The 142655-nt window shown below is 37.6% G+C and overlaps 12 protein-coding genes and 1 long non-coding RNA gene across 15 annotated transcripts; 7 read left to right on the top strand and 6 right to left on the bottom strand.

Annotated features, from left to right (window-relative positions):
- Positions 1-1596: 1596 nt before the first annotated feature.
- On the bottom strand, positions 1597-7528 carry dla (deltaA). Its single transcript, XM_065295162.2, has 11 exons — positions 7104-7528; positions 6701-7000; positions 6539-6599; positions 6192-6449; positions 5300-5360; positions 4907-5037; positions 4531-4700; positions 4192-4408; positions 3278-4100; positions 2943-3180; positions 1597-2832 (listed from the first exon to the last, which is right to left on the bottom strand). The coding sequence occupies exons 1-11, from the start codon at positions 7155-7157 to the stop codon at positions 2827-2829; spliced, it is 2319 nt and encodes a 772-aa protein (XP_065151234.2). The 5' UTR covers positions 7158-7528; the 3' UTR covers positions 1597-2826.
- LOC135785695 (uncharacterized) lies at positions 5860-19568 on the top strand. The gene is made up of 3 exons (XR_010546697.2): positions 5860-5920; positions 12765-13042; positions 19063-19568. It is a non-coding gene; the product is annotated as an uncharacterized lncRNA (long non-coding RNA).
- Positions 19569-24430: 4862 nt separating this feature from the next.
- On the top strand, positions 24431-28036 carry LOC135786128 (rho-related GTP-binding protein RhoU). The gene is made up of 3 exons (XM_065295826.2): positions 24431-24694; positions 24940-24998; positions 26801-28036. The coding sequence occupies exons 1-3, from the start codon at positions 24463-24465 to the stop codon at positions 27254-27256; spliced, it is 747 nt and encodes a 248-aa protein (XP_065151898.2). The 5' UTR covers positions 24431-24462; the 3' UTR covers positions 27257-28036.
- Positions 28037-31673: 3637 nt separating this feature from the next.
- On the bottom strand, positions 31674-37657 carry ccsapa (centriole, cilia and spindle-associated protein a). Of its 2 annotated transcripts, none has more exons than XM_065295163.2 (4): positions 37500-37657; positions 36549-36937; positions 35890-36194; positions 31674-34125 (listed from the first exon to the last, which is right to left on the bottom strand). In XM_065295163.2, the coding sequence occupies exons 2-4, from the start codon at positions 36913-36915 to the stop codon at positions 33952-33954; spliced, it is 846 nt and encodes a 281-aa protein (XP_065151235.2). In that variant the 5' UTR covers positions 36916-36937; positions 37500-37657; the 3' UTR covers positions 31674-33951. The 2 variants fall into 2 exon arrangements, with proteins under 2 accessions (XP_065151235.2, XP_065151236.2); XM_065295164.2 differs by having other exon boundaries at positions 37504-37654.
- A 1830-nt stretch (positions 37658-39487) lies between these two features.
- On the bottom strand, positions 39488-42998 carry acta1a (actin alpha 1, skeletal muscle a). The gene is made up of 7 exons (XM_065295166.2): positions 42859-42998; positions 41403-41542; positions 40989-41313; positions 40729-40890; positions 40400-40591; positions 40105-40286; positions 39488-40017 (listed from the first exon to the last, which is right to left on the bottom strand). Exons 2-7 carry the CDS (start codon positions 41529-41531, stop codon positions 39874-39876), a joined length of 1134 nt encoding a protein of 377 aa, XP_065151238.2. The 5' UTR covers positions 41532-41542; positions 42859-42998; the 3' UTR covers positions 39488-39873.
- Positions 42999-44871: 1873 nt separating this feature from the next.
- On the bottom strand, positions 44872-59396 carry nup133 (nucleoporin 133). The gene is made up of 26 exons (XM_065295165.2): positions 59141-59396; positions 57226-57338; positions 56989-57092; positions 56800-56904; positions 56594-56725; positions 56344-56514; positions 56112-56267; positions 55861-55931; positions 54950-55097; positions 54716-54866; positions 50996-51147; positions 50745-50836; positions 50476-50633; positions 49810-49904; positions 49497-49721; positions 49091-49213; positions 48793-48892; positions 48459-48710; positions 47628-47761; positions 47347-47505; positions 47044-47179; positions 46295-46413; positions 45999-46079; positions 45837-45907; positions 45343-45431; positions 44872-45148 (listed from the first exon to the last, which is right to left on the bottom strand). Exons 1-26 carry the CDS (start codon positions 59257-59259, stop codon positions 45012-45014), a joined length of 3393 nt encoding a protein of 1130 aa, XP_065151237.2. The 5' UTR covers positions 59260-59396; the 3' UTR covers positions 44872-45011.
- taf5l (TAF5-like RNA polymerase II, p300/CBP-associated factor (PCAF)-associated factor) lies at positions 47396-64592 on the top strand. The gene is made up of 8 exons (XM_065295168.2): positions 47396-47530; positions 59696-59903; positions 60426-60567; positions 60749-60853; positions 60934-61127; positions 61226-61372; positions 61825-62244; positions 62621-64592. Exons 2-8 carry the CDS (start codon positions 59757-59759, stop codon positions 63416-63418), a joined length of 1953 nt encoding a protein of 650 aa, XP_065151240.2. The 5' UTR covers positions 47396-47530; positions 59696-59756; the 3' UTR covers positions 63419-64592.
- Positions 64593-64800: 208 nt separating this feature from the next.
- capn9 (calpain 9) lies at positions 64801-73770 on the top strand. Its single transcript, XM_065295167.2, has 20 exons — positions 64801-65125; positions 66797-66866; positions 67003-67121; positions 67575-67708; positions 67793-67961; positions 68094-68177; positions 68254-68339; positions 68446-68523; positions 68612-68772; positions 68932-69089; positions 69244-69452; positions 69599-69635; positions 70258-70338; positions 71128-71185; positions 71272-71336; positions 71809-71877; positions 72023-72101; positions 72220-72336; positions 73164-73222; positions 73396-73770. The coding sequence occupies exons 1-20, from the start codon at positions 64922-64924 to the stop codon at positions 73420-73422; spliced, it is 2064 nt and encodes a 687-aa protein (XP_065151239.2). The 5' UTR covers positions 64801-64921; the 3' UTR covers positions 73423-73770.
- Positions 73771-74891: 1121 nt separating this feature from the next.
- On the top strand, positions 74892-81678 carry ltv1 (LTV1 ribosome biogenesis factor). The gene is made up of 11 exons (XM_065295169.2): positions 74892-75052; positions 75352-75483; positions 76334-76552; positions 76763-76847; positions 77011-77128; positions 77268-77499; positions 77903-78030; positions 78119-78261; positions 79607-79659; positions 80420-80620; positions 81206-81678. The coding sequence occupies exons 1-11, from the start codon at positions 75050-75052 to the stop codon at positions 81317-81319; spliced, it is 1428 nt and encodes a 475-aa protein (XP_065151241.2). The 5' UTR covers positions 74892-75049; the 3' UTR covers positions 81320-81678.
- Positions 81518-93924, bottom strand: ifngr1 (interferon gamma receptor 1). Of its 2 annotated transcripts, XM_065295170.2 has the most exons (8): positions 93674-93924; positions 88631-88754; positions 87570-87739; positions 86718-86875; positions 85809-85971; positions 85294-85404; positions 84720-84862; positions 81518-83403 (listed from the first exon to the last, which is right to left on the bottom strand). In XM_065295170.2, the coding sequence occupies exons 1-8, from the start codon at positions 93738-93740 to the stop codon at positions 83062-83064; spliced, it is 1278 nt and encodes a 425-aa protein (XP_065151242.2). In that variant the 5' UTR covers positions 93741-93924; the 3' UTR covers positions 81518-83061. The 2 variants fall into 2 exon arrangements, with proteins under 2 accessions (XP_065151242.2, XP_065151243.2); XM_065295171.2 differs by lacking the exon at positions 85294-85404 and having other exon boundaries at positions 93674-93922.
- A 5589-nt stretch (positions 93925-99513) lies between these two features.
- LOC135786130 (small integral membrane protein 28) lies at positions 99514-102373 on the top strand. Its single transcript, XM_073814552.1, has 2 exons — positions 99514-99745; positions 101596-102373. The coding sequence occupies exons 1-2, from the start codon at positions 99641-99643 to the stop codon at positions 102013-102015; spliced, it is 525 nt and encodes a 174-aa protein (XP_073670653.1). The 5' UTR covers positions 99514-99640; the 3' UTR covers positions 102016-102373.
- A 1486-nt stretch (positions 102374-103859) lies between these two features.
- On the bottom strand, positions 103860-108381 carry LOC135786131 (uncharacterized). Its single transcript, XM_065295828.2, has 5 exons — positions 108163-108381; positions 107148-107435; positions 106992-107052; positions 106707-106754; positions 103860-104015 (listed from the first exon to the last, which is right to left on the bottom strand). Exons 1-5 carry the CDS (start codon positions 108341-108343, stop codon positions 103949-103951), a joined length of 645 nt encoding a protein of 214 aa, XP_065151900.2. The 5' UTR covers positions 108344-108381; the 3' UTR covers positions 103860-103948.
- A 14100-nt stretch (positions 108382-122481) lies between these two features.
- On the top strand, positions 122482-136530 carry LOC135768429 (BEN domain-containing protein 6-like). The gene is made up of 8 exons (XM_065277665.2): positions 122482-123865; positions 127944-128074; positions 128302-128389; positions 128482-128540; positions 134179-134284; positions 135058-135197; positions 136154-136337; positions 136424-136530. Exons 1-8 carry the CDS (start codon positions 123808-123810, stop codon positions 136528-136530), a joined length of 873 nt encoding a protein of 290 aa, XP_065133737.1. The 5' UTR covers positions 122482-123807.
- The last annotated feature ends 6125 nt before the right edge of the window (positions 136531-142655 follow it).

Raw genomic sequence — 142655 nt, forward strand, 5'->3', positions numbered from 1 at the left:
TTTTAAACAAAGAGTTCACATCTATTCTTGGCTCTTTTTATTGGCTACTTTATTTTTAATATTCAGTCAAAATCATCCATTTCAAAATATTTTAATAAATTTTAGATTTTCTAAAAGAAATGTATATATTTAGCACAACTATATTTTGTCTACAAAAGAAAATTCAAATCTTCAGATTAAAACATTTTAAGATCATGGGAAACATTTCATTCAAATGTTTCAAAACTTTACTCAAGTGTTTGACCTAAACCTTAAAGATATAAAATTTATATATGTGTGTGTGTGTGTGTGTGTGTGTGTGTGTGTGTGTGTGTGTGTGTGTGTGTGTGTGTGTGTGTGTGTGTGTGTGTGTGTGTGTGTGTGTGTGTGTGTGTGTGTTTCCTGAACAAATTATCCAATAGTATTAAATTTGAAAGGTTGAAAGGAGGTTAAAAACAGGTTGACAACAACACAAACATTGGCAATGAATTGCATTATAGAGTCTGACTAAAGTAGCATCATGCAGTTAATTATTGATCTCAGGATCTAAATAAAGTGAAGGGCTTTATTGCACGGTGGTGTGAAGTAGTTTAAAGTTACATTCAAATGTGAAATATCAGAGAGACAGAAGATGAAGGTCTCCATTGTGTCTCTCCTTCATGGCCATGTGGGGTCTAGCTGGTGTTTTCTGCCTGCAGGACGCTTTGACTCAGGAGGACAGACAACATCTGTCGTTTTGTGCCTCCTCCCTTTCCTCCATTCACAGGCACACACTGCCTCTCCCAAATGGTGCCCTTTTGTATCGGCTATTGTCCCCTGCTACATTGTGTGCCTCTGCTTGTTCCCCAGAGTCCCATTGATGAGTGTTGTAAGAGACCTCGGCCAGAACTCCTCTGAACTTCTCCTGTAGCCATAAAAGTTCAACAAAAGACTTCTTGTTCTCTATGTTACAGTAACGTTAGAATATATACGCAAATCTTACAAAAATCCAATTTCTTATATAAAAGAAACAAACAAAATCAGAAAATAATATTGTTTTTCCAGCTCTGTTGCTATTGTGAGATTTTTACTTGTCAAATCAAGTGTATAGAGGTGAAATCACAGTTTTTATTCAGTTAGGAACCCGGTTGGAGTGCGTTTTAGCTCGTTCCAAAGCATTAGTCAATCTAGAAAACTTGTAAACATCCCGCAGCTATTTGACAGCGTTTCTTAAGGCCCCTCTCTTTTGCTGTGTACCCGTGGCGGGCAGAATGCGATGAATAGCCCAGTATGGGGTGACCAAGAGGCCAGAGCAGATGTTAATGATTAGCTTGGTTCTCATCACTATAAAGAACCCACATCCCAATCTTTTCCCAATTTTCTAAAGAACCATCTCTTGAAGTCATAAACCCAGCAAACAGAAAAACACACCGTTAGCACCATCTCTTAAGTCGAGTTTTATGTGATAAGTCCATGTTTATTTATCTTCCAAATGAAAATGCTAAGAAAACTATGCTAGTCTCTAAATCTGAAGGGACAGATTAGTTAAACTTATATTTAGATCTGAATATTTCAATAGGGTGTGAGGTGGGCAGAATTAATAAAACAGAAATGTTTTCAATAGTTCATAATCTTTATTTGGAAAAATAATTTAAGCTAAAACTTCATTCGGAGAAAAAAATCAAACGGAAACCTGTTAGCATTAATAACATTTTTTACAATCCTTCTTTAAATAACATTTTCTCAAAACATCCCAGCAACCCGAAGTGCCTTTGCAAGTAACAGGAAGAACTTAGGAAAAACCATAAAACTTAAATAATCTTAAAAACATTACAAATATTTAGAAATACATAAAACTTAAATAAAAATAAATTAACTTAAATCATACAGCTCTTGTTATAAAAAAGGGAAAAACATACAAACGAGGATATTATTTATCGTCAACACAAACATACTTTTTACGTCAAAAAACAAATTACATACATATTCTAAAACATAATGCAAAAAAGCGGAGGCTTGGAAGACTTTGAGATTTTTTGAGCACTTAGTTTTTTACCGTTTACACAGTGATCAGGTAATACATATAGTTTTCACTGGTCATGTGACAGGATATGACATCATGCGACATTCAATCCAGTGTAGATAGGCCAGTATGGCTGAAAATCCACCGTTCTGATGTAGTCCCTTGTACACTGACTTGTGGCGGGGCCAGCAAATGTTGCCAAAATATTGCGAAAATGTTGTCGCAACTTTGCCACGGTATAAATAATACAGTCGATGGCAAAACATTTTGCGATACATTTCTTTAAAACTACTTCAACATCATTAATGTTTGGTGCAGTTTCTGGGCACAGTAAAAAGCCTGTGGGGCCACGGAAGTATTGGCGAATAAACAGCAAATGTTGCCAAAATATTGCTAAAACGTTGCCATGATGCTGGACATCACATGGCAAAACACTGCTATATTATTCTCGTATTCTTTCTGTTACATTTTTCCAAATGCCATTTTCGTGTGATGAACCCACGTAAACAAGAATAAAAACATGAAAATGGACACACATTGTCCAACACCTTTGTCCAAAAATGGCTTTACAGGTAAATTTTACAACTACATTTGAAATTTTAATGACACTTCTGCCATCTTTAGCATTTCCACAAGTTTCCAAGCCTACAGGCCACGACTGCCTGTGCCTCTTTCAGTACAGAGAACCAGCTCATCCTGAATATCAGTCAATCAGTCCTAGTTTCTCAGCAGCAGTAGTCACAAGGTGGGACGTTTCCACCTAAGGGTTCGAGCAGCAGCATTTTCTTAGGGAGTTCAAAATGTCTCCCGAAAGACACAATGAGCATCGGCCTCCTGCAGGCTCATTACACCTGAGTAACAGAGACAAAAACGGTTGTTAGTTTTAAAATTTTTCAGGTTTCTGAGCTGATGCAAATAACCTCAAGAAAAAGAGTCAACCATATGTCTTGATGTAACTCACCTCGGTTGCAATTACACATTCATCTTTCTCCTCCGACATCACCATGACGGATTTGTATTTGGTGTCGACAATAGCCGACGTGGATGCCGATGCACATGCCGATGCACATGCTGATGACTCGGAATACAGTGAATCTGAATACTTTGATTCCGAAAACTTTGACTCTGAATATTTTGATTCAGAATACTTTGATTCAGAATATCTGGACTCTGAATACTTTGACTTTTCTGACGCATCGCTGTAAAAAAAGAGACAGTAGGACGTTAGCAATCAGTTCTGGGCCTTGTTTGGTGAGATTCTGAACAAATTAAATAATTATTTGATGAGATTTTTACCTTTTCAGACGTTTCCTGCGTTTCTCCTCGAACTCGCAGGACTCTTGCAGAGATTGGCACTTTACATCCTCACAGCTTTCAGACAAGTCCTTCGCTGCCATCTCTTTCCCGACATGCTCCAATTTTACTTCGTGCTTCACTTCATACTTTACTTCCTGTACCAAATTGTAGTCTGCAGGTCCATGTCGTGTTTTATAGCTCCGCTTCTCTGTGGTCAGACTCAGGTCGTCGTGGTCGCTGTGAAAGTCAATCTTCTTGTTAATGTTCTTGAGTGGTGCGGCCCCCACAACGCTTATAGAAAGATCTTTGTCGCGGTTGTTCGTAAGATTATTGATCGTTTCGTTTTCCCCGTTAGCAACTTCCTCCTCTCGTTCCCGACGACGCTGCTGAACTTTTGAACGAACGCAAACCACCAACACGGCACAGGCAACTACCAACAACACCACCAGCAAAACTCCCGAACCCACGGCAGTCCATGGAACGTCGCCGGCTATCTGGGAAGCTCTGTCCGGAAGCAAGAACTGGCAGTTGCGTCCTCCGTATCCTGGTACACAGGCACATACGTAGCGGTTGTTGCGTTCATGGCAGGTGGCGCCGTTATGGCAGGGGTTGTGTTGGCAGCGGCCTAAAGGTGAGCTGCAGTTCTGTCCGGTGTACCCAGGTGGGCATGTACAGATGTAACCGTTGGCCCCTTCCTGACATGTGCCACCATTTTGGCAGGGGGAGAGGGAACACTCGTCCCCAACTTGATCGCAGTTCATACCCGTGTACCCTTCTGGACACTGACACAAATAGGAATTCACCAGGTCGACACAACGTGCACCTATGGGTTAAAGCAAAAAAAGGAAATATAATACAACCATCGCAACAAATCATGAAAACAAGTTTCAACAAAAAGCAGGAGTCGTTCGTACCATTCGAGCATGGAGCAGAAGTGCAATGGTCGATCTTCTTCTCGCAGTTAAACCCTGCGTATCCCGTCTGACACTGGCAGAAGTATCCCCCATCTGGGTTGTCGGCACAGCGTCCGCCATTAAAGCACGGTCCGTCTGCGCATGTCATGGCACTGAGCTCACAGTTCTTGCCATAGAAACCAGGTGGACAGGTACAGCTGTAAGTGTTCTCCATGTCCTGTAAAAACAAAAGAAACGAGAAGCTTAGAATCAGATTGCACTTTGTAGTATTACTGTGATTACTACATGACTTAAAAACACTTTCTGTTTTTTCTAATACTGATTCATAGAAATACGTACAGTGCAGCTTCCTCCGTTGCGGCAGGGATTTCCCGCACATGCGTTGACCTCGATCTCGCAGCTGGCTCCCGTGTAGCCCGGCCGACAGGAACAGGTGTAGCTTCCCTGACCAGTGTTACTACAAGTGGCTCCATTCAGACAGGGCTTATGATGTGTACAGTAGTTTAGATCTGGAAAACACAGGCAGACATATGTTCAGCACATGTGGATTACTCCAACTGAAAGCAGCAACACATGGCTGGACCGCAGCTGGACAGCTGTTGCTCTCTGTCTGCTTTTTTTGCACACCCTGCCTGTCAACATTTACCAAATATGCAAAAAATATAATTTTTGTAGGTATAACACCTCAATGTGAACCATGTTTTGTCATTCTTACCTTGGTTGCAGAAGAGGCCGCCCCAGCCTTCCTGACAGTTGCATTGCCATGGCTGCTGGCAGGTCCCATGAAGGCATCCCGGGTACCGAATGCACTCGTCACAGTAGCGCCCTTTGAATCCGACTCTGCATCTGGTAAACCATACAAACAAATCATAAGATTAAAAACCTGTCTTAAATTTGGTTTCACCTGCTCTTTAAGGGTGAAGTGTGTGATGCAATATGCAATCTTGTATTTTAAACAGTTGGTTAAGTCAGTTATGCTATGTTGGATTGGATGGACTTCTCAAACAAAGTCATGTTTGCACTTTATCTGTTTAAAATGTACATAAATCAGTGTTGGTTGAAATACACAGCCCTCATGTGGTTTATGTTAGATAAATAATAAACATACTTGCACTCTCCAGGTTTCTCGCAGAAGCCGTGTTCCTCATCGCATCCTGGGAGGCAAATTGCTGATAAAAGAAAAAAAAACATGTACATTAGGACCGTTGAGTTACCGTACAAACCTGAGCCATGTGCTTTTTAATTTTAACATGAAAATGTACTCCCCAAACTAATTTTGGCTTAAGGGGGTGGTCCTAAACCTATTAGCTTCATCTCTTACCAAGAAAAATACTAACATCTAATCAGCACTGAAGAATTTCTGCTTAACACATGAGTACAAAAGGGCGCTCAAAAACAAGGGGACCCTTCTTTCCTCCCTCTCTTCACTGTAGGTCATAACTTTTTTCTTTCCTCGCGCTCTCAATGTCTTCGGGTAGGGAAGATAAGAGTGGACAGCTGGTGTATGCGCGGCCAGCGGGCGACAGCTGCTCCATTGTCTCCGCGCTCCCGGCAGCTGCCCACTTCAAACAATACCTCCCCTTCGCCAGCCAATAGGCGGACGGCCCACTCCGGGACTAACCAATCGGTGGCGAGCATGTAAATTTATGGCACGCGTGAGATTATTCCTAAAAACTTTCCTCCTCCCGACTGGAATAAATCAAGTGGTGCGTTGTGAGAGTGCGCTGGGGTAAGTGTGGGGGGCGGGGGTATTAGTTACAAGTTGCTTGTAACCGTTAACTTTGTTTTTCTGCTTTTTCTTTCCCACTTTCTTATAATTCGTAAATACGACTTTTTATTAAATACTAATATAATTTTTTTCTAAATAACTGACGACCTTTTACATTTCTAAATACATTTTTAAAATAAAGAAATACTATAAATATATTAAAACAAACAATATAACGGTACGATACAATAACACGACGTTAAACGTATCAATTTACGTCAGAGTTACTTACGTTCTGTGCAGTATTGGCCCTTCCATCCGGCGTCGCAGATGATTTCTCCGCGTTCGCCGCAGGTGAAATGGCCGAACGCGTCGTCTCTGGGCCGGCAGAACACAGAGCATCCCTCGCCATAGTAGTGCTCGTCGCACACGAAGCGGTAAGAGAACTTGAGCTCGGTTCGGCCCACGCTGTGCAGATCCTGAGACCAATCCTCACCCACAGTCAAATGACGCTGCGTGGTCATGGTACTGATGATGCGCTCTGGGTTTTCTGTATACGACAAAAGTAAACGTTTAAGCTTTATTTAAAAAATAAAAAATAAATCGACTAATGCTAAAGTTATTTATTGTACCACCTACCTGTTGTAAGGTCCTCTTTGGAATCAGCATGAAGCGCTTCAATAATCAATGAAAAGGTTCCCTACAAAACCCAAAACGTGCATCAGAACATGTCAATGTTTTAAAAAACACGTAAATAGTTAAAGATGCTGAGCATCATCTCTAATCTTTTGCGATACTCACCGGCCACGTGAAACCGAAATTCATCCTGATGGGGTTGGTAAAAGAACCGTCCGGTAAGGTATCTGGCACTTGAAAAGAGTTTGATCCCAACACGGGGGTAACGGTGCCTCCGTAAGTGCATGGCGGCTCTGGTGATGCGTTGGGTTGATAATGTTTTAAACAGATGCGGAAAAAAGTCTTGCACTCGCACTGCTGGTAAAGGGAGGACAGGCCAGCCCTACAGCAGTTCTTGTTGCCCTGCACACCCTTCTTGTTCAAAAACTCCTGCAATTTGAGCTCAAAGACGCCTGAACAGGACGCCTGGAGAGAAATATGAATATTAGACCTGTGCGTAATTCTACAAATAGCCTATAAATAATGAAATATCTTTCAGTTTTTTAGAGATGGGTGAATAAATCCTTACCTGACAGAGCAGCGTGTACAGGATGGCGAAAAGCAACAGTAAGATGCGTCCCATGACGAATAAATAATAAATAAATAGGTTTTGGAAAGTTTTTGAGCAACTCGGCACGGACCAAGTTCACCTTAGTTTCTTTTAGCCGTCTGATGCATTGGAGGAGACTTTAAGTAGGCTACTGGAGATAATGAGAGTGAACGATGTCCCGTTTCATGTCAAAAACAATCCCCAAACGTGTCCAAAAACTCCAACACTCGAAAGAATTAACGGAATGACTTGTTGAATTCCGTGCGAATGGTATAATCCTCAAAAGTGGTTTGAAAGTTCACATGAAGCTTCAGCAAACTGTGGTGAGAAAGATGCTTATAGTTCCTTCTTGGTTGTTCCTAAACCAGAATTTGTCACTGGTCCAACATTTCTCCTCACGTCTTTCTCCCACGGCACTGTGTGCTTGTATCTGGAGGGAGGCCGCCTGCCGCCAGTTTTATACGGGGTGCCACATGCCGGGGTAATAATATGCTAATGCGCTACTACCCCCAATCTGTCCCACGCTTTACAATGCAACTCGCATGCAACCAGCCCCTACCAACCATCCAGCTTCTTACAAACATAACAGCACTGTTATGAGTGCGTAAAAGCGCGTCTATAATTTACAACTCGGTAAGTTTTAGACTGTCCGTTGTTATAATTTGCATTTTATTCAATATATCAACTAGATAAACTCAATTCAGCTGTAAGGTAAACTTTTATATTAACTTAATACGGTTTGTTTTTCATTTTCTCTCACTTGGAATTATAAACCCATTGCTTTTGTGCGTTTTCGTGTCCAAACTTGATTCATTTCGTGGTGATGGTAAAAGTTTAGAAAAGTTTACAAATCTCAGTTTTCAACAAATGTTTTAATGCCACTTCCCTTTGCGTTTCCTGATTCAGAGTTCCCTGATTTGTTTCTAAAAACATTCCTCATGCCAGCACTGTGTGTGTAGGGCAGGCTATGTGTGTGTGAGGCAAACTCACAAAAGAATACGCATCATTTGTATGGAGGCCAAATTCTCCACTTGCTTTTCCCTTTTCTGCTGTGTGTGTGTGCGTTATACGCGTGTTGCTCTGCTGTGAAAGAGCGCGTGCGTGTGTGTGCGCGCGCGCGTGTGTGTTGTGTGTGTGTGTTGCTCGCGTGGCCATCCCCGGGCCACTGCGCTATTGTGTGCCGGCGGAATAAGTTTGCGCTCAGCTGTATGGTAATTCAGGCAGCACCTGCGCTACCGTCCTCATAATCGGGCGATCGGCGGAGGCCCACAAAAACAAGCAAATCGCCTCCTTATCTCTCCATTCTCAGGACCCCATTCAAACAAATATGTGTTTGTTTTTCTTCGTCTTTTGAACCTCTGCGATGCCCGACTGTTTGCCTTACATTAAAACCGGCTATACGGTTTTATTCCCAAAAGTTTTTTGAGAGACAATGCTCTCGCGTAATTGGGGGGTGGGAGTCTTAATTTGGTCGTTCATTTAAGTGCGATTTTCTCCAGCACAAAAGCTCTCGCCTGAGGTCCATGGTAACCAAACACAAGTGAGACAAATTACATCACTGTGTTAAGATATGCTTTGAGCCCTCGTATTTTCAAATCAATCGAGCTTTAAATGAGCCAAATTTTCTGACATCATGAGTGGGGAAAAATGCTTAAACTTTTTCTGCCCAGGGGGCCGTGATGGGATGAGAGGAGGTGGCATCATTGAGCATGGCTTGGAAAACGCCAGAAACTATGGATGATTTAAAAAGGGATTCCTCTTTATAAGAATCAGCTACTTTCATGCGTGTCCATTTTAGATCAACAGCTCTATTTCTGGATAAAGTCTTTTCAATAACGGGAAACAAATCTGTTCTTACGTCAAGTTATGTTTGTTACAGAAACTCCCCTTCGGAATCAAATAACAGTAAAGGGAGTAACTGTTAAAGCGTTAGTGCTGGTTTAATTGAACCCTGCAGTAACTCAAACCCCTTTGGTATCACGTCGGTAGGACTCGCGCTCCTCTTGTTCTGGCTTTTCTATGCGCTTTCGTTTTTCATTGATTGCACGGCCCCTCGGGGGACAGTCACTGAAGGGGGTATACGGTACGCCTTCAGACGCGACCAGACCCTTACAAGCCATCTGCCACTGACTAAACGCCTGTCTCCTCCCTCCTTCAGCCCGCGCGCGCGTGTTTGTGTGTGTGTGCGCGCACTGCCTGCGTCTAAATTGAACCAGAAGCATGTTAAAGAACCTGTAACGGTATGGGCCGGCAGGGGCCAGATGGCGCGGGCGAAGCCAGAAGTGTTGCAGTCCCAGCGGAGTTGGACAGCACATGGACGGCCGTGGGAACCTAAGCCCGGCTCGCATCACACGGGATCGATCATATGAAGTCGCGTGGGCATCACAATTAGGGGCTATAATGTTGTTTGCGACCTATCGATCCGTAGAGGGGTTGGAGAATCCTTTACTTGGGGATCAATCGGATTCGATGCGCCACTGCTTCTTTGGCAAAAAAAAAAAAAAACGTGAATTATGTTTGCAGAAGGTGACGACATGGATGAAACGGACACATCCTCATCTTGAAATACCCAATACGCGTGTTCATGTTCATCTATTCATTAGTTTGTAATAAACTACAAAAGCACACAGGTGACCCCGTGTTGATCAAACTACCTGTGGTCCGCGCATTGTTTCAGATCGCATTACCGTGAGCAGCTGCTCGCGGGCGCACACGACAATCCACGCGCGCCCCGGTTTTGACCACGAGCTCATTACTGTGCGTCGTTGCCATGGACACTGTGGTGGCTTCTCTCCGGGGCCTCCCGAGGGGACACGATCATTCAATAATTACGCAGAGATCCTCTTATTTGCGCGTGTTTGCGCGGCGTGCGTCTGTTTGTGGGTGTGCGCGAGCGTCAGGAAAACAGGCGTGGATGTCTTTCTCCTGTTCGGGAGCCGACGCTTGTCGCGTGCCTGCGCGTATCAAAACACATCTGCTTGCGTGGGCTCCAGGGACTGATGCGCGCGTCCGTCCACCACAACATATCGACCCCCTTCTCTCTCTTAACATTGATTCGACAACTCATAGACATTTTTTCACTATGCCATCCCATGCCAAAGATTTTGATGCAATGCACTTTGATCAAACTTTGAAACAATATACACACACCTGAATGAAAATGAAAACAAAAAGCATTTGTAACATTTTCTGGTTGTTCAAAAGAGTGGAGTGTACACCTGCAGTTACTCTGCTCGGACACCTGTGTGAACTTGGGGGGAACTGACTTGACATCTTTGATATCTTTTTATGTAATACATAATATTTCTTAACCATTCTTAAAAGGCACTTTTTGGTGCATTATTGTTCCATAAAGGACTTTTAACATTCACATAACCTTTTTTTGCACAAAAGACTTTTTGTCGTGGAATAAGGTTGTATAGATAATAGAAAAGGTTAGAAAAATAATTATTTTCAGAACCGTGGACGGTTCTTCTGTGACATCACTGTGAAGTTCCCTTTATAGAACCTTTATTTTTAAGACTGTAGCATTTAGACATGGGTTTAGATTAATCCAGGACTAGGCCTTAGTTATAGTAGGGCATTTAAGTCGTTTTTACAAACATACTGTACACAAATGATACATGTGTGCATCTTGAGACAAAACAATGGCACTGATATTAAGATATGTCAGGGAAAGATGTTTTTAAATTAAGTCAGCTCAAATTATTTTTTGACTAGGATAAGCCCTGTCTGGTAAACCACCCCAAAGTATATCCATATACTGTAAGGCCAGAGTATACCAAGGCAAAATAAAAGTATACTTGATGTACTCAAAATTTACAGCTAAAGTACAATGTTATTTTTGTGCTAAAAATAGTGTAAAAGTTATACACCACAAATATTCTAATATAAAGGTACACTCTAAAAAAAATCCGTAGAAATTGCAGCTGGGTTGCCGGTAATTTACCGTAGATTAAAATTTATGTTATTTACTGGCAAAATTTTGTTCAAAGTTGAATGAACATTTAACATTTACAAGTCTTTGTCTTTACAGAGTAAAACTAAAAAAACAGCATCAAGCAAAACGTTCTGGGAAACAAAATCTGAAGCAAAAAACAGAAAAAAGTTGATGATGATTTCTGGTTCCCAGAATGCTTTGCATGAGACTGTTATTGTATAGTTTTATTCTGTAAAGATAAAGACTTGTTAATATTTAAAATTTATTTAACTTTGAACAAACTCTTGCCAGTAAATAACATAAATTTAAATCTACGGTAAATTACCAGCAACCCAGCTGCAATAACATTGTAATTTCTACGGATTTTTTTTTACAGTGTAGTACCTTTGTTCTCTTGAAAAAAGTATACTAAATACTAGTTATACTTAAATAGATTTTTAGTGTATTGAAATAAATGTCTCAAAATAACACAGTTTAGTACACTTAAGTTTATCTTAAAGGTGCCGTAGAATGTAAAACTGTATTTACCTAGGCATATGAATAAAAGGGTTAATGATAATGACGTGAAAATAATACACCTCAAACATGATTGTTTCCACGTCCTTTCCCGAAAAACAGACCAATCTCAACATAACACTGACTGTGATGCCCCAACATTAAATTACACATTTAATTAATTACAATGTTGTTACAATGCTAAAAACAGAGTTGTGGTTGCTGAGTTAGCACTATATGCTAGTTAATGCTATATGCTAGGGTTTAGGCTGAAGGTCTACTATTGACGTTACATTTACGCTTTGCAGGTCCATACTGAAAAAAACACAAACTTACCACTCATTTACAATCTCGAAAAATGTATTATTCCTCTAATTTTGTATCTTAATCTGATACAGACTCAAACATACTGTTCACACACACACACAGAGCTACTGAAGAGCTGCTCTATGAAACAGCCAATCACAGCAGAGCTCAACATTATTATTCATGACCCTTTTAATTAGGATAATAATAGACCATTAATTCTAAGGGCAAATCCTATGGTTGTAAATGGACATGTAAAACTGTTTCTGGATAATTTTGCATTTATTAAACCTTCTATGTATATATCAGAGAAAAAAAAACATTATTTCAGTGCATTCTTTGGCACCTTTAAGTATTAAAGACTAATTTATTGTATATTAAGTACACAATAAGTGCATGAAAATAGTACATTTAATGTACCTAAAGTGTATTTTAGTGCACTTGTTTCACATGGATAAATAGAGCAAGTGTAATTTTATTGTAAAACACAAATAGTTTAATTTAAATTAAATGGATGAGTAATAGTGAATAATGTATATGGTAAATAAAGAGCAGGCAACAATTAGCCATACCTGGGAACTCTTTCAGTGCTGTTTACCAGGATGAACTTGAAAGCATGCCAAAAGTGTGCTGGACTGTAATCTAGGCTGTTTTATTTTTTTTACAAAAAATCTTTAGACTGAATTTTATTTTCTTACAATAAGAAATGTATGGACATTAAGGTAATTATTAATTCTACAATTGAATTCTGAAATGTAGACAAGTGAGGTAAAATAATTGTAGAGAGTAGGTGTGTCCACATGTTTAATGCTTGTGTACTTACTAAAAGTTCAAGCTTTTGTTTTGAAAATGTAGCTCATAAAAGTAAGTTCTCTCTCTTTCTCTCTCTCTCTCTGCAGTAGCATCTGCCCTGAGGATGAACAGATGTAGGCACCTGTGTTTTGGGGCCACACATCCCCCATCCTCCTTTTCTTCTCTCTCTCCTCCCTTTTAACCTCCTCAATCCTCTTCAGAAGGGCCCACAAAAGGGGTAAAAGAGGAGGAGGGGGGCGGTAACTATACCCCCTCTAACTCTACACTTCCATCACCCCCTCACGAACACATTCCCCGAGGACACGTTCACTATGCGAGCCTTTGTCACGAGCGCTGTCTTCCAAACAGGCCCAAAGAATCAGATGTAAGTCGATTGCTCATTTCCAAAGAACACAGGTAAAAGTGTGTCTGCGCGAGAGTGTGTGTATTCGCGACATTAATTTATACGGGAAAGCTAGAGCTCTCGAATGTCACATTATGTGAAGTGACAGGCCTGCGTAAGCCACACGGGGCGTGATTGTAGGTTACAAGTGCTTTGAGTACAGTAATCACGGTACCGAGCACACTTCTGAAACAAGTGTTGAATATCAGTCACACCCTCCAAAAGTAACCTGCTCGGTAAAACAGAATAACCCAAGATCAGCTTTTAAGACAAAAGCGCGTGGCAGGTGTTGAGTGTGTCGGGGTAAGACGAAGCTCGTGGGAAGACCTTCCTCACAAAGGACTTGTTTTCCATTCACGCACTGATCCAGAGTCAGTGTTTCAAACCCCTCCCCTGACATCTCATCCATCACATCTCTCCATCAGATATGATTCCAGATCAGTCATCCTAGATCAGGGACACAAACCATCATGCTCATGTTTATATTCACCTTTAAGACAAAGTGCTCAATAACTGTCGACTTTGCTTTCACGGGACAACACACCGCCTGTGTTTCTCTGTGTTTGAGAATTATTGATGGACTAATATATCGCCCCGGCGGATCAATACGTCAATCCTCATGATTGGCTGATAATTGTGCCGACTGAAGTGTATTAATTCCAAAGAGAAATAAGTTAACTATAAGTGTAATTAGTTTAGTTTTTTTTTGATATCTTACGTCATTAGATCACATGCAATCTGCATACACATTCATGTTAGGCAGAAATGCGAATTCATCACTTTTTGGCACCTTAAAGCTTTATTTAAATTTGATAAATTATTTATTAAACACACATGCGAAGTACCTGGAACTACAGGAATAGTTATTGTTATAGCATCTTTTAAATAATGTATTTATTAATGAATTAATTTACCAACATTAGCATTTCTCTAAACATTTCAGTGATGGTGTTGACTTTTCACAAAAAAACTACATAAAAATGAATTGGTTAATTAATTTAATTGACAATAGTGCAGTCACACACTTATAGCATTAGATATACAACATATCAAATCAGTAGATTTTTTGGGAGATGAATAACTTTATGACTGATCCAGTGAAGTTCACCTGTATTCTAGCACAGAAGGTTTTAAAATGTTTGTCAGCTGAACCCCCTTGATCTAAATTATTTTCTTGAAGTATCCCCTGAGTATAGACCAATTTAGAGTAGACGTCACAGATACGTCACTGCAAGCTGCGCGCGCAATGCGGTTGCAGAAAAACAGTGGAAATGTATTAGACACGAGTGAAAAGAGCAAGATAACTCCCTAGAAAATGTCCTGTTGTGCTGTTAAGTGTCAGAATAAGAATGCCAAAAAAGATGGCTTTCATTTTTATAAAATACCATCGTCGAAGACATCATTTGAAGATAAGCGTAGGTGTTTATGATTACAATAAGCCCTTAAACGGACAGAATGGAGCGAGGAAATCATCTGGAAATCTTTTAATAATTAGAATAGAAAATAAGTAGAGAAGATGTCCGGTGTTCTGTCGAAGTCTGTTCCCTCCATGTGTTTCTTATAGCGTTTTTATCACGTTACAATTATAATTTATTCAGAATAAATGTTTTTTTATACTGAAAAAGCAATAATATCACAATTTTTTAAAAATATTTCATAATTTTTTCGTTTTCTTTTATTTCTTTTTATTTCCTTATATCTTAGCTTATGTCTTCTTCCTGTTTGTTCTAAAATTATTATGTTTACATACTTAATAAATATATCAATATAGCAGACACACACACACACATGATGTAAAGTGATATTAATATATAAACAGGCCTTTTTAATGTATGTTTAAACATAATACTTTTATAATAGTTTTAGAACAAACACGTAAGATAAATATAAGGAAGAAATAATAGAAAACAGGAAAATTATTAAATATTTAATAAACGCTATTATATATAATACATGATAGTATTGCTTTTACATGTTCTTTAGCGATTCAGACTGTAAAAATAATTGATTTAGAAAAAAAGAACAATACATATACATTACATACATGCATATCAGTAGCCAAGCCATTTAAACTTTTTATCTATCTAAAAAATAAACGTAACGTGATTAAAACACTATAAGAAACATTGCACTAAAGGGAAACATAGGGGAATCAGACTTCGACAGAACACCGGATCCATAAAAATCACGGTTTAATGCTAAAACACTTCACAACCCTACTGCGGAGCAGTCACTTTCTGCAACCAGTTTGGCTCCGCCCACAAAAAACGTCATCTCTGTTTGCAAACACGAAATTGGTCTATATACAGCATTTTATTTCTCTAATCTGCATGTCATGACTTTTAAACAACACTACAATATATCAGAAAAGTGATAACAAAATTAACAGATAGTTTGTTTTTACCAATAAAATAAAATTACCAGATGACGATCCAATAATAGGTAATAATAAAATCATAAATATATTTCAGATTTTTTTTTACATTTTATGACCTAATTGTAATAAATGTTTTCATCAACCCCTGCAATTCCTCTGAAAACCACCAGGGGTTCACAAACCCCAGTTGTGGAAACCCTGTTCTAGCAGAATAAAAGCAGGGCTGCGTTCAGCTCCGATAAAACGTTGAAACAAAAACGGTGATGCGTTGAACACCCTGTTCTGAAGACGCAAGAGCTGCAACTACGGTAGCTGAGAAGGCCAATCTTTGTGTTGTTTTTGAAATGTTTCTGGAGCCTGATGAAATCGTCATGAATTCCCGTTTAATACTATAAAATACGCCCGCTGTTACCGTCACTGCCCTTGTCATCCAGAATCATTTCAACTTGGACCCATTGTGCAAGCTGTCTCTTTAGTACCGCATGGTTTATTTACATGTTTAAAGGAATAGTTAATCCAAAAATGAAATGTCCAACCATCCTTCACAGAAGTAATCTACTCTGCTTCAGGGGGTTAATAAAGGTCTTCTTAGGGGAATCAATGCGAAAAATGACAATATTTAAAAGTTTACAAATAAAAAAAACAGCTTTTGGTAATGAGCGACGTACATCCATGAGAGAATGCGTTTCCAGAAGGTGGATTACTTACGTGAAGGATGGATGGACTTTTTAAACAAAAGCACCATTTACTACCATTAAAGGGATGCTAAACTTTTTTTTTTTAAATATGCTAATTTTCCAGCTCTCCAAAAGTTTTACAGTTACAGTTTTGGAATCCATTTAGCTGATCTCCAGGCCTGGCACTAGCACTTTTAGCATAGCTTAGCACAATCCATTGAATCTGATTAGACCATTAGCATCGCGGTCAAAAATGACCAAAGTGTTATGATATTTTTCCTATTTTAAACTTGACTCTTCTGTAGTTACATCGTGTACCAGTTGTGATTGTCTAGACAGATATGATTAGGAACTATACTCTCATTCTGGCGTAATAATCAAGGACTTCTGTAACATGGCTGCAGGAGGCGCAATGATATTACCAGGGACGTGCACAGACATTTTGAGGGGCAGGGGCTCAAGTGAAATAAAGGGCACTTCTCATAATTATGTATATTTTTTTCTTTTTTTTAAAAAACAAAAGTATATATATTAACGCAATTCTGACTTAAAAAACGATAATTAATTTTATCTTCCTCAAACTCACACAATTGTTTAATTTTCAAAAGATGTCTACAAAATAATCACTTCACACAGACACCATGGTCTCCTTAGTAGTCTAGGTTTATAGAGCAGCAAAGGAAGCAATTACACAATGTGCATGTTTTGAAAACATTAAATTACAAATTAATTACAAATTTGTTAAAATGCTAAAAACAAAGTTGTGACTGCTGAGTTAGCGCTACATGCCAATAAATGCTAAATCATATGCTAGCGTTTAGCTGATTAGTTGTTAGTTGTTACTCAAAATGTATTTTTGTCTGATAAGGGCTTAAAATATAAGGTCTGTTTACTAATTTGAGCTTCTGGCATGAGCCTCAGAGCAGAGCTCAACATTATTATTCATGACCCTTTCAAATAGGGCAAAAATAGACCATTTCATTTAAATTACAAATTCTAGGGTTGTAAATGGACATGTAAAAACGTTTCTGGATAATTTTTGCACTTAATAAAGCCACATACCTTCTATGTAATTGTCAAAGAACAATTTAACATATTATGACAACACATCCTATGGCACCTTTAATCTTAGGTTTCATATTTATTAGGGTTACAGATGTCAGAAACAACAAATATAGATTAGGCCTATTTTATTTGTATTTTATATTTTACTTTTTTGTGATGTCAGTGAAAATTCAGACTGGGCAAGTAAAATACTGAACCATCAGATTTCTTCCCAATCTACTGCAGCAATCCAGTATAACACATTATACTTATTTAACAGCCATTACAAAAAACGCAAACAAAAAAGCTTACTACTGCAGTTAGCAATTATTTTATTGTTCTTTTGTTTGTTATTTTACAGTCTGTTTAAACTACACTACACTGTTACAAGTTTGCAACTCTTCAGCTTAATATGGGATTGCCATGGAAAACAATGTGCCTGAATCAATATGTGTAACAACGTGTCCCATATTTTTTGCATAAAACTGTTAATATAAGAATGCTTTCATCCTCAAACACTTACCGATAGCCTGCCTGCATAATCATGCACATGATCGCGTCTCGTTCAGGCTGAGCTTTGGCGCTTGAAGCGCGAATGATGCAGCACAAGTGTAGACAAACCAATCATAAAGCGCAGTAAGTTAGAGAGGCGGGACTTAGGAAAGGTAAAGCCAATCATATTAGCGATGTGAATTTTGGAGGCGGGACTCATCTGTTAACCATTTGTGTGCCACAAATAGCGCTATTTTTCTATATAAGAGTTTAAATCTCATTTAAATTATTCCTGAATGAATTCATGTTAAATTAAAATAAGCAACAAGTAAAAAACACGAGAAACAGACATCAGTTTTTATATGAATAAAGATCTTTTTTTTTTTTTAAGCACCCCAGAAAAAAAGGGCACTTTCTCTCCAGGGATAAAAAGGGCAGGTGCTCAAGCCCCCTTTGATGTCTATGTGTGCACGTGCCTGGATATTACACACTGCCTGAAAACAGTCCCCTGCTATTGAAGTCACCAAGGGGACTATTTTCGGGCAGTGCATGCTATTTTTCTTAGTGCATGATGTAACTACAGAAGAGTCAAGTTTTAAATAGGAAAAATATTGAAACTCTTTTGTTATTTTTAGCGTGATGCTAATGGTCTAATCAGATTCAATGGATTATGCTAAGCTATGCTAAAAGTGGTACCAAAATGGTAAAAATCTAATGTTTAACTTTAAAATTTAAAGCTTGGAAATCTTCTAATATAAGTCAGATTTTGTTTATCTGAAAAATATAATCATATACATCGAGGATGGCTTGAGGGTAAGTAAATCCTATTCAGTGAACTATCCCATCCAGAAGCAACAGTGGGTCATCTACATCCATTTTTAAAATTGTAGTACTGTGGCACGTACGTTTAGAATCAACAAAATGTTATTTTTATTGTCTGTTATTGTGGGCGATAATATAGTTACCATTATAGATATTATATAGCATTATAGTTACCATTATTATCATATAGCTTAAAACGGTAATGAACGGTAAAGAAACAGTTACACTTATGTTTTCCCTTGAGCCTGGTTCAGCATGGTATGATTACAAACCATGAATCGTTTGTTTTAATGTCTTTATGTTAAACACTACACTACAAAATTTAAAAAAAATTTAACAAAAGTGTTATTGCTGCAAATAACTTTTTCAGCACCTTTATTTTTAAGAGTGCATAGATTATTATATATTATTTCAAATGATATGCAATTATACAATAAAATTCATGCATTTTAAAAGCTATTCAAACATTTAAAAATAAATATAAAAGAAAGTTGATATTGTACTATCGACACAAAGATGTATTTACTCCTATCTATCCTCTTGTCTCTCTCTGTTTATCCTCCATTGTGCACCTGTTGTGTCCTCCTCAGGAATCCTCTCTTACGCCGCGGTCTCTCAGGGACACGCAGGGGTCCTGAAGGTGAGGGTCTTTCTCAGCGCATCATCCGTCTCTTCCTCCACTGTTCCGCTGTTTTTCTCTCGCTTTCCTGCATTCTGTCACTCGTGTGCCCTCTCTGTAGAGGTCTTAGACCCCTGCCCTGTGAGTCCTGCCTCAGGGGAGAGGGGCTTTTGTGTGCCGATGCCCCCGCAAGCTGGACAGACAGCTGCTGTGGAGTGGTCATCTTCACACATGCACACACACGCACAAAGCTCAAAGGTGTCTGTACTCTATCTATTGCTCTCGTGGCCTATTCAGCACACCAAGGCATGGTTTCGCCAAACTTTAATGAAGACAAAGTCCGGTACGTGGCTCTCGGGTGACCCACAGTCGCAAACTTTAAACTCCAGAACTATTTATTAGATAATAAGAGACGATCCAGAGCGAATGTGTCATTTATTCAAGTTTATGGAGAATAAAGACTGGTTTAATGTGGGAGGGAGGCGTTTATTGACTCGTGCAAATGAAATGGCGAATTTTCTCAAAATGTTTGTATGGTACAAAGCCGGGCATAATTGAAATTAAGTGTAATAAAGTTACTATTTAAAGAGTTACTATGTTAAAAAAGAGAATTTTAAAACATATTTTAAAAACTGTATATATTTGCTGCAACAGGAATGTAAATTAAAAAAGTGTACATTTAAATGTAGATACATGCGTAAATGTAAAGTTTGTATTCAACTTTGTAAACTTTACATACGGATTTGTTTATATTTAAATTTACAATTTTTCCAAAGCGACTTACACTTAAAGGGATAGTTTACCCAAAAATAAAAAGTCCATTCATCCTTCACAAAAGTAATTCACATGGCTCCAGGTTTTTTACTTTGAACTTTTTATGTTCAATCGACACATTTTTTAATCAGTATTTGTCTTCCCTGGGTTCGAACCCATGACCTTTGCATTGCTAACACAACACAAAGACAATAAATACAGATTTTTGTATATAGATGAGTATTAAACACTAAAGTTTAATACTTTCAAATTACGAACCCTAACAAAAATCTGCAAACATTACTAAAATTAGCAAACATTACTAAAACACCAAGTTTATTTACACGTCTTTTTGGATTAAAACCAAAAACACGAATAAATAACAACAAAATAATTTCATTTTTAATAAACGGTACCCGATAAACATCTTGCGTGTGCATTGACCCGGTGACACACACATGTGGCAGCGCCTCTGTCACTAAAGCAGCGCTGTGTGATAATGCCATTGTGCGGACGAATCTAATGACGCCTGTTGGTGTGTTACTAAAGCAGCACACGGTTATTAAGTTTGTGTGTACGTGTGTGAGCGAGATAATTAAAGCAGTGTGCGGATCATTAGGAGTGTGTGTTCAGTTGGTTCCCATGCTCGCAACTAAAGCTGGACAGCAGGGCCGGGCTCACACACGCACACACACATTATGGCACACGCCTGTTGACTGATGCACAAAAAAAGTGTGTGACATCAACGTGGCCCGGTGCCCCTCAACACACCCTCTGGCTTTTCTCACCCCCCCGCCCCATTCACCCTTTCTTTCTTTTGGCAATCTCTCCATCCATCCGTCCCTCCCCAGCTTAGAGTCCTGTGTTTCATAGAGACTTTTCCCCTTCTAATCATTTTTACCCATCAGATGATCCGGCCCCTATTTCACACAGAGACTATTAAGATAGAGTCCTCCCTGGCTACACACACACACACACACACACACACACACACTGGTCCTTAGGGAAGCCATTCAGAGCATTGTGTTTAGGGACACATCTGCGTCAATACTCGTGGACGAGCTTGTACACAGACACAAACACGCACCTCACATTGGGAATCTCACACAAATGTGTCCAGATCGAAATTAAAAGTATCAGATTTTGCATGAAAATGCTCAATGTAGCATGTTTGGAGGCTATACGATGTTATGCATTAGGCCCTTTTCTCCAAGACATTTTATCGTCGTACTAAACTTTCACAGCTGTTATATAGAAAATGAGATTTAATGATGATTCTGTATAAACTAAATGCAAATGTGATGTAAATGTAACTCTTATTACTAAAGCACAGCAACCAACAGCATTAATGCAATTTTTAGCGTACGCAAGAATCCGCATACAGTGCGCATGAAGCAATTTTTGTCATCAGAAAAGGGCGCACCTCCTGTACGTGCACTGACGGATTTTTGTAAATTGTACGTGTAAGACGCACAGGAGATGTGTTGCATTTTGTCGCATTGCGCCAAACGTCTGCATAGGAACGAGTCAAATAAACTATTGGCTACTTTGCAAGGATGTGTGTTCGACTGTGCGTATACGTTCGCATACACATACAAAAACAAACTATACTCGAGGCTTAAGACTGAAGTATGAACCATTTTTCACGTGTACGCAAAGGTCGTCATCAGAAGAGTGCAGGCATTATGTACGTTCAACGCTGGAATTTTTAACAGTTGCGCATGCGCCTAGGAAAATGTAGTATGTTGCCCAGGAAATGCACATATGCGTTGAACGTCTGCGTACAGGAATGAGTCAAATAAACTATAGGCTACTTTGCAAGGATGTGTGTTCGACCGTGCGTGTACGTTCGCATACACGTACAAAAACAAACTATATTCGAAGCTTAAGACTGAAGTATGGTCCATTTTTCAAAGGTCGTCATCAGAAGAGTGCACACATTATGTACGTGCAACGCTGGAATTTTGAAACTCTGCGTACATTGTACGCGTATGTTGAGCATGCGCCTAGGAAAATGTAGTATGTTGCACGGGAAATGTGTTGCTTTTTGTTGCAATGTACATGCGTTGAACGTCTGCGTACATGTACGAGTCAAAAAATTATACTTTGCAAGGCTGTAAAAAATCTTTGCTGCCTTTATTTTTTGTTGAATCAACTCAGATTAAAAGGTCATGTTAACTTACTATTATTTATCTGTACAAGAAATGAGTTGCTACAACTTATAAAATGAAGTTGACTTTTTTAACTATATTTTATAAGTTATATCAACTCATCTGTAGTTATAACAACTCATCTCTAGTCAAGATAAATAATAGTTAGCTGAAATGACTCATGAAATGAGTTGATTTAACAAAAAAATTAAGGCAGCAAAGTATTTTTTACAGTGTACTCCAAGCTTCAATGCTCACTACAACAGATGATGCATAAATACTTCACAGTTCGAATATCACTTGGCATTATTTTTGCAGATCATCTTAATGCTCCTAAATTAGCTTTATTTTCTTGATGCAGAATTGTGACCTTTTTAGGTGAAATATGACCAAAACGTGTTTTTAAACGTTTTAAAGACTCACATAGATGAGCAATTGTGTGTACACTACACACGGCTATTGAAAATTAGCGTTTTCTGTATAGTTGCTCTGCAACAGTGCAAAATAGTGAATTGCATGCGTACACAAAAACACATCTATGAGCCTGATGTATAATCTATGAAAATCGATTGAAAGCACAGATGTGTGTTTGTGTGTGTGTATCTGTGTTAGCATTGGTGGCAAAGCTTATCTGGCCCTGATCTGACGGGTGTTTGATGGAAATGTGTTTTCATCCGATCTGTGTGTATATGTGTGTATGTGTGGTGCCTTTGATGCTGTGATATACACGTGTGTGTGTGTGTGTGTGTGTGTGTGTGTGTGTGTGTGTGTGTGAGGGCGGCTGCCAGGGTCAGCTCTGTCCTGGGAAAGTTGAGCTCTCCATTTAAATCAGCACATAGTGGGACCTTCTGGTGGCTGCGCGAGCGGACGGGTGGACAGATGGTACCAGCTCATAGCTGCAGATTCACTGCAAACTCAACCCAGAGAGAGAGAGAGAGAGAGAGAGAGAGAGAGAGAGAGAGAGAGAGGTGGGGAGGGCTAAGGAGGAACTACAATGTTTACCAGATAAATAGAAAAATAGGCATGTTGCTTTTTTATTTCTATCACTGAAGCTCTTGCAATTTTGAAAGTGATACGACATCAGAGCAACAAAGTCTTGTTTAACAACTAAATTAATATTACATTTTATTACAAAACAAAGAATCGGCCGGTGGTGACAGATCGTAGCATCTGGACACCTCACAACACATCAGCCCGACAGGTTATCTTGGAAGCATACGTTTCCATAACAACAACAGCTTCATCGGTTTCCTCAGCAACGATGCCAAGCCACGGTCGCCCCAGCAACGACCTGTCACACGTCACCACTCCCTCGTGACATCCTCGATCTTTCACATCGTTTATCACTTGACCTCATATTTAATTCAAGAGAAATTTGTGTGCTTTTTCCTGTCACTTGTCCTGTTAATCATTCACTGTCAGCTTTGCTTTTAAAAACTTTACACACTGTTACATACAAGGGGCTCAGATGCAAAACCCTATCTGCGTCTGACATGTTTTTTTTGTAAATTAGCATTTTTTTATCAGACTCTCAATGGGGACCGGCATTTCTGAATGGCCTCAGGCCGGGATTAAGCAGATTTGAAGTGAAAGTATTCATTGAACGTATAATACGTGCTGAGAGTATTTGATTAATATCATTATTTAATTTTTGATCGAGGTGGCATTTAGCACCTTTTGCATTTGAGCTCTTTATTACGCATTTGCTGGATGCTTTTGCCTTACAGTGATTTCAAGGTATACATTTTCGATCAATATGTGTGTTCGAACCCACGGCCAGATACATGACATACTCCTAAATACAAAAATGTACTGTGATCATGTCATGGCACAGAGATAGATTTACTGTATTATCATATAATGTACCATTGCTCCTGTATAGCTCAGTGGCAGAGCATTGTCGTAGTGCTAATTCCTTTGTAGTGTGTTTTGGGTCTTATTCCAGCAGGATTCCCATCCACCAGATACGATCCCACCAATAAACCCAATATGGCCAGTAGAGACCTACAGAGACCATTATAGTTTCCATTAAATTCCCATTATAACCCTCAAATCTATAGGATTTGTGTGATGGTTTCTAATATATTTTTCCTCAGCAGGGTTGTTGGTGCAGCTCATTATCTATAACGTTTTTAATACATTAATAAAACCAAAATCAAAAACTTTTTTTTACATTTTAATGGTAAATACATCCTCAAGATCTGAGATGAGATGTGACTGGGTCACTGGAAACGCAACACTGAGCGCATGTGTCGTGTATTAATCCGCTTACGGCAGCAGATGCGCGTCTGTCAATCAAGCAGAGCCGGGCGCGCGCGAACTTGAGAGCACGAGAGAAAGAACGCAGCAGGTGCGCACGGGAGCCAAAACAACCATCCAAAAAATAAAATCAAAGTAAATAAATGTTACTTAACTAGTCATGTAAGTGGTAGTATCGACTAAATCGTTTTAATTTACCGGGAAACGTAATGCCATCGCTGGATGAGACTGAACCTGTGAAGAAAGACTGCGGCGCGCCTCCCGTTCCGCCGAGAGCGACTCTTCACCGTACTGACGCGCCGGCGCCCGTCGTACCTGTGCGCGAGGTCAAGTGTGTACTGGTCGGGGATGGCGCGGTCGGTAAAACCAGTTTGATCATCAGCTACACCACTAACGGATACCCGGCTGAACACATCCCTACTGCATATGATCGCTTCACAGGTAAAAAACAGGGTTTAAAACATAGATTATTCAGGTGAAAAGTATAATTAATTTGAATTTGGACTAAACCTGCCGAGCATTTAGGCTACTTGTGGACTGCATGTGTTGTTATTTTGCAATGGCTTTGTTGTGGCTTCTTAAATAAAAATAAGTGATTATATGTGTATATAAATACGTATTTTTTATATATGAAAATTAATATAAGTAATATTTACTGATTAAAATGTTTTTTTTTTCTGTGACAGCTAAGGTTGTAGTGGATGGGAGACCTGTTCAACTTCAGCTGTGTGACATGGCAGGACAGGTGTGTAAGACTCTCTCTCTCTCTCTCTCTGTGTGTGTGTCTATCTATCTCTCTACCCAACCATCTTTCTTCAAAAGTAAATAAGTTAGATTCACTTTTTTTTCTGTTGTTTTGAATGACAGCTATGGGGGCCATTGGACCAGCCTTGTAATGTAAGCAGTAGGGCATGACAGATGAGCGCCCCCCAGTGTTAGAATCACATTCCTGTACTAGGACTAAGTTTGTAGTTAACTGTGTGACAGATGAATTTGAGTTCAGCACGCTGTATTTGTGTTGTAGTAGTCGATAGCGGTCTTGGTCTCAAGACCAGTCTCAAGACCATTTTTTGATGGTCTCGTCTTGGTCTCAGACTTAGTGGTTTCGGTATTTTATATTAAGACTGGTTAACACCACAACTGCAGGAATTTCACTAAATAGCTGGTGCATTGTCTGATTTATGCGTTACCATCATTAATGGGATTGGTTCAAAATGATTGCTGGCTTTTTTAGCCATCATTAACTTATTTCTTATTTGATGTCTTTTGTTACTGTTGTGCCGGTAAAGATGAATGGGGGATTGTCCAAAAAGAAATATGTTAACAATTAATACAAAGGCCCACAATATCCAGGATGTAATTTTATAAATTTTTTGATGGTCTTGACTAAACTAGGCTGTTTTTGGTCTTTGTCTTGTCTCGGCCTTGAAACCGTCTGATCTTGTTCTCGGTTAAGGTGGTCTCGACTACAACACTGCACTGTATACCGTAAAACTCTGTTACGATATTTACTGATCTCCATTACAATATTTACTCCAGCAGTGTTTCTCAACCAGAGGTCTGGGGCAAACTGGGGGCATCAAGATGCCTTAAAGTTATTTTAATCAAAACATGCTCAAATAAAAAAAATCTGATACAACTAAAAATCTAGATTTATCTTACCGTGGGTTCACACCAGCTGCGTTTAAGGCGTCAAAATTGCGCCTACCACTTCTAGTTTGCCGCTTGAACTTGAGTGCACTCGCTTCATGAAATTGTAGTCATCGAAAATTCAGCGGAAATTTGCATCATGGGAGGGGCTTCTGCGACTCTGATCGCTTTCAGTAATGACGTCACTACTAGAGCAAGCTCCTGTTTGGTTAACGCGGCGCATTTTTCCGCCAAAGTTCACATTTTTTCAACTCGCGTGTTTCCTGCGGCAATGCTCAATTCACGCGAACTAGACGCGAGACCTCCAGACGTGCGTCAACGCGTCTTCACATTGATTTGACATTGAAATCACTCGCGCTTGACGCCTCTACCACGGCTGGTCTGAACGCAACATTATGCTACTTACACACCAAACGTGTAGCATCGCGTTGCTCGCTCTAGATTACTCGCGTGGTTTAACTTTGTGTCATGAGAGTTTTTCACTTGAGTTGAATATGTTCAACTTGCGCTAAGGCGCATTTGAGGCGAATAGCACATGTTTTTTTGGCAATTGCGCCGGCCAATTTGCGTCATTTGCATTGCCCCGCGCGAGTATGCGTCTGATCGCGTCTTTGCATTGACTTTGTATGTAATCTACTCGCACAAATTGTTGAACTCGCGTTTGGTGTGTTTGACCCATTAGTGTTTGGTTGGTTTTTCATAAAAACAGACATATTTATAGTTAATTATAGTTATTTTTGTGGGGGCCTTCAAGTATTGTTGTGGACAATGAGAGTCCTTGAAGTCAAAAAGATTGTCTTGTGTTATGTTTAGGAAAGCACAGGTTATTGAATAACAAATTTCAACACACTTCTCATCTTCTGCAACATTCTCACAAACTTTTCTCTTATTTAACAGGATGAGTTTGATCGCCTCCGTCCGCTTTGTTACCACAACACTGATGTCTTCTTGCTGTGCTACAGCGTCATTCTTCCAGTCTCCTTTAAGAACGTCATGGACCGCTGGGCTCCAGAAGTCCATCGCCTGTGTCCGGGCATCCCAGTGATCCTCGTGGGCACCCAGTGTGATTTACGTGAGGACGTGCAGGTACTGATCCAACTGGCAGACAAGCAGGAGAAACCGGTCAGCGAGGACGAAGGCCGTTTGTGCGCCCGTAGCATCGGTGCTGTGACCTTTGCCGAATGTTCGGCGCTGACGCAGAAGAACCTGAAGGAAGTGTTTGATGCGGCCATCGTGGTGAGCATGCAGCAGGAGGGGGTGTGGCTAAGGAGACAGACATTTAGAGACAAAACACCAGATAAAATCAAGCAGCTGTCAGAAACGTGGTGGAGAAAGTTGAGCTGTTTAGTTTAAAAAACTGGTTTGTAAAAAGATTACAAGACATTCATAATATAAGGAGTCTCTTTCTTACTTCCATAAATCAATGCAGTCGGAATTGAATGGAAATGAAAAGTGATCTCAGTACATCAGACAGGTCACAGTGGTGTACTGAGCAGGAAGTTTCTGGAAATTAAGAGGGCTTGGTGACATCAACCGAAACGGAAAATTGTTTTCAAACTGGAGAAAGTCAAATGAAAGATTACAAAAATATTTTTTTTCTTTGGAATAACCTAGCAAATATGTAAGAAAACGTGCCCAAATAACGTGTGTTCAAAAGTATCAATTTTGATTTCACATTGAGTGTACTCCTAAAAAAGTGCTTATATGTACGATTTAGGTGCAATACCTATATGTATCTGTAAGGTATCAATTATGTACCTTTTAGGTACTTTTTAGAAGGGTACGACCCCAATAACATCTTAGATATAACATAATATCTATTATATAGAATGTAATTATTTATTTATTTATTTATTCATCAGTTAGTCTGGGCCAAAAGGACAGGACGTCATGTAGTCTTACCTGTTATTTGTTGTACTTGGTACTGTAGACATGCGTTTGGATGATGCAGGATTGTTTGTGTCAGTTTGCTACTGTATGTCACATTGCTTTCACATTTCACATCACAAGATTAACCCGTGAACAGATTGAAGATCAAGACGAGACGTGACAACAAGAGAATCCAAAGCCTACATATAACACCTGTTTGTTCTGTAGGGTTTCATTTCAATGCAGAATAAAATTAACTAAATATTTAACCGTTGAGTTTGCTTGAAGGTATACGTTTGTAATTTTGATATTTTTTAAATTTTTTATAATGTAATAAAAATGTCTGTAATTTTACCAAACAGGATAAGCGTCTGTCAGAATTCATTGAACCCATTGCTCATGCTCACTGATGTTGGTGCTGCTGTTCGTATCAAAATTTATTTACTTTTATTTAAAGGTATATTCACATATGACTAACAGGGTAAAGTCAAATTAAGGAAATATGAACAATACATACACTGGCTACCAAATGAAACTTTTAAAAACACTCAAAACATTTAATATTTTGTTAGTTTTTCATTTTTGAGGAAAAGAAAAATAAGTTCCACTCAGACTTAGCAATCAAAGGTCTCCATGGTCCTAAAGCCGGGAATTAGATTTCATTCATTTAAAGTGAACCTATTTCATTGCAAAAAACAACGTTAGTTGCCTATTTTGTGTATTTGGTATAATACAATGTGTTTGCGTGGTTTATGGTTAAAAGAATTTCACATATCGTACATTTTTGTAGCTCCAGATATTTGAAAAGCCCTGTGTCCCTGATTGGCCAGCTAATCTGTAAGTTGTGATTGGCCTGAATACCTCTGACGTCAGCAGGAAATGTGACGCTCCTTACCATGATTGAAAGATTCGCTCACAATGCAATGCTGACAGGAGTTAACTTACAGGCTATGAGTCTGGAGGAATTATGATAATGTCGGTCTTGTCTATATCAGCAATTCCAGTAAACTGTTGCCTACAATCCATGTGTGTGTTGTAGTGCAAGAAAAGACATTTACGTTGGTCATCGTTTACTTTGGGTTTTGTACCTTTTACATATCGTTACCATACACACCAAAGGAAATGTAAAATTGTGAATCGGACGATATATGCTCTTTAATATTTTTCAGAAAAATCAAATGCTTACAGATTTATTGCTTTCTGGACAGGGACGCATCCGATGGTTAGACCTGACATCAAAGCATCTGATCCGGGATCAGCATGCAGGAGCAACAGATCGACTCATGTGCTGTAGCCGATCACATATAATGAGACGAGACATAAACCACCTTGGGAATTAGACAGGCAGATGGTGACTGGTTTCACCTCGCAGGATGTCTTGACCACAGCGCCCACCTGCTGCAGAAATCATACAGAAACACCAGAACAACAGGCTGAGAGCTGTTGAAGATCTGCCACCTGTGTGTGTGTTTGTGATGACTGGTAATCCAGCACTCAATACAGCCAATGACACACTAGACTATAGTTTCTATAGTTATGAAAATAACTTTCATTGTTGCTAATTGCTTAATACGCTGCTTTTCAGTGAACTGTTTGATCCTGTATAGCTCAGTGATAGAGCATAGCGTTAGCAACACAAAATATTATGGGTTTAACCCCGGGTTTACACATACTGATAAAAAATGATTCCTTGTAAGTCACATTGGATAAAATCTGCATAAATTTAAATGACTTGTGGGCACCATAGGAGCAAAAGTACGGAGCCCCTAAGGGGACATGGAGCAAAAATTAAATAAAGTTTAGTTTCATGTGCTCACGTAAAGCTTTCATGTGCTCACATGAAACTTTCATGTGCTCACTCAAAACCATGTGCAGATTTTTTTTTAAAGTTTAGTTTCGCGTGCTCACGTAAAGCTATCGCGCGAGCACATGAAACTATCGCGTGCTCACCTGAAACTATTGCGCGCACGGGAGCACACAATATTTTCACGCGAAACTAAACTTAAAAAAAAATTCTGCACATGAAGGTTTTGCGTGAGCACATGAAACTAAACTTTAGATTTTTTTTACTCCAATGTCACCTTAGGGGCTCAGTACTACTACAGTATTTAGCTTACACTTAAAAAATAAAAAAAAACTTACTTTGATTAGTAACACCTAAAAAAATTAAGTTTTATAAACTTAAACTTTCTCACTTTAAGTGAAAAATTTAAGTTGACATTTTAAAAAAGTACTTTTAATTGGTTGCACCTAAAATATTTAAACATTTTTAACTTAAAATTTTCACTTAAAGTGAGAACAATTTTAAGAGTTACCAATTGAAGTATTTTTATGTTGATCCACCTAGATGGTGAAATGATGGCTATTGTTTGCCTGGGTGATGGAGAAGCTCAGTCATGATGTCATATAAGATGTTAATAGCGACAGCTGTGATTTAGGTGTAATGTGCGCTGGTGCGAAAGATCTCACAGCTGGCCATGCTGCGGTGCAACAGGTGCAGCAGCGCTAAGACAGGCGGCTCCATTCAGGCGGGACGTGCGATGCTCTATAAGCACTTGAGATCTGGACAGACAGCGGCTGACACATGTTTAGCACATGTGGAATAACGTCAACCTGACGGTCCACACAACAGCTGCTGTGATTTTTGATCTCAGGATCTGCACGGCTTCGTCTTTGAATCCGTTTCACACAAACCCATTCATTTCTCTATCATAACTTAAGGTTATAATCTTGAAAGTTTCTTTTTGCATTGGTAACCACCAGATTACAACATTTGAGGGTGCTGAAGATCAGAAAAGACAGGTGTGGTGGAGAAGCAGCTGGTCCACTGGTTTCTGGTCCTCGCCAGCATCTCCCACAAGCTGCTGAGTAATAGAGAAGGAGATGAAGGAGGTTTAACACAAGTGTCTTATGTTTCCGACTATTGAGCTCCTTTACCATGATTTACCATCGAAGTGAAAACAACAAATGTGCCGTTTAGATATGCAATAAATTGTGATGATACACACGTCTTGGCATTGCTCATACTAAACACAAACACACTCCAGTGCGGTGTATATCATAGACACATACACAGACAGACGTGCAGCTGTCAGTGAGATTAGACGTTTAGCAGGTGTCTATTTATAGTGTTGGTTAAACGGATCTCAAAGGCATGTCAGCACTTCTGATCGTGGTGTTGTTTAACAGCCCATACAAAACAAAGACGTACATGACATCATCCGGACCTGTGTGCTGTCTGTCAGCATAGCCAGACCAAACCACAGCTGGTGTGAGACACCGTAAGATACTTTGGCACAGTACTGTGAATGGCTATAATGGTTTAAACACCTCGTCTGGTGGTTTATTTAGAGGATGTGGGTTAATAGCTGGATGGTGGGATAACATCAAATAAAATGTCAAATGTAATGATATATGCTTATAATTTTGTAATTGTTAATACAATTTACAGATATACATTCTGGAAATGTAACCCTGGACCACAAAAACAGTCATAAGGGTCAAAATGAGATTTAAACATTATCTTAAAAACAGAATAAATAAGCTTTCCATTGGTGTATGGTTTGTTAGGATATTTGGCCGATATACAACTATAGATATGAAACTCTGGAATATGAGGGTGCAAAAAATTAAAAGTTGAAGTTCTTAGCAACACATATTACTACTGATAAATACATTTTTGATATATTTACGGTAGGTATACAAACTATCTTTATGGAAAATCATCTGTACTTAATTTTGACCCGTACAGTGTATTGTTGGCTACTGCTATAAATATACTTGTTTTTGTGGTCCAGAGTCACATTAATAATGAATCATTTGTGCATTAAGGGTTAATTAAATTGTGGTATGCAGAACATTGCAATATGATGTATGAACCAAATATTAAGAGAACAGGATGTTACTCAAACATATTTTATTCACAGCAAATCATTCAGAGTATTTGTGTTCTGCTGATGAAAATATACCTGTGCATGTTTTCATGTACAAATACAGTGGTCAAAATGTAAACATGGCTAAAAAGTCAACAGGTCAACACAGCAAATTTCATTCAAGAGTGTCATCGTGAGTAACAATAAACTGAATTTTTTTTTATTATCATAAAACAACAGGAAAGAAAATAACTACAAGCAAACATATCCAGAATAGTCATTTTTAGGTAAACTGCGCCTTTAAAGGACCCCTATTGTGCCTTTTTTTACAAGATGTAATAAAAGTCTTAGGGTGGCCCAAAATGTTCTTTGAAATTAAAGCTCACAAAAATCCCACAGGTCATTTATTTTAGCATATAAAAATTAGGTGGAAACAAAAATGCGCCATTTTTGTGTCTGTACCTTTAAATGCAAATGAGCTACGGCTTCTCACTGCCTTAACAAAAGTGACAGTGCCTGCTTTCAGTTCAAATATATTCCTGTAAATAAAGTCTGAGACAATAGTATCTCACTATAGAGATATGGCAGACTGTCAGTCAGTGGCCCATGGGCGTGGCTTTAACAGCGTGACATCATTTTAACAAGATAATCAAAGAGCATGTCTAATGAGACTGCTTTGGTTTAATGGGGATTAAAAAATGTGGGATTTTTTTTAATTTTTGTGTTCACACACTGCCAATACACATATATGTCCAAACACCTTGTAAAAGTGGATTTTGCATAATAGGTGCCCTTTAAAAATTACGCCCAAAAAATATAAAGTGTCACGGCTCATTCAAAGTGTCTATCATAAATCCAGTGCTAATCAGATTATAAAAGTAAAATGTTTAACTTACACAATATGTATTTGTCATTCAGATGTCCGGCTAAAACAATCTTTAAAAGAATGTACAGTACATAATAAATAAACTCAGGGCATGATCATTTACACAGCTGCAATGATCACATTCAAAAGAATCTACTGACTGCCTTCCACGACCATTAGCCATCATTTTTTTAGGCAACTGAAATGGTGATTTATATTCTGACTGGTGATGACTGGTGAAAAATGCTCTTTATTTATTGTATTAAAAACATTAACATTTCACTTTAACTTTGACTCAGCACAGCACTGCACTTCAAACAGCTTTCAAACATTCATTGATCGTGTAATGAAATAAACAACAATCACGTTAAAACATTTAAAGCAATTGAACTGAATGATAAGGGCAGCACATTCTCGAAAGATGAGAGGTAATTAATTTCTTATATTTCATCCCTCTACTCATTGTTTGGTCCACTCAATGCAGAAAAAGTCCCTCGCCATCAAACGTAACTTCATAGTAAACAAACAGGCCAGATGAAGGGCATGAAAAATGATGTGGACTGCTTTTTACATTTTTGATGTCCATCTCATTTTGGACTGTGCCTGATGTGCCATGACTGTGGTTGTTATGCTTTCTTATCTAATCACTTTGATTGGGTAACATTTGTCTACGGTATTGGTGAACATTTTTTCCCTCACACAACAGGATTACTGATATTCAAGGTGAATATTTACAATTTGCGATTGGAGTGGCCTGCCATGTTTTCGTAAGGTAATCGGTACAACACCAAGACGATCGTGACCTAACCTAGGATTGTCGTAAGGGGGAATATCGGCCAAAATTAAGCTCGGCGGCCTTTATTAAAGTGACACAAAATTTTCAAGATAATGAAAAAAAATCTGTCTTAAAAGTGGTTTGTCAATAGGGTAAGAAATTAACTGAAAAGAATGCTTATGTGATTTTCGCTTACGTATATTTATATCCTATATATCATATATTTATATAAATATATAAGGATTTTAACAGCAAAATAAAAAAAGAGATTTAGATATTGATTGTATGCAGTACAGAACTAAAAAATAAAATGCCAACAAAATATCAATGGAAGTAAGATAATAAAAGTAATATTAAAAATCAAATACATCAAAAATACACATCATACCAAATGTGTTTTGGTGTGAAAGATAAATGTTTGGTCCTATCCATTCATGAGAAAGTGATTGTAGCCATTCTCTCCCAAAAATATTGTATTTATTTAGTTATTTTATAATGCATTAGATTTTTCCTTCTCTTATTATAGAAATGTAAGAATCTTCAGTTTCTGCCATTAGAAATCTGTAGTACTACTTTAAAATTGTCCTGTAGTGCTGGTCTGAGATTTGTAAACGGAAATCCTCCTATCCTTATATATAAAAGCATAATCTGACCCTGGATCAGCCTTCTACCTTAGGCGAGCAGAGAAGCATCGCATGTACTCGGTAATCCATCGTTCATCCGTGACTCTCAGTACGGAGCGGCGACACTTTTCCAGGTCAGCTGACCTCGCCCTGCGGTGATCTGATCCACGCTTTTCAGTCTCCCTTCTCGTCTGGACACCCACGTCAGTCCGATGAATCTTAAAATGGAGGTAAATAAAAGGTTGAGTCAGTGTGCTAAGCTTTGCACAAAAGCTCTTTCTCTTTCAAACAAACCCTAATCAAACAAAACAAGATCAAACAAACCTCCCTGGACTTTTCAAATACAACAACGCTGCACTAGGATGTCTACTTCAGTTGTGTATTTGTCTAACAATTCGGTTTAGAATTTAAACCTATCCTAAAGAAATACACTTTTGGATAACCTATTAAACCTGTAGACTAGATAAGGTAATCTAGCTCTAGCTTCAGGATATTACTGCACTATGCTAAATAATTCAACTCTTCAACCTGCAGTATCACATATCAGATTGAGCTTCATTTGAGTAGCACACCTTAGTTTAGTCACAACCGGTTTCCCTTGTGGTTGACTTTCAAATTTTCCTCGTATGTATAATTTATTGAATTCTTTTGTCTTTTTTTAGATTCTGTTGTGCCGGCACAGTGCAGGTGACCAGAGTTCGAGTCCCCTTTGCCGGGCCCATTCCTCTCGCTCCACCCTTCACTTTCTTGTCCTCTCCATGCAATATTTGTCAATTAAAGGTGAAAATGCCCCGCAAAATAATAAAAAAGTAGTAGCGGCTATTCTTTTTAAGAGAGTTTAGATGCAAAAGCCGCTAAGTGCTACTTGTTTCTTGTTAATTAGTTTTTTATCCGTTTTTTTTCAGACTTTTTATATTACTGTGGGTTCACACCAAACGCATTTAAGGCGTCAAATTCATGTCTACCACGCATAGTTGGACGCTTGAACATTTTAAGTGTATATGCTTCATTAGTGCGTGAAAGCCGCATTCTAGTCACTCAATTTGCATAATTTGCGCAAACTAGACACACGAATCAGGTGGAATCGCACTTAAAGTCTAATTCGCGCCGCGAGACCTCCAGACGCGCATCAATGCGTCTTTACATTGACTTAAAATCATTGAAATCACTTGCGCTTGACGGCTCTACCGCGGCTGGTGTGAACGCAGCATTAATGGATTCTGCCTAAATTTTTTTTATTTCTGAATGGCCTAAGGGCATGATTGAGCGGATTTGACTCAAAAGCATTTGATGAATGTATAGTATGTATCGAAAGTTCAGATACAAACATTATCTTTTTTTTGACAGAGGTGGCATTTAGTAGGTTTCGTATTTGAGCTCTACATTTGTAGATTTGATTTAGGGTATGTTTACATGACAACGATGTACTAAAAATAAAAAAGTTTTTCTTTTAGATTTCATGTACAGACGACAATGCTAAAATTATCCCCATTCGCATAGATCTGCGAAAACACCTAAAAATGCTGTATTGGGCATGCCAGGCCAGTAGTTGCCGATGTCACACGATGTCTGAACATGTAAGATGCATGAGCATGATGTCACTGTTTTAGCGAATTTGTGTTTTTGTCGTTTACACGGAGACTATAATGGCATCGTCAAGGAATGAAAATGGTGTCATGTAAATGAAAAAAAAGGCCTGTTTTTACGAACGGTCGAATGCACAGCGTTTCAAAGTATAGTTTATTTGACAAAATGCAATGCATCTCTATGCATGACCTACGGATACAATGTGTGCTTGGTTTCAAAAATTTTGACGAAAACTGCGTACTGTACTTGGACTCTCGCGTAAGCATAAAAAATGGACCATCCTATACATAGACTATACTGTATAGGGTTCTGGTTGAGACTGCTATGTTTTTGCCCAGTTTTAGACATATTTTCAAGATATGACACAAAAGCTCTGGTTACTTCCAAAGTCTTACCTCTCCAGCAGACATAGACGTTCTTATGTTTGGTGTCTGTCTGTTCCTGGTCTCAATATGCCTTTCTCCCCAGTCATACCGGATTGAAGACCGTCTGTTATCACGGTTTGCCGTCCGCTCCTTGGCATTGCTTGGTGGTTGGCTTTTAGCTCTGGACGGCTTTTTTATCACAGATATATTTGATGTATCGCTGTCAAGGTCCTTGTTAGGGTAGCATAGCTCTGAACGAGGCACCCGATATCTCGGACGGCGTTTTGGAATGGATTCAGATGGTCCGTTAGCAGTTACACCTTTGAAACCATTTTCTGTGATGAAAGGCAAAACTGTTTTTATCATAGACTTCAGAAAATGAGCTTATAGATAGATAATAGTCATGCAAATAGTTTCTCCTCTCATGCCATTTCGAACATTTTGTATAGACATAAAGTTGTGCATATGGGCATGGTCATGGTTAGCTTCTGTCTAGAAGAGAGCTGCATTAAAATTCTTCAAAATTTCTTATTTTGTGTTTCACAAAGAAACACTACTGGACACAAATTTGTAATAACATAACCTATTAAAATAGCAGGTTTTATGGTGAATTATTCCTTAAGCTTTTCAGTTAGTTTCAATCAATCAACAAACTCAAAAACTATGTTGACATGATCACTTTAACTTACCCAAGGGAGTTGAGCAGCTGTCCAAAGTACTAGTGTCCGTATGAATGTCACCATTCACTTGCGGCTTAGGGGGGTTCAGAACCTCAGCGGTGTTGTTCCTGGACTCTATGGAGGATGCATAATGCCTGGCGTCTGACACATTTACCTCATTCAGTTTTGGACTGGACAGTCCACTCGAATCAGACCCACTGTCCCAGCCATTTTCAAACAACGGTCTGTGCGTCTGTTCCATCACCCGTCGGGTCAGTCTGTATTTCAAGGAGTCCTCATAACTTTTCGAGAACGTCTCCCACTTGGGATCTCGAAACTTCTTCATGTATTCTGTATTCCGGACCTTCTTGTTTAAGATGCTGTTATTCCCAGACATTTGGCCTGGATAAAATAGTAACCTGGAGAATAAACATAAGATAATAATGTTATGTAACAAGAATAGTAAGCCATGTACTCCACTTGCCAGTTATGCCATGCACATACTTCAGTCACCATATGTTGCAATGCTCTTCGTGCTATAAATTAGTAGTATTATTCGTAGTGTACACATGACGACGATTTTCCCATTGCAAACCGATCAGCTGCCTTACCTTGCATGAAGGAATGTGATTTGCAATTCTCGTTTTCAAGCAGAGTAGGTTACAGCCCAGTGCTTACATTATTTATTTATATTCTTTACATAATACATAAGTCTATGTCCTGTTTTACAAACGAACATTTGCTTATGTCCAGTTTTTAACATGTTTATTGTGCAACGTTACGTCGCGTTTATATTTTATATATTTCACTGTAATCATAATCATATACAATAAATAAAGATACCCACGTTTCATATTAAGGAAATGACTGAATATCAAGCTAAATGTATTAAGCATTAAGTGTCATCGCAGTAACACGTCTGTCTTTACCTGAGTACGTAGGTAAATATTGGCTCGCAAAAATGTATGCGCTTACGCTTACCTACTCGTTTCTTTAACGATGGAGACGAATGACGGTGAACATTTTATCTATATATCGTTATCAGTTTCATAGACATCTGCCCATTTTCCGACTGCTGCGTAGTAGAAAAACAACCCGCCCCATACGATATTACGACTGATAATACACAGCCTCCGTGATTTACAGTGCGCATGCGCACATCATCATAACATGACTGGGAGGCGCAGCCAGTTCACCTGCTTTGCTCCGGTGGGTGATGATGAGTGTTATTTGTGAAACTAATTTAGAGATTTATTGAAATTATCACAAAATTTAGAGCATTCGTAAAGGAAATGGCATATTATTAGTAACATCAGTTATAACAATATGGTAACGCCCTGATTTCTTATCATCAAGATAACGATCACGAGCCTCTGCGTTCTGAGGAAAGAAGCGGGAAGTTTACCTCATTCCAAAGTTTCATTAAAAATAATTAGGAGGTATGAAAATGACTTTTTCCACCGTTTATTTCTAAAAATGTATTTTTTATTGTGACTATTAAATTAAAAAGGACATTTTAAACTACTGTATGCTAATGATGAAGTATCGAACTGGAGACAATATTTTAGCAAATCATTTTCAATACACCTTAATGTAGACCAGTGGTTCTCAAACTTAGGGCCAGGACCGAACTAAAAAATCCAGCTAAGACCAGCAAAAGTTGGTAGCTGGTTTTAAGTGGTTTAAGGTGGCAGCAGCTGGTTAGCTAGTCCTCCCAGCTTGGCAAAAGGTCTTCCAGCCTGACCAGCTAAGTCCAGCTACACAAGCTTAAAAATGACCAAAAAACAGGTAGACCAGCTTAAAAAGTGACCAAAACACAGCTAGACCAGCTTGCTACACCAGCTAAAACCAAGCTGGGAGACCAGCTAAAACTAGCTCACCAGCTTATGCTGGTCTTAGCTGTATTTTACAGTAGGGGAGGGCCTGATTTTTATGAAATTTTATAAGTAAGGAATAATTGACGACAGGCCATTGAATTATAAGAAAATAATGCACACCAAAGGTGCAATTCGCGTCGTTCCGTTACACCGCGGGTGTGCATTATTTTCAAATAATTCAAAGGACCGGAGTCAATTATTCCTCTTATACCACGGTTACCAGAAACATTGCTCTGGTGCCTATTTTTAAGACATTTGACAAGTTAGGTGTGCGGTTATCAGAAATTAATGCATACCCACGGAACATTTCTCAGCCAATCAGAATACAGCATTCCAAAGACCCGTGGTATGAAATTTTATAACATTTAAAAAAAATTTTATGTAAAATTGTTAGTTTGTGATTTGTTTGGTCATTAAATTTCTTTGGGGGGAGCCGCAAAGGGATCCACCCTACACAAGGGGGCCCGCACGCCAGAAAATAGTTAAAAGGCATAACAATAAATGCGTAAAGCATCTGGTAATATATTAGCCTTACATTATTAAAATGTACAATATAAAGAGATCTTTCCAAATTTTTCAAATTTAACAAGATAAAACCTTTCAAAATCAGACTTTGTCTTAGCAGAGCGAAAATAATATCAGGTTTACTCTTATTTAGACTGTTTTAAAACTAAATTCACTGTAAGTATTTGTGCAGATCCATACAATCAATCATATTTGTAATATATGATTACACTACAAGGTAGTAAGCTTATCAGGTACTACTAACTAGATATAACTACTAAAGATAATTATTGTCATATTTCATAATGGAGTGTAAACTTGGCCAGTGCCGTTGAATGTTACGCTTTAGTGCTCCATTAATTTTCTCACGCAAACTCATCCAGCATTACAGTCCTCTTAAAGAGCACAGATGGTTTATATTTGTCGGATTACAGACATAACAAGAGTCAACTCAGTGTTATTAATTTGTAAACTATCTGAGGGCTTGTATAAATGTTATTTTAACTGTCTCAGTATGAAGAATCAGTTCAGAATGCTGTTGTTTGTGACCGGCAGCGAGCGAAATAATACATTCATTGACAACTACCATGCTTAAAAACAGATTTCAACATTTTTATTACTCAGTTGGTGTGTGATTTGTGTCAGTCATTGATTGGATGGGTTGTACAGTGGAAAGTATGGCAGTGTGATCGTCACAGTGATGGTACGGAAGGGTCCTTCCACTTCAAATAAAGCTTTTGCCAAAATACCAAGCTATGAAAGTCAGTAATAAATACATTTATGTCCAACAGCGGACCGCTTGGTATTTCTTCCTTGACGTAAGTGTCTTTATTCCTGTTTACAGTTTGAGTCGCTTGCTCTTGCATCAAGTGTTGTTATATAAACAGAAAACTGTCCAAACTCGTCCACAGGAGCAATGCAACCTCGCTTGGTTTTCGGAGCAGGAGGTAGTCATAAGACGGTAATTTGGCCGCTTAGAAGCACTTGCGGTGGACGATGCTGGGTCCGGCCTCATCGTATTCCTGCTTGGTGATCCACATCTGCTGGAAGGTGGACAGGGAAGCCAGGATGGAACCGCCGATCCATACGGAGTACTTGCGCTCAGGAGGAGCAATGATCTATGGAGAAGCAGTACATCATTATTAATTTTTCCCTAAATTACTAAAGCAACAATTTAAACGTCAATATTATTGACTGTATATTACCTTAATCTTCATTGTGCTGGGAGCCAGGGCTGTGATCTCTTTCTGCATACGGTCAGCAATACCGGGGTACATTGTGGTACCACCAGACAGGACGTTGTTGGCATAAAGGTCTTTCCTGATGTCAATATCACACTTCATGATGCTGTTGTAAGCGGTCTCGTGAATGCCAGCAGACTCCATACCTATGTAAGTGTTTTTAAAGAGATTAAGCATTTAAAAACAATAACAGTAATGTAAACTGAAATGTAAGCGCATGATGTTACTAATGTTTGTATGTTTGTTTTTTTAGACATACCAATGAAGGAAGGCTGGAACAGGGTCTCTGGGCAACGGAAACGTTCATTACCAATGGTGATGACCTGGCCGTCAGGAAGCTCGTAGCTCTTCTCGAGGGAGGAAGAGGAGGCTGCGGTGGCCATCTCGTTCTCAAAGTCCAGAGCAACATAGCACAGCTTCTCCTTGATGTCACGCACAATCTCACGCTCGGCTATGATGGACACAAATCAAATTTTGTAAATTGTAAAAAAGAAATTTCATTCTATAGTGTCCCCTCCCGATTTTAGGGAAGGTCACCCACTAGTACTCCAAAGGTTCACTATGTGTCAATACAAACAAACTAAATACCTGTTGTGACGAAAGAATATCCACGCTCTGTCAGAATCTTCATCAGGTAGTCTGTCAGATCACGACCAGCCAGGTCCAAACGCATGATGGCGTGGGGCAGAGCGTAACCCTCATAGATGGGCACATTGTGGGTCACACCATCACCAGAATCCAGTACAATACCTAAAACCAGCCAGGAACAAGAAATCAGCAAACAGCAAGACATATATGCATTTAGCAATACACAAATGTCTTTGGAAGCACACAAAGCATTGTCTTACCGGTGGTACGGCCAGAAGCATACAGGGACAGAACAGCCTGGATTGCCACGTACATGGCAGGGACGTTGAAGGTCTCAAACATGATCTGTGTCATCTTCTCACGGTTAGCTTTGGGATTCAGAGGGGCCTCAGTGAGGAGGGTTGGGTGTTCCTCAGGGGCCACGCGGAGCTCGTTGTAAAAGGTGTGGTGCCAGATCTTCTCCATGTCGTCCCAGTTGGTGATGATACCGTGCTCGATTGGGTACTTCAGGGTCAGGATACCTCTCTTGCTCTGAGCTTCATCTCCAACGTAGGAGTCTTTCTGACCCATACCGACCATCACACCCTGGAGAGGAGCAGGAAAAACAACACGATGAGAATAGCCCAATGCTAAAACGGCATCGGGTAAAGATAAGTAAGGATATCTGTGAGTACCTGGTGACGAGGACGGCCGACGATGGAGGGGAAGACAGCCCTGGGGGCGTCATCACCGGCAAAACCGGCTTTGACCAGGCCGGAGCCATTGTCGCACACCAAAGCTGTAGTCTCGTCGTCGTCGCACATCTTGATAGGTTCTAAGAATAGAAAAGGTTGTGAGAAAGTGAAGATTGACAGTATGTAAAATCTTTTGCGAAAAGCCAAGATAAACATTACTCAATTCAATTACATTTTATTTATATAGCGCTTTTCACAATTGTTTAGTTGTTCCAAAGCAGCTTAACATGAATAAAAACTAGAGAAAACACAGAAAAATCAGGGGATAACAAAAGTAGCAAAGACCAGTGGCTAAGTTTAACCGTACTAGTGAGGGCAGTAATAATGTAACATGACGTAATTCTAAGTTAACCCAATTGCATCTGATTCACTAAGGTTGAAAAAACTCTTACTGTGGGTTCACACCAGATGCGAGTTCAACGATTTGCGCGAGTAGATTACATACAAAGTCAATGCAAAGACGCGATCAGACGCGTCCTCGCATGGTGCGATGCGAATGACGCGATATGGGCGGCGCGTTTGCCGCGAAAACACGCGGTATTCGCCTCAAACGCATTCTCGCCCAAGTTGAAAATATTCAACTGGAGAAAAAACCTTGAGAGAGAGACATAGCTGATCTTATAGAATATATACTTTATATTGGAAACTATATTATAAAATTTTGTGCTACTTAACAAATAAGTTTAGGGGTACAATTTAAGGGAAGCGGTTGGTCGTCGCTGGGCAGACTTTGGCGATCCAAAAATACTTCAAATTAAATACTATATATTAAAAATACCATACAATTTAATAAAATTTAAAAATCATTATTATTCAGTTACTATTAACCAGTTGAAAATTGAGTGCTTTATCCAAATAGCTATGGTATAACTGTAGCCTACAAACAGAAACAAATTAACATTTAGTTAATAATTAACCATACATTATATTTATTAAGTTAGATGACACTTCATGTAATACACAAATGCATATTTACTACAGCATCAGTATAAACCATGCAAAATTAAAAAGTGCTTTTAATAAACACTAAAAGTAATTTTATGTCTTACATTTTTACTTTAAATCAAACTTCCTATGTATGTTTTGCTTTACTATGATTATTCCTTAACACAGTTCTTTGACATGTACTGTTATGAGTGTTAAATATTTTTCTGTAAATTATTTTATTCTTTATAAAGCACTTTGAATAAACTTTACGAATAAAATGTGTTACATAAATAACCCTGCCTTCAAGTAATAATAAAGCAAATGTAACACAATACAGTACATTTAAAAATAAAACAGCCTCAAATCGTTTAAGTAGTTAATGTGCTTTAAAAAAATTAATAACACTAATAATCAAAATACGTCAGCGGCTCATTCGCGACGCGCGTTCCCGCGTCACTCACGTTCTTACCTGTGGCTAGTTGTTCCTGCTGAGAAACTCCAACTTAGTGCTGCGGCTCCTGAATGACAAAATCCAGTCTGACCCGCTGTCTTATATACCCGTCCTGTCTTTAACAGCTCCTCGGACATCTGTCAAGGAATCTCAACGCATTCGTTTGAAATTCTTCCCGATCCTCGTCCATATTTGGGCGTCAGTGGGTCGAGCGCGAGCCCCCCGTGAAGATCCATATATGGCGCTGCAGACCCGTGAACACGTGCAGGGCCGTGTACGGTCTGCTAGGGGCTTTGACCCGCCTCGAGCCCCACACATCGGAACTCTCCAATGGACATATGAAGTCATGTAAGCGCTTCTGTTTCTCAGGGCAGTGTGTTATGATTCAGTTTTCAATAATATCGTATTATCTATTTGGTGAGGTGTTTATTTTAACTTTGATCAGATACTGCTTTTATGGATGACAACAGAAACAAGAATTATTTAAATATTTGTTGTGGCCTTGCCTGTGAAAACACAGCTAAAATTAATTCATTTGTTGTGATTGATTGTTTTCTGCATAACATCATTATACATAATGCAAACAACATTTTGTAAAATTAAAACCTTGATATCTTTAATATTGACTGAGTAAGGTAATGTCAAAGATTGAAATCAAACTTTGGTGTTTCTATTTCATTATTAGATTATGAGACTTCAGCCTGGATGTCACAAATCAATGTTTTGGACTGTAATTTGACTTTAATATGTGGCACAAACTTCAAATAAACAACACGGCAAATGCACAAAACTTTGTTATTGAATTCAATCATGTTTCACCGGCCCATGTACCAGAACTCGGCACCATACGTATCAGGAAGCTTAATTCCTGAAAGCCATTTCACAGTTTAACAAGCGAATATCATATTTCCTGCTGTAGTGAGTGTGACAGACAGTTTAACTTGTGTCTAGAGATTCGGAGGCTCCCGCCCCATATAGGGTGTCAAGAGACGTTTTATTACAGTGGATGTCACTAATTTTATCCTTTCTTCCCTATTTGTAGGAGCTCAGGAGAGACATTTGTTTCTCCATGAATTCAGCTGCTTTCATCACACCAGCTGCTGAAGGAAGAAGAGGAGAAACAGCTGAAAAAACAAGATGTTTTCTTAAAGCCTCCATTTACAAGCACTGAAGTATTTAGTCTGTTACGCGACACTGAAAATGTTTGAATGTCATAGCATTAAATATCAAACAAACAAGTGATTTAACTAACGTCACTTTTCTAAATTGTTTATTACTTGCTTCCAGGTGATTTATCAAATTATCTTACTGTAAATGTTGTACTAAAGTATGACAACCGTTAAGTCTCGATTTTAAAGCAGTTTTTTAATGTTATGCTCATAAAGTGCGCTTGTATTTTTTCCTTAAAGTGTGCTTAGATATTTTATTAGCACAGTAGCTGGCTTTCCATCACACTGAACTACCGCATACTGTAAGAAACGAGTGATGGAAATGCCAAATTTAGAATAAAACCCCTCAATTCAGAAAAAGTTTTTACGCTCGCTTGAGGTAGTTTTTGACTTGTGTTAATGCAAATTATTGGAGATTGAAACTCATTTGCCGAAAAAATTCTGACGTAGCAAACATTACACCCACGTAACTGATCGTCTAGCTGTATCAGCTCGACGTCGCCGTAATGCCCTTGCTGCTAGAGCCTGCATCCAAAAGTCTGCATTGCTTCTTCTTTGCATAGCATTTAGTTTGGCAAATACAAGCTGCAATGCTAATAAATTAATAACTTGCCCAATCGTAACTAAAGTAGTCCTGTTTCTATTTTCTAAGCGTGCCTTTTTATTTACTGTTGGTTACTAGATTACCAATACCACTGCCATTAAGTCTAACAACTTGATGGAAACACACATAATTTTCTTTTTTTGCGAATTTAAAAAAATATTTGTTTCACATTTGAATGGAAACCCAGCTAGTGACATTTGTAGATTTTTAAGTGTAGGCGACCATATCAAATTTTCTCTTTTTTAAACTCAAACCTGCTTAAAAATAACGAATAGTCTTTACGATTAGAGAAATACAAAAATGTATTCAGAAATTTAAATGTCACCTCAAGTATTTTATCATGCAGTACAAAAACATTTATTGATATTAACAAAGAAACTGAAATACAGGAAGTGATTTCATATCTGAGCTTTAAGGTAGTGCTCATAATTGGCTCGCAGGAGGAACTCAAAATACGGCTTTGATTTAAGATTTTCTAGCTCTTCTTGCTGTAGGAGATCCTTCACATCAGGCAGGTACGACTGTAGAGAAACACCTGTGTTTGCACACAAGACATGTCAATCAATGGTTGGTTTTAAATAACTATATTAGTGCTTTAAATAAAATACCGTGTTTAGACATATCGACATATCTTACAAAAGATCATGTCTGAAGTCTTGAGATTCTCAAAAAAACTAAGAATAGTCGTGTGTGTGTGTGTGTGTTATATAACAGAAAGAGATGTTGTACCTTCCTGAATGAGTTTCTGCAGGATCTTTACAAAAGTGCTGTCTCTGGCTGCTTCCAGTGGGTCATCATTATCATCTGAAGACGACCAACTGCAGGACACACCAACCAACCAATCAACCCATTTCCATTATAACCAAGTAACTAATAAAACAATCCACACTTATCTCTATATTGCACTGACAAGACCATTTAATAGTACGTTTTAAACTTTAAATGAATTATGTGCATCTTTATTGTGTAGAAGTAGTAAGTACATTCACATTACATTAATAAGGTTACATTAGCATTAGCAGACTCACTTTAGTCTGGGAGCTTAATGGACAAGGACCACCCAAGAGGCCGTATGATTGACAAGTAAAGCAACCAATCACGTTTTGTTTCATGTTTATGACCGTGCAAATGTCTCCACAATAACAGACCGGAGTGCAATCATCATTCACGAAAAGTAAAGCAAAACATCAAAGCATTAAACAGGGATGTTTTTCGATGCTCACCTCTCTTTCCAATCCTTCGTCAAGGCCTTACTGAAGATCTCTCGCTTCAGGGCCTCAATATCAACGTCCTCCTACAGACACAAGGATGATGAATAAATATATTATACACAGCTGAGTAAATGATTTATACAATAACACCATAGACGTTTCAAATTCATATACCTCTTCAATGTATTCAATCAGATCAAGAGCCTTCTTAAAGTCGTACTCGTTGGCTCCGCGGTTCTCATCGCAGATATACAGCTAAAGATGAAGATAAATGAAGGGAAAAAAAATGTGCATATTAGCCAAGCAGTTCCTTTAAACACAATTCATCAAATCAGATTTGTAATATTTAACGGTTTTGAGATTTTTGCCTAAGACTCAAGTAAATGTATTCTCCTAAAGAATGCCACTAGCAACGGCAATATGATTGTATACTCATACGTCTCAGTCCTAGTGTGCATGTGCTTGCTTACATTAATGAGGTTATGAGGAGTCAGCAAAGGCATCGTATCTGGATTCAGCTGTTTCTCATCCAGCAGTTGTTTAGGCAGAGTCTCTTGATGAAGCAGAAATCTTTCCTGCTCCACTATATCTACAAAGAACAAATTAGATTTATATAAATAATTGCATTTTGTCGCAATAAGCTTGCGTCAAACATCTTTGTACACTTACGAGTCAAATAAACTACACTTTGAAAGGCTGTGCGTTCGCGTACACATAAAAAACCTTTCTATACTCTGGTCTTAAAGGAACACGCCGACTTCAGAGTTAGATAAGTCCATACATACTTTTATCATCTCAGTGCATGCCGTAACTCTGTCTGACGCACCCACCGTTAGCCTAGCTTAGCACAAAGACTGGAAGTAAATGGCTCCAGCTAGTATACTGCTCCCAATAAGTGACAAAATAACACCAACATTTTCCTATTCATAAGTTGTGATTTGTATAGTAACAGCATGTACAAATAAGTATGGCCCCCTTTTTTACGCATACACAAGGGTCCACGTACGGGAGACGCATTGCATTTTGTCGCAATACACATGCGTCAAACGTCTGCGTACACGTACGAGTCAAATCAACTACACTTTGTAAGGCCGTGCATTTAACTGTGAACGTAAATTCGCGTCAACCTAAAAAAACTAACTAGACTCTGTGATTAACCGAATGACACGCCTCAGATAAATTATTCAAATCTCAGTACAGAAACAAAGAGAGGACAAACCGTTGATCTGTCTGTGGTGTACGGCTTCAGGCATGTCTGACGCGAGAGCTGTGAGTTTACTGAGGGCCATCAGGGTCTTCTTTTTAGTGAAGTATCTCGTCTCCGTAAGGGCTTGATCGTACAGAGTGCGATGGGCCTGTTATGAAGACAAGAGAGTATTACAGTCTCATAATCTAATGATAAAAAAGTTTGATTTCAATCTATGACATAATCTTACTCAGTTAATAATAAAGATATTAAGATTATCACAGAATGTTGTGTACATAATGCAAGATGATTTTATGTTAAAACAAGTGCTCTTACTCTCTGGTAGTCTTGCACATGTATGTCATGTAGCCAGCTGAGATGATTGTGAGCCTGCAGGAAGCTGGCCAGCTGATGGTGAGTTGCTACTGGCTGAGACAGCAGCTTCCCTCTCTTGCCTTTCTCCATATACCAGCGGAACAAGAAGTCGGCAAAGTTCTACAGCAAACACAGAGGATTATGGGTAAATGTTTCCATTTCATATTTAATTCATTTTAATTGTCACACACTTTGTTCAAGCACATTAAAGCCATGGCTTGCGTGCTGGATCGGTTTGTTACCTGATCTGCAAATTTGACCATGTAGTGTTGCAGTCGACTCTGGTTATCTGTCCGCTCACACAGCTGCACTAATATGTCAAAGTCGCAGTATTTCTCCGCCAGTGCTGCAACCCACTGATGTTGACCTAACTCCACTGTGAGAATAAAAAAAAAAAAGTTAATTTGACTCATACACATGCGGTGACGTACGTCAAAAATGCGTTTTGAAGATGAAAAAAATATATATGTCGCACTGGATGTCGCGTTTATTTAGAAAATTATTTCACAAAATCCAAGCCGAAGAAGAGATATTTAATCTGGAAAGGCAAGTTAATAAACTAAACAACAGCACAGAAAAGCAGGCCGAATAGGTGTCTGTAAATGTTAAAGTAACATTAACAGTTATTACAAGATACACAATAGCATACAGAACATACCTGGAGCCTGAATAGGCTAAATTAACACGACAAGCCATATCAAGTTCAAAAATCCACATCTCTGAATCCATTGAATTACAGAAATACACAGTACTGGTTTTTCTCGGTTCATATGAATTAATTTTGACGTATAAGTCGCACCTGACTAGAAGTCGCAGGACCCGCCAAACTATAAAAAAAGTGCGCCTCATAGTCCGGAAAATACGCTAACCATGATACCTTTAAATATCGCATGAGTAAGCCATGTCATTGACTGAAATCAATGTAAAACCAATCACGCACTCAATCTCATAATTAGATTATGAGACTTTAGCCTAGATTTCACAGACGGGGTAACGTATTTGCTCATCTTTCACTCAACAAACAAATAATCATATAAACCAAAAACGACTCCATTTCAGTGTCGTCAACTCACGCAGAGGTGCAAGAAGCTCTGTGCGTTTCTGGGAGTACTCGTGCTCCAGAGCGTCATATCGTTCCTGCTGTGCGGCGCGTCGGAGGGACGTCATTTGAGCCACGTAACCGCTCAACAGAGAGTCCAGCAGCGCCACCAGCTGCTCGCTCAGCACATTGCGTAGTCTGGCATCTGCGTAAGGATACGCCGCCCGGATGATCAACTCGTGCTGGCGTGTGATCGCCGTCCGAACTCCACCCACTCCACCTGAGGCTGAGGAGTTGGAGAGATGTAATGAGCAAACTGATTTACTTCATTCATTTGACGGTGTTGTGTTGGTCTGGAGAACATCTACCTGTCCATGGGATGTATTCGGGTTCAGGACCGGAGCTCTCTGGGGCTCTGTATAGAGATGCTTTGGTCTCTCTGTACTGTGTTGCAGCTTGAAGCATATCCTACAACACATGTTAATGATTGATTTTATAAACTCGGAAGAGAGAAACGTGATTTACAAAGACAAGAATGAGACTCGAAGACATTTAAGTTATGCCTTTGCTTCAAATGAACACACTGGAGTGCTACCAATGGCGATTAATAATAAAAAAGTTATTAACTAACACAGATGTGCCCGAAGTACATATGGGACTACACACCCTGATGATGTCATTGACACTGAGCACAACTTCAGCCCACTGCACAGATTCATCAGGATTCTCTTTTAAACCGTTTTCCTCTTCATCCAACAGACACTCAAAGATCGAGGATATCTGAGACACCTGAAGAAAGATACGAGAAACATCAGCCAGAAATTCAGTTACATTTACACATCTGGCAGACGCTTTTATCCAAAGCGACTTGGAGTGCATTCATTGTTTACATTTAATCAGTATGTGTGTTCCCTAAGAAGCGAACCAATAACTTTTGATCAATGTTGTAATCGAGTCCAACTCGAGACCATGACCAGTGATCGAGTGTTGAATCGAGGCCGATCTCTAGTCTTGACTCGGACTCGACTGCAACGCGATGCTCTACCACTTGAAGAAACCTGAAATTTCACACCTCTCTGAAGAAAACATCAGCAGGAGTTAAGTTGGCAGGGATTTCTGTGTTGTTCTTCTTCAAGGTGGACAGGATGGCCGCGTTCACCAGCTCTGGATGTTTGGCGTGATGGTTCTTCAGCACAATGGCGGCTGAAAGCTTCTCTGCGTGTTCGCACAGCAAGAGTCGGGTCGCCATTGGAGTCGAGCGCACCGTGGCGGAGGTGAGGCGATCTAGAAGACCCGTCTGAGGAGCAAACGGACAAATACTACACATCAAGTATGGGAGATCTTCTCATTGAAATGCAAAAAATTGCTTTGTAACATTGAGGAACCTGCAGCAGGAAGTCCATGAGGCAGCGGTGAGCTTTCATCTTATCCTCCAACTGATGCAGCAGGATCAGAGACGTCAGCGTAAACCCAGCGCCCTCTAGAGGACAAAACACACTTCAAATTATGAAGGTTTTTTTCATATTGTAAAAAAAATTTCATTTGGTTTATTGCTGACTGTAAGTAAAGATGATTTTTCAGTATAGTTTATATCTAGCATGTCTACTGGATCTACATTGGCCTTTAAAGTAATGGTATAAGCTAAATGTCATGATGTCATCTATGCCACGCTGAAATTATGGTGTTGCATACACATGTCCAATAGAAATACACCGATATATCGGCCAAAAATCGGTATCGGTCGATAAAAGCAATTTTTAGCGCCATCGGCCGATAGTTTAAAAACAACCGATAGTAATGGCTGATATAGCCATAACAGGGAAATGCAGTGAATTGGAGCTCTGTGTATAGAAAATATAAAGAAACATTAATCATTTTAATGTTCAATATTACTGGTTTAATCTTCAGAATTTAGTTAATGCAAGTTAATATAAGCACTGAATTATCAGCTATCAGTATAGGTGGAAAAATTAATTGCTAGTTAGCCTATAACCATTACAAATTCCAGCCTAACAAATTATACAAAATTTAGTTTTCTCTCCTAATCTCACCGTCGGGTACAGACTCTGCCCAGCGGGGGTCACACGCGGGATAGTCATCCACAAGATCCAGATCAATCTGGGTCACAACCTCATCCAGTTCCGCACTTCCTTCCCCATCGATCGGAAAGAGGTTATCCACCATGCTCTGAGCACCGATCAGATCATGACTACAGAGAAAAACACAGGACATACTCTTCATAAGATGCAGTCACAACATGTATGTAAAGCACAACACCATAAACAGAAAAGAAATCGTTAAGATTTGGTGGATCACTGACCGGCAAAACTGCAGGAAAGCTTGTTTGAGCAGTTTAGTTTTGTCCTCATTGGCCACCGTATCTATTTTAGGGGGGGTCTCTAATGTAGTGCCCTGCAAAAAAAAAAAAAAAAACCACAGGAAAAAAACATGTCTAGTTTAAGTCTGCATTTAATAACCTTTGTTGTGATGCTCATAACATAAGAAATTTGTTTCTTAAAGCTTAGTAAGTAACATTTTAAGTAACACCCTCTAGGTAAACTCATGACAGACCTCGGGTCCAGCCACTGATGTGCAGAGTGATTCCTCCATGTTTTCGGGCAGGAGGGAAGCGCTCTCACGTGCTGTCACCACAACAAGTCCATTGTTTTGAGAGAAAAACACAGGTAGACCCTCGCACACTCCAGCACCACAGATACGATCACCTGCACAACAAAAACAAACGACTTTAACATAGACCACACACAAGGTACAGACAGACCAATGATAAACTTAAACGTCAAAATGAATGAAATTCACAAGCATGGTCTGGATATTGTTCTGGATATTCAAAGAGGAAAACTGAATGGTGGGATTTTATACACAGAATTAGATCATTCAAAAGGGATCTCAAAGGGGGCGTGTACGTGTCTGAAACACCAGACAGACTCCAACTGTGGGCCCTTGCTGGCGTTTCAGCTGAGCGCTTTGGTTGCTATGATACTTCTGTTTTGTTTATCTGTCGTTGTACGATATGCCGGTTGGTTGTTGTGTTATTTGCCCCACCCCTCATCCACTCTGATTGGACGGCTGAGTGAAAAGTGACATCGAGTTGAGTGTTTTACCTAAAGTTGAAAATTTTTCAACTGAATGCGGAAAAATGCTGAGCGTGGACAAAAACTGCCAGCTACTGCAATTTTCTAAAAGCGCGATGCTTCTATTGGAAACAACTGAAAACATATGCTGGTCGCAGGAAAAAATGCCTTAGCGTACACCCCTAAATGTAAATTTATATAAACTACTGTTCAAAAAACTAGGGTCAGTTAATTGTAATGTTTTTTTCTACATTTTAAAGTAATAGTAATTTATCAAAACTTTTGAGTTACAAATGCAAAATAAATCTTCACCCTTTGCCTAGAATTTGTAAAAATTATTTTTAAAAATATTTTATCAACCATTTTCAATTTTATTATTTTATCAACCAGTTTTTTTAAACTCTTTTCCTGCCAGTATTTTTTAGTTGCCTGCGCCAGCATTTTTTTATGATTTTCACGAAAGTTTAATGCCTTCCAAAAAAAAATTTCAATTTTTTAACTGTTTTTGAATCCATGGATACTTTAGTGTTCTATACCTTGTGTAAGAGCGCCACCTAGTGGATAATAACGAGGATATGGATAGAAATAAAAACTCATCATTGGCAGGGAATCGTTTTCTCATAATTAATAAAATAACTCAGCAATGGCGGGGAAAGAGTTAAAGGAATAGTCTACACATTTTCAATATTAAAATATGTTATTACCTTAACTAAGAAGAGTTGATACATCCCTCTATCATCTGTGTGCGTGCACGTAAGCGCTGGAGCGCGCTGCGATGCTTCGATAGCATTTAGCTTAGCCCCATTCATTCAATTGTACCATTTAGATATAAAGTTAGAAGTGACCAAACACAACAACGTTTTTCCTATTTAAGACGAGTAGTTATACGAGCAAGTTTGGTGGTACAAAATAAAACGTAGCGCTTTTCTAAGCGGATTTAATAGAGGAACTATATTGTATGGCGGAACAGCACTTTTGGGAGTACTTCAACTCGCCTGAAAAGTCCGCTCCCCTTCTCACTCTCATAATGGGAGAGGGAGGGTGTTACTGCGCCGAGTCGAAGTACTCCCAAAAGTGCTATTACGCCATAAAATATAGTTCCTCTTTTAAATCCGCTTAAAAAAGCGCTACGTTTTATTTTGTACCACCAAACTTGCTCGTATAACTACTCGTCTTAAATAGGAAAAACGTTGATGTGTTTGGTCACTTCTAACTTTATATCTAAATGGTACCATTGAATGAATGGGGCTAAGCTAAATGCTATCGAAGCATCGCAGCGCGCCCCAGCGCTTACGTGCACGCACACAGATGATAGAGGGATGTATCAACTCTTCTTAGTTAAGGTAATAACATATTTTAATATTGAAAATGAGTAGACTATTCCTTTAAGGAGCTGTTTACAAGACAAAGTTTTTAACCATAAACGGAAAAATACATTTTAACAATAAACTGTTTGGCTGTTCGTTTATACAACAATGGGGTTTTGGGGTACTGAAAACGCAAACCTTTGAAGACAGGTTTCAGCTTGTCATTGCTGCGCAAACACGTAAACGGGAGTGACGGCATGCGCATATGTTATTTAGCCTATAGGCATGTGCGAGTTTAACCAAAACAACAATGGTGACTTACAATATTGTGTTTGTGCTGCTCAAGATACTGAGTTTATTAATGCTTATCCAATTAACGTTGCAAAATTTTGGCATTTTATAGTCCAGGGTCACTTGTAGTAACTTGTCTTGATTGTTTTTTATCGCTGTGTAGAAAAATGTGTTTCTTTACAAGGTAACATCGCCATCTACTGGCCTGACACATGTGATACAGCGGATTTAGTCATTTTCACAGATCCGTATGAACATAAATCTTTTTGACAGCATTGTCCTGTGCCTGTGAAATTTGTCAACAATGCAAAGGGCAAACGTTTCTATTTCTAACTACATCGTTGTTGTGTAAATATAGCCTTAAAGGAGTTCTCATATATTCTGGATTCTTTTTCGTTGCTTTTTCTTCGTTATTATTTCCAAGTCGTGCATTTAAAAAAAATTTAATAAAACTTTTGTAAAGAATGACGGATTTGGATGATGCACTACACAGCAATAATGCTGGTTGTTATGAAAGCTACCAGGATTCCAAACCACTAAAACCTCATTCACACAGACCTCTGGTCCCAGAAAATACCCGTAAAATTGCCAGACAAGCGTCTGTGTGAACAAAAACTCGTTCCGTTAATCTTCTGGGATCGTTGCCGGAAAGAGGACCTAGTAAGATACGCGGGTAACCCTCTGTGTGAACAAGAATGCCATAAAGGGCGTGTCGAAGTGAGGACGCGCGCGTCATCATCACAACACAAGTTATGGTTCAGCTCCTTACAACGAGAGATAACATGTATATAAACATTCACAACGAGAAATGTTGCAAACTAACATGTATATAAACATTCACCACGAGAAATGTTGCAAACTAGATTGAAGCAGTTATCAGGAAATGATATATGAGACGCATAAACAATGACGCACGTGCCGTAGTGAGGACGCGCGTGTCATGGCAACATGAAGTTGGTTCAACTCTTTCAAATCAGGGATTTACAACATTCACTACGAGAAATGTCAGCATACTAGACTGAAGCGGATATCAGGTAAGTTAGCTCGTTACTTACTGCGTTGAAACGGAGATCATTCAGCAGCATAAAAGAATATCGCGTCACGTGCTCATTTGAGCTATAATAAACGAAAATACCCGCATGTCATCCCAACGAGATATATTGTTCAGCTCCTCAAAATGCGGGTTTTAAATGCATATAAACAATCACGATGAGAAATGTCTGAAAACTGTATCAAAGCAGAAATCAGGGAGCTTGTCAAATATCCACTCTGAAGCTGAGATCATTCACCAGAATAGAACTGTGCATTCACGCGCTCCTTTGTAGTCTTATCATAAACAAAAATGCACGCGAGTTGTTTCTGGAGAGAGAAATAATAAATAATATGCAAACTTCAGACGCTGCGTAGAAGAGAGGGCGGGACTTTCAACATGTCACGTGTCTTTCCGGGACCATCAGATGCCGTGTAAACTTGGCAGTGTGAATGAATAAAATATCAAGCGGTCCCGTAAAATTCCAGGATGCCTGTCCCGTGTATCTTACGGAAAATCTGTGTGAAAAGGGCTTAAGTAAGTTTGGGTTTACTGACATCACATTACATACCTGGAAGGCTAAAAGAAATCTTCTCTTCTGGAGGACCTCCACGTCCAGCACCGGTGCTGCAGGCGTACACCATCTCCTCATTATAGAGATATGCAGCAGGACTGGACACCACAGGCAAAATCAAACGAGTCTTCTGTAGCTCCTCCTCATTCTACCACACAAATAAAAATACATGTTATTGTTTACCGATGCATTAAAAATATTAGTCCTTCTCGAATAAGGCATCTGATGTACCTGGAAGGGCGGGTTGTACTTTGTAACCTCCACAGAGAGCTGGTCTGGGCTGGGGGCTGTGGTTTCTGCAAGAGTGACCAGGCAGAAATATGCCAGGCATGGCGTGTCGGCAGGATGCCACGCTGCTGCCAGCACCACCAATCCTGCTCTGCAGAGACATACAGTGATAGCCAATCAGACACAAGCTACAGCTGACCAATCACACAACTGTGATACCGGGTGTGCCTCATAAGCCTTGAAAAGTGAAGCCTCTGGCTCTTTGATCGCCCCCTGGTGGCTGGCTGCAGTACAAGTCATAAACCCCACCCTCTCCATGCAAACCAATGGGACTCTGCTCTAAATAAAGAAAATATTTACACTTCCAATAAAAGTTTCCGAAAGATGGTTTTGGTCCTTTCAAGTAGTTGTTATCACGCTGATATATGTTCAAGGTTTCATTATTGTGGTAAGTTTCATTTTAGCTTGTAATTTGATGCTATAGAAACGGGGCGTGTCGTTATGATTGGCGTGGTTGAATTGGTCGAGCGAGGGTTTGGGCGGAAGTTTGATACCGCGACGATTCCTTCTGCGCATGCCTTGGCTCCAAACCAACGTTTTTACGTAACATGGCGGCGACCGTGGTTGGACATTTTTGGCTTCAATTCATTACAATGGTGGGAGGCGACGACGCGTCGTCCATCTTTTTTTTACAATCTATGTGTGATACACAAGCTGTGTATTATATTTACATGCATGCATTTATTTAATTTCATATTTAATTTAACTATTTATTTAATAAGTATGTAGTCCTGGGATCGAATACATGGCCTTGGCAGACACAACGCACTAATGACGTTTGAGCCACAGGAACACTTAAAACATTTGTATTTACACAAATATGAATATAATATTCAACATCATCAAACACTTACTCGCTGAGCTGCATGTCCAGATAAGCCACTTTGACTCCTTTCTTGATCTCAGAGTAGTTGCTTTCTGAGTCCTACAAAAGATGAAGGAGATCAAACACAGTGTTAGATGAAGATGGGTCAGGACTAGTCGTTCACCAAAATGTATTTTAATAATGCTTAAACTTCAATATCCAAAACCAGCCAGTTGATCAGACAACATATAACGGATTTGTTGGTTATAAAAATGTGTTAAGCTTGCATGTAATTCTGACCCAGATGGCATCGGCGATGCTGTCTGCGATGTTCTGATTGATGCTCAAGTTCAAAACCTGCTGTTCATAGTTCTCATACACCTCCCACTTATTGATCCCACAAGAGCTGAGAGTATACAGCCAGCCGGACTCTTTCATCCACAACACGCTGAACACCTGAGAGGAGAGACATCCGTCAGCATCGGAACACATCAAACCTCATATCACAGTGAGAACGGAGGACGGTTCTAACCGTGAGGTCTGACGGGGCTCCGCGGATGCCGAACAGGCTGGAAACTCTGCGGCCAATTCCTGATAGTATTCTCTGACCCTGCTGCGCGGGCCTCTGGTACAGTTTACCGGATGAATCCGGAATGACCCGGAGCACCTGGCCGCGGAACGACGACACGAGGAAATTACCACCCTGGTTGAAGGAAGAAGACAAATAAATATCTCTAAACATAACTGTATAAAGAAAAGCTCATTAAGTGCGACTGTCCCACCTTAATGGATGCTACGTAGTTGCACAGGTTTCCACCCAGGTCCATAGACGTCTCAGTGTACGTCCCTTCATGAGCCAGACTGGGCCAGAAACGAGCTGAACCATCTGGAGACACAACCAACGCACAGATGGACTGCAAAAGGATATACAACAGATTAGAAATGCGGCCAATCGTATTTCTTCTCTCTACCGAAAGAAAGAGCTCACCTGTATGGGTGCCGTCTTCAAAGAACTGGAAGAATTTATGGAAATGAGATCGGCGCTGTATGCAAACTCACTGGAAGGCAACTGGAGTTCCTTGCACACCGACAGCTACGACGACAACGAGGGGACAAACACAGTTACACAATCTCAGCAGCTAATACATCAAAACAAGCGATTGTGTCTCTTCCTCACCTTCGCCACAGCGGTCTGAGATACTTTCCATATGATCAACCTCTCTCCACAAACCATCCACGCCCAACCTGACTCTTCAACCTTTACTGAGATCTGATCATCCACTGCAACACAATGTCATATAATTAAACCCTTAACCAACCCTGTGTCTCGAAACCAAATTAACTGCCCCCTTAGACTGCATGTTTGGGTTTTGAAAGACAGCCTTTATATATGGTGTAAAATACTTATCTGTACCATCGGCCATGGTGAGCGCTTCCATGACTTTGACAGGCAGAGATGATCCGAACGTCTGAACATCAAAATTTCTCGAATCCACAGCGGCATGACTCTGCACTCGAGAGGACGCTCTGAAAGCAGACCAATGGATGTCAGACATCAGCTACAGAAAACTAAAGACCAAGAAAGTGCCGCAGGGATGACAGGGCCAACCTTGGAAGTCAGTAGCTCCCTTGCTAAAAAGACCATTTATTTTGGACTGTCACAAAAAATAAGCTCTGTGTTTAACAAAAGTTTATGACACACACACGTTTTGTCCAACAAGAAAATCTTCACAGATGAACACAACTTTTATGAATTTTGAAGTCTAAGTTTGTTTTTATTTCTAGTAAACGCATTTAGACTTTAGTTGTGTTTATCTGTGAGAATTAACTTGTTGGACAAAACGTGTAAGTGTCATAAACTTTTGTTAAACAGTAGAGGTTTTTTTTGCAAAAATCCATAAGTCTATGGGAACAATTAATGGGTTTTATGGCGAGAGAACCAGTGTAACGCTAACTTCCGGGTTAGCCAACAAAATACATCATCCCTGCGGGGTTCCATAGTCAAGTATTCACCTTTCATGCTTGTCATATACATAACAGAAAAAAGTCACATCCATAACGTTGTTTCTTCCTTATAAATATGCGAAAATTAAAATAAAATAAATTTTGCTCAAAAGAAAAACCTGTCTGATGTAATTAATTATAGAAGCTGTTTTTATTTAAAATATAAATATAATTATTTTACATGTGGTTAAATGTAGAGTCATAAAACTAAATATATTATATATAAATTATTATTGTCTTAGTTTAGGTAATTATGGACACTTTCTAAAATATACAAAAAGTATAGATGGCTTCATCGGACGCACGTACGCTGACGCGATACACGTCTGGATCCGAACTTTACTTCTGGTTTCTTTTTTTTAATGGTCTGACTAGTTGCCAAACTGATCTCTTGAACAAATGTCTTGTCGAAAATAATACATGTTTTGTTTTCCTATGTAAGCTGTGTTGTTTTTTTGCTTGTTATATAAATAAACTGCATTTAAAGAACTTTGTTGTTATTTATTTTTTAGCGAAGTTTACCGGAAGTTACGTGCGGACCACGGCAGCCGCTTGTTTATGTTGTTACAGCTGAAACCGTCTAAATAAAAAACAATAAAATCAACACTTCAAAACGTATTTATGTCAATAAAGTAATTACAATTAATCATTTATAATAAACTAATATTAATATCACTAATATAAAATTAAATAAATAATAATACATTATTTCGGTAAGAAAAAACAGCAAAGGGATTTGTCAAAAAATTACTATTGTAAAAGTATTATGATCCTCATTATTATTTATTGAATTACTTAAGTTAAAGCAATGACATGTAATAAAGTCTTAAATTAGATAGATAGTTTAATTTCAAGACCCTATGACTAGTAGATATGCACTGACACATCGGTCAATAAGTGTTATTGTTTGACAAAAGCAAATTTTATATAGACGCTAGTTTAAACAGCCGATAGTCATGGCCGATATATCCTGTCAATCAAAAGAGAACAGGAAAATGCAATGAATTTGAGCTCCGTATATAGAAAATGTAAACAAATATTAGTTCAATATTATTGGTCATTATTCAAAAATGTTAATATAAGTTAATATAACCACCAAACTAGTATTGGTATCGGCAGATATCAGTCTGAATAATCATATCAAAAAATGTAATTGGTGCATCTTTTATAACCTATAAACCTGAGGAAAAAATAACACTACTATAATATCACAAACAAAAACTTGATATGAGAAAAGACTGGTGTTACCGTGGTACTTTACAGTGCATGCCATATCTTAGTATATACAAATATTAATGTGTCAATTTTACTCAGTATGGTTTTACCTGGCTGCCGAACGGCGTGGTGAGAACAGTCCCGGCTGTGCCGCGCTCAAACTCTTCCGAACGGCGCTTCGGGGCGTCTGTCGGCGGCCTGAGCTCGGGGTGCCGCGGGGAGAAAACATACTGGACCGACAGTCTGTTTACACCGGACAAATAGTCATTCAGAACCGATGAAACCCGAAAATACTTGAAATCCCCTTTTCCGCGCTCTCACTGCAACCTGACGCACACTATGCGCGTCATTCAAACGTAACCGCGTCGTATGATTGGTGGACGCGTTCACATGAGTACGCTGGGAAATGTAGTATTTTTTAAATATCCGTGGCTGTAAAAGTAGTTTTAAAGCTAAAATATTTAACATAACTCTTAGATCAGCACAGATAATTATGTGATGTACTATATAACTTACATAAATACATACTTAAATATTGACTGTTATATATCATTTCTTTTTGCAGTGTATTTACAGTACAATTAAATAGCAGGTTGTGCAAAGACAAAATCTATTAAGCTCACTAAAAATTACATTTTTCAAAAATAAAATGTACTGTTTTGCAGTTGTTTTGACAGCCTGCAGTGAGTCACTCGGTGCGCTAGATGTCGCTGTGCCGCGCGTGTGATGTCAGCGCCTCATGATCTCAATAAGCGCAGAAGAAGAAGATGTGAGTGGAGGGAGACAGATGGAGTGAAGAAGCGGGTTTCTCCTAAACATATTTTATGGCTCAAAGAGCGCCTTTCTCTCGGCCTGTCACGTACAGATTATGCAGTAAGTGTTAACTAGCTTTATTAACCTGATAAACAGCTCTAGGCATCAGTGAATTGTGATCGGAGTGTAAAGATGATGAGCGATCAGTGCTTGAGGCCGCGCTTAAATCTGCATCTGTAGATCCCAGCCAGCCTTATATTTATTCTGTTTAGTGTATTTTACAGCTCAGACCAAAAGATAAAAGATGAGTCCACCTATTTCATGATTCGTCAGCTTGCTTTATTTGTTTCGTCTGTAATGCGCAAAAAATAAACTTATTCAATGTTTGAACAGTGTTATAATGCCCAGAAATTATATAAAATGTTCAAACACTTACATTACTCAAAAATTGAATCAAATGTTTAGACACGTATGTTACTCAGAAATTGAATCAATTCGAATGTTCAAACTATTCAAACAAGTTCAGCTATAAAGTTGCCCTAAATGCTATATAGACTGCTTTCAGGGTTATGAGGTGGTGAGGGATTGGGGTTAAATTCATACATGTGATTACATAAGCGTTAAAATATATGTTCTCTGCAGGAGATGAAGCGCGTCCGGACCGAACAGATCCAGCATGCTGTGTCCCAGTACCTGAAAAGGAGGCAGTACACAGACACAGATGGGTCTCTGAAGGGAGCCAAACTCTCCCAGTCCGCTGAGGAGATGGCTGCTAGTCTGACAGGTAAACATCACTTTTATATCGCAGTGTTCATATTTTAAATTAGTACAAGCCTAACTTGTGATTTGAGATAATATTCATGATGACGTTGCACACCAGTATCACTACTGGTCAGAGATTTGTTTGGATCATTACCCCTGAAGCAATAGTAATAATAATGCATATCTATCTCTCTCATGTGCAGTTCAGACAGAGTCCAGCTGTACAAATGTGGTGTCCGCAGCCCCCTGTCAATCAGACCCACAGCAGTACGAGTCCCAGTTCTCCAAACTGCGCTCCTTTCTGCAAGGTAAGAGCTGCATCCGTGTCTCGTTCTTCTGCACGTTTGGCTGCATTGATCTCAGTTTTAACAACTTTATTCTGTCGTAGATGCAGACGCATCATGTACAAAGGAGGTGAGTGGGGTATTATTTCCACTCTTTCTCTACCTGCACTTGAACATGGCACGCTGTGGCCTGAAGGGGGCGGTAGACTCGTTTTACGGTCGTTTCCATTCGCTCTTCCAGCAAGACCCTGAGCAGAAAGCCATCGTGGATTTGCTGCGAGGAGTCTTCTCTTTGCAGGTCAGTCACTGCGTCGCAATTGATACTCTTAAAAATGTAAATTTACCGTAGATCTCTGTTTGTGACTTGCATGCTAAATGTCCTGTTTCTTGTAACAGGATGTGACCTCAAACCCAAAGCTGTGTTCCCTCCTGGATCATAAGTATGTGGTTCACCTGACAGATCAAGCTTACAGCTACCTGCTGCGCTACATGCAGAGTGAAGATAACAGCGCCATCTGCTGGGTGCTCAGCACACATATACAGGTATGAGTAATGTTACCCAGCTGACTGACTGGTACATCATTTCAAAATAACCTTGAACAAAGAGCCTTTGACCTGAATTGTAGCACTATAACCAAGTTTACAGTAGTCTAATAGCCCATTATTTAGTCGTAGTCCAGATGGCACACCCAATCATTCGGTGCCATGCTCACTGTTCACCAGAAAGACTAGAAAGCACTGTTGGATGAAGAGAAAATCACATCCTGGTATTTGTTTTTTATTGTGACCAACTTATTGTTATTGTGGTATCCATTTTTTATAAACCCACTTTTCAAAATCATGTAAAAATGATCTGTAGTTTGATTACTTATCTTTAAAAGGCTCTTAATCTCCATAAAGACCTGCAAGGTGACCAGACATCGTACCGTAGTCAAAAGCATTTTAATATTGATAAACTTCCCTACCATGATTTCAAATGTCAAAAATGTTTCCAGGTTGAAGTTACAGCGGTGCGCCGAACAGACTACCAGCTGTATGGGGCTGGGCTCGGAGCGGGAAACACAACCTCTTCGTCTGCCACCTACACTGCGGTGGATGGGACGGAGGGGGCGGAGCCTGTGGACGTCACCACTGGGTTACCTCAAAATGAGGCCGCGTTGGATGCCTTGCAGGACTGTATAAAGCGCGTGCGAGAGGGTCCGCCTTCACTCACCACCGTCTGCTTCTACGCGTTCCAGCACACGGACCAACTGCTCAATACGGCGGAGGTTTCGGCGGACAGCCGCCTGCTTGCCGCTGGCTTTGATAACTCGGCCGTGAAACTGTGGAGTTTACGGGCACGGAAACTGAAGGCGGGGCCTCACAGGACTGATGTGTCTAAAATACGACTCGCATGTGACCTGCTTGAGGAAGAGGTGAGTGACGGCTTAATCTTTGGATTACTGTAGTGCTATGAAAGCATTGCTTTGATTGGCTAGTTGGAAGGTTTAAGCAAAAGTGGCTCAGTTTAGAGCAGGGCCATCTATTTATCAAAATAATGGTTGGTAGTAAGAACTTTACATCGCTAGAGGCCTAGAAATGCCTAGGCCTAGTCATAAATGCTATAAAATAAAAGCCTATAATTTGAAAGGAAATAGCTTGTTCTTTACCTAGATACAAATCTCTGAAAACTGTATTATGGAGGAGATTATAATGTCCATTTAAATATCCGTCTATTATTAAGTAATTATATTCTATACCTGACTCAGTGTGTTTAACAAAGCTCATGTGTAATTGACCATTTCTCATCAGGCAGACGATGAGTACACCTCAGGCAGTGAAATTAAGACCCTGCGTGCTCACAGCGGTCCCGTCTACCGCACAGCCTTCCTCACCGACGGCTCCGGTCTGCTGTCCTGTTCAGAGGACTCCACCGTGCGCTTCTGGGATCTGAACAGCTTTACCAACACAGTCCTGTACCATGGCCATGCCTACCCCGTTTGGGACGTGGACGTCAGTCCCTGCAGCATGTACTTCTCCACGGCATCTCAAGACCGCACCGCTCGCCTCTGGAGCTTCGCCCGCACGTACCCGCTCCGTCTCTACGCCGGCCACCTCTCCGATGTCGACTGCGTCAAATTTCACCCCAACTCTAATTACGTGGCGACCGGCTCCACTGACAAAACGGTGCGCCTGTGGAGCACGCAACAGGGGGCGTCCGTCAGGTTGTTCACCGGGCACCGCGGGCCCGTGCAATCGCTCGCCTTCTCGCCCAACGGGAAATACCTGGCGTCGGCCGGAGAGGATCAGAAACTGAAACTGTGGGACCTCGCATCCGGCACGTTGTTCAAAGACCTTAGGGGTCACACAGATAGCATCACAAGCCTTTCCTTTAGCCCGGACAGTAGTCTGGTGGCCTCCGCGTCTATGGATAATTCTGTGCGGGTGTGGGACATACGGAACTCGCATGGCACTGCCCTGTCTGACGGCTCTAGCAGCGAGCTGATTGGACAATACACGGGCAATACTAGTAATATACTGAACGTCCAGTTTATGGCCTGTAACTTGTTGCTGGTGACGGGCACTGCGCTAGAGAAACAAGAACAGTAGGAAGTGTGTGTGGATGAACGTCATACGAACATGTCCAGCTTTCACCCCAAAATCAAAAGGAAACATTGAGGAATTGTATTGTTTCGGGAAAATTAATTAATTTATTTTTTTTAGGCTTGTTATTAGTCTCATTGCACATTTTCACTGAAATAGATTTAGTTTTTATTAATGGTCAAACATGCATATATTTTAGGGCTGTCAAAAGATTAATTGCGATTTAATGGCATACAAAATAAATTTTGTGTTTGCATAATATGCGTGTGCGCACTGTGTGTAATTATTTTGTATATATAAATACACACACGTGCATGTATGTATTTAAGAAACATTTACATTTGTATATATATTTATTTAAATTGATATATTTTATATTATATGAAAATAAAAAATACACATTTTTCTTAAATGTATACGTGCATGTGTGAATTTATATAAGCATAATATTACACATAATACTCGCACAAATATATATTATGCTAACATAAACTTTTATTTTGTATGCAATTAATCGTGATTAATCTTTTGACAGCCGTAATTCATTTATAAAAAAGGGCTTTATGCATAAAAATGTAAACGCAAAACAATTTACTGATCTTAAAATAAACTCTGTCCTTTGATTTTGGGTGAAATGTGACTTTGACATGTTTCCCGACAGGTTTTTTGAGCCTCGCCCACGTGTGTATGTTTTGTAAATGTGTGTTTGAGATGTTTTGGTTTATTTAGTGATGCCTCCTCATGTCAGAGAGGTCTACAGCCTGCTGTTCTCATACAGGTGTAAATGTTAGAAATATATTTTTGTCAGATCTCTCTGTTCATCCATTTTTCTTTATTCTAGACTTTAATCTTAGTTCAGAAAGTCATTCTTAATAGATCAACAGGTTTGCTTCAAGATAAACTGAGTTTAGTTTTATTACAACAATTCATCAAGCAAACAAGTAATGCTGTTGTTCTCCAGTAAAGCGTCAAATACAGTGAGAAATGCTGTTAAAGAGTCAAACTAATTTAAATCAATTTCAGTTTTTATAACCATGCACTTAATTTCGTTTTGATCCTCTGTGAATCTTCAATGTTGTCATATCCATGGAGGTCGACGTATATGAGAGCCACTTTGCTCCTTTTTGTAACTGAAAAATAAAAACAAACTTCAAGTTGTAAATATATTTTTGTAACGTTTCCACCTGTCATCGTCTCTTTCTTCAATTCTGTCTTAAAACTCATTGCTATATCTCTCATGCACCACAGTTCTGTCCAATTATCTTTTCAGTACACTAACACCACAGTCAAGTTCTCAATCAAGTATACTTCCTTCTCAAAAGTTCTGATGTAGACACACAGGCGTGGTTGCTTTCACCCAAACCTGTTTCTGCTATTGACGGGTGTGACATTAACTTGACAAGCCTGTAAATCGGCCCATGCGGCTGCATTTATCCACACACCGACATACACTCGGCACTTTAGATCCTCAGTACTCGCTGTGGTTCTGGAGCTTATAGATGTGTTAAGATGCCCTACAATACCACCCAAAACAGCCGTGGGCAGAAGGTCCAGGTGGAGAGCACACAGAATGATGGGAAGACTTATGAGCAGCTGCGACAGGAGTGTTTGCGGAGTGGAAAGTTGTTTGAGGATCCAGACTTTCCTGCGGTGGACGACTCGCTCTTCTATAGCCAAAAGGTCCCAATAAACTTTGAATGGAAGAGGCCGAAGGTGAGATATTGAAACCTGTTGATGTGCTTGTATTGTATTTATTTAAAATATGTAACACAATAAAGGTGACTTGGCTTCTGCAGTTTATTTAGATGTCACTCCAAGATTTGATTCTGATAAATGCATTCGATATGATGCATATGATTTGGTTATGTATGTAATATGGTTATGTTAGCATAGTTTCCCATTATAAAGATGACCTAATTCACCTGATAGGATGTAGTAGAAAATGTCAAATTTGGGATATCGATCCCTGGCAGCCTGGAAATTATTTTAGGGGTGTCCACTGAAATCTGTGTTATGTCAGTCATAACTCTATAGACTTAAATGATTAGAATATTTTTGGATGTGTTTTAACTTGGATTATATTCAGTCGTAACTGATTTTATATTTACTTAATATTTATCAGCGTAAAAATTCATTTTTGGATGGTAGAAGCATTTTTGTGTGATGTGATGTTTCTCTTTAAACTTAATGGATGAACAAAAGTGGGGTTGCAGATGGCAAGCAATGATGGCAAGCATTTGGACCTCTGTCACACAACTTGTTTATTTTTGTGTAATTTTTATATTTTATTTTGTCTGCACCTTTATAACCTGTCGCACAGGTTTGCAGTGCATTTTAAGATCTCAAATCAAACAGGTTATCTTCATTCCTATGCATTTCGCTTTTTTGTTGTGTTTTAGTGGTATATGACTGCAGGGCTCATACACGACAAATTATGCAGTCAATGAAGTCAACCCCAATGCCGATGTTATGTTGGTATGCGAGGAATGCAGATTATTTTAGTTGCTGATGCATTATTTGAGCGAATCTAGTATCTGAGTTTTGGTGGAAATAGATTATTGGGTTAAATTTGGTGTTTGGAACAGTTTGTCAAGACTACAAGGTTGTCATACAATATCTTCCTAAATGATGACCCCCTATAAACTCAAAAAAATGACAATCATCCACTTCAGGTCCACACCTTTCTCTGCCCACTCTTCTTGCTTTTGGTGTGACCTGATGGATCTCTGAATGAAACTACAACTGCATTGCATTCCAGGGCGTTCCAGCAGAACATGCTTAAATATGCACTCAAGTGAGAAATCGTTGTAGATTCATATGATCAGATTGAGGTTTGAGAATGTGACACACCTCACAGAGGCATCATGTGTGTTTACACACGTCCCTCTCTCACTCTGTAACCACAGATCATTGGGTTTGTTGTATAACTTTAGTAGGTTTAAGTTTAACAACATTGAACTAATAGAATCAAGTTTAAATCTTATAGTCAGTACTTAATAATACTATTGGCCACCAAACTCTAACATTTTTTTGAAAGAAGTGATCGATTTGGAGGTATTGTAGGTACAGTTTTAAAGATATTTGTTTGATCTAAGAAAAAATAATTAGAACATTGCTTTTTGTTGATGACATTGTGTGAATAATATGTTTAAATACTGAATATGAACAATACTAGATTCTGCTTCAAAATCCAAATTATAGTTGGATTATCTCATCTATAATAATTTATATGTTTCAAAGTGCATTATGTTTATGAACTAAAGGGAATTTTTTTTAGTAGATCCATAATTTGAGGTTTCTGGGGCAAGCCCTGAATGACCTTTCATCCCAGTTACACGCCTGGTCTGATCAGATCAATATTATTTCTCATTTGTTCAAACTCAGGAAATATGCAAAGACCCCAAATTTATCTCTGGAGGAGCTACCAGGACCGACATTTGCCAGGGACAGCTGGGTATGTTTTACCATCAAATCTGTCACTTGCAATATTTTATTGTTTGTTGAAATTTGAAATCATGAGTGAGTTTTAAAAACAAAGTATCTGATCAAAGTGCAGCACATTATGGTTTCTTTCTTGTATTCCAATGCAGGAGATTGTTGGCTTTTGGCTGCGATTGCCTCTCTGACCATGTACGATGAGACGCTAAAGAGAGTTGTACCACATGACCAGGACTTTGACCGTGGCTACGCTGGTATTTTCCATTTCCAGGTGTGACACTTTTGGTCTTACAGTAACTCTCTGCTTTAAATGAATGAATAATGAAACAACAAATGGTAAACTAACTACTAAACTAATATAAGTTAAAGTTCCTGCATTGGGAAAGCAGCACAAATGGTCATAAGTTCAATCCTAGGGAACACACATAGTATTAAAATGAAGAGCTTGAATGCATTTCAAGTTCCTCTGAATAAAAGCGTCTGCCAGATGCATAAATGTTAAATATTCAAATTAACACGATCAGTTCAGAAACTTGTATCCCAACCATGATATCATATTTTAGTTGTTCACAATGGGATGAATAAGATTTTCTGGAGAGTATAAGTTTAGCATTCAGTCCTACTGGATACAGTTCACTGCATACTAGGACATAGATATTTTTTTAAATACTTTCCTGGAGATTTTACCTTAAGAGTTATAATCCCAGCCCATTTTCTTCTTCAGTTCTGGCAGCATAATAAGTGGATGGATGTTGTGGTGGATGACAGACTTCCATGTGTGAGGAACAACCTGGTGTATGTCCACTCCGCAGACAACACAGAGTTCTGGAGTGCACTTCTGGAGAAGGCCTACGCCAAGTATGTGCCTTACAAAACATAACAATTCAGTCATATGCCAGACCGTACCCATAAATCCATCATCAACTCATGTGTGTTTTTCAGAATGAACGGCAGTTATGAAGCTCTGAAAGGTGGGAGCACTATGGAGGCCATGGAGGACTTCTCAGGTGGCGTGGGGGAGATGTATGAAACGAAGACCGCTCCCACTAACCTCTTCACCATCATTAAGAAAGCTGTGGACAGAGGATCTATGCTCGGCTGCTCAATCGATGTAAGCAAAGTTCTGCATAAATACCGTACAAATCACATTTAAAAGTGAAATATAGCACAAATGAGCCAGATATGGTGATATACTCGGATGACTTCATTAGAACTCTTGCATGTGGCCTTTTCTGATCATTAGATTACAAGTTCTGCTGAGTCTGAAGCCCAAACCACTACTGGTCTGGTTAAAGGCCACGCCTACTCCATCACTGGAGCAGAAGAGGTAACCATAGAAACAGATATATAATGTCAGATTTAATGGTGTTACTGCCTTTTAACCCTTAATCCTGTCTCCTCAGGTCAACTACAGAGGATCTAAAGTCCAACTAGTCCGGGTCAGAAACCCTTGGGGTCAGGTGGAGTGGAATGGCAGATGGAGCGACAAGTATGACATCATTCAAATGTTTTAACAAATCTACACCCTTGAGCCTAATCATTTCTCTATTTGATGAGATGTGTTTTCAATGACAAGTGTTGTCAATCTTAAATAGCTCCAGGGAATGGAGTGGAATTGACCCTGCTGACAAAAATCGACTGCTTCACAATGCACTGGAAGACGGAGAGTTCTGGTAAGTGTGACCTGTTGTATAAAGATCCCAGACCTGTAATTCATCAAACTCAAAACTCTGCGGTACTAACCTATATGTCATGTTAAAGGATGGAGTTTGAAGACTTCAAAGCCAATTACGATAAGGTAGAGATCTGTAACCTATCTCCGGACGCTCTGACGGATGACACTAAGAAGAAATGGTCTGTAAATATATTTGAGGGCAGCTGGATCAGAGGCTCCACTGCTGGTGGATGCAGGAACTTCATCGGTAAGAGACCGGAGCTTAGCTTCGTCTACATTTAAGTACTTTCAGATAAAGCTGGGAATCGAACCCATTACCTAGCAGTCAGAGCACAAAACTCGTAAGAGTGTCACATCGTGCCTGCGACCACATTTAGGTGATGGTTTCTGTTTTTTCGATTCCCAGACACATTCTGGACAAACCCTCAGTTCAAGCTTCGTCTGACTGATCCAGATGAAAATGACCGTCTGTGTAGTGTAATCGTGGCTCTCATGCAGAAGAACCGGAGGCGTCTCAGAAAGGAGGGTCTTGACTTGGAGACCATCGGCTTTGCCGTTTATGAGGTAAGGGGTCTTGCGTACCATAGTAATGCAGTAGTATGGAAAAATGACTTTACAAATGACTGTACAGAAATTAAAAGAATAAATATTGTTTGGAGAACTGCTAGATGCTTCTTGCAACACAAAAGTTTGACTCTCGATTCTTGATGGACTCAAGGCTCCAGGTGAAGAAGATCACCAGGGCAAGGACTTCTTCCGGTACAACCCCTCTAAAGCACGCAGCCGTACCTACGTCAACATGAGGGAGGTGTCTGAACGCTTCAGACTGCCACCTGGAAATTATCTGCTGGTGCCAACCACCTTCCAAGCACACAAAGAAGCCGACTTCCTTATCCGGATCTTCTCAGAGAGCAAAGCTGCAGCCATGTATGTGGCCAACCATTTTGCTCAGTTTTATTAGCCTGATTAAAAATATAGTTTTGATATTTACATACAGTGGCCGTGAAAATTAGTTGGACAGTTAAGTTATAAATGTTTGTGGTTGACTCAGTTTTGGTTGTTGGTTTTTGCAGTGAGATGGGAAACACCATTACGGCAGATCTTCCAGATGTAAGTCCTGTCAAACTGATCATGTACTGCATTCCCTTACAATCATTTACCAAGCTTTCCACCAAAATACTATAATGTAGTTACTACAGTTATTGGTACTAAATACAGTAAACCATTTTTAACATTAGGTACCACTGCAATATAGAGTTCTGAAAAATTATGTTTTAAAGTACTTACCATAACTGTTGTCTCTATGATGTTTCGATAAAAGCAATTTCAACAAACCACCATTATGGCGATCAGTGTTTGCATTCAACAAACCACCATTATGGTGATCCGTGTTTGCATTATCTCAGATCATTTGCATTTAAAAGGACACTTAAAAATACATATGTACTCTGGGGACACCAAAATTGTTTACAGTGTAAAAAAGGCTTGTGAAATGTTCCCTTTAAACTCACTAATCTCAAAGTATCCCACTGCCCCCAAGCACAAACACCAAACTCCACCTATGAATAAATGATGCTAAGGTGTAAAAAAAGGGATTAATTTGACATGTACAGTATGTATTTTCTGGCACTGATTACCATAATAGCCGATAAGTTGGTTATGGATTTAAATGTGTTTGACTGTCTGTGTGCACTGATAATATGTAACAATGCATTTTCTCTGATCTTTAAAGCCACCGATACCAAACCCTCCTGAGGAAGAAACCGATGAGGAGAAAGGACTGAGGCGACTGTTTGAGCAAATCGCTGGCTCGGTGAGACACACTGGATATCCTTATGTGGTTTTTAAATGACACAGTGATGTATCAGATGGTAATATTCAGGGTTTTTACATCGTAGCACAAAGAAAACTATAGTATTACTGTAATACATGCCCAAAAATTATTGTATTGGGTTTTTATGAGAACGTTAATGGATTCTGTCAGTCTCTACTGGTAATGTGTTGAATTCTGTTGGCGGGATTTTATCTGACAGATGGAAACAAATATAAAACAAATAAATCCTACTGGAATAAGGTCCAAAATACACTTTACAAAGAAATGCTCTACACAAATATGTGTCATAATGATATTTATAATAGAAACAATTAGAACTTGGATCTTAGCAGGGATAGTACCATGACCCAAATTTAGTGTATTACAATGATGTCACATCTTCAAATTTGCTTACTCCATTGGCAGATTTTTTGCTTGTTTTATGCACAAAATCACTTAAATTTGATATTTTTTGTCTTTAAACTAGACTTATTTTCTTGGGTCGTTTTGCTTATCAAGAAAAAGCATCTTAATTTAAGAATTTTTTGATATTTTTACTGAAAACAAGACAAAAATACTAAGAATTTTTTTCTCGAGAATCATTTTTTGCAGTGCATAAAAACTAAAACTCAAAGAAATATTAACGTAAGAAAGACCTCAGGACTACTCTAAGTTTCTACCGCATTTAAGACATTTTCGACTCAATGTAGTGCTATAATGTAGGCAGGAAATAAGAGTAGGCTTTGAGGGCCCTCTTGTGGTCTTATTTTAAAGATGTTTTCTCTTTAGGATATGGCCATCAGTGCCAGAGAACTACAGCAGGTGCTGAATGGAGTTCTGAGCAGAAGTGAGTCAATCAACCAATTTAATCAAAGACTGGTTATAATGTCTAAGTGTCTATATGCATACTAACAAGTTTACGATCACTTTTAGGAAAAGAAGTCAAGTTTGATGGCGTGAGCCTCATCACCTGCCACAGCATCATAAATCTTATGGATGTATCCTTTCTATGGTCACTATGCTGTTTTTCACAATAGAAAAAAATTTATTGTAAGAAAAAATGGTCAAAAAATACTTCCTATAACTGTCACTGGGGCGGTACCCTTTTAAAAAGTACATCTTTGCTCTTGAAGAGTTCATATTAGTACTTCAAAGGTGCCTTTTGGTACCAAATGTATGCCTATCTCTACCTAAATGGTACATATTAGGACTTTTATTTTTAAAATACCGCACAGGCTTGGCATCAATTTTCTGAAAATACAATAGTTTAAATTTGGTTCCTGTAGCTTTATTGGTAGAGTATCGCAGGAGCATTGCAAAGGTCATGAGTTTGATTCCCAGGGAACACACATACTGATAAAATAATGCGCTTTGGACGTGTGAGGTAAATACAGGTGTGTAAATAATATTTTAGGATGTCATGGTTTATTCTTTACTATATTTTTGGAGTTTTCCTGAACTTGAGTACAGGTGGATAACACAGGATTGCTGGAATTTAATGAGTTCAAAGTCTTTTGGGATAAACTGAAGAAGTGGATTGTAAGTCAAACACTTTCAGTAATGGCAATTTTTAGTGATTTTAGATGTCAGATTCATCTTTCATAGTATCAGTCTGCCTGCCGTATTCTAAATAAGTCTGTGTATTTATGTAGATGTTATAATCACATTGTGTTCACTGTGGTAGATGCTGTTCCTTTCTTTCGATACGGATCGTTCAGGCCGCATGTCTGCCTACGAGCTCCGCAGCGCTCTCAATGCAGCAGGTAAGCATATACAGCATTTTTGTCATTTTAAGAGACTGTCATAGATCTTTAAAATATTAAATAATCATAATGCAAATTAAACCTTTTTCATATTTTCTTTGTGTTTTCTGTAATCCAGGGATGCAGCTGAATAGCAAAATTCTGCAGTTGCTGGGTCTCAGGTTCATGGATGCCAACTATGACATTGACTTTGACGATTACCTGACCTGTATTGTTCGTCTGGAGAACATGTTCAGTAAGTGCCTGTGTCTTGCATAACAGAAATACACTGCAATTGATGCAAAACCTTTTTGTGAAATCCAGACTAAAGTCATTTCTCATAATGAAATTAGGTTTGCAAAATTCTGGGAATTTTCAATGCTGGAAACTTTTCATGAGAATGAACGGAAATGAATGGGAAAAAAAATTGCAGAGTTGCCTATATCATTGATAATTATCATACAGAATTACTGTACCACCCGAAAGTTTGGACACTTTACTATTTTTAATGTTTTTGAAAGAAGTCTCTTATGCTCATGAAGCCTGCAGTTATTTGATCAAAAATGCTTCAGAAATCATTAATATTAGAAGGATTTCTGAAGGATTTTGTAATCAAATAAATCTACGGCTTGATTGTAAGTAAAAAGATTCTTCAAAATGTGTATTACCTTGAATGCATGTCTGTTATGACCAAACCAAATGTTTATTCATGTATATTAAATAGTTGATATAAATTTCCCTACATTTCCAAATAGTTCCCATATATTCCCATTAATTTTCCAATCCCCAGGTTACGTTCCCATGGAAGCTTTTTGGAAACTTTTTGCCCCTTTGCAACCCTAAATGAGATTAGGAGCATCAAAGTTTGGTTTCAATCATTAATATCACATGACCTTACTCAGTTTTTATTAAAGATTTTAAGGTTATATTACAGAATGTTCTTTACATTACGATTTTATGTAGAAAGTGACTTTAGCTGGGTTTCACAGATAGGGTTACAATTCGGTTTCTACTTATTTCTGTTTTAGTTACATTTGTGAATGCTCTGAAATGTTGATAATAATGATTTGCTCTTCATTGCAGGAGTTTTCCAGGCATTTGACAAGCAAAATAAGGGCGTGATCAGTCTAAATATGCAGCAGGTACAAAAATCTCCTGTTTTAGTATGTAGCTATTAGTGATAATATATGACACACTGTGATTTTAATACTAAATTAAACAAAGGCATGTGGCCTACTGTAGCTGGTGGCATGTGTTTGTAAGGCTATTGCATTTATAACATACATTAAGGTAAAAGCCTTTTATTTCTCCACAGTTCCTGTTTTTGTCCATGAATGTCTGAGGATTTCATGAAAGAAGAAAAGAAACGAAGGAAGATCTGTATGGATGAAACCACTGTGGATGTTGATTTATATTGAATACATTTTTTTATTCTCAGGCTCTTTCCTCTTAATACTTACCGCACAAAAACAATTTTGCAAACAAATCTCCATTGTCCTGTTCTGTTTATTTCTCTCTCTCTGATTTGATACACAATTACCTTTCGTGTTTGTATTATTGCCAGATCTTATATTGTTTTGATGGCTGCTAAACTTCTCTAAGCTCTAAAGGTGCATTCATAAATTATCAAAAACAAGAAAATAAAATGCTTATAAAGTGCATTAATTAAATAAAATGTTGGTGCTATAAATACATGTGTCTATGGTTATTGATAACTATGGCAGAGCAGCAGATATATTCAAGTTTGAAAAACATTTTCTCCTTAAAAGGGACATCAGATTTTATCCATGTTTAAGTGCTATAATTGGGTCCCCAGTGCTTTTATCAAAATGTGAAAACCATTTGGTAAACCATTCTCTGCCAATATGTGAAAAATAGGTCATTGACATTTGGCTCCCCTTGTGATGTCAGTGGGGGAAATATCTGCACTATCCAACCATGGCACTGCAATTTAGTGGACATGCCCACAAACAGCTATTTTTGCTCACACCTACAAAGTGGCAATTTTAACACGCTATAGTTTCATTGCAAAACGAGATAACTCCATTTTTTTTTTTCAGAAATCTTGTTTTTTGATTGTGCATTCCAATTAATATTAATTCAACTGCAGTTGGTTTGTTTTGATTTAAACCTTCATAACTAAAAAAATACAGCTAAGTAGCACCATAAAACAAAATAATAACAACATAATAATAAACACGTTTTGACAAAAAATTTAAAAACGGATTTTATCTCGTTTTGCAACGAAACTCTTCAAATGATCTATATATGGCATTTTTGAGCTAGAACTTCACATACGTACTCTGGGGAAAACAAAGATTTATTTGATACCTTAAAAAATCTTGTCAAATGTCCCTTAAAATAATCAAATGCCCCTTTTTATTAAAATTCAGTTAAACTGATTTTTTTATTGTCGATTTTATTAAACTAAACATTTATATTAATTTTTTTTTAAATTGTTTTACCAATGCATTTATAATATACGCAAATTAAAATTATCCACTATATTTATCAACATTTACCAAATACATTTTTTTTTGCTTGATGAACTTGTTTTAGTGTTTTTAATCATTTCTTTATTATTTTTTTCACAGCGATTGCAGAGCTACGTCATCAATGCGTCACGTCTTTAGACTAAACCAAAAGTGAATTAAAGGTGTCTACAAACTTGAAAAGGTCGCTCTTTAATAGTTTTTTATTTACTTATCTCAAAATATTATTATAAACAGAGAAAACTATCAATTGTTTACAAACAATAATGTTTATATAGAAAACTATCGGCCGGTTTATGGCACAGTCGCTTCACTCTACAGAAATGGTATAGTCTCAAAATGTCCGCTCTGGTCCATGTGTTTACTGACAGAAGGGTCTTCATGTTTTGACTCGATAGATTATAATTACACGTAACATTGATGGTTTTAACGTGACTCTTTCGAAACATCAAAAAAATACAACCGTTGTCATAAAAAATGGTGAGTAACGTTTGTGTGGTTTTGCTTTTTAAAGTGAACACGGTGAATGTAGACGTCACACGGGTTTATTTTTGAACGTGATAATGAAAAGTAAACTGATTATGTTATCAACAAAAGAAGTTTATAGTGTTGATGAACTTATTTTGACCGAAACACACATTGTTAGAAACACTCACTAACTAAACTATATGTTTACTGCCGTTAAAACGCTGTTTGTAACGTCAACATATATATGAGAGAGAGACAGCCGTGTGTTGTACTGTATATCGGTGAGCTGTGATTTTCTTGTCTTCTTGCAGCCTCACAGAAAGAAGAAAGCTTTTATCAACAAGAAGAATGCAGTATCATTTCATCTGGTGCACAGGAGTCAGAAAGACCCGCTGGCCGCGGATGAGACGGCTCCTCAGCACGTGCTTTTACCTTCTGCTAAGGTAAAACTAAATAATTTACAGTCCTCCTTATTATTAAAAATTATACACATGGCATTACATAGACCTTATTATACTGACTAATTATATACTGACCACATTATATAGTGCACATTATGTGTAGACGTCAGTATGTAGAGAGTATAATATAGACTGCATAAAATTGACCTCGTAATAAAGGCAACAATATAGGTCTACACAAAATTACTTCGACATCATTATATATATAAAATTGTGTCTTTATAATGCTAACATGTACGCAGCATTATAAAGACACAATTTTATTGAAAGGATTATAAAGATCTCATTGTATAGGCTGGGTTATATAGACCTCATTGTATAGATAGGGATATGTATACAGCATTATTTAGACCGGATTATATTCGTTCCACAGCATGTAGATGGCATTATATAGACCACAGAAACATGAATGAATATCATATCCTTATTATTAAAAAAAACACATGGCATTACATAGACCTTATTGACTACATTATATAGTGCACATTGTGTGTAGACATCATTATGTACATAGCTTTATAGACTGCATTATATATAGCCACATTATATAGACAACAATATATATTTATCCAAGATTACTTAGACCTCATTATATATGCAAGATGATTAAATAGACTGAATGATATAGACCTAAAAATTACCTTTATTAAGATGCAATGCCTTATTTTCTTTTGCTTTAATGTGAAATACGACACAAGCTGTCATTCACCTGCATTTGACTATTTTAATCTTCTCAGTGAATGTTAGTGAAGAGTTTTTAGTGGTCCAGAGGACTGGGTTAAAACCTCACCATCTTGTCAGTGTCACTTAAGTTCTGGATGTGTTCTCACAGCCAGATGTGGACAAGAGAAAAGATGAGCAACGCAAGTTTGGTGTGTTTTTCGATGATGACTACGACTACCTGCAGCATCTGAAAGACGTGGCCCAGACCACAGAGCTCATCTCCGCTCCTAATGTCCGCAGAGATGCTCGATTAAAGATGCCAGAGTTGGATGATGATGATGATGATGATGATGAAGAAGAGCTGGAGGGAGATGACATCCGTGTTCCTGTGAGGCCACACAACATTATCTTTCTGTCTAATCTGACATTATATAACTGTATATATATATAACTGTATATATATTTTACTGAACATATTTGCACAGCAACAGTAAGGGAGTGTATTAATGTTGATAGTGTCACGATCCACTTGTATCTCCTGTATGTCACATGATAAATGTTTTTTGATAAAGTTTATTTTGATCTCTCATGGTTGCAGGCCTCCATCACATTGCCGTCGTCTGTGTTTGCGACGGAGTTTGAAGAGGAAGTGGGTTTGCTAAACAAAGCCGCTCCTGTTTCAGGTGAGCAGACCGTGTCTGATCCAGAATCAGATTAACATCATCAAACTGGGCTGATGTCTGACTGTCTGTAATCCTTTATCACAGCATGTCAAAGTCCTCATTGGCTGTTTTAACTCTTTGGACTAAATAAAATACTAATATTATAAGATATATATCTATCCAGGGCCGCGATTGGATATGGACCCAGACATCGTCGCTGCTTTGGATGATGACTTTAATTTTGAGGACCCAGAGAACATGCTTGATGATGACTTTGTCATCAAGGCCAATGACATCATGGGGTAACGCTGACAAATAAAATAAAATCATGAAACGCTGTACTTCAAGCAGCAGCTGTGTTGACGTGATACAGCACAAGCTTTGTATTCATAATTCTGCTCAAAGCAGTTTCACATCAGCCATTTCTGTTTTCGACCTCAGTGAAGGTGATGATGATGATGATGAATGGGAGGACACGGACGATGAAGATGATGAAGAGGAGGAAAAAGACTACGACTCGAAAGGTGGTCTGTCAGAGAATGAGGAAGACCGTCTGCGAGAGTTCATGTTTATGGATTGCGAAACGAAGAGTCGTTTTACGGAGTACTCGATGACCTCATCCGTCATGAGAAGAAACGAGCAGCTCACGCTCCTGGACGATCGCTTTGAAAAGGTAAGTCAGGAAAACAATGGGACAGACAGACACACGTGTCCATTATCTTCTGAAGCGAAACCATACGTTTGTGCTAAAATATTTTGAGCATATAGTGATCCATGGTAATTTACAGATCTGTTAATGACTTTCGATTTCATTGGTTCTTGATAAAACATGCATATGACAACTAGTCGCAAAATACACGAACCAATAAGATTTAACATTATCGACCATCATATTTGAACTTAGTATGTTGCCGCAGACACGTGATGGATGTATCAATTGCTAAATAAACTGATAAAAATAATAATGGATATTTCTCACAAACATCTTTTTGCTTCGGAAGATTTAGCATATAAAAACACGTTTGGGTGACAGATTCCTTCAAGCACTGTTTCTTGTGCTGTGTGCTTTTCAATAGTTTTTCGAACAGTTTGACGACGATGAGATCGGAGCCCTGGATAACGCTGAGCTGGAGGGTTACATCGAACCGGACAGCAATCGGCTTGAGGAGGTCATCAAAGACTACTTCATACAGAAAGAGAAAGAGTGAGTGACACATCTGCATGCTTGCTTGTGTGTATTTGTGTCACTCCAGCAGATTGATCACTTCATCCGTATGCGTGTTTGTGTGTAGATGTCAGAAACCAGATCAGCTGGGTCCTGCAGAGTTGCCCTCTGTGAGAGAGGAAGATGAGGATGAAGATCAGGAGGTGGTGGAGATGGAGGCGATGGTCATGGAGCCTCCAGTAGAGCGATGGGACTGTGAGACCATCATCAGTAAGTTACACCTCACGTGAAGAACACAAAGTCAAGTGTAAACACAGGGGTTTGCATCAGCTGGAGGTACATCCGGTTGTAAGATCTGGATGTACAATTCACTTTAAATGTTGGGTTATACGTCTATGTAAGAGGAGGGACAGCTCTTATTTGTCATCTATTATCTGGAGGCAGTAAATTTAAGTTTGTTACCATAGTAACACAAATGCCCTCTCAACCATATATACACACACACACACGACATAAGCGGCTGTTTCTATAGGCCGCTATACGCAAGTCATCTGCCATATTAAAAAGATCAAAGGCAGTATGTTAACAAGCGCTGCCATCTGGAGATGCAGATTACTTTTCCTGTGGGTTAGATCTTAAAGGATTTTGTTGAGCTAGGCTAGGGCATTGGGCTAGATTTAATTGGCCATTGGGTTGGTTTTGTTCCGCCAATCTGGCAACCCTGCCACAATGTTTCGTGAACACGGAGCGCTAGTTATACATGTTTGATAATTGTTGTAGACCCAAACATTATAATTGTTAAATTAACACACTACACCAAGAAGAGGGTATTTGCTAACATGACATTAAATGTTAATATAGTTTAAAAACCTGTGATATTAGGTTTATATCAAATTATACATTTCAATATTAGTTATACAAAAACAACACATTCTGTAAAGGTAAACCCATTTTTTTCGAGAATATAAACCTATTCATGTAGATACATTTCTGCAGGGTTTATGAAGCAGAGGCTGCGCAATGTTTTGGTATCCTGGAAAACTGTGATTGATGTCTGCAACTGGACTGTTTGTCAAATGATGAATCTATGGCTGCGTCCGAAAACTTACAATTTCCAGCTTTACAAGGCAGGAAGGCATCAAGGCATGTCCGAATCCAATGTTAGGTTTACTTCCTGACTCCTGAGATCGCACATGGGGAATGTGATTGGTCGAGTTCGAAAAAATAATAATGGCGGCCAAGAAAGCCTTTGAAGTATGTCCAAAAGCGTTTCTCTTAGCATGCCTCCAAAGTCATTGTCTCGTGAGGCAGAGAGGCATCAAGTCAGCTGCCTAAGTTTTTGGACGCAGCCTATGTGTATACATATCTATGGTGTCAACTATCCCTGCGATTAAACGTGCACATGGGGATGCACATTGTCTATGTAGCTGTAGACGATAGTTTTAGTTTGTGCAAAAGGCGTAAATATTTTTCACAAATACAAACGTAGCTAAGCTTGATGTAGGGCTTACTCAAAACTTTTGTTTTTAGATCCAGCTGGTGCAACAGGCCCCAGAGCAGTTGTGGTGAATATACATAGCTTGATATTGATAAAAATATACTTTTTTCCACACAGGCACATATTCTAACCTGTACAACCGACCCAAACTCATCCAAGACACTCCTAAGGTAAAGACATCCTTTAAATCGGCTAATGATGTTTAATGACATATTAAGTGTTTTTATTTTATTTTGTTAAGGTGTAGTTGAGGGTTGGACATTCACTGAGTTATATTTTCAATTCAAATCAAGATCTACTTTGCATGCAACTACATTTAGATTTAACATTTGTTTCAACATATTGATGCTATCATCTACAGACACAAAGCGGGCAGCTCATAGTAAAAAATCAATTTACAATTTGCATGAATAAGTCTGTTTCAGTGAAAAATAGTGAACATTGTTATTTGAGGTTAATATGACATTGTTTCACATTGACATGAATTTGTTTTAATGCATTCCTAAAGAAATGAATGAATGATGCTATTATGGTCCAGTAGCTGGAGTGACCTGTCAGGTTTGACCTGCCCAACCAAATACAAAGACGTGCAATGTTACACCCACTATCTTTTTCACAATCTGTTTACATTACAAATATTTGATACCACAAAACAAGATGTGTATCTTAATATTTAAGATTACTCTATACTTTCATGCACATTATGTTTTACTCGATATTTAATTCTATAGTATACAGCTTTTTATATTTTACTCCTTTATATTATTTTTTTGTCTTATTTAATGCCTATATTTATGTTTTGTATTTTCATTGTGTTGTATTCTTTAATAATTGCACTGTTGATGTAGTGACCTGACTCCCGTTTCAATGCTGGTAATATATGCTCTATATAATCGTGTATGTGTCGAATAAAAAGCTGTATGTTTGCAGCCCAAGCAGATCCGAGTGTCCAAAAAGACGGGCATTCCTCTGGAAGTCCTGGAAAAAAGGGGTCCAACAGCCAAACAGATTGAGAGAATGGAGAGGATCAATGATTCGGATTTGCCCAGAGTTTCGACACAGCCCCGCTCCCGAGAGGAAAACGCAGACGAGAGGAAAGCCAGAAAACAGGCCATCAAAATGGAGAGGAAGGTGCGTATGTGACCTCCAGATGGCAGTGTTTCATTCATCTTTTGATTACACTGAGAATATTATTATTTTTAATGTATGCATTAATCTCATATTTAAAGTGCATGCATATCTACTTCCCATCCAATCAAAAAAGATAATGCTGATAAAACAATAAAATTATCTGCTGTCAGACATTTTCAGCCAATCAGGAAGTTAGAATCAGGTGTTCTTATCCCATCATCAGATAACATAGGTTAATGTTCCCAACACACCCAGTTGCACGCATAACCTTTATACAGGAGCTTATCGCTTATGTTTCAGGACATTTAACATTAATAAGTGTAACTGATACAGATCCAAATTCTGAGTGATAAGCTTTGGCACATAACCAGCATTAACGCTTGTTAATGGAGTCTTGTTGTTACTACAAACACCAACAACATGACTCCCTGGTAACCCTGCACTTTTGCATAGGCACACACCACTCGCCCTTTCTTGAAAAGTTCAACTTTCTTAGGTTACAAAATCTAAAAGAGAATTTTCATTGTGAATCGGTTATGTGATTTGTAATTCTTCCTGACCTGTGATATCCTGTGGTTTGTGCAGGAGAGGAGGACGGAAAAAAAGGCAAACAAAATGGCATTCAAACAGGAAAAACAAATGCAGGAAAAGCAGATGGTTAATTTGAGAGCAAACGTTCAGGGCTTGAAACTCTCGTAGGACATTGGATGCCATCATGAGATTGTAAACGTCAGCGTGGTAGCAGCGACTACAGGACCTTACTGAAGACATGACTTCAAAAGAAGCTTCATTATTGCTTTGGGTGTGTCTGACATCATTGGTGTGTAATGACATCATTTTCTTAATGATGTTTGATATGAACAAGTTTTAAATGTGCGTGCCTCTTTTTGAAACGAATGAAATGAATCTAAAGCAACTTTTTTCTTAATGTTGTCCATCAGCATATGATCATATTGATATAAATACAATGTGCATATTTCTCACCAGCTACCAACTGATAGCTACAAAGGTCTCCTGTATGCTTTGAAATGTATATAAAACTTCCAGTCTTTACCGTAGTATGTGTGAAAGTAATCTTTATGCATTAAAAACTACAATCCCAAATCCACTTTACATAAAAAATACACAGAAAAACAGAAATATTTCAAAATATACGTACAGTAAAAGTCAAATCTATTAGCAGCTGATCTATTAGCTTTCTGTAAACTGTATGGCTTGAAGTCACAATGAAATGGAAGTAGCAATTGTCTGTCCCCGTCATGACGTATATCCTTATAAATAAAAGAGAGATCATTTCGAGGAGGGGCGGAGATTAGCGTAAAAGATTATGAGGGCACATGGATTTTGAAAAAAAAAAATAACAAAACTCACAGATAAATCATTTATAAAAATACCACAATATTTCAAAAATATGTTTTACATTTCAATTTCATGGTGACTTTAATGTAATTCTTGATAGTTTACAAGATTTAAGGAATAAAGTTTTGATCTAACACATTTTTCAATTAATTGATTGCGTTTTAAAGGTGCAGTGTGTAGATTTTAGCGGCATCAAGTGGTGAGGTGGTGAATTGCAACCAAAGGCTCAGTCCACAGCTCCCCCTCCCCCCTTTAAAATGCATAGAGAAGCTACGGTAGCCACCACAGGACAAACACCTCATTTGATTTTGTCCGTTTAGGGCTACTGTAGAAACATGGTGGTGACTTTCACGTAAGGAGACCCGCGGTATATGGAGATAAAAATGTCTCATTCTATGGTAATAAAAACAGTAAAGGGCTTTATCTTAAAAAATAATTTGTATTGCATTTCTGGGATCCTTCTCAAATTTACACATTGCACCTTTAAAAATTATGAGTATGATGTGGAAATTATTTACTTGGCACATTTACTTGGGACACCAAAATTGCGCAAGCTTCACAGTTACCTGTGCGCAAACTTTGATTTGATACCCAGCTTATTCTAGTTAGCGTTAGCTGATGCACTTTATTGCATTACTTAGTATTTTGTGCGAAAGTTATTGGGATGAACTAGTCAAAATGATCTAGATGTGATGAGTCGCACAACCTGAGCAGCAATGTTAAAACCTTTCAAGAACACACAATCATTTTGACAAAAAGATGATAAGAGTACAATATGTATTCATATATGCAAGCATTCATAAAAACGTTTTGAAAATAATCCTGTAGTTGCGCAACAGGTGTTTCATTCTGACAGTATCAATGCTCATCATGATGACAAACGCTTCAAGCATTTGTTTTGTAATGCCATGAACCAGAATTTCCAGGGAAATTCCAGTTCGTTTTGTGAAGGCTTACAATTTTAAGTTTCGCATTTACTGCCTGTTCTGGTCCGGGCCTTGTTCCTGGAAACAAGGTTTCTACTTTTGTCTTTTCTGGAACTTGCCTTCACCTGTAGAGTTCTTTAAACCATCATGATGTGTTTAAGCTCTATAACCTTCTACTAGATCTCCAGGACTCATCTCCAGTCTGAGGGCATGTGGGCAGTCGTAGCCTGATGATAGACCACCGGTAGAGTCTCCGGCATCCATGTCAATGGAAGAAGTGTCTATATCCTTCAGATCACCGTCTTCTGCGTTCATGTCGTAGTGTTCTGAACTCTGACCTTCTGATGGCTTGTCCTCGTCATCAGAGAACTCTATTAATTTGGTGTGTTGCGTAGGATCCTTATCACATGTGACCGGTAGGATCTGAAGATCCCTCGCCACGTTTTCTGCCTCCACATTTAGAGGTTTGCACAGGTGTGTTTGTGTTGGCTTGAAAACCTATCAAACCAGAAAAAGTGTTTACATAACCAATCCCATTTCTGGAATGCTGCTTGTGAACAACACAACTGCTTGACATGTTGACATTTTGTCTAGTAGATTTGCCTGTGTGTCTATTACTTGCCTAAATTTGAATTTCAGGTTATTGTCTGTAGCCTACAGTGTTGAGAAGGTGGAGTCTATAGTTTTTAACCATTATCAATATTTAACCAGTAAGACTGGCGTGGGAAATCTGTGTGCGAATGTTTAAAAAACAAGCACACAACAGCAGTTTTGACTGAAATCAAATGTACCAGAATGGATGCTAAAGTGCAGGCTGTTTGACAAAAGCAATTTCTGAAATGGCAAAAATGCTCTTTGCGAATCAAAACCCTGCGGATATTTTTACGGTATGCGTGTCGCTGGAATTTTGACGTAATGTGCATGCATTGAACGTCTGTGTACAGGTCAAATATACTATGCAGACTACGGGCTTAAGACTGTTTTTTACGTGTAAGCGACTGTACGCGCCTGGCCGAATGCACAGCTATGAAAAGTATAGTTTATTTTATTCGAACGTGTACACAGACTTTCTACGCATGCGCCAACAGGAGATGCATTACACAACGCAAAAATACGGCGGTGCGTGTACGGCGGCGGTGTGCTCTAATGATAGACCGATATATCATCCTGCCGATATATCGGGCCGATTTTTGCGAGTTGTATGTGTATCGGCACCGGCCGATACGTGGCTGCTGTGTTTATAGACAGAGTGCTGGAAGCCGCAATCAATCGCAGGTCATGTGACTAAAAACAACCAACCTTTCCATGAGAAGCTCGGCCTAACAGCTGCTCATAGCTGAACAAAGCAGGTTTTTATTTCTCCTCTCTCTATATATTTGTAGTAGTAAAGTGCTAGAAATCAATATCCTGTGCTGATAGTTCCTCGTCATTGTGGAGAGCGCAGTTCATGGTTCCATAGAACCCTCACCTGTTTTTACCATTTGTTAAATATAGTTTTTTTAAGTTCAATAAATGCTACTTTTTAAATTGAGACTTGTAACATTTGGCATCGTCATGGGATTTTTACGATGTAAATTGAGTGAGCAAAAGCAGTATCGGCTACAAATATCGGCACAACAAAATCGGCAGCCTGTATCGGTCATCGGCTAAGGCTGATGAAACAAAAATCGGTATCGGTCGATCCCTAGTGTGCTTTACTGATGATAAAAAATTTGTCACGCGCACTCTGCGTAAACGTAAAAATAGACCATACTTTGGCATTTAGTGTGAAGTGCATTTCATCTAAAAGAAAATAAAATGGGAGTGAGTCTTACCAGGAAATTGGGAAAAGCCATCGCTGCTTTCTTCTTTATTTTCTGGTTGCATCTCTTTCCTAGCAGCGTTATAATAGTTGTTATGAACAGCAGCGTCAAAACAACTCCGAGCACTGGATACAGGTACGTGGTGAAAGGTGGATCTTCGGGAGAAAAAAATCAAAGTGTCACATCACCCTCAGCTGTACACATATGCAGTTTTGTTAGTAGTAGTGCACGACAAGGTACATTAACACAAATAGAAACCCAAAAAGGGATGCACCGATACAAATTTTTTGTGCGTATACAGATTTGATTACTTGGGATGACATCTACTGATACCGATAGACGCTGATAGTTTTGCTTTTAACTCCTTGTTTCAAATTATGATGACGTGAAATCCCAGAAGTGCAGAGCGTACGTTTTCATTGCCACTAAATTCAAAAATTATACTGCCAGGTTATAATCTGCCTTGATCATTGGCAGCTGATGTCCGATAGTGAGAAAATCAACCAGTGAGGAAAAATGCTTTTATCTGCCGATACTGATTATAGGCCGATATATCGGCACATCCCTAAACCCAAAGTTTATTTACAGCTGTTTAGGTCTCCCTTGAAACACAGTGGTTTCTCGTCCTTAAGTGATCTTTTTCCAATTGTTCCTGTTAGGTTGACGCAGTTTTCTTCTCTTTCCTCTGCACCCTCAGCTGTACACATATGCAGTTTTGTTAGTAGTAGTGCACACATAGAAAAAACACAAAAAGGGATGCACCGATACAAAATATTTGTGTCAATACAGATTCGATTACTTGGGATGACATCATCTGATACCGATAGGCGCTGATAGTTTTGCTTTTAACGCCTTGTTTCAAATTATGATGTCGTGAAATCCCAGAAGTGCAGAGCGTATGAACTGCAATTCTGTTTTCATTGTCACTAAATTCAAAAATTATACTGCCAGGTTCTAATCTGCCTTGACCATTGGCTGGTTAAAAAAAACAGCAGATGTCCGATAGTGAGGAAAACAACGAGTGAGGAAAAATGCTTTTATCTGCCGAAACCGATTATAGGCCGATATATCGGTGCATCCCTAAACACAAAGTTTATTTACAGCTTTTCAGGTCTCCCTTGAAACACTGTTGTTTCTTGTCCGTAAGTGATCTTTGTCCAATTGTTCCTGTTAGGTTGACGCAGTATTCTTCTCTCTCCTCGGCAATGGCGATTGAAGTCTTGCATGTTTCAAACTCAAATCCGCAACTGTCCTTCACTTTATTCTGTCGAAATAATAAATACATTAGTTTGTAACGTAACTCACACATCCTTCACAGAAAACAAGTTACGTGACTTCAAAAAGGATTGACATAATGACATGAGTTTATTAACAATTGTTGTATTTTAGAGTTTTAATTAATAGTAAGGGCGTGATAAATATAAACAGGGTTGAAAATGTGGGGGGAGTCCGGGGAGTGATTTAAAAGGGAGATGAAGATTTACATACTTTTAATAGCCTCCTAACATGCAATAATATAGTGGAATTTAAAGCAACTAGGGTTTAAAGATATAAAACGTGTCCCCAGAACTAAGACATTTATACAGGTTTGAAACAACTTGAGGGGAAGTAAAGGATGGCAGAATTTGACATTTTGAATGAAGTATCCCTTTACATCCCTCATCTATTGACTAAAGCTAGGTCTATTCACAGTTATTTTTGTCTTACACAGTTGTGTCTTTAATTTAGTTTGTGGCAAATATTAATAGAATTAAATAGTCTTAAATGTGACCCTGTCTGTTAAACTCTCATAATCGAATAATGAGATTAAGAGCATGCAAGTTTAAGTTTACTCATTGATTTCAATTTTTGACATGATCTTACTCAGTCAATTTTAAAGATATCAAGATTATATTTTTACAGAATGTTCTTCACATGATCTAGGATGATTTTATGATGAAAACAGTAAATCATAAAAAAATAACTTTAGCTGGGTTTTCACAGACTGGATGAAGTGTTGAATGTCCTTACAGTGATATTAAACTCTTCTGTTTCAGCAGAATAAACGAGTTTGTCTGTGTTATTGCGGAGAGCCGGTGTGTTTTTGTACAGGTGCAGAGGGTTGGGGAACTCTAGATGAAGTTTTCCTCCTTTGGCAGACAGCGAAACCTCAGGAAAATCCAACCGACCTGATCCCACAAATACAGAGAAACTCCATTAATGTAATACTCCATAAATGCGACACTTTTAATAGCATAACAGAATCCAATCTTCTCCCGAAATAAACCAATTTTGCGTTTATAACACGTCTAATAGCCGTCCAAATACAGCCCAGATGTCTATAATCGAAAACACGGCAAAATTTGGGCTGGCAGTGTAAATTCAATAGATATCTAATCATTTAATTAAACAAAATAAATTAATAAATCCAAACACCTTATTATAACTGTTATAACTGTTGACTTTGCTTACACACTGGCATATCATACATCTCAAAAGTTATTTTGTAAAAAAAATGTAAATTCAATAGCAATAGAAAACAATGACTTGTTCCCACCTCTTCCCAATGCATATCTATTCTATTTATTCATTAACCAATGTTCATCATATTTTGATGAGTAAAAAGATCAAAGAATACATTTTTGTCTCAATCTTAGGACGGCTTTACACATTGTGCCAAAAAAACAAGTTTGTAAGTCGTCTCTTCATTATTTGCCCACTTTAATGTCATTTTACCGTTTACTGTCTGCATAACATTAAGTTCATATCATAAAGGGAAGAATAATGGAGTTTTACTTGAAGCAACACTGTTCAATAAAATGCTATGTAAGGTTTGCTTTTAGTGGATTTGATGTTGACTTTTGTCACAAAATGTTCACTTACACTTAATAGTGCTCGGGGCATTCTCATTAAAGCTGAATATATCTGATTCTGATTTATTTGACATCTTCCCCTGTACAGCTGTCACATACACAACATAGCGATTGTACGCTGGATTCTTCAGCATTTTGGATATGTTTATCCAATGATCCGATGTATTTTGTGATTCTTTTCTGAAACACAGATAAATATAATAAAATTCAAACAAAAATCATGGTATCATTTTCAGCACAAATGAATGCTGACATACACTTAAAGTACTAAAATGAACAATAAATAACTATGAGAAGCTCTGAAGTTGTTAAAAAAGATGAAATCTGTTGTTGACTCTTTTTCAAAACCAAGTGAGCTGCCAACCAGATAGTCTTACATATTTCACACGAGTATAAAAAAGCAGATGCAAACCCTTGAGGTCTTGTGAGCTTAATAGCATATGTTTATTACTGTTGTGGTACTCAGCGGTCAAAAGTTGTTTTCAAATATCTGTCCCATTAAAATAAATATATTATTATTCAGGTAATCAGCTGTAAACACGTCAATCTAGCAAGACTCTGATCAAAATGTTGCTTTGCCACTGTATTTGTTTGCCTAAAAAATCAAGTTAATGAAAAAAGTGTCATGAGGTCAAACACATTTCAAAATTGACATAGCATCACACTGTAAGTAAAGCAACATGCCAATGCCAAACTGGAAATGAATCCAAGGTCGTGTGTTGGGCCCCCTGCGCTTTTTGCATACGGAATGCTTTTCATATTTTTGTTATGAATAAACACACAATGTGCTTAAAAAGAGCGTTTTAGATGCTTAATGGTTATATGATAGTGGGTTGACAAATCAGGGAAGGATCCTAGACACCCAATTAGGGAGCAAATGTGGGCACTAAAACAGGGTCTGTGAGTTTACACAAGTCTGTTTGTGAGGGAGTAATGTGTATGCCAAGCCTAACCGCAGCAAAAATAAAGCATTTTTAAACTAAAATGCAGTAATGTAAATGTAGGGCATCTAAGGCAGATCACTAGATCTTGGAACAGAGCTCTTGTGTTTTTAAAGCAGATGATATATACCCTGTGTAGTCCTGCAATTCCACCAGGAAGAAAACATCCTTGAGATTTGGATATTCCCAGTGTACTTCAACTTTATAGCTGTCACACGTTATGGACACATTGCTGGGAGGCGGGATGCTCTGAGCTGAAAGAGAAAAAGAATAAGAGTTCATCATATTTAAGCTTAATAAATGATGCGTTTCATGCATTTTATGTCTGGGAAAAATATGTCCTAGACAAAATCAAAAGATAAAGACATCTTCACCATGAAGAAACCATTAAGATTTTTTATTGTGACATTTAGAGATGCACCAATAGGACTTTTTAACAAACTACTACAGATATTTTTAACTTGCTCATTTATTTGAATTTTAATAGGCCACTGTTCACTGGTTTGTCAGGATAGGTCAATATTTGGCCAAGTTACAAACATACAAAAATCTGGAATCTGAAAAATCTAAATATTGAGAAAATCGCCTTTTAAGTTGTACAAGTCCTTAGCAACACATATTACTTATGATAAATACATTTTTTGATATATTTACGTGGAATATCTTCATGGAACATGATCTCCACTTAATATCCTAATGATTTTGGCATAAAAATCAATAAAAAAATTTACCCATAAAATGTACTGTTGGTTATTGCTACAAATATACCTGTGCGACTTAAGTCCAGGGTCACACATAGTACAATATTATATTTGTATTGTTTATAGTGCCCTTATGTAGTTAATTTATAAACTCAGTTATGTCAGCATTTATCACGCATTTACGGCTGTTAACCTGCAAGATGTCATAGACAAGAAAACTAACTCTTGTGTGACAGTGCTACACTCTGCAAACTTCAAACAAAAATGTGGCTCTGGTCAGATTCTTTGTTCAGCCAATCAGAATGCTTCAAAGCACTTTTGTCTGTCAATCATTTTGGACAATAACAGGCTGCCTGTATGCCAAGCAAGATGCCATGAGTTTTTGTTGTAAATGGGATTTGTGATAATGGTATTTTGTTATATACACTCAAAAAAATTAACTTTTCACTTTTGCCTCAATGCTGTTGAGATTACTTAAAAAAATCTATTTAACAATGTAAACTTAATTTAATTGAGTTAATTCAACAAAAAGTGTATATTATTAGTTTACCGTAATTTCCAGACTATAAGTCACACTTTTTTTCATAGTTTGGCTTGTCCTGCGACTTCTAGTCAGTTGCAACTTGTAAGTCAGTATGAATTAATTTTGACATATGTGAACCAAGAGACAACATTACTGTCTACAGCCGTGAGAGTCTGCTATATGCTGGTCCTGTATTTATGTCATTTAATGAATTCAGTGATGTGGAATGACGAGTATGAGAACTTCATGCACGTTGGCTTGTTCTGTTTATTTAGCCTATTCAGCCTTCCAGGTATATTCAGATGGTTATTGTGTATCGTGTAAATAACTGATAATGTTACTGTACGTTAACGTACAGACACTTACTCAGCCTACTGTTCTGTGTGCTATTGTTTAGTTGAATAACTTGCCTTTCTAGATTAAATTTCTGTTCTTCGGCTTGGATTTTGTGAAATAATTTTCTAAATAAATGTGATGTATAGTCCACTGTGACTCATATATGTTTTTTCATCTTCATGATGCATTTTTGATTGATGCGACTTATAGTCCGGAAAATACGGTACTTAAAAATTATTTGTTCAGTCAACATAACACTGTTGTGTAAAATTAACAGATTAATAAAACCAATACAGACTGGCATCTTATTGGCTGATGATGTTGTACTGTATTATAGTGTATTGTTCTGGCACCCTCTTGCAGATGTGTAGCACCATTAGATAGGTACATGAGTAATAAGTGGCCAAGTATGAGTCAATGAACTTCCATATATTTTTTAGAACACAAACAAACAAACAAGCAAACGGTTTGAAATGTATAAATATGTTAGTTATGTATTTGATAAGCTGTTTTAAAAGGTTTTTATGGTCAGTTGTATTGAGCAGCTACATTATGATTGATTAATTCAGTGTAATAAAAGGTTGTGGAGTTTATATAATTGCATTTTTTTAATCATTGTATCAATATGTACAATTAACTCAAGTGTTGTTAGTTGACACTTCTAAGGCTTGTTAAGTTTACTTTTATAAAATTACTATTGTTTGTTGAGATTACTTGAACCTGTTGACACACCTTTTTTTTTAAAGTTAAACCCAACGTTTAATTTTTTGTGAGTGTATATTAATATTTGATATACTTACGTGCTTGTCAGATGCTTATATCCAAAGCGCTCTACAGTGCATTTAATCTACACTGTCATTTAATGACTGTTGTGCTGCCAACACAAAGCTATGAATTGAGCTACAAGAACAAATGCTATTATAACTAACCTCCCAGTACCCACTTCATTGTTCAGGTGTATTTGTTTTATTCTTATGTCTGATTCTGAGATGCTCTCCTATTTCATCTTTGGTTTATGGTCTCCATGTGTTTGCATGTTTTGTAAAGAAGGCACAAGTCTATTTCAGTGTCTTTGTCTGTTGGGAGTTGCAGAATGCCAGCTGTATTATATTGTGAACTAATTGTATTCTCATAACTCTAATGCAAAATGATCCAATACCCGATGCTATATTACAATAATAATAATGGTGGTGGAAAATGTGCTATAATGAAATTAAAATAATGTCACAATTCAAAAAATGTGATCGGTTCAAAATAATTATATTATAAATATTTGAAGAGTTTAGTTCCAACACGAGATGAAATATGTTTATTATTATGTTATCATGTTTTTATTGTGTTTTATTGTGCTACTTAGCTGTATTTTTTTTAGTTATGAAGGCTTAAATCAAAACAAACCAACTGTGTTTGATTGAAATTAATTGGAATGCACAATTAAAAAACGAGTTCTCATTTTGGAATCAAACACTTTATTTTCTTCTAAAAAAAAAATGATCGTCTACACTGTAAAAAGTTGAATCAACTTAAAATATTACTTTAATTGGTAACACTTAAAAAAATCTCTTTAACTTTACGTGGAAATTTTTAAGTGAAACACTTTTTTTAAGGGTTACCAATTCAAGTAATATTTTAAGTTTATCCAACTTAACAATATTATTTCTTAGACCAGGGCCGTAAAAAAGATTTGTTCACTGCCTTAAATTTTGAGTTAACTCAAATCTAAAAGTATAAGTTAACTCAAAAAGTGTAAAAATGTTGCGTCAACAAATATTTTTAAGTTGAATTAACTCAAATTTTAAGACAACCAGATAACTTACTTTTTTAAGTTGAACCAACTTTTGTACAGAACATAATTTATTTTTTAAGGTTGAATATGAACATGTCTTCCCGAGGATCTAAAGGCCTGTTTACATTAACAAAAATAACTACTGTATAAAGATACACCAACATCCACACCATTGGATGATAATGCTTACAGTACAGTACATCTTGATGTTTTAGAGGTTGCATGTCCTCAAAAGACTTCAGTCAGTCTCTCTCTCTCTCTCTCTCTCCCTCCAGGGTCTCAATGGATAAGCAGTGTTCTCAAAACACCCACAGCATCACTCAACTCATATATAAATAGTCTTCCCAGTGTTTATTAACTGCTATCTCTATCTGAACGCTCCCATGTTCACATTTGCTGTTTGTTATCAGTTGTCATTTATTTACAAAGCCCATAATTCAGTTATTCCTCATACCAGTGTCTATGTCACAGACATGATTCATTTACTTCTTATGCACTCTTTGGATGCCTAAGAGGCCTTGCCATTTCTCTTTAACCTGCATCTTACACCTGATAAAAATTTGACACCGAAAATTCTTTGTGTAATGGAGCTCACAAACTTGTTTTCCTAGTTCTAGCTGTTGACCAATAACCATCACGCTGCACTGTCACGTCAAAGACAAAAGACATGTGGACATAAAACACGCACACAGCTTTTCCTCTTACATACAGACATTTTCTGAGAAAGCTATTGTAATTTAAGGGTTTCCTAATGCTTGAAATTGTGAAAACTGAGGAACTTTAACTTCCTTTTAAATTCTGTCACCTTCCAAAGACTCGCCTAAGATGATCATATACCTCACAGCCAACTTTATGGCCTTGCATCAACCAGATCTGTTTTACAAGCAGAGATTCAACTTCCTTATCTGATAGCTGTAGGCCATAGGACTGTGACTGTCACATCTGTAGTGAATTTAATAATTATACGAATAATCAACTCCCAGGATGATCCAGATTATTTCCACAGCACACTGTATGGAGAACCACAACGCTAAGTGAGGATGTGTGAAATGTTAGATGTTTTACATAAAGTCGTTTCTACATCTGTCTTTCGGGACGTGTTTTTACATGCCGTGTGTGTATTCAGGATGAATTTTAACTGGAAGAGTAATAAAAACTGCCCCCGATTTATCAGCCGTTTAAACCTACACCCACACTATAGTGATGAAAATGAATGGTGCTTTCCAATTTCCAGCCAAATGTAAAGTCTACAGTAATGTTGGGTTGTTACACAACCCATGGTTGGATCAAACATGGACAAACCCAACTTTAGGATATTGTATCCTAAATTTGGATTTATTATTGTACAGACAATAGGAGAGATCAGAAGGACTATATGTAAACATGGTATACATTGGCATTACATTAGACAAAGCTCTATTGTGACAGTATCATCTGCTATTGTTCATTGAAATATGCCTTTATATATGAGCAATAAAGATGAACTAGTTGACTTTTAAATATCCAAAACTTTTAAATACGTACAATATTGACTTCTGTATAAAAGCTCTAAGATTCACCGGACTGAAAAATTGCGACAACATGCCCCAATTTTCCTCTATAGGCTAAAGTTATTTTCCACTTTTAAGAAAATATCAGTACTAAATTTAGGATGAATACACCACTATATCTAATTTATCTTTTTATCAAGATATCTATCTTCATAAACAATTTGACCAAATTAAACGACCATGAACATTTAAATAACTTAAAATCAACAACAACAGCAATATAATTACTGATATATATTTATACTATTAAATAAATAAAAAGAAAAATAATCCTTACCTACAACCTTTGTTCCCGAGATTATGATCAAGGCAATGACATAGACGTGTATCCGCATTATTGCCATTGAATTATAACCACTTTTCACACAGTATATCACCCAGTCAAAAGAAAAGTAATCATTTCCATATTATTGTCTCAAATACAGAAAAAAAACGACAATGTTCCAGGAGATTTGTGTCGATATGACTCGACGTGAAAGCCTCGCGTGTAGGTTTAAGGAAGCGGCGCGCGCTCTTTGGAGAAATGACGCGTGGGTTCACTCCCACAGGTGTGTACAGGTAACTACAGTACACAGCATCACGAGCTCTAAGGTTACCTAGATTTGGATTAAATTCGTTGAAAAGACACAAATCAAAACCACTTCGGAACCGTTTTTTTCTCTCGCCTTTCAATTTTAAACGAAAAGTAAATAGTTCCTGTTTCTCAGCGCATCCATTTAAAGTCCTTTTTAAGGAAAGTCACCACACTCGGCAGCCATATTTGCAGCGCCTCCGGGCAGCTGTTTCAGTCATACGAGACCTAGTCCTATCTACTTGAATAGGAGAAGACCGATATCTTTAAAATCTCTTGCAAGGGCACAACAAAAAAAGCATATTGCTGACAAACAATTAAACTTGACATCAACTTTACCACAATTTTTGCTTGTTAAACTCAGATTTCGCAAAAAAACCCACTTTATTATTAAGGTAGCTCTATGAACTTCGCATGCGCAAATGCTTACAACACTCACAGAGGTAGAGCCCCATCCCCAATAGTCTTTATCCATCGCTGATTGACTTGGCGAGGTTTCTTTCTTTTTCTTTCTACACACTGTAGTATACTTTAATAATTAATAAACTGCAGTAGTATAAATACTATACATACTTTAGGCTATGTGTTTTGAACTTTATATTATAATAAATTATACAGAATACTACAGTATGCTATAGGCTTAGTGATTGTTTATATACTGTAATACTATTTTCTATACATAGTAAAATAAAAGAGGGGCTAAAATTCATAGTCTTTGCTGGGTTCAGCTCCTAATGGAGGATCATATTGCACATCTCGCTTTAAGATGGCGCTCTCTATTGGTCACTAGACTATATGAGACTTTCTCATATATTATCATATTCTGAATTTCTACAGTTGTTGGTTTGATGTCAAACCTTTGATTCCCCTTCAGCATCATTTCTAATCTCAGAATATCTGAATACAGGATACGAAAAGATTTAAAGACTAAAGCCACACTCAAAAATGTATGAATATTATTTAACACAATTATTAGATTTTTTAATCATGTAAAAGGCATTTGAGAAAAGGAAAAAATTATGTGAGCCAGAACTGTCAATAGACTGTAAAATAAAAGCATTTCTTTCTTTCCTTTTTATAGTCCGTTTAGCCTTTTGTGTGCTAGGACACTTCAGTTTTAAGAGTGGAGATGTGAACAGTAGTGCGTCCCCTTACAAAAAAATTATCATGGCTTTACTAAAAAAAAAAAAAAAACATTTCGTAATGGTGTCAGACTCTTTACCAATATGTTCTGCTTTAGAGGAGACAGGGAGAGAGATTACTCTAGATTTCTGCCTCACTTATATAACACGTCAGAAATAAATCTGCCTGAAACAGATTGAAACTGATTCAAATTAAATTTTATTTGTGTGCTTCTGTGTTCACTGTTAGCAGACAATGTGTGATATTGTGTGATTGCGTTTTTATAAAAGGCTGCTAATATACATTTGTGCATTTGTGTTTGTTAGTTGTATATTTATTTGCTGTTATAACATACCAGACAGCCGACTACTCCGGGCCGGATCTGCACTGGCTGACTGACTTAAGCTTTATCATCCATTTTATCCCAGCATCATTTCGGAATTTTCCCAACTTCTTTTTGTGTGCTGGAAACAAGAAAGTATTTTGTACAAAAGGCGTTAACGTGGTTAATGTCAAAATGTATTAGTCATCTAGACCCAGCAAGCAATTTTGCATTTACAAGCCGTCCAAACACAGCCCAGATGTGTATAGGCTAAAACAAGGCTAAATTTTGGGCTTACATTAAAGAAGGGAATGTGTTAGTCATGTATGCAGGAACAAATTATTTTTTAACGCATTGTTTTCTGTTAAAACTATCTATTTGAATGATTCATTCACAAAACGGCAATGAATTACAATTTGAAATGCATAAAATGACTCGATGCACCGTAAGAATCTTCTTTAATTAATCTTTAATTTTTAACATGCATTTAAACTCTCTCTGATTTCATGTTCAAGTAGTGAATCATTTAAATGGGAATAAGGTGCGGCTTGCCCTAAGCTGACTTCCTAAACAAATTCAGCTTGTGATCTTTATCTCTCATACACTTCCCTCTCGTCCCATCATGCAAATGGATCCAAAGCATTCTTTAGAGGAGAATAACACAATCATTAAACAATATAGAGATCTAATCATTCAAAGATTATTCAACAGTTATGGAAGAGTTTTAAAGGCACATGCAGACGGGCCAAAACGTCACTTTTAATTTCCGTAATTTAGGTTATTTGCATTTTAGCAAGAAAAAATGTATTTGTGAAAAATATAAATATTATATGCATTTCAATTGGAATGAATCTTGTTTGTTGCAGTAGTGAAGGGCCTTGTTTCTAATAACACTTTAAAATTCATTCATTTTGATGAATTCACATTGATTCAAATTGATGACCTTAAAACACAAACAGAAGGGCATTTGCATGAAAGACACAAAGATAAAGATATTAAGGACAGTGTAAATCTTCAGTGAAAGTGGTTGCGTAACAGGACACAGTTTGAGAGAAATAACAAATAAAGACTTTACATTATGGCTTAACAACAAAAAACATAGCATCCCCAAACTGGTTTGTTTGGTTTTTGATATGTATAGCTTTTATGTACCTTTCATATTTGGAGATGAAAGAAAGAAAGAAAACAATAGACTTTTTAACTTTATGGACAGCTTAAATTAATGACATCTAAATTGAGTCTTTGAAAGATTATACTGCCAGATTGTTTTGTGCTAGATTTTGAATGTTCATTTCCTCTCTCGAAATGTAGGTTAAAAGATGACCAGTCTCTGCTGACACACATATACACACACAGATGTAGTCAAATGCAGAAACTGACATGGATCTAAGAGTTCTTGTCCTTGATGGGCCGAGGAAAGCTGTGACCCCATTCAGTCTTCCCATGCCATGCGTGTGATTAAGTGTTTTATGTGAAACAAAAACTTGAACAGCCCCAGTGCCCATCACTTGATACCTTTATTGCTAAATTTTCATAAATATGAAACTGCTGTACCTCCTTTTGTATCCTGTTAAATATTTATTTGATAAGAGTTGTGTTTTAAGGGGAATCCTGAGTTTGTAAGGTTAAGCAATGTTTTAATCACAGATAAAGAGATGTGATATTTCTCTGCAAATTCAATCTCTGGCACTCAAGTAAAAGAGAAGGTCAGTGACCGATGGCGATTGTAATTTGACGGATGTCTGGCATCCAGCTGTGAATAAAGCCATCAGGAGAAAGAGATTTATTAAAGAGAGACGTTTTAATCACTTGACCAGACACAACAAGGCACATGCCTACAGCCAAGGGCTCTGTTTATACCTACTATTAAGATTCATTTTGGTCGATCAGATCACGAAAGGGACACATGTCGGTTCACACCTGTCTCTTTTCTCCACTTTCAACCTCTTTCTGTGCTGATTACTTTGAGGGGATGGTCTATTGAACGGGAGATGACGTGTTTACATTGACACGGACTAATATTAATGTTGTTTGTAGGCCTACACATGCTGCAAGTAAATGTATCGGCTTTCTATGTGATGCAACGAAATAAGCTCGTGCAATTTTCAAATGCTTGCAAAAATGAGTCAGACATCGCTTTAGTTTTATCAATGAAAGCCTAAAGTTCGCCCTGTACACTGTAGGTTTGCGCTTGAAGCAAGATCCAATGGAAAAATATTGTGCTCGGTACATCACACGTTAGATCAGTAGGCGGAAAGTAGGTGGTCTTTTGTGGCTGTCCAACTGTGCTTATGGACGAGCTTAAAACTGTTACACCCTTTTTACACCTGTATTTAGCGTCGTCCACTTGTGATCCAATCGACCAAAATGCACTGTGAATCCCGCATTGAATTTAATGCACAAGTGTGACTATGACTATAAAATACATAATAACACATCTTACCCATTTCCCAAGTGGTGGCATCACAAGACAAGCATTACTATTTCTATAGCCACTAATATAACCTTTTAAAGGAACATGCCCATATTTTGGGAATTTAGCTTATTCACCGTATTCCACATAGTTAGATAAGTCCACACATACCTTTTTAATCTCCGTGCGTCCTGTAACTCTGTCTGACGCACTCACCGCTAGCTTAGCTTAGCACAAAGACTGGAATTAAATGGCTCCAGCTAGCATACTGCTCCTAATTAGTGACAAAATAACGCAAAAAATTTCCTATAAATATGTTGTGATTTGTATAGTCACACCGTGTACAAATAACAAGTTGATATGAGACACAGCGATCTTTTAACAGTATACATACTGGGAACTATATTCTCAGAAGGCGAAGCACTGCTACTTGGGCGGAGTGATTTGCACTACTCTGACCGAACTATCTGCTCCTCACCAGGGGGCTTCTCTGGTGCTGTGAGCAAATCACTCCACCCAAGTAGCAGTGCTTTGCCTTCTGAGAAAATAGTTCCATGTATGTATATGGTTAAACGATGTCTGTGTGTCATATGACCTTGTTATTTGTACAAGCTGTGACTATACAAATCACAACATATTTATAGGAAAATGTTTGCATTATTTTGTCACTTATTGGGAGCAGTATGCTAGCTGGAGCCATTTACTTCCAGTCTTTGTGCTAAGCTAAGCTAGCAGTGGGTGTGTCAGACAGAGTTACAGGACTCATGGAGATGAAAAAGGTATGTGTGGACTTATCTAACTCTGGGAGATATGGTGAACGAACTAAAATCCCAAAATATGGGCATGTTCCTTTAACAATTTTTTTTTTGTTTTATGGTACCTTCCTTTCTGTGCAATAGTATTGCCATGTGCAATATGTTCTTGACCTAACTGGACAATAAGTTATGGTCTCTACCAATCTTTAAACCTTTCTTAATTTGTATTTTTCCAACTGTGTGGTCTCTTAAAAACAGTTGTCTACCTGATCCTTAACCCAGTGGTTCTTAACTGGGGGCTGAGATTGTGCAGGGGCTCCCAATTTTATGACATTTTATAAAATACACACAAAAATGTTCGAGAACCACTGCTAACCTAAATGGATCAACTGGAAGTTGATAGTCTGTTGGGATAACTTGGATAATAATACACACATTCACTTTACTATTTTTGTGTCTTTTCTTAGACTTCCATTGATTTTATCAATTATATTTTCTATCCCCCATCCCTAAACCTTACAAATACATGATTTTGCCAATTTGTGCTTCTGTTTTCTATTGAAGACCACTTTTATGTCCTCACGAGTTGGTTGCCATGACATTTCACTATGTTAAGACATTTGACTCACTCAGCTAAACCTGTAAAAATAAAATACCAACATATTCTCTTGACATCTGCAGTTATTTCATCCTGAGCGTTTCACGTGCCTGCAGTGGAGGCAGGATAAAGATGACCTGCCCATTTCTGCCACTATCATAACCAGCAGTGGCGCTTAAACTCGTTTGATTGACAGCTCAAAGCGACTCCAACCTGTTTATGTAGGCCAGCTGCAAATCCCTGAATGATTGCCTTTCGGGCAATTGGCTGCCAGCTGGCCTGATTTCCACAGATCTGCATGTGTGTGCATGTGAGAGACTGTACTTCATGTGCAAACTCAGTCTATCACACGCACTGAGAAGCATGCAGCTGTAAACAGCACCTAAACTGTGTGTTGCATTCACTGACCTCTCTATTCGGTTCAACCAAAAGCTGTTTTGGGTTTGGTTCTGTTAAAGGCAACATGCGAAGATTGCTGGACAGCAATTGGATAAGGTTCGGACCAGCTGGGAGAGATGATTGGGTGTCGGGGTCCCCATTGCCGTCTACTTTGGAACAACCACTACAGGTTAGTGATGGAGAGCCGCTTTAAAGGATTGGTCCTCACTCCTTATGATTTGTCATGAATAATGTGCTCTCTAAGAAATGTTGGGTTATTTTAACCCATGGTTGGGTAAACTATGGACAAATCTAATTTAAATAACCCATAAAATGTCCATATTCAGAGTATTTTTTATTTTTATAAAAATTATATTTATTTTCAGTAATAATTTGATTATCAATGCTTATTTCATTGTAGTCTGAAGACTTTTGGTGGTTTCGCTTCAACTCTTTTCCTTAAGTGATTAAGCAATTTCGGGAAAGCATCTCTTAAAGTTGAAGCTGTAATGAAGACTTTGATTCTGAGTAAATCAGGTAAAGAGAAATAGCAGTAAATTGCTTTTGGGTCCATGGTGTTTTGATGCTCCAGTTTCGATCCCTGATAAGGGTTTATTTGAGGTGACACAGGCTTGGCATAAACAAGGGGGTTTAAAGGACGAAAACATCCAATCTAGCTGAAAAGCAGCATTATGTGATTAGGGTTTATAAACGGGTGGGAATACGGTTGTGCCAGTAACGCACTCGGTCTCCAGAACAGAATTACGCATGCTGGATTGAAAAACTGCTATATTCGCCCTTTACCCTTTTTGCACTCTTTGTGTTTTGAGATTATCCAAAATCTTCTTAAGGATAGCTAAAAATTGTGCCCATCTGCACTCTTGTGATTAATATAAACAGTAGTGGTCAACAGTGACATCATGAGGTCATATTATATCTCAGTGGGCACCAACCCTGTTCCTGTATATCTACATGAACAGTTCACCTCCAAACCCAATCAAACACACCTGAACCTGCTAGGTTTAGCTACCTAAAATTAGAGGCAGGTCTGCTGAAGCGGATCTAAAGCAAACAGGAGGATAGATCTCCAGGAACAGGATTGGTGACAAATGCTGCCTCATCAAAATATGAGGTGTTTGGTGAAAAACAGGAAACATTTAATTAAATTATTCTTGGCAAAATAATTTAGCAAGAAAGCAATCTACGAGAATGCTTTGGCATATGAGTTATTCTACTTATATAAAAAAATGGGTAGAAAAACTAAGAACTCACAGAAAATAAAAATACAATGTAACCAGTTTTTATCATATTTTTTTGAGCCTATCTAAAAATAAAGTTTCCAAAGTTGGACATCTGGCTTGATTATTGAGGTTCACTTCGGTTCTTTAAAGCGGGTTTTCAAACTTTTTGGGCAGTCAGTTCTTGACCTAATTTATTACCTTATTAGCTTATTACCTAAACCTGCTAAGATTTTAAGTATAAATATTTTTAATAATTCATTAGCACCATTTCCACGTTTAACTTAAAAACACAAATTTTCCATCAGTTATAATGTTTTGGTATTTTGGTATTTTTCTTACAAAAAAAATATAAAATAGATAACTAAAAATTAAAACATGTTTATTATTATGTTATCATGTTTAATTGTGTTTTATTTTGCTAGTTAGCTGTATTTTTTAGTTATGAAGGCTTTAATCAAAACAAACCAACTGTAGTTTGATTGATATTAATTGGAATGCACTGAGATTTTAAAAACGGAGTTATCTCGTTTTGGAACCAAACTCTTCATATATTTTTGTTCAATGTTTTATTTTTATAATTATTTTACATTTTATGATTTAATTAATTTTTCCTCACAAACCCCCAGCTCGCACGCTCAGTGTTTGAAATCCTTATCTAGAGAAAAAATAACGTTTTTGTTTGATATTCTTCGAAAGTGCATTGTTTTATAACAGTTGTTTTTACAGCTTTTCGAAAGAAATGCATTTTTTTGTCATGTTAAAATGCTGAAGTGACCCTATATTTCATTTACGTCCACAGGGTTACCACTTTAACGAGCTGTCGTCAGAAAACGATGTGAAATCGGAGCTCATATTGTACGTCGTTGTGTCACTCGCCACTTTCGTCGTTTTCGGAGTCATGTTTGTCTTTCTGTATCGGAGATTCAGACAGAGTAAACTCCTGACCAACATCATCACTTTGGACCTGCAGGACCCGGAGGGCAACGCCGAGATCCTCTCGTCTCTCACAGGGAACGCGGAACGGCTGAACAGCACCAGCTCGGATGTGTCGGACGGAGTCTTCCTCATGGTTTACCTCCCACCTCCATACGAAGAAACCCTAACGAAATTCACCCGAGCTGCAAGCCTCACCAGCGGCAAAGACGTGGAGTCCATCAGGTCTGAAGATCTCGAGGCAAAACTTTGTCCTGAGCTCAAGTCGAGTGGTCAGTACGTCTGAAGATGGATTTTTAAGAGTTTTTTTAAATATCAGATTGATACCATCAGAGGACAATAATCCAAGCATTACCCATTACTTTTATCCATGTGGACGCTGATGCCATCGTGGTGGTGGAGGGGGGCAAGTTGTCACACAAGACTAGACGTCACAAGGGCTTTCTCAACTCTATGTGAATGTTTGTTTTTGTGTTATCTGTTGTTTTTTAAAACTGTCCTAAATTAGGATAATTTACATACTAACCTATAGAAACTTTATACTATGTGTTAAACAGTAGACTTAATAATTTAACTAACCCCACTTTAAAGTATATGTGCCTATACAAAAGTGGATATTTAAATATATAACCTAACTTGAGAAATAGTAAAGTGACAACATGCCCCAGGACTTTCAGAGACTTGTAACGTAAATTCTCTTTAAATAACATCATCATATAGGCCTACTGGCTTTTTTATATGGTCTAATTCAGTATTTCTAGTTTAGTATTGTATATATTGTATTATTATGAGTAAAACCCTTGTGCTTGTACAGTATCAAGATAACCTAGTAGGAATAATAATGTGTTATCACCACACTGCAAATAAATTATTTTCAAGAGAAAAACAATTCTTATTTTCAGTAAAAAAATCTTAAAATTCTTAAATTAAGATGCCTTTTCTTGATGAGCAAAACGACCCAAGAAAATAAGTCTAGTTTTTAGACCAAAAATATCAAATTTAAGTGATTTTGTGAATAAAACAAGCAAAAAAAAAATCTGCCAATGGGGTAAGCAAAAAATCTTGAACCTTTTTCTTAAACACTAAATTCAAGAAAAATTCAGCAGATGTTTTTGCTTCTTTTATGCACAAAATCACTTAAATTTGATATTTTTGGTCTAAAAACTAGACTCATTTTCTTGGGTCGTTTTGTTCATCAAGAAAAAGCATCTTAATTTAAGAATTTTTAGATATTTTTACTGAAACAAGACAAAAGTACTAAGAATGTTTTTTTCTTGAAAATAATTTTTTGCAGTGCAAGCATATTCGTGCATTAAACTTAATGTTAAAAACATTTCTAATAAAAAAACATGTGAAACTTTGGTAAGTTAAACTTCATAGCAAAAAACACATACATTTAAGAAAAAACAAGCTGGCTGATACATAATTTAAATATTCAATTTAACAAACCAACAACAAATCCTATTGCTTTCCACGTCAAACACCACTTGCAGCATTTATGCAGCTGATAAAATAATTTCCTTGTGTTTTATCTAATACTTTCTTTTTAATTATACGTATAAATTGATCTATAAGTTATAAAATGTCATACACCAGAACATGCCACCAACAAAAGCCAATACTCTCATAGGCCGTTTCTCAATCCGAAGGTTGCAGCCTCCGGAGGTTGCATGCAGGCTGCATACATGATCAAGCCTGGTTTATTAAAGTTAATACATTCAAGTCATAATCATATTATTACAACAATTTATGATTAACCAACAGTAATAGTCAACTTTATAATTATTAATATTCTGAAATAATACAGTCTTGATGATGCAGCCTGGAAATGCCACCTCCGCAGGCTACAGCCGGATATGGAAAATTACTATTAAACCCAAAACAATTCCCATTATAACCATTAAACCATTCTGTAATAGCATTTTAGTCACGCAATATTAAGCCACAATCTGTACCCTACATCAGTAGTTTTTGAAGTATTAGCGCCCTCTAGCACATAAACTATAGTATGTTGAAATTGCACCGCCTGCTGCATACTTCATACTATCTTCTAAACCTAGCATGCAGTGAGAAACGTCCAAACATATTGACACACATGCACACTTCAAAAAGATTCATTAGGCATAGCACTGCATTTAAATGTTTTTAATGATCTATAAAACACATTAAGTATGGGTATCAGATGTCCTGGATGGGATGGTTGAAGTTGGTAAAAGTTTTTAGCAGTCTGCAAAATATGAAGAAGCCACCACGTCGACACACTCTTTCTGGTAGATCAGGGCAATCCTGTCAATTAAAGTGACACATTAGTAACCTGTACTGTAAGTTTTTCAGTTAAGCAGTAGCTCATTCAACTAGATTCTTTAAAAACCACAACAACAAAAGCAGCAATTTTCAAATGTCAATCTCTGTGGAGTACATGTACAGTCAAGTTTGATATGAATGAGGGTTTAATAAGTTCTAGTGACAGTTTTCATGTGACGTAGGGGAACACCCCGCTGGAGGGCAATAGAGTGCAATCTGCCGTTGACCGCAGATTAGGAAGTGAGTGATTTATTTTGTTTAACCTAAATACTGAAGAGTTGTTATGCAATTAAACACACAACCCGATGAGGAGACAAGCCTGGGCTATGCTTCAACAAAATACAGACAATGAAGAAACCCCAGAAAGGAGGAATTTGTGAATTTTGTGCCATAAACGTAGCCTATTGTATGTTACGTATGTGCCTCTGTCCCCAGTGAGGGAAAACAACTTGTATTTACTCATATAAACAATTAATTTAAAGGAACATGCCCACATTTTGGGAATTTAGCTTATTCACCGTAACCCCCAGAGTAAGATAAGTCTATACATCCCTTTCTCATCTCCATGCGTGCTGTAATTCTGTCTGCCGCTAGCTTAGCTTAGCACAAAGACTGGAAGTGAATGGCTCCAGCTAGCAAACTGCTCCCAATAACTGACAAAATAACACGAACATTTTCCTATATATGTGTTGTGATTGTATAGTCACACTGTGTACAAAAAACAAGGTCATATGAGACACAGCTTCTCCTTCTGAAAATATAGTTGTTCCCTGTATGTATACGTTACAGCACGAGAAAGGTATGTATGGACTTATCTTACTCTGGGGGATACTGTGAATAAGCTTAATTCCCAAAAAGTGGGCGTGTTCCTTTAAGGTAACCTCAACACTAAATATAATCATTATTGTATTTTTAGCCATAAATCAATATCTTTGTGTAATTTTCCTACCTGAATTGTTGCTGCCTAACGTTACTGAGGCAACCTACAGTGATTAGTTACACAAAGTACTAAAGTTAGGCCAGTGACACACTGGCTGCGTGGCGTTTCTGTTGCGTGTCAGTTGCGTGGCGGCTGCGTAGCTTTTTCTGTGTCTTTACACACCAGAATCGTGCATGACGCGGTGTTGACGTGCTGCTGTAGGGAGGCCGCCGACAGAACAGGCATTAATATAAAGGACACCATCAACAGCCATATTTGAAATCAATATTTATTTATTTATTAAATTACATTTATATCTAAATTTATGTCAACCTATAGACTTTCAAACATTAAAATTAATATGTATTTGTGTACAAAATGATATATAAACATATTTTCCTATTCTATTTTGCCTGGAAATGCTTCCAAAATGCTTGCATGTCACGTGAAAATAGGTGTCTGTCTCTAGCATGCACGCTTTTTCCGGCAGTCTGCAAGCACTAATCTGTTTACATGGGAGCCGAATTAAAAACGGACACGCCACACAGCTCAGACGCTTACGCCACGCATCCAGTGTTTTACCGGCTTAGCTGAAGGGTTTCATGTAAAAATGCAGTGTTTGCAAATCATTTTGCACCTTTATTAGATCATTTGTTGTACTAAGAGTATTAAATTTGTGCTCAGATTTCATTAATATGATTAATGTAAGGAATAATTGACAACGGGCCGTAATTCACACCCACAGTGGTAATGCGGCATGACGCGAAGTGGAATTAACTACACCGCAGGTGTGCATTATTTTCAAATAATTTAAAGGACCGGAGTCAATTAACATTATTCCACTTACTAGGTTACCACGATTGCTCCGGTGGTTATATAAAGACATTTGACAGGTTAGGTGTGCATTTTACAGAAAAATATTCAACACCGATGGAACATTTCTCAACCAATCAGAATAAAGCATTTAACAGCCGGTAATACGATATAATATTAATATAAGACTTTTCCACAAAATAGATCATAAACATTGCCAAAGTGGAGTTCTTGCAGGAATCTGGTGGTTTTAGTGACTATATGGAATCGAGTGCTGATCGTAAGTGGCCAAAACTTGTAGTTTGTTTTTGTAATACCTAATTTATTGTCTGTTTAGAGGTGATTTAAATATTCGGGGCTTAAAACAGACAGAAAATTTACCGGCTTGTGCTGCCATTATATGTTAAAGGAGTCATATTATGAGATTTTTTAAGATGTAAAATAAGTCTCTGGTGTCCCCAAAGTGTGAATGTGAAGTTTTAGTTAAAAATACCCTATACATATGATTTATAATAACATGTTAAAATTGCCACATTTTAGGTGCTAGCAAAACTGATTGCAATGATGGTGTTTTTTAAATTGAAACTCAATTGTGCTGTCAATAATTTTTCTCTCTCTTTCTCTCTGCACTAAATGTCTGTGCCGTGATTGGATAGTGCAGATTAAGGGGAGGTATTATTATAATTAGACTCGCTACCTACCTCACAAAACAGGCGAAATCTAAACAACCTTTTCACATGCTTGCAGAGAATGGTTTACCAAAACAAAGATTCTAGGTTGATAGAAGCAGTGGGGACCCAATTATCCCACTTAAACATGAAAAAAGTCATGTTTTCACACTATGACCCCTTTAACTGCCAATTTCTTGCCCTCCAATGTGGGTGGGTCATGTGACTGAAAACTATCAATACTGAGAAAGCCTTTAAGGTTTGTTAACGTACATTTCGTTAATGACGGCAGCCACTTTCTGATCGGGGACGACTGCCGTTCTGTGAAAATCAGAAAAAATATTAGGAAGCTAGAAAACATCGATTGAAAGAGTTACTAAAAAAGTATGAGAATCACTATTGAGAATGGCAAAAGAAAAAATGCATTTAAAATATTTGGATATGCATATACACATTTATATGGTAAAATTTACAACAATACAACAGCATTCATTAATGGTTTTATATCATTAAAGTATTTTTTCAGTAAATTCATTTGATTAATACATTTTTACTTACATTTTATTTATCATGACCTGAAAACAGGCCAGGTCATCTTTGATGTCATTGTCAATCAGCTCTTAAAAATAGATAAAATCACATCCATTAAAACACTTGAATGCACCTCTTAAACAGCTTATGTATGTAAAAAGTGTGCTTGTGTACAGGACTCACTGCTGCAACTCAGTCCGCAAAGGTTCAGGGAGGGAGCGCGAGTTGAGCTGCACGCTACAGTGTCACTAAGCTGAAACAGGCCGTACAGCATCCACAGTTTCGTACAACCATCACCATGCTTCTCAACGCTGGCTGAACCTTCTTCAGATGATGCTTTTCCAATGCGAGCAGACCTGCCCTTACGACTCCCCTGATTTCTGGACTGTGAATTGGTGCAGTTGTTTGGATTTGCGATCTGTTTAATCGCGCTGGTGTTGAAACCAGAGGTCAGATTGACATGACACACAACTGTAAAGAGAGGTTTGGTTTAAGCAAAAATCATTTTGATGTGTATAAGACTGAACCCAGTCTCACAGAGCATAAATAGCACGAAGTGTGAAAATCGTGCAATACATACGCCAAATTCCACTTTGGCGTGCATATGATACGCCAGTCCTTCCCATTCACTTAAACGGCGCATCTTTTTATTTATAGGTTTCTTAATTTATTTGCCTTTTTTTACCATTTTCGCTTGGGTTTAGGGTTAGCACAACTTTTTGTTATATAAAAATGACATCCTAACCTAAACCCTAAATCTAACCACAACTTCAAGCGACCATGGCTTAAATATAGACAAAAACATGAAGAAACCAAATAACCTCCTTAAGCAAATCTAAAATCTAACCCTAAACCCAAGGGAAAATGGTTTAAAAAAACAGAAAAAAATTGAGAAACCTATAAATAAAACGACAAAAAAGATGCACCGTTTAGTGAATGGGAAGGACTGGCGAATCATGCAAGCCAAAGTGGAATTTGGCATATGTATTTCACGGTTTTCACACTTTGTGCCATTTATATGCATCCACGTGAGACTGGGTAGGAACCGTTAAAAAATGCTGGGTTATTTTCAAGGGACAGTTTGGGTTAAAATAGCCTAAAGAATATTTATATTTGACCCAACAATGGGTTAAAACAACCCAGCATATACAGGTTAAATAACAGTTGTGAATCAATGTAGATACAGATAAAGACTCACTTTTTGCCAGCATGTCTGCCTTGGTTTGGTTCAGCACATCCTGAGGTAAAGTAAGGCCAGATGCCTCCAGCTCTTGCTTCAGTCCACATTTAGTCAGAATCACGCTGTCGCTCACACCAACCATGAAGATTAAAACCCCAACAACCGCCAGCATCTTCATTTCTGCACCGATTCTCATCATCTCTGCTGTTTGTGTGAAAGTTTTTCAGGTAAAGGATGCACTGGTGTCTGTGTAGATATAGGCTCACCTGTTCCCCAGAGAGGGGTCATCGGTTACATCACGAGTATTTAAGTGGTTTGGGAAAAATAAAAGACAATACAGTTTTGTATGTGTGTGGGTGATTTTATGGTTTTTGGGTCACAGAGCATTGTTTATGTTCTATTAGTAGATACAATGTTACTCAGAGGTTTCGAGCATCATACAAACCAGACTGTGAAACACATCTAAAGCAGCGCCTTTGTCTCATGGAGGATCAGGTGATGTTGAAAGGTTACGTGACACCTCTGGACTTTAAGGATAAAGATGTGGGAGGAGGACGTGATCAGACAATAGGGTGGGTACACGAGACAATGCTTGGGACATCTGAGTTTGTCACGTATAAAATGGACAAAAAGGTTTTATAATGAACCAAATGTTCTGTGCATCTTCAATATAATGTTTACAGAATTTTATAGTAAATATTAAGTGAACGTACTCATATCTGTAAATAAAGATAAAACAATTTTACTTTAATAATCACTTTTAATTATGACATTAAACTACATTAAGCAGAGTGTAAGAGATTGTTGTACTAAGATATCATGTTAACAACTTGTTTCAAATTTAAATATTAAAGATCATTAAATAATAATAATTTGCAAACGTACACAAATGTGGAAGATTAGGTTTTTATGAAATCAGGTTTGATGTAAAAACTGTGAAGGTCAAAAAATTATGAATTGACATGAAGAAAATTGAGTAGCCTGATTATGTTTTACCATACTATTAGGGATGCATCGATACCGATACTGGTATCGGGTATCGGCCTCGATACCACATTTTCTAAAGTACTCGTACTCGTTAAAAGTCCCCCGATACCAGTGATCGATACCACGGTCTGAGAAATGTCTATGTTTGAGCGGCGTGTAAGGGGTTAATGCCTCTTGTGTTGTCCAAAGAGGCAGAGTTTACAACAAACTGGAAAACTAGTCCCTAGTTTTTTTGTTAAATTATAAGACTAAAGCTGTTACCTGTAAATTTAAATCATGTTTTTTATTAAGTACTCGGTATCGGCAAGTACTGAAATGCAAGTACTCGTACTCGTATTCCAAAAAAGTGGTATCGGTGCATCCCTACATACTATTGGTAGCTAAAGTAAGTGTGTGCTTTTGTGTGTTTGACTTAAAGTATACAAGTGTTTGCATGACTGTCTGTGGGTATTTATATTTTATTTATCAGAGTCTTCAAGCAGGCAATGTCATTCCTTTCGTTACCATCATCAATCAAAGCTTTTTTAGAAAAGGGAATAAAAACTCATAACATTACTGACCTAAATAGATAGAATTAACTTTTTTTCTGATTTGAGTCACAATGAAGAAAAGCAATTATTAATGGTCTATATAAACTGCATGAAAAATACAGTATGACATTTAAGAGTATCACCTTTTACTGTAAGTCATGATGATGATGATACAATAAGGTTAAAAAAGTCCTTATACTGTAATGGGAAGTGCATGTTTACATTGACAAAAAAGATCTTTCAATTGCAATGTGTAATTTAAACGCTTTGTTGTATATCGGTTTAAATGAGGATGCAAGCAGAAACTAATTTTCCAGCTCCCCTAGAGTTAAACATTTGATTTTTACCGTTTTGAAATCCATTAAGCCACTTTTAGCATAGCTTAGCATAATCCATTGAATTGAATGGACCATTAGCATTGCGCTAAAAAATAACCAAAGAGTTTTTACATTGTGTGCTAAGACCGATGGGAAATCAGTTAAAAAATTTCAGTTTAGAAAATCAATTTAGGCAGATATTGCTATATGACTCTCATATTGGCGTAATAATCAAGGACCCTGCTGCCGTAACATGGTGATATTACATTGTGCCCAAAAATAGTCCACTGCTATTGAAAGTTACCAAGTGGACTACTTTCAGGCACTGCATAATATCATTGCACCTCCAGCCATGTTACGGCAGCAAAGTCCTCGATTATTACGCCAGAATGAGAGTATAGTTCCTAGCCATATCTGCCTAGAAAATCGCAACTATTTTTTGTAGGTCTTAGTGCATGATTTAACTACAGAAGTCAAGTTTTAAATAGGACAAATATCAAAACTCTTTGGTTATTTTTTAGCATGATGCTAATGGTCTAATCAGATTCAATGAATTGTGCTAAGCTATGCTAAAAGTGGTAGCGCCAGACCCGGAGATCAGCTGAATGGATCCCAAAACGGTAAAAATCAGATCTTTAACTCTAGGGGAGCTGGAAAGTTTGCATATTTACAAAAAGTGGAGTGTCCCTTTCATGAAAATACTTAGGTCATTCCTATTGTTAGCTGTCCATTCTGCACTTTTCATTTATTGTGAAATGAACTGAAATATATTTCTCACCGTCTTTACTCTATGCCCTTAGGGTGGATATCCCAACTCATTGTAAAACTTTATGGTGATGTGCCAGGGAGGTACCTGGTTATGCCTGGTTTCACACAAAGTTTATTTCTCCACTTTCACAACATTGGACGTTGTACTTGCTTGCCACTGTTATAGATACGCCTACACTTAATTGTCACAAATAACACTGTTGGATTACAGTTTTGCAAACCTGAATGTTGGCTTTACTTACAGAGTTAAATAATCATGAGAAAGCATTACTTATAATGTTGCGTTTCAGAGCTACAAAAATAGAAAAAAAATGTTTAAACTTAAAACCAACAAAATTCATGAAATCTTAACTGAATGCTTTATATCAACAAGATTTCTCAGTTTAAAGTGGAAAAGTGTTTTTATATAATAATGAAAGATTTTCAAAAATTAGTAGATTATGGTATATATCAGGTCAAGCTTGTTTAAGTGTTCGTGTGTTTTCTTTATGACACAATGTTGTGAAGTATTAAGATACTGTATTACTGCATTTAATAAACTTTATTTGAAAAGAATTGCACATGGAATACAAATTTGCTGTGTTTTAAGAATAATTTCTGTCCGTCATCAACAAACACACCTTTTACCTCACCATACTGTACTTCTGACTGGATACTTAGATGGAAAAACAGGTTTGATGAATGAACACATGTAACAATATAGTACACCATAAAACGTTTCATTTCATTTACATTATTAGGAGTGTAAAAACTGGGTGGTTAAATTTCACCATTAAACCCATTCAGCAAAGGGACTTCTTCACCACAATAGGTGTGTTATAGGTGTGCAACCTAAAACACAAAGAACCCTCTTTTCAAGTCTATGCAGGTCTATATAGTAGGCTATGCTAACATCGTTTGGTAGGCTAACCCGAAAGTTAGCGAAACACTAAATTAAGCTCTGTGTTTAACAAAAGTTTATGATACACATAATTTCCAATACGTTGGTCAGATAAACACTTTTATGAAGTCAATTTGAACTTTTTATCTGTCTAATAAACGCATTTACAATTCAACATATAATTTCTATTCATCTGTGAAGATTAATTTCTTGGACAAAACGTGTAAGTGTCTTTAGCTTTTGTTGAGCTTAATTCTTGCGTCTGTGGGAAAAAATGAATAAGGGAACCAGCGTCCCACTAACTTTGCTAGCTTATTTACAAAAATATGTCATCCCTGAAGGTCCTCTATTATGTACAGTGACTGTCTAACCGTACATTTACAAGCCTCTCGTACGTTATTGTTTAGTGATGAAAGTCTTTCTCTACAGACGGCTAACTTGAGTGATGATACATACAAAGCCCTTAATCCTGCATCCCAAACATCTTGTGACATTTACAGCACTATCAGAATAAATATCTTTAACAAAATAATTTATTTAAAAAAAATGCAACAGGGTCGCTGTGTCCATTTCTTTTACTGTCTATGGCAATTGTCCCCACTCCCCCACAAGCTTGCACTCACACTGTATTTTGTTCGATCTGAGCGTCCTTATGGTGCGATTGCACATCAGAAGCGAACAAAACTGCCTACTTACCTACTATATAGTGGGCGAAGAGCAGTATGCATGGTGGATAGTATGTCCGAATTCATAGTATTCGAAAAACAGAAGGTGAAAAGTAGCCAGATAACCTACTTACGGTGAGATCCCACATGAAAAAATACTGTAGTATACTTTAGTATTTACTATAGTAAACTGTAGTAAATTATAGTATATTATAGTATTTACTACACATACCATAGTATTAACTATAGTAAACTGATAAACTGTAGTAAAGACCATAGTAAACTTTACTTCTTACTATAGTAAACTATAGTGTATTGCAGTATACTATAGTATATTATAGTATTTACTACACATACACTAGTTTTAACTATAGTAAACTGATAAACTGTAGTAAGTACCATAGTATACTTTAGTTCTTACTATAGTAAACTATAGTGCATTGTAGTATACTATAGGATATTATAGTATTTACTACACTTTGATAATTTATACTACAGCATTCTGTAGTATTAACTAGTCAATTGTTAAACTATAACAAATTCCACATTACTTTACTGTTTAGAATTGGCAAGTTGTGGCATAATGGATAGAGAGTCAGACTTGTAACTTGATGGTCACGGGTTTGAGTCTCAGCAGGAATTGTAGGTGGGGGAGTGAATAAATATCCCTCTCCTCCACCATCTTCACAAAGAACTGAGGTGCCTTTGAGCAAGGTGCCTAACCCCCAATTGCTCCATAGGTGCCACAGCAAAAAAGGCTGACCACTGATCCAAGGTGTGTGCTTAAATTCTGAAAGTGAGTTACCATACTTGGCCACACTTAACTATTAACTGGTCTATTATTTACTGTACACTGTAGTATTGGCTATACACATGTTAAATATTATTTAATATAAAATACTTTAAAAATACATTTTACTATATTTTCAATCTAAAGCTATAGCCACGGTGTCTAATAATTTTCAGTACAAACCTGGCTGTCATTTGGTGTTTCTGATTGCTTTAAAAGTAATCTAAAATGCCAATATAGCTTGGTGTTGGGTAGCTATAAACAGCTTAAAAAAAGAAAAAGGCTGAAATGTAGAGTACCTTGATAATTTATTTATCAATGCATTTACTCCAAGAACTGGATGCATATATGGAGGTTGCGGACAAAAAAAATCATACAATAACATCAAGGTATACAAAACATCACATATCAAGACCAGAAGTTATCAACAATAATGTACAATGTAAAAAAGCTCTTATCCAAAACTCAAAAGCCCCTGACTTTTGGGCGATTTAGACCGATTACACTTAGGACTAAAAACATAAGGTCTGAACAGCTCAAGGGCTGTATATTATAATTTCAGTTTTATACATTACATTAACAGCAATTAGATTCTGATGACAAACAATTTACAAGCTTTAATAACACTTTAATACATCTCAAATACAGGCATCCTTATAAGATAATAAAAATCACCAACTGTGTGCAAAAAGCATTTGTTAAGTATTTCATTCGGTTTGCATATTAATATTTCATTTGTTTTCAGAAGCTTTAAAATATGGCCAGTTGTATTTACATCTGAGAAATCATCATAGAATCGCAACTGACATGTTGCCTTTTTCAACTTAGAAATTAACAGATACATCTCATTACACTGGCATGGAGTAGAGCAGCTGCACATGGACTTAAAAAGCAAAACAGATTGAATTAAACCAAGCTCTCCATTTTTTAAGGCGACACATGAATTGTTACGTCTATATTTAGCTGCATATGCTTCATTTGTGTACACAGTGTTATTTATTATGCATCTATTAAATTCCTTTAGATTGACATCAACATTAATGTGACAGTCGCTGAATAAAAGTCTCTCTTGTATTGAAAGTTGTCTTGCTACAAAGTGACCTACAGCTTGAACTCCACTATCTTCCTTGAAGCATTTAATCACTGATGTGTCTTTGTTGACTAATTTGGTAAAAAGTGACTGAGCAGTGTGAGACCCATTGCTGAATAATTCAGAACTTTGGATAAGATGCTTGTGGTAGAAAAAACGTTTGAAAATTTGTTGTGGCACTGACTGTGTACCATTAAACATATCAAGTAGAATGCCAATGTTGTCCTCATAAGAGAAAGCTGAATGAACCCATAATGGGCCCCATTTTTCTACAGCATCTTTTAAGTGAACTAGGCAATGGACATTGAAGGATACGTGACACTTGCCATACAACTCTGCTACTTCAACAACAAACCGCATGAGACAGGCAGAGGCACGGTTAAGATCATGAACTTTGACATCAGGCTGGAGTAGTGTGTAGATTCCAAATACAAGCAGTAACCAATGCTTAAAATATGGCATTGGTAAAACAGACTTCAAAAGTAATGGAGAGTAAAATAATAAAAATGCTCTCCATTCAGAGGCTTTCCAGTACTGTCTTTCAGACAGAGGTCTTGGATTGCGTTTAATTTCATTTGGTGGTTTCATTTGTTTTAGATCAATGTTCAGCTGTTTTGTAACCTTTGGTTTCAAGTAGAAGGGAGAAGAGGAGTTTTTAGAATCACACCATAAATTTACAAACTGTTTAGTCACACCAAGACATACATTATGCATGTATTCAGGTACAAAATTTTGGATTATGTCAAAATTTGGAAGTAAGAGTAAAGGACTTGCTTCCTTGACCCCCTCAACATCCTTGCCTAGTTGTGTTGCTGTGAATGCTTCTCTGATTGTTTCTTCATGGTTCCGTTCTGAAGGACAATTACCAAGTTGTGGGAACACTCGTGTAAAACCATTACCTTTCCGTACAACTTCTCCCATGTGGAGACAGAATCCACAACCATACTTTCCATTGAATTGTTTAAAGCCTTGAACCATAGCTCGCGCAGGCGCGTCACAAATACAGACAGCAGGAGAAACTTTACTTGTGTGTCCAGATCCATTTTCATCAAACCATTTAAAGCCTTTAACAAATAATTTTTTCAATTCTGTCACGAATGGTTTTAACAATGTTGCCATTTCTGGCTTCTTGCCAAACCAAAGAGAATGTAAAAGAGTATATTTGTGGCGCAGTCTGAATGGTAGTTCATTAATGGTACACAATATTGGCCAAATTGAATAATTTGATGACTTAAAAACTGATGCTCCATCTACATTGAATGAAAGAGATATATTATCTGGGTCTTTGATAAAATCTTTAAGTGCAGAACTGTACATTTTACTGCCATAAATGTCACCTACCCCATTGATCCGATTGTTATAATTCTTTGTCAGGGACTCGTAGAAATTTTTGTTCTGAAATACATCCTTGAGCTGGAACTCCAGGGGCATTACAAGGAAATAGTTTCCACCTTTCATATTATCTTTTGAATTTTGACTACCATTGCTGCAACAAGGAGTGAAAGCTTTGCCAATATACTGAAGGCAAATTTTGCAGTAATGATGTATCTCATATGCCTTTGACAAAACGAGAAATGACTTCTCGAAGAAATACTTGGTGGCCGGGGCACAACCAGGGACAATGATATTAATAAGGTCGAGCAAATCTTTTACGCCATTTCCACTTATGTTGTGACGCAGGATAAATGCCAGCAGGAGGTATAAAAGTTGTCCTCTGTTGATAGATGCACCAGGATAGATTGCTTCATTGTTCATGTCTGGATGGTTGAATTCTGTTCTCTAAAAAACAAACAATGGTCATGAAGAAAAAAATAGGAGAGCTAACATTGAAAACCACCAATAATTATCAATGTAAAGAGGCTTTAAATGGTTAGTTTACCCAAAAATGAAATAGTCATTATTTACCTGTAAGACCTTCATTCATTGTTGGAACACAAATTAAGATATTTTTGAATTAAATCCAAGAGGTATCTGATCCACACATAGGCAGCAACATGGTTAAAATACACATGACTAAAGTGGTTCACCTGTAATTTTATGAAGAGACACGAATACTTTAAGACTTTAAAAGACTTTATTCAACATTTTGAACCGTTTTCATATGTAGTGAACTTGATGAGCTTCCTTGTTAACGTCCATTTGCCGGTTCATTATTCTGTGTCAGCATCAAATGCATGTGTTGTGGTGCTCACATGTTCAGCTTCGTTCAATAATGCCGGCTTTCAGGCATAAACAAGAAAACGCTGCACTGAGTTTACTATGTATGACAACGGTTAAAATTGTGGAATAAAGTAGTTATTTTTGTTTTGTTTTTGCACACAAAATGTTTTCTCGTACCTTTATAACATTACAGTTGAACCACTTAAGTCACATTGTCTATTTTAACCATTTCTTTTACAGATTTCTGCACCTCAAAAGGTTTGTCATATGAATTCATAAGCGTTAATAATAAATACACACCTGGAAACATGGTTCTTCATCATTCCTGTCATTGCTGCCATTGCGTGATGTATGATCAGACTAGATAAAAAAAAAAAACTTTCTTACTCACACATCGTATTATGTTGGAAATGTTGCTGATAATATTTACTGCAAACTAAAATGACCATAAAGAAATGTTTGAGTTGGATTATTGTCATGTTCAATCTTTAAAGTAATGAAGTAAATTGTACATACTAGGACACGCTGTCCATCAAACATCTCATCATCGTCATCATCGTCCATAGGATCTGACTGTAATACAAAACAGAATTATCCTCTTCAACTGATGCAGAAAGTTAATAAAGGAAAACGCCACAGTTTTTCTATATTTCACCATGTTCTTCTGTCAACTTAAGACGATTTAATACCTCAATCCGTGCACTTAATCACTGTATTGCACGTTGCGCATATGTTAGTGTTTAAGTTAGCACCAATAATTCCTTAGGATCCAAACAGGGAAGACTTTAGAAGCTACCAAACACTTTTAAAGACAGTTACATGTGTAACAACAAAATAAAACAGATAAAAAAACTTAATTTATGGCGGAAGAGCACTTCGACCTCGGCACAGTAATATGATCACTCCACCTCTCCCTTCTCCCTCTGCGTTCTCTGGAGTGATGATATTACTGTGCCTGCTTCAAGGTCGAAGTGTTGCAAGTGCTGCAGTGAAAATCGCCATGTTTTATTTTGTGCCACCATACATACTTTTGTAACTACTCATGTAACCATCTTTAAATAGGGAAATGATGGAAGTATTTAAAGACTTCTAAATTTATCCTTGTTTGGATTAGGGTGGCCATTCGTGCCAGACACGTCCTAAATATGTTTTCGGGTGCGTTCTCCGGAAGTCGCTTTGCTCGACCGCATACGTCATCAAGGTTCTCACATTTCAGTTAAAATACATTAGAAAATTAAGATTTATTTCTTTTAAGACATACAATCATTGTAGTTTCATTCTTACCTTGAAATGTAACTGTTGCTTTTCTGAAATTAAACCCGAAATATTAAACCTTGATGACGTATGCGGTTGACCAACGCGACTTCCGGAGAACGAACCCGAAAACCTGTTAGGAACGTGTCTGGCGGAACTGGCATGAATGGCCACCCTAGTTTGGATCCTAAGGAATGAATAGTGCTAAGCTAAATGCTAACATGTGCACGACATGCTGTACAGTGATTAAAGGAATAGTCTACTCATTTTCAATATTAAAATATGTTATTACCTTAACTAAGAAGAGTTGATACATCCCTCTATCATCTGTGTGCGTGCACGTAAGCGCTGGAGCACGCTGCGACACTTCGATAGCATTTAGCTTAGCCCCATTCATTCAATGGTACCACTCAGAGATAAAGTTAGAAGTGACCAAACACATCAAAATTTTTCCTATTTAAGACGAGTAGTTATACGAGCAAGTTTGGTGGTACAAAATAAAACGTAGCGCTTTTCTAAGCGGATTTAAAAGAGGAACTATATTGTATGGCGGAACAGCACTTTTGGGAGTACTTCAACTCGCTTGAAAAATCCGCTCCCCTTCTCCCTCTCATAATGGGAGAGGGAGAGTGTTACTGCGCCGAGTCGAAGTACTCCCAAAAGTGCTGTTCCGCCATACAATATAGTTCCTCTTTTAAATCCGCTTAGAAAAGCGCTACGTTTTATTTTGTACCACCAAACTTGCTCGTATAACTACTCGTCTTAAATAGGAAAAACGTTGATGTGTTTGGTCACTTCTAACTTTATCTCTGTTTGGTACCATTGAATGAATGGGGCTAAGCTAAATGCTATCGAAGTGTCGCAGCACGCCCCAGCGCTTACGTGCACGCACACAGATGATAGAGGGATGTATCAACTCTTCTTAGTTAAGGTAATAACATATTTTAATATTGAAAATGAGTAGACTATTCCTTTAAGTGCACGGATTGAGACAGGAGAGGTATGTATTAACTCGTCTAATTTGATGGAAGAACATAGTGAAATATGGAAAAACTGTGGCGTTTTCTATTCAGCTTTTAAGGAAGTATAGCAGTGCAAGGTGTTTGTGTACATACTAGTAGACACTGTCCATTAAACATCTCATCATCGTCATCATCTGCAGGATCTGACTGTAAGAGTGAAAAACAAAACAAAATTATACTGTTAAACTGATAAATTAAAGTCTGTTAAATTATTCAGCTTTTAATGAAGTGTAGCAGTGCAAAGATTTTGTGTACATACTAAGAGACGCTGTCCATCAGAGATTTCATCATCATCGTCGTCATCTGCAGGATCTGACTGTAAGAGTAAAATATAAAACAGATTTATCCTTTTAAACTGATGCATTAAAGGGTTAGTTCATCGAAAAATCTAAAAAAATCTCATTAATGACTCACCCTCATGTTGTTCCAAACTCGTCCAGTCCTCTTCGGAACACAGTTTAAGATGTTTTACATTTAGTCAGAGCTTTCAGTCCCTCCATTGAAAAAGTTTGTACAGTATACTGTCCATGTCCACATAGGCTATAAAAACATCATCAAAGTAGTCCATGTGACATCAGAGGGTCAGTTAGAATTTTTTTGAAGCATCTAAAATACATTTTGGTCCAAAAGTAACAAAACCTGCGACTTTATTCTGCATCCGGGTCTGTTTTCTGTCCGCGTTCACGACTCAGTTGTGACGCTGCTGTTATCGCGCGAGCTTCGTTGGCGTTAGGACATCCGTGTCATGCACACTTACGCACCATTTTTTAAAAATATAGCAATACCAAAATACAACAATGTACAATAGCTTGAACACAGCGTGCGTCTCCCTTAGACAGTAAACGAATCTCGCGCGCGCCAGATACACATCAGCAGCGCCTTACGTCAGCAGCGTCACTACGAGTTGTGAATGCGGACAGAAAACAGATCAGAAAGAGAATACAATGTAGAATAAAGTTGTAGTTTTTGTTATTTTTGGACCAAAATGTATTTTAGATGCTTCAAAAAATTCTCACTGACCCTCTGTTGTCACATGGACTACTTTGATGATGTGATGTACTTTGATGAACTGTGTTCTGAAGATGAACGGAGGTCTTACGGGTTTAGAACGACATGAGGGTGAGTCATTAATGACATAATTTTGATTTTTTGATGAACTAACACCTTAAAGACTGTAAAGTTTTTCAGCGTTTAATGAGGTGTAGCCATGCAAAGTTTTTGTGTACATACTAAGAGACGCTGTCCATCAGAGATTTCATCATCATCGTCGTCTGCAGGATCTGACTGTAAGAGTGAAATACAAAACAAAATTATACTCTTAAACTGACGCATTAAAGACTGTAAAGTTTTTCAGCGTTTAATGAGGTGTAGCCGTGCAAAGTTTTTGTGTACATACTAAGAGACGCTGTCCATCAGGGATTTCATCATCATCGTTGTCTGCAGGATCTGACTGTAAGAGTGAAATACAAAACGAAATTATACTCTTAAACTGACGCATTAAAGATTGTAAAGTTATTCAGCTTTTAATGAGGTGTAGCCGTGCAAAGTTTTTGTGTACATACTAAGAGACGCTGTCCATCAGAGATTTCATCATCATCGTTGTCTGCAGGATCTGACTGTAAGAGTGAAATACAAAACGAAATTATACTCTTAAACTGACGCATTAAAGATTGTAAAGTTATTCAGCTTTTAATGAGGTGTAGCCGTGCAAAGTTTTTGTGTACATACTAAGAGACGCTGTCCATCAGAGATTTCATCATCATCGTTGTCTGCAGGATCTGACTGTAAGAGTGAAATACAAAACGAAATTATACTCTTAAACTGACGCATTAAAGACTGTAAAGTTTTTCAGCGTTTAATGAGGTGTAGCCGTGCAAAGTTTTTGTGTACATACTAAGAGACGCTGTCCATCAGGGATTTCATCATCATCGTTGTCTGCAGGATCTGACTGTAAGAGTGAAATACAAAACGAAATTATACTCTTAAACTGACGCATTAAAGATTGTAAAGTTATTCAGCTTTTAATGAGGTGTAGCCGTGCAAAGTTTTTGTGTACATACTAAGAGACGCTGTCCATCAGAGATTTCATCATCATCGTTGTCTGCAGGATCTGACTGTAAGAGTGAAATACAAAACGAAATTATACTCTTAAACTGACGCATTAAAGACTGTAAAGTTTTTCAGCGTTTAATGAGGTGTAGCCGTGCAAAGTTTTTGTGTACATACTAAGAGACGCTGTCCATCAGGGATTTCATCATCATCGTTGTCTGCAGGATCTGACTGTAAGAGTGAAATACAAAACGAAATTATACTCTTAAACTGACGCATTAAAGATTGTAAAGTTATTCAGCTTTTAATGAGGTGTAGCCGTGCAAAGTTTTTGTGTACATACTAAGAGACGCTGTCCATCAGAGATTTCATCATCATCGTTGTCTGCAGGATCTGACTGTAAGAGTGAAATACAAAACGAAATTATACTCTTAAACTGACGCATTAAAGACTGTAAAGTTTTTCAGCGTTTAATGAGGTGTAGCCGTGCAAAGTTTTTGTGTACATACTAAGAGACGCTGTCCATCAGGGATTTCATCATCATCGTTGTCTGCAGGATCTGACTGTAAGAGTGAAATACAAAACGAAATTATACTCTTAAACTGACGCATTAAAGATTGTAAAGTTATTCAGCTTTTAATGAGGTGTAGCCGTGCAAAGTTTTTGTGTACATACTAAGAGACGCTGTCCATCAGAGATTTCATCATCATCGTTGTCTGCAGGATCTGACTGTAAGAGTGAAATACAAAACGAAATTATACTCTTACACTGATGCATTAAAGACTGTAATGTTGCAACTTAATGTAGCAAAGCAGTAGTAAAGGAATCTCTGTGTATGGGTCAATGACATGACGTGCATATTTTTGTTTTCAAGTGCATTTCCTTTTAAAATAATTAAAGATATTATAAAATATATCACTTTATTGAATTCAATTTAGTACATTTAAATATAACACAGGCCTATTATTTTATGGTTTGTTATCTTAAACATGTATGTCAGGTGGTGCAAGTGTCTGATGAGAAAACTATTTAAAATGGTGTCTAACAATAAAGAAAGAAAATACATTCCCCAGCAATTTGAATGTCAGGGAGGCACAACAGAATAGACAAGGTAATAACAGTAAACATGTATGCATCATGACCCCAACTGATCCTGGTGGCTTAACAGTTTTGAAAATATATATTTAAAAAGAAAAATTAAGCTTTGTACATACTTGGAGACGTTGTCCATCAAAGACCCTGTCATCGTCATAAGGATCATCATCATCATTGTCATCCTCGACTGCAGTACCTGACTATGTCAGCGATACACAATATAGAATTAACCTCTTCAACTGATGCATGGTATTAAAGACTGCAGGGCTCAACGCAAATATTTTCTTATACTGGCCCGGTCAGATTTTCACTGGCCCCGGTAAAAAAATGTCCGTGTCACATTTTTTAAAATAATGATTCAAGTAAAATATAATTGTACACATATACAACAAACATGTTCCAACTAAAAAAGGTTCCCAACTTTTCTGCTTTACCTGTAAACTGACATTAAATTTTGCAAAATATTGCATCGTTTCTTTCGTCGTGTTTTACCCAAGTAAATGTCTGCTTCCCAGATGTTAAATAATATACATTGATGAAAATATATTTTAGTGACTGAGGGTGAAGCACTGGCCCGATCGGGCAAGTGACAATACTTTTTACTGGCCCGAACGTCTCTCACGCTTGTCCTGGGCCACCGGGCAGTCCTTTATGTTGAGCCCTGGACTGTAATGTTTGTTGACTAATAGCAATTAATGGAACAAATAAGTTTCAGTGAGCTTACTTGGAAACTTTGTCCATCTGTCCCGTCTCCCTGTGGAAACAAAATTAATTAATTAAGCCAGATTATTTTTACCTTGACATATTGTTAAAGGGTTAGTTCACCCATACCCATAAGATCTTTGTTCATCTTTAGAACACAAATTAAGATATTTTTGCCAAAAACAATGATATTACTTTTTGTGTGCCAAAATATGGAAAAAACGTAACTGGCACTGCATTCGTTCCAGTAGAGTAGGAGAGATCCTATAAAATAAGACCTTTATTCCTCATCTGGGATCGTTTGAAGCTCTTTGAAGCTGCGCTGAAACTGTAATTTTTACTTTCACTGAAGTAAAATCCTGAAATGTTTTCATCAAAAACCTTAATTTCTCTTTGACTGAAGAAAGAAAGTCATGAACATCTTGGATGACATGGGGGGGGGTGTAAATTATAAGTAATTTTTCCATTCAGAAGTGAACTAATCCTTTAAGACGTAACAAAGTGTCGTTTACTGAAATCATGTGATTTTGATGCTCTGAACCACTGATTTGTAACAAATGATTCTTAAAGCTTCAGAGCTTCATGATGCATCACTAGATATTGTGAAATAAAGTAGCTATTTTGTTATTTTTGGCTCACAAAATCATTCTTGTTGCTTTCAAATTTTAAGTTGAACCACTGTAGTCACATTAACTGTTTTATGTTTTTAGTAGCTTTCTGGGCATTGAAAAATGGAGTGTTATTGCTGGCTATGCAGGCCTCACTTATCATTTGGATTTCATCAAAAATCTCTTAATGTGTGTTCTAAAGATGAACAAAGGTCGTATGGGTGTGGAACGACATGAAGGTTAAAGCGTAACTAACCCCCTGGTCAGAGCCTGACTCCACCCACTGGCAATATTTGAAAAATGCAAGAAAAGTGGGCAGATCCCAACGGAGCTAGAGGGGACCAGAGTCGTATAATAAGAGAGTTACGACACTCACATAGACGTCCGTTGTAAGAATGGAATGCGGAAGTAACAACGTGTCATGGAGTGACGCATAGTTCCAAACGCAGCACTAAAGCCCATTCATTTCAATGGCACCTGCTGGTAAATCGATGAAATTACCGTTTCTCTTTACATTTTATGACATTTTATGAATATAGTCAACAGTGATATTTTATGAACTCTGCTGTAGGTAATGATTATCGTTAATAATAACTAGTAAAATTTTTATATTTTAATGAGTTGTGTATAATGTGTGAATAATATAGATTTTATGGTTTAATATTTTATTACTGGTGGCCATCTACTTTACACTTATCTTTTTTATCTATTACGAGTAACACTAGGGGGCAACAGCGACAAGCTAAATGCCTTATAAGAAAGTCACACTGCTTCACAATGCTGCTATGTGTTTCAATGTGTTTGGTAAGTAATATGGGTGATGTATCCTAGAAAATCATGTATAATTATATTAACATTTAAAGGAATAGTCTACTCATTTTCAATATTAAAATATGTTATTACCTTAACTAAGAACTGTTGAATCATCCCTCTATCATCTGTGTGTGTGCACGTAAGCGCTGGAGCGCGCTGCGACGCTACAATAGCATTTAGCTTAGCCCCATTCATTCAATGCTGCCATTTAGAGATAAAGTTAGAAGTGACCAAACACATCAACGTTTTTCCTATTTAAGACGAGTAGTTATACGAGCAAGTTTGGTGGTACAAAATAAAACGTAGCGCTTTTCTAAGCGGATTTAAAAGAGGAACTATATTTTATGGCGTAATAGCACTTTTGGGAGTACTTCGACTCGCCTGAAAAGTCCGCTCCCCTTCTCACTCTCATAATGGGAGAGGGAGGGTGTTACTGCGCCAAGTCGAAGTACTCCCAAAAGTGCTATTACGCCATAAAATATAGTTACTCTTTTAAATCCGCTTAGAAAAGCGCTATGTTTTATTTTGTACCACCAAACTTGCTCGTATAACTACTCGTCTTAAATAGGAAAAACGTTGATGTGTTTGGTCACTTCTAACTTTATCTCTAAATGGCAGCATTGAATGAATGGGGCTAAGCTAAATGCTATCGTAGCGTCGCAGCGCGCTCCAGCGCTTACGTGCACACACACAGATGATAGAGGGATGATTCAACAGTTCTTAGTTAAGGTAATAACATATTTTAATATTGAAAATGAGTAGACTATTCCTTTAATGTGTACTATAAATACAATTAAATATGAATTTAGTGTGCTTCTGTTATGTTTCACTGTTACAAATAACCGTGTTGGCGATCTTTTTTGTGATTTTAATATAGTAAAAGTGTAGGAATTATGTTTTTAGCAGATTGATAGCCATTTATATAGCCATATTTTTGCTACAAAATTAAAAGATAAACTGTGTTGCTGTAGTTGGTAGGCTATACATAACCACAGTTATCTTTGGGTCACCATTAACTGTTTATCTTTATTAACTGATTACGTCACGAGGCATTTTTTGGACCCAGCATCCAATAGGAAAATTCAACTGCAGTAGCCACCGTTCAACCTGAACAGGGCAGACGTTTTTACACCATATATTGTAGTTTTGAAACACTTCATATCCAAATGTCAAAAAACTTACTAATGAACAGCACTAATAAAGCCTGATTCTTACAAAGCATTAACTAAAAAAAGTTGGTTTAGGGTTTAGTTACTCCTTAATTAATTACATTATTTTCATTTTTGGTGTGAACTAACCCTTCAATGTAAATAACTTAAGGTTACTCACCTCAACAATCTGTTTGTCAGCCGTGAGTGAGATGTCATGTACACTGTGGTTGTGCTCTCTGTACCACTTCGTACTTTTAGGAACAGGTACAGAATAATCGGAAAGGTATCGCTTGTACCGTCGTCCAGATGACATTTTGTAAAAGAAAACTTAAATTAACGGTTATCAACCATTACCAGCTTTTGCAGCGTGAGAAGAGAACTTGCATTCAACAGCGCTTAGCTGTCTCGCGATATGCGGTGCGCGCCAAAATCCGCGGGATCATGACGTTTCGCACGCTCGCGCCAGTCCAGTCCGCCGGTTTGCATGGTCTCTTCAGTAAACGGAACTTTCAGAAGAAGTTGGAAAGGATGACAAACGCGAAATATGCTCTTTTTGACTTCCCTAATGAAGGTACGGTTGAAATTGGGGAGCTTTCATGGGTTGAAGGCGATATAAAACCAAACGACCCTTTGCAAATGTATGTAGTTAACTGGCCAAAAGGGCGGAAGAATATACCCTGTCCAGCCAGAATCTTAGCAATGAATGGTAAGTCTTGTGTTAATCTTTTACTACCCTTAATAAATGTAACCACACTTTTACTACAAATAAAACCAAAAACATGACTAATGTTACTTCGTTAGGTAAAACTTCTAAGTTGTAGCCATCACTCCATATACGGTAATCTACGTCACACATTAGCTTGTGTTTCCCAAACACTGTGCCGCATTTTACTGTCGTGACAGCTGGCTGTCAGGTGCACAGACATCATATAGACCTTTTGCGTGTTTGCAAACAGAGATTACGTTTTTGTGGGCGGAGCCCAACTGGTGGCAGAAAGTGAATGTTTCTCAATAGCTGTATGAAGTGTTTTAGCGTTTAACTGTGATTTTTATGGATCCGGTGTTCTGTAGAAGTCTGTTTCCCCTATATTTCTCTTAAGTGTAATGTTTCTTATAACGTTTTCACCAAGTTACGTTTATTTTTTAAATAAATTAAAAGTTTAAATGGCTTGGCTACTAATTGTGTGCATGTATGTAACGTATATTTATTGTTCTTTATTGGTAAATCAATTATTTTTACAGTATGAATCGCTAAAGTACTTATAAGAGCATACTATCATGTATTCTGTATAATATAATTTATTAAATATTTCATAATTTTCCTGTTTTTAATTTCTTCGTTATTTACAGCCTACGTGTTTGTTCTAAAACTATTATGTTTACATACAAATTAATTTGTATAGGCCTGTTTATATATTTATTAGTAAACATCATAATTTAGAACAAACAGGAAGTAGACATAGGCTAAGATAGAAGGTAAAAAGAAATAATAGAAAATGAAAAAAAATACGAAAACTTTAATAAATGGTAATATTATTGATATTATGAACTCATTCAAATCTTTAATCTTTCTAAATAAATTATAAACGTAACGTGATAAAAACGCTATAAGAAACACATAGAGGGATCAGAATTCCACAGAACTCCGGATATCTTCTCTAATTTATTCTATTGTAATTATTAAAAGATTTCCAGATGATTTCATCACTCCAGTCTGTCCGGTTGAGGGCTTCTTGCAACCATGAACACCTACGTTTATCTTCAAATGGTGTCTTAGATGACGGTATACTATAAAAATGAAGCACATGGGAGTTTTAGTTACACAAACATGTTCTCAGGGCAGAAAGAAATATGATTGGTTCACAAAAATTACCAATGAAAATGGCAGAAAGAGCCGTGGAGACAATGTTGACAAGCGTAAGCTAACATGTTTTAGGGGGGATTTATTAAACATGGATGCAGAAAAAGTTTAGGAACTGTCCGAATATGTATAGATTCTACGCGACCGTGGCAGCTATTTTTGTCAATTAACTCTCGAGATTTTAACCAGGCTTTCCTAGAATTACTTTCGGGTGGTTTGGGGAACTTTGTCAAGGCTTATTGTCTAATGTAACCTATCGCTGGGCTAACTATGATTATCAATGTGGAATATTTTAAAAGACAATTTAAAGGATGGCACACACATCTATCGCTGTATGTTTGTTTAACATTTAAGCTAAACAATAGCGCGGTTGGCGACTTTTCACCTATAAAACAGAAACTTGCTGATTTGTACTAGATAAAACCAACACACCAGTAGATGCATATATTATTTTACCTTATATGAAGTGTGCACTGCAAACACGAGCATTATTTATGATCGTCTTCGTCCAGTCTGTACTCCGTATTGCAATCAACCTGAATTGTCGTCTTGATTTCTGTGAAGGAAAGTGCTGTTCCTTCTATTCTGGCAGCCAAAAACACAACATGATGACAATTTAAAGTAAAAACCTCAAACTTTTAGCACGCCGGGCCGGCTATGGGTTCCTACTTATGTTTTGCCTCCAGCTAGCCGTGACGATTAAGGGGTCTGTTTCTAATCGGCGTGCATCTTGCGGTGATCTGTTCTGCGCAGAATTTGCTTATCTCAAACAAGCCTATTCACATGTGACGCATAGCCACACTCACAACTTTGATGGTGTTTAATCATTAAAAAAAAATTCGCCCTACAGACAGACACAATATGTAAATGTATGGCTTTTATAATCATAACCAAACATAGCAATAATGACCTTATTAATTTCTGACTTAAGCTCAAGTTAAGTGTGCCATGGGATTTTTTACTTTTTTATAACTCCCTTGGCAAAAAAGACAGATTGAATGAAAACACTGCTGTAGCTACCTGCGAGTTCCCAATATCTCCTCTTATCTGTATGCAGATGATAGACAAATTTTGGTTGGAAAGATGGCCAAATGCATTGTCGGTGAAGAGATGTCAAGCACTGAGAATACTGGAAAAGGAAAAAGAAAAAAAAGAAGAAGTGTACTTTTATCAGACAGTGAGGAAGAGGTAGGTTTTGCTTGTTAGTAAGATATTTTAGTTCATCTTATCCATTTATGTTTTTGATTGGTATTTAGTATTAATAAATATGATTATAAACAATAGTTCAGTAATATTTTATCAGTTTTTGCACTAATGGTGGAAAAATACATAGATTGATTCCTTCTTAAACAGTACATTAATTGGTAGTATTAAGATTGTTAATCGTTTATCTAATTTTTAATTGGTTTTTAAAGGAAACACCCGAGCCCATTGATGAAAAAAAGAAAAAAAAGAAAAAACAGTCCACCAGCATGGATATTTTGAGGGAGCTCAAGAACAAAGGTATGCTTAAAGTATTTGCATTGCAGCCTCCCACAATTCACACCCATAATGTAAACTCCTGCTACACTAACCTAACCCAACCTAACCCTTAGGAACATTTCAAGGCAAGTTAAAAAATCCCACCAGCCATGAGCAAGGCCAACCAACAAATGTAAGTTGACAATAACCAAAAAACTTAAAGGGATAGTTAACCCAAAAAAGAAAATTACCCCAAGCTTTACTCACCCTTAAGCCATCTTAGGTGTATATGGCTCTCTTTTTTCAGATGAATAGAGTTGGAGTTGTATAGACAAATGTCCTGGATCTCCCAAGCTTTTATAATTACAGTGAATAGAGGATGAGATTTTAAACCCTAAAAAAAGAACATCTCTCCATTATAAAAATAATATATACGGCTCCAGCGGGTTAAACAAATAGGGCTGGACAACATACTCAATCTCCTCTTCTTTTATATCGAAATCCTCCAACATTTCTCTTTAAAATGTCTTGTTTTAGACATCTAATTCATGACTGTTGTTTTGTTTTGCTCTTTCCTTTGAGCTTCTGTATTCTTCATTACGTCATGCGTTTATGGATATGGATATTTTTCTTACACAAAAGCTCGCTTCACTTTACAAGGCCTTTATTATTTTATTTTAATATTTATTTTATTACAGATTTTATTATACTTTATTAACCCCCTGAAGATGTATGGATTACTTTTGTTATGAATGGTTGCACTTTTTTGGGCGTTTTCAAAATAATCTATTCTTTCTATTCACAACAATTATATCTATGATTGTGTTCATCAGAAAGAAGAAAATCATATACACCTAGGATGGCTTGAATGTGAGTAAATCATGGGGCAATTATGAAACTATGAAGTAAATTAATGCCAAATTGCTAGTCAAATTTTATAGGTTGTATTTTAAACAAAATTTATATTTTGGAAGTGAAATCTGAAAGGTAAATATTAACTATTTAATAATGAAAATGTGTGTGAAATATTTTGAATTGAAAAATACACAGCTTAAATATAAAACCATGTTGAATTTCGGCACATAAAAATACAAGCCTTAAAAATGCAATGCATCAAAATGGAAGTACAGTTAATGTAAAGCATTTCAATTAGTGCAATTCAACAAGGAAATTTAGCATTAATTTACTTTTCTAAGAACTAACTCTTTACTACAGAGTAATTTTGTGTCAAATCAACCAAATTTCAGAAACTTCCTCAGCTCAATTTGTTTTCTGCAGAAAGACAAACACGAATAGGTATAAAAGCCAAAATATGAAATGTCAATTTCCATACTCATGTATTCATTCATATGTATATTTTAGGGATGCACCGATCCGATATTCTGGATCGGTATCGGGCCCGATCCGGCATTTTTTGCTGGATCGGATATCGGACTAACAGGACCGATCCAATTCCGATACTGCGCGTTACTCATGGTTGTAACTGACAAGCGATTTAAACGACAAAGTTTTAAAAGCACCATTAACGTTTTTATGCACTATAATCAAAGTCATCTTACACTTAATAGCTTCATGTGAAGGAAGAATCGCACATTTAAAGATATTAAGTTCACAGAAACACTGTAATTTACTTGCAAACTGAGTTAATCCACTGGTGAAGTGGAAATTATTGGTTTTTATATTTAAAATTATATAATTATATTATAATATCAATTATACATTTAACATTGTGTGTGTGTGTTTGTGTCCGCGCATGTGTAATCTAAATAGTTCAAGAAAAATACAGTAGTATCGGATCGGCAGGTATCGGCCGATACTCAGAATTCGGGTATCGGAATCGGATCGAAGATGGAAAAAGTGGTATCGGTGCATCCATATACCATATTTACTGAGTAATCCACTGTTTTGTAAAGGATGGAAAAATTATAATAATCTTTCTGATTTTTTTTGTAGAGTAGTGTGTAGGTAGTAAAATCTATTCAATTGATGCCGAGTTCAGACTGTATGATTTTCAAAGTAGTCGGGTCACAGATCTTTTCATACTGCATGATTATCTGGGGTAGCGTTCAGTCACTGCTGTTTTCACACTGCACAACGGATCGGCGACAGGGGTTTTCACACGGGATGACTTTACCATAGGAAGAATCGCTGACAACTTTGTCCCGGTCCGCAAACTACGTCTCACAGCCAAACGCACGCGAGAAGTGACAAGGAAACAACGTGAGGTCGCGCGCGCGAGACCAGAGTTCTCATGTAACACTGCGGATTATTATCATTATTATTAAAAATGGTAGCCCGCAAGAAGCTTGCAATACAAACTGCATGTGCGCTCATTTGTAGCAAAGATAAAAGAAAAGAAGCCCCTTTGTTAACCAAATCCATGCTTGATATTATGGGCTGTAACTTCATAACTCCTCCCTGAACTTCCAACTGTCCTGTATGTTGCTCTCTCATTGGCTGTAGGTCATTGCCGATGTTATTGTCAGTCAAAACACATTTCACACGGCATGATTTTGAATCGCCGACTGGTCCAGAGATTCTCTCAGATCGCGTTCTTGATAATTCACACTGCGTGACTGTCACTCGCATGCACGAGCATCGATTTGCCTGTGATTTGGGCATTTGTCGGCGATTTCTCAAAACCTGTCGGTGAGTCAAAATCTGGGCTAAAATCGTGCAGTCTGAACTCGGCATTAGCCATCTTTGTTTTTGCAAAATATATGTCAACGTTGACAGTTTAAAAAAAATCATTAGTGTTTTTTGCAAAGACTTTAAAACATAATGGACAAAGCACCTCCACTCTTCAATTGTAGAAAAGTGAAGCCACCAGTGTCCAAATATGGCGCTGACATCTTGTGTTGATTTGGGACCTGAATCTGAGCAGTAGTGAGCATAGATACAGTTGGATGATCTAGGAACGCCCACGGGAACGCCCCGTAGCATGATGTGAATTTAGCCCGTGGGGTAAAACATTGCATTTGCGCCAATTGAAATACATGGACAGGCATGCAGAAGAGTTGCTGTGTCGTTTTCTGTACCTCCAATAAACTAACAAATTATAAATTGAAGTTCTATATCCCTCCTAAAAAACATTCAGGACCAGAAAGGCTACAAGAAATAAGGTGTGAGGAGTAGATCCCTGTATGATATAGTAGTGGGTGTTAAACTCATATTCCAAGCTAACACACAACGTTCTAGTTACGTAATTTATTGGTCATTTTTAGTAATTTCATGTCTTACCAGCTGGCAACGTAACTGTTATGTCCTAGGAAGGTCATTTCGTTACAGTACCAAATCACTACATCACCATATGGTCCACTAACGTCCTAACTTCGTACTACTGATCATTGTTTTACAAGTTAGTTTGGAGTGAAGCATACGTACAATTGGTAAGTCACAAGGTTTTATGGAGTTGTGCTTGTAGTATGCAACATATACTAAAGTTATTGAGTTGGCTGTTACCGCAGCTACGTTGATGACCTGGAGAACCAGATAACAAAATATGTCTTGAAACGAAACCTCCGGGCATCTGGTTGGGTCAATGACCCAGTTTTTAATTAAATAAGGGCAATAATAAGCTATTTCAGTTAATTTTGCAATGTACCGTTGCCGGGCGGCAGGCGTCAATGACTTGCAATATGACATTTTTGTCATTCAAATACACATGATGTTCGCAGTGCTTTCCCCCACGCCAACCATGCCCCCAACTATGACTAGATGCCGACTGTACCTATAAAGTGGAGTTGCGCTATCAAGGCCCTGCTCACACTCGCGCAGAATAGTTTGGTACAGTTTGCTGCAGAACAACTCATTAATGGAAAACAGTTATGGAAATGTGGAAGTTCTGCCTAATTTCATGTTTTTAAAGAAACACTGACAAAACTATACAAGTTGTAGGGCTGGACAACATGAAGATATATATAACATTGATAAAAGTGATTACTCGTATTTAAACCATACCTATATTGTAGTTATAAACATATTCACAGGCAGATGTTTTAAAAACCACTGCTTTCTCACATAAGAGTGAATTATAAATTCTTGAGCGATCAATATCAACCAATTCAGCACCACTGCCATGGAAAGCACCTGGTAACATCACACTTTAAAAAGATATACCTTAAGGTAAAGTTAGGTGAACACACCAAGAAAGTTCTATCTTCAATTAAGGTATACCTTTAGAGTTTTCGTAGCGCACACGTTATTGGGAAATCCAACCTATGGTGTTTAAAATAGATCACAGGTGAAAAATGTCAATTTGACCCCCACTACTTACTCCATAAATATACATCCATGACATTTAATATGTTGCTTTCATCACTATTTATGTTTGTCTTTCTACAGAAAAGTGTTCTTATATATCTATTATTTGTTACTTACCCTCATGTCGTTCCATACCCGTAAGACCTTTTATTCATCTTTGGAACACAAAGGTTTTTTTTATCCTCCATTCAGTGTCCAGAAAATTTGTAAAAACATGGTTAAAATTTTATGACATAACAAAACCAAAATAACGACTTAACTATTCAACAAATTTGTCTTTTTCCTATCATTCTCATATCCTATTTTCATTGCAGTTCTTTTAGGTTCTTTGTCAGAATGCAGACTCATTGTTGGCCGGCTCCTGCTTCAGCATCACACTCACGCATCTGTTCGGACATAAACACGGAAATGTAAATAGCATATGAGAATGGCAGGGGAGAGACAAATTTGTTGAAAAAGCTAGAGTTGATATTTTTGTTTTGTTTTTGTTCACAAAAAATTATTCTCGTCACTTTACAACATTAAAGGACAAGTTCGGTATTTTAGACTTAAAGCCCTGTTTTCAGATTGTTTATGGTGAAATAGAATGGTTTTGACTGAAATTTCGCCATTTGCGGGTGCCCTGAGAATTTTCGCGTGTTTGTGTTTCAGCTCAGACCTCTACAATGGGTTTAATGGTGCACTGGAACAATCCTTCCTAAAATGCATGAAACTTTCGTTTACAAAGACGTGAAACTCACCGAGTGGTCAGGGGTGTTCACTGGTATGCTCACACAAAAATCGCTCCAAAAGACGCATTCCAACAGGTTTTATCGTAGTTTTTACCAGCTCCATGGACTTGTATTAGATGTCCTGTGAGGTACGGTATTACTCCGCGCCGGGAACTTTGTTTCTATTCTTGCAATTGGCAAAGGCGGATTAGCGCCACCACCTGGGCTGGAGTGTCTATTATTCAAGCTCTAAGCGGAAGAATGTACGGGTGTGAGGCGTTTGGAAAAATAGGTCCACAAGTTAACACCGAATGCTAAAACAGCTGTTGGAAAGCATCTTTTGCAGCAATTTTTGTGTGAGCATATCAGTGAACACCCCTGACCACTCGGTGAGTTTCACGTCTTTGTAAACGAAAGTTTAATGCATTTTAGGAAGGATTGTTCCAGTGCACCATTAAACCCATTGTAGAGGTCTGAGCTGAAACACAAACACGCGAAAATTCTCAGGGCACCCGCAAATTTCGAAATTTCAGTCAAAACCATTCTATTTCACCATAAACAATCTGAAAACAGGGCTTTAAGTCTAAAATGCCGAACTTGTCCTTTAACATTGACCCACTGTAGTAACGTTGACTATTTTACTGATGTTGTACTACTTTTCCGGACACTGAATAATGGTAATTTTGTGCGTCCAATTGAGGATAAAAGAACTCGGATTTCATCAAAAATATCTTAATTTGTGTTCAGAAGATGAACACAAGGTCTTACAGGTGTTAAACGACAGTAATTAATGACAGAAATAAAATTTTGGGGTGAACCAACCCTTTTATGTATGCATATTGCATTTTTATTTTCTAGTGGAGTCCTCCTGTCACCTGTGAGCACTGTGTTCGTCTCCAGGAGGAGAACAGAAAGCTGCTGATTGAAAATATGGACTTGAGAGACAAGCTAAAAACATTGAAAAGTAAATGCTTATCACATTTTCGTCATGTCAAAATCCTTTAAGTTTGTCTTATAGAATTTTAGTTTATAGACATGTAATAATTTGCCTCAACGCGAAAAATAACCCACAATTTTTTCTGCAATAACTTTCAGATGTAAGTAATTGCCATCTATCATTTGTTTATAAATCAAAGTCACCATTAAGATCAAAATGGACAATTTTTGTTGTTTTATGTTTATTGTTAATGATTTATCCGTGCACATCATTATTTGTTTTAAATTGATTTGTCCTCGTCTTTTAAATTTTAATTTATAATTGTTGGGATAAAAAAATTTAAATAAAAAAACATAATTTGGTTTCATATTAAAGTAGCTTTACTGAATTAAAATTCTCCATGTCAATCACTCAGTGTCCCATTTAATTTCCAACTTTTCACAACTCTCTTCCAACTCATACAAGCATACTACAACAACTTCAATACGAATTGGCTCTCAATAAGACTTCTGCAGTTATCAACAGGTAGTTCATGAGCAAATTAATCCAGCTCAGGTTTGAAGGGTGCCTCCTTCAGACTACATTTATTAGGTTTTTTGAGCTGTATAATATGAGTTATTCAATTGCTGGAGGCATGCAGGTAAACATAGGACATTTGTGCTTCTTTTAACATTTTAAAAGGACCAAAGCTCTTTTTTTAGCTGTAAGAGTACCAACTATGTATTTTATGTTAATAAACAACAGTCCAGACCGGACTGAACCAGTATTCTCCTCAGTAATTTTGCTTTTGTTTCAAATAGTGTTACCAGGCATTGTGCAAAAGCTGGAGAGTCTTCTTCAATCAGAACTATCTGTGCTAGCTGGTCCCACTACAGCCAAGACAACTACTGAGGCTCCAAGTTTTTCTACATCAACAGACACTGGACCTGATCCTGAACCAGTATGGGCAAACATACCTTTTATCTTTCAAGCCTTAGGCCTAACTCACACATACTTCATTTGCAGTGCGTATGTGGCTTAAACCTTTTTTCCTTGTCCATGTTAACAAGCAAGAGTGTTCATATGTAAAGAGATCATCCTGCATTCTTTTATATATTACATATATAGACCATTTCAAAAGATGTACGGTAAACAACACTGGCCTAGAAACACTTCCTGTATTAGTATGTGGCTGTTTTTTTATTTCACATATATTATTATCTTTAAGATTATTGTTTAACTTTTTGATTCAGTTCTATATGTTCTGTTGTTTGTATTTTATCCCAACGTTTATCTAGTGTTAAAAAGCTGAAACAGGAAGTGCTTCTGGACCAGTGTTATTTACATCTTTTGAAATGGTCTATAGCCTATGTTTAAGTTTTTTGTCACTTGCTTGAGCCACCTATATAAAAATCTATACAAAAGTAATGAATTGGATAATTTTTAAATGTAGTGACAAATAAATGTTTGGTATACAAGCACAAATCAGTTTTACACTGCAAACATATCATATGTGGAAAGCACAGTGAGCCTGTTCTGCTTTCATGAATACATACTGCAATATGTACGGCATACGCATTGCCCACAAAGTATGTGTTTTGTAAGGAATAATTGACGACGGCCATTGAATTATAAGAAAATAATGCACACCCAAGGTGGTAATGCTGTTACACCCCGTCAATTATTATTCCGCTTATACCGAGGTTACCACAAACATTGCTCTGGTGCCTATTTTTAAGACATTTGACAAGTTAGGTGTGCGGTTATCAAAAAATAATGCATACCCACGGAACATTTCTCAACCAATCAGAATACAGCATTCAACAGAGCCGTGGTATAATGTCTGATAATGTGCAAACATAGATAGTAAGTGTAGAGGAACTAAATAATAATTCCAATAATCTATTTTCATCTAAGGTGATAACAAAAGCACTGATTGATAGATGTACTTCCCACAACCCACAAAAATTTGTGAATGAGTTGCTGCATGGACTTTATACAAGAGAATACATGGCAAGCCATTCAGTGACTGGGATCCAGTCATCAAAAGGCACTCCAGTTAAGCCGCCCATCCCTAAGAAGGACTTGGAGGAAATAACAAGTAAGAGTCAAAACTGTAAATGAGACAAATAATGGTGTTTTACCAGTAATTAATTAAATTATGGTTATGTGTTTGTGTTGTTTCAGGAGCTGCCAAGGCCAGATTTCCTTTTCTTCATGAAAGCAATGTCAGGTCAATGATTCGGCAAAAATTAAACAATTCAGCCAAGATTTTCATCAAAAATGAGCAATGAAAAAAAGTAATAAATGTTCTTAAGATGTTATTTGGTGTTATTTCATGGACTTTGGTATATATTTTGCCTTGTATGGCTACAACTATATAGCTGTACAAAAACAGTATAGTATTTACTAGAGAAATTTCAAATTTTCTATAGTAAGTTTACCATAAATTGCTATAGTATTTTAATACAGTTTACTTAGTATACAATGGTTCAAAAATACTATAGTATTTGCTAGAGTAATTTTACTTCATTTCCTATAGTTAGTTTACTATAAATTACTATAGTATTTTAATACAGTTTTCTGTAGTACATTTACTATAGTATGGTTCAAAAACCCTATAGTATTTACTAGAGTAATTTTACTTAAATTACTATAGTACTTTTAATACAGTTCACTGTAGTATCTTTATTGTAGTTTGGTTCAAAAAAACTATAGTATTTACTAGAGTAATTTTACTTCATTTCCTATAGTTAGTTTACTATAAATTACTATAGTACTTTTAATACAGTTTACTGTAGTATGGTTACTGTAGTAACATTTACTACAGTATGGTTCAAAACACTATAGTATTTACTAGAGTAATTTACTTCATTTTTTATAGTTAGATTACTATAAATTACTATTGTACTTTTAATACTGTAGTACATTTACTATAGTAAGGTTCAAAAACACTATAGTATTTACTAGAGTAATTTACTTCATTTATAGTTAGATTACTATAAATTACTATTGTACTTTTAATACAGTTTACTGTAGTACATTTACTATAGTAAGGTTCAAAAACACTATAGTATTTACTAGAGTAATTTTACTACATTTTTCTATGGTAATTTTACTATAATACACTATAGTATTTTTTCATTTGGGATTTTAAATTTCCCATGGTTTTATTGTGGTAAAAGTGTATTAACCATGGTTTTTTGGTGCATTGATTACTCTCAGCAATGGTTTTACTACACTATATGGTTTAACTATGGTTTTTGAAAACCATGGTTGTCAAAACCATGGTTATTTTGTGGTTACCATGGTTTTACTACAGTAACCATGTTTTTTTGGTGCTAACTGTAGTAAAACCATGGTTAATTTTCGTTAGGGTTTGATGGGAGAGGAGTCACTCAATGACAAAAGTGGTAACGTTGTACTATTCAAATGTAAATAGATAAAAAACAGCTGTTTCTTGTGATTAAATTGCACTTGTTTAACATTATTAAGTGATTTCCAGACCAAATGCTGTCAAAACTCACTAAAAAACAAAAAAATACACACAATGCGCTTTTATTTGTTAGTTTCAAAATGTTTTAAGATCATCATGTTTAATTAGTAATATATATTTTTTATGACGCATTATGATGGCAGTGTTACTGTCTGTGATGTTACTGTAAATTCTGTCTTTCATTCTCCTCCAATGTGGAAAAAATATAAATAAAGAATGAATGTTCCTGAACTTTTGACTAGTTGACAGTGCCGGGTTAATGAAGCTTTTCCACCCCCCAAATGTGCAATGAAACAAACACTGTATGCGCACAAACTTGTGAAATAAAAATAAACAAACACAAAGCCCACGTCATATAGCCTAATCCCAAAATAGGCTAAAATTATGAAACTAAATTAAACAGTATTATCAAGTAATAATCTTACAAATCAGAAATATCAAAGAAATAACATTTATTAAATACAACTCAACACTAAAAGAGAATCCCTTACGAAAATTAACCAATGGTTTTACTACAGTTAAAACCAAAAAACCATGGTTACTGTAGTAAAACCATAGTAACTACAAAATAACCATGGTTTTGACAATCATGGTTTTCAAAAACCATAGTTAAACCATAGTTAGTGTAGTAAAACCATGGTTTTGCTGATAGTAATCAATACACCAAAAAACCATGGTTACTACACTTTTACCACAATAAAACCATGGTTAATTTTCGTAAGGGATTCCTTAAATAAATCATTCGAATCAAGTTGATGCAGAATGTTGCTCACTTGACATTACTGTAAAAAGGAAGCAGTAAAAAAAGTTCATCATCCAAATCATAGACATCATATAGGTAGACGCCCTATCGACCGCTACTGCCATGGCGCGGTGAGATATGGGGCCGCCATCTTAGATCGGTCACCCGCTCCACTCAGTGTAATCTGTATGACTGGTGGATTGAGCTATCAGCGCATTTAATTAATCATATCTCAGTGAATACTGAACAGATTTTCACGCGGGTTTTTTTGCTGCAAATGTCATTCATGGAGCTATGATATAGGACACATGGTTCGGCATATTTTAACCCCTTATGTGCCGCAAATCCCGTTTGAGTGGGGGTGACAATGTGATGTACATCTTTAAATGAATATTTCTCTGGGATTCTTTGGGCTAGAAACCTAATCTTGGTCTTGTTTTAAAGAAGACATTTTAGGGTTTTTCACAAATGAGTTAGAACGTAAAAATATTAAATATAAATATTTTTATAGCCGTTTACCTTTATTTTAATATATCAAATTATGCAGTAACATATTCATTTATAAATAAAATTACATAAAAGTTAATGTTTCACACAATAAATAATGTTAACATGAAGCAATATGTCTCAAGTAGTTGTGATCCAAATCACAAAAAAATTATGTTTGGGTCACAATTTTAATGGTTTTACCAACAACTGCCACTAGATTTTGCCACATACTCTTGTACTCTTGTATACTCACAAACTAATAAATTACTGTCACCGCAATATTATTCATGCTAAAAGATTTTGAAATATTAAAACTACATTCTGAGAGCTTTCCGGTGATATATAGCTTGCCATGATTTTTTAGGTTTAGAGTAGGGTTTTAGTGTTATATGCAAAAACAAATTTGGCCTACCTGTGGGCCCGTAACATGTTTAGAAACTGACTCTCACTGTGTCATAATTTTCCCCAAATGGTAACGAAATATGAAAATTATACTATTTGAGCTTTCCAACAATATATAGTTTGTCAATATTTAGGTTTAGAATCTTAGTGTTACCAACACTAATGTGGACAGCGCCACTTAATGTTCATAGTAGGAATGAATGAATATTCACTAAACAGTAATAAAATATTCTGATATAAGATATAAAGTGAGTCCAAAATCAAAATATGTGGTGTAGGACATAAGATATTTTATAAATCACACACTATAAATATGACAAAGATGCAGAAACAGATAGTTGCAATTAAATAAGACTTTTTAATATGGTGAAGAAACAATTTAAAATGATTTGTAAACCCCCCCACACACACACACACGCGCGCGCACGCACGCACGCACACACACACACCCCTGAAAGAGGACTGTTTTCCAGAGCTTCTTTCCCGTGCTCCCTTTCTGTAGTTCAAGAGAGGTGAGCTTGGCAACATGGTGGAGCCTTATCTTTAAAAACACAGACACAACCAGTGACAACGAGTCAGTTGTCGATTCCAAACCGAGTCTCCTCAATGTCCTCCCTACGAAGGAAAACATCCTCTGTTCCTGTTGACATCTCAGCTTTTTAAAGCTCGGCGGATCACGCAGCTCACAGCACCTTATAATAATAATAATAATAATACACATTTATATAGCGCTTTACACAATACTCACAACAGAGAAACTCTTGTAATTATTACTTTACTTTACCCCACTCTCCTTGCAGGGTGAACAGCGGCTGGTGCAGTAAACATAGCCTAGCGAACGTTAGCTGGCTACGATTTCAGTACAGTAAAATCAATAAGCTGGCTCTTTCTCAATTTTCTGGTAATATTCTATTCACAAAATACAACCAATAGTACCGCGATGTTAAAAAGTACTTGTGAAAATAATCCTCCGGGCTCTATTTGCGATCGTCCGCCGATTAGAACAGGAAAATGCTCCACAGTGCTCTGACATCTTATCTGCTGCCATGCAACGAAACTAGGAGAACGACCGGTTTAAGATGGCCGCCGTATTTCTCAGTCCCCAGCGGCCAATAGGGCATCTAGTCTTCTATATGATATCTATGATCCAAATGCTCCTGTAGTTGCTGTTCGAACAAAGTGCCGAAAATCCTCTTTTGCTAAACTATAACGTCTTAAACGGCAGTAAATTATTTTATTGCAGCTTTATCATCATAATTTACTGTTTTTGACTCAGTTTTATTAAGGGGTATCTATCTAAATTTGTGATTTGAAAGCAGTTCTGCTTACCGCAGGCACTACTCTCACTTCTCCCTCTCCTCACTGACACTTTGCGTGCTGGTGCAGTGCCACCACCCCATCATCATCATCATCACAAGCGACGCGAGTTGAAGGTCTTTCTGCCGCAGAAAACATTTGTGTTATTTTAACACATTTTGCAGCGTCTACCTGAAGAGCCTGCTTCTTTATGTCGTGCAGAAAAAAAAATTCTGCGCCTCCCTTGCGTTTTTTTCTCCATCTCTCTCTCTCTCTCTGGTCCTGTCCCAAATGGCGCACTTCATGTGGACTTTCGGTCTCGTGGCCTTAAATTGCGCGTTCTCGCTTAGTCTACGAGTCCGTAGGGTGTCCCATCTGTCATTTTTACGCTTTGAAGTGTGCTCATCAGCGCCTCCTTTGCCCCCTTGATGCGGTCTTCAGCGAAGCCCGCACTGCAGCAGGCTTCGCGCACTTTGCCAACCCAGAAGTCCTTGCGAAAGGGCAATCAGACCAATCAGACGACGGAAGGGAGGAGTTCACGCTGACGGGCAACTTCTCTACCTATTTCCGGTGTGATGCTCGAGTCTTTCCCAAAATTCGACTCCGGTGCACCCACGTGGACTCGCATCAAGGGTCCCTAAAGTCTGGACTACGTGATGTCATCAAAGTGTGGACTCTGAGGAGGACCACAAGTCCGGAGTGTGCCATTTGGGACAGGGCGTCTCTCTCTATTTTGACACGTGAACTGACCGAAGATGCACGCTCGCTTGCACAGAGACCAAAGTGGTGATTGGGCCAGCTTAATGTCATTCAAAATAAAATAACCAATGGGCTGCTGCTTAAATGTGAGTGGGCCGGTCTATCTAGGAAAAAAAAGAACGATGACTGGGCTGATCAGTCATTGGTCCAGCTTAATGTCGTTTAAAAAAAATAACCAATGGGCTGCTGCTTAAATGTGAGTGGGCCGGTCTATCTAGGAAAAAAAAGAACGATGACTGGGCTGATCATTGGTCCAGCTTAATGTCGTTTTAAAAAAAATAACCAATGGGCTGCTGCTTAAATGTGAGTGGGCCGGTCTATCTAGGAAAAAAAAGAACGATGACTGGGCTGATCAGTCATTGGTCCAGCTTAATGTCGTTTAAAAAAAATAACCAATGGGCTGCTGCTTAAATGTGAGTGGGCCGGTCTATCTAGGAAAAAAAAGAACGATGACTGGGCTGATCAGTCATTGGTCCAGCTTAATGTCGTTTTAAAAAAAATAACCAATGGGCTGCTGCTTAAATGTCAGTGGGCCGGTCTGTCTAGAAAAAAAAGACGCTAATTGGGCTGCTCAGACAAAGATAGGATGAAATGTATCGGCCCAAAAAGTACCTCGGCCCACCGGGAAACTGCCCGGTGTGCCAGATGGCCAGGCGTGTAAAACCATATTTCGGCGGATTGTTTTACTTTCATTGTTTCACGAGATTGCCTGCCCATTTTGTCTTAATAATTAACGGTAAACGAACTTGGCTTGCTGTCGATGCAGCTCAAACCTTAGGTCGGCTCGAGCCCCAAGTTCAAGTGAAGGAAGAAATGATGAGGAGAGATGCCAGAAGAATTGTGGCTGGGCGCAGAGGCACGGAGACTCCCGTTTACCCATTTTAATGATGATTGACACACGACTGTTTAGGTTCCTTTCAAACCTAGGTTAAAAGTGTAGCCTACCCGTTAAAATATTATTACTGTAGTAAAAGTGTTTATTTTGATCATGGTGCCACGATTGCATGGATAACATGAACATTTATGTATGGATGTATGGGTAAGTTAATGTGTCTTCACTGCTCCTTATGTAATAATGATAATACATTTTATTTAAAGGCGAACACTCAAGGTCACCGTACTGTATAACAACAAAAAAATAACACAAACAATATCAGGTAGTTACATAGTGATACAATTTGGACCATCAGAACTGATGATGCTATAGAATAAGCTGATCTAAATAGTTACGTTTA

The sequence above is a fragment of the Paramisgurnus dabryanus genome, chromosome 4 (assembly GCF_030506205.2).
Source record: "Paramisgurnus dabryanus chromosome 4, PD_genome_1.1, whole genome shotgun sequence".
Taxonomy (NCBI): Eukaryota; Metazoa; Chordata; class Actinopteri; order Cypriniformes; family Cobitidae; genus Paramisgurnus; species Paramisgurnus dabryanus.

What these genes read in the sequence shown, in the direction of transcription:
- dla (XM_065295162.2), bottom strand. Translation starts at nt 7,157, where the DNA reads ATGGGACGCATCTTACTGTTGCTTTTCGCCATCCTGTACACGCTGCTC. An exon ending in CAAAGAGGACCTTACAACAG is followed by an intron (nt 6,450 to 6,538) that starts GTAGGTGGTACA and finishes TGTCGTATACAG; the next exon opens with AAAACCCAGAGCGCATCATC. An exon ending in CGGCCTCTTCTGCAACCAAG is followed by an intron (nt 4,701 to 4,906) that starts GTAAGAATGACA and finishes TGTGTTTTCCAG; the next exon opens with ATCTAAACTACTGTACACAT.
- LOC135786128 (XM_065295826.2), top strand. Translation starts at nt 24,463, where the DNA reads ATGCCATCGCTGGATGAGACTGAACCTGTGAAGAAAGACTGCGGCGCG. An exon ending in TGCATATGATCGCTTCACAG is followed by an intron (nt 24,695 to 24,939) that starts GTAAAAAACAGG and finishes TTTCTGTGACAG; the next exon opens with CTAAGGTTGTAGTGGATGGG. An exon ending in TGTGTGACATGGCAGGACAG is followed by an intron (nt 24,999 to 26,800) that starts GTGTGTAAGACT and finishes CTTATTTAACAG; the next exon opens with GATGAGTTTGATCGCCTCCG.
- ccsapa (XM_065295163.2), bottom strand. Translation starts at nt 36,915, where the DNA reads ATGTCTGGGAATAACAGCATCTTAAACAAGAAGGTCCGGAATACAGAA. An exon ending in CAGCTGCTCAACTCCCTTGG is followed by an intron (nt 36,195 to 36,548) that starts GTAAGTTAAAGT and finishes CTTTCATCACAG; the next exon opens with AAAATGGTTTCAAAGGTGTA. An exon ending in CGTCTATGTCTGCTGGAGAG is followed by an intron (nt 34,126 to 35,889) that starts GTAAGACTTTGG and finishes CTCCATTTTAAG; the next exon opens with ATTCATCGGACTGACGTGGG.
- acta1a (XM_065295166.2), bottom strand. Translation starts at nt 41,531, where the DNA reads ATGTGCGACGACGACGAGACTACAGCTTTGGTGTGCGACAATGGCTCC. An exon ending in ATATTCTTTCGTCACAACAG is followed by an intron (nt 40,592 to 40,728) that starts GTATTTAGTTTG and finishes TGTCCATCATAG; the next exon opens with CCGAGCGTGAGATTGTGCGT. An exon ending in CCAGCACAATGAAGATTAAG is followed by an intron (nt 40,018 to 40,104) that starts GTAATATACAGT and finishes GCTTCTCCATAG; the next exon opens with ATCATTGCTCCTCCTGAGCG.
- nup133 (XM_065295165.2), bottom strand. Translation starts at nt 59,259, where the DNA reads ATGTTTTCTCCCCGCGGCACCCCGAGCTCAGGCCGCCGACAGACGCCC. An exon ending in GATTTCTTTTAGCCTTCCAG is followed by an intron (nt 51,148 to 54,715) that starts GTATGTAATGTG and finishes TTTGTTGTGCAG; the next exon opens with GTGATCGTATCTGTGGTGCT. An exon ending in GTGTCAATGACATCATCAGG is followed by an intron (nt 48,893 to 49,090) that starts GTGTGTAGTCCC and finishes CATGTGTTGTAG; the next exon opens with GATATGCTTCAAGCTGCAAC.
- taf5l (XM_065295168.2), top strand. Translation starts at nt 59,757, where the DNA reads ATGTCAGCGCCTCATGATCTCAATAAGCGCAGAAGAAGAAGATGTGAG. An exon ending in GATGGCTGCTAGTCTGACAG is followed by an intron (nt 60,568 to 60,748) that starts GTAAACATCACT and finishes TCTCATGTGCAG; the next exon opens with TTCAGACAGAGTCCAGCTGT. An exon ending in GTGACCTGCTTGAGGAAGAG is followed by an intron (nt 62,245 to 62,620) that starts GTGAGTGACGGC and finishes ATTTCTCATCAG; the next exon opens with GCAGACGATGAGTACACCTC.
- capn9 (XM_065295167.2), top strand. Translation starts at nt 64,922, where the DNA reads ATGCCCTACAATACCACCCAAAACAGCCGTGGGCAGAAGGTCCAGGTG. An exon ending in GAATGGAGTTCTGAGCAGAA is followed by an intron (nt 71,186 to 71,271) that starts GTGAGTCAATCA and finishes GATCACTTTTAG; the next exon opens with GAAAAGAAGTCAAGTTTGAT. An exon ending in CAGCGCTCTCAATGCAGCAG is followed by an intron (nt 72,102 to 72,219) that starts GTAAGCATATAC and finishes TCTGTAATCCAG; the next exon opens with GGATGCAGCTGAATAGCAAA.
- ltv1 (XM_065295169.2), top strand. An exon ending in TGGACGATCGCTTTGAAAAG is followed by an intron (nt 77,500 to 77,902) that starts GTAAGTCAGGAA and finishes GCTTTTCAATAG; the next exon opens with TTTTTCGAACAGTTTGACGA. An exon ending in GGACTGTGAGACCATCATCA is followed by an intron (nt 78,262 to 79,606) that starts GTAAGTTACACC and finishes TTTTCCACACAG; the next exon opens with GCACATATTCTAACCTGTAC.
- ifngr1 (XM_065295170.2), bottom strand. Translation starts at nt 93,740, where the DNA reads ATGGCAATAATGCGGATACACGTCTATGTCATTGCCTTGATCATAATC. An exon ending in GAATTGCAGGACTACACAGG is followed by an intron (nt 87,740 to 88,630) that starts GTATATATCATC and finishes TCTGTGTTTCAG; the next exon opens with AAAAGAATCACAAAATACAT. An exon ending in CAAGGGAGACCTAAACAGCT is followed by an intron (nt 84,863 to 85,293) that starts GTAAATAAACTT and finishes TTTCTCCCGAAG; the next exon opens with ATCCACCTTTCACCACGTAC.
- LOC135786130 (XM_073814552.1), top strand. Translation starts at nt 99,641, where the DNA reads ATGCGAAGATTGCTGGACAGCAATTGGATAAGGTTCGGACCAGCTGGG. An exon ending in CTTTGGAACAACCACTACAG is followed by an intron (nt 99,746 to 101,595) that starts GTTAGTGATGGA and finishes TTACGTCCACAG; the next exon opens with GGTTACCACTTTAACGAGCT.
- LOC135786131 (XM_065295828.2), bottom strand. Translation starts at nt 108,343, where the DNA reads ATGATGAGAATCGGTGCAGAAATGAAGATGCTGGCGGTTGTTGGGGTT. An exon ending in TTGCGGACTGAGTTGCAGCA is followed by an intron (nt 107,053 to 107,147) that starts GTGAGTCCTGTA and finishes TCTATTTTTAAG; the next exon opens with AGCTGATTGACAATGACATC. An exon ending in CAGGTCATGATAAATAAAAT is followed by an intron (nt 106,755 to 106,991) that starts GTAAGTAAAAAT and finishes TGATTTTCACAG; the next exon opens with AACGGCAGTCGTCCCCGATC.
- LOC135768429 (XM_065277665.2), top strand. Translation starts at nt 123,808, where the DNA reads ATGCCTTATAAGAAAGTCACACTGCTTCACAATGCTGCTATGTGTTTC. An exon ending in GAGGGAGCTCAAGAACAAAG is followed by an intron (nt 128,390 to 128,481) that starts GTATGCTTAAAG and finishes CCTAACCCTTAG; the next exon opens with GAACATTTCAAGGCAAGTTA. An exon ending in CAAGCTAAAAACATTGAAAA is followed by an intron (nt 134,285 to 135,057) that starts GTAAATGCTTAT and finishes TGTTTCAAATAG; the next exon opens with TGTTACCAGGCATTGTGCAA.